At 55.4% G+C, this 126,904-nt stretch overlaps 6 protein-coding genes across 9 annotated transcripts in view; 5 read left to right on the forward strand and 1 right to left on the reverse strand.

Annotated features, from left to right (window-relative positions):
- The first annotated feature begins 7,769 nt into the window (after positions 1–7,769).
- Positions 7,770–51,219, forward strand: RAB10 (RAB10, member RAS oncogene family). The gene is made up of 6 exons (XM_048298179.1): positions 7,770–8,266; positions 34,271–34,331; positions 42,204–42,342; positions 44,943–45,032; positions 46,188–46,289; positions 48,502–51,219. Exons 1-6 carry the CDS (start codon positions 8,140–8,142, stop codon positions 48,583–48,585), a joined length of 603 nt encoding a protein of 200 aa, XP_048154136.1. The 5' UTR covers positions 7,770–8,139; the 3' UTR covers positions 48,586–51,219.
- A 2,219-nt stretch (positions 51,220–53,438) lies between these two features.
- GAREM2 (GRB2 associated regulator of MAPK1 subtype 2) lies at positions 53,439–60,152 on the forward strand. The gene is made up of 6 exons (XM_048298172.1): positions 53,439–53,614; positions 54,977–55,117; positions 56,551–56,681; positions 57,126–58,232; positions 58,777–58,940; positions 59,053–60,152. The coding sequence occupies exons 1-6, from the start codon at positions 53,503–53,505 to the stop codon at positions 59,903–59,905; spliced, it is 2,508 nt and encodes an 835-aa protein (XP_048154129.1). The 5' UTR covers positions 53,439–53,502; the 3' UTR covers positions 59,906–60,152.
- An 860-nt stretch (positions 60,153–61,012) lies between these two features.
- HADHA (hydroxyacyl-CoA dehydrogenase trifunctional multienzyme complex subunit alpha) lies at positions 61,013–86,089 on the reverse strand. 2 transcript variants are annotated; one of them, XM_048298173.1, is made up of 20 exons: positions 85,977–86,089; positions 81,000–81,041; positions 80,844–80,914; positions 79,621–79,754; positions 78,336–78,474; positions 77,244–77,363; positions 77,060–77,162; positions 73,037–73,159; positions 72,301–72,419; positions 71,476–71,532; positions 69,133–69,242; positions 68,732–68,866; positions 67,957–68,128; positions 67,167–67,253; positions 65,538–65,678; positions 64,416–64,484; positions 63,973–64,168; positions 63,516–63,630; positions 62,434–62,579; positions 61,013–61,543 (listed from the first exon to the last, which is right to left on the reverse strand). In XM_048298173.1, exons 1-20 carry the CDS (start codon positions 86,062–86,064, stop codon positions 61,398–61,400), a joined length of 2,313 nt encoding a protein of 770 aa, XP_048154130.1. In that variant the 5' UTR covers positions 86,065–86,089; the 3' UTR covers positions 61,013–61,397. The 2 variants fall into 2 exon arrangements, with proteins under 2 accessions (XP_048154130.1, XP_048154132.1); XM_048298175.1 differs by lacking the exon at positions 85,977–86,089 and adding an exon at positions 83,661–83,855.
- A 222-nt stretch (positions 86,090–86,311) lies between these two features.
- Positions 86,312–101,396, forward strand: HADHB (hydroxyacyl-CoA dehydrogenase trifunctional multienzyme complex subunit beta). 3 transcript variants are annotated; one of them, XM_048298176.1, is made up of 16 exons: positions 86,312–86,390; positions 87,947–88,215; positions 88,570–88,611; positions 89,431–89,527; positions 90,536–90,580; positions 91,463–91,562; positions 92,783–92,870; positions 93,711–93,898; positions 95,423–95,603; positions 96,858–96,979; positions 98,591–98,670; positions 98,750–98,797; positions 99,131–99,218; positions 99,300–99,374; positions 100,048–100,212; positions 100,846–101,396. In XM_048298176.1, exons 2-16 carry the CDS (start codon positions 88,149–88,151, stop codon positions 100,879–100,881), a joined length of 1,422 nt encoding a protein of 473 aa, XP_048154133.1. In that variant the 5' UTR covers positions 86,312–86,390; positions 87,947–88,148; the 3' UTR covers positions 100,882–101,396. The 3 variants fall into 3 exon arrangements, with proteins under 3 accessions (XP_048154133.1, XP_048154134.1, XP_048154135.1); XM_048298177.1 differs by having other exon boundaries at positions 86,364–86,484; XM_048298178.1 differs by lacking the exon at positions 86,312–86,390 and adding an exon at positions 86,450–86,473.
- Positions 101,397–102,686: 1,290 nt separating this feature from the next.
- Positions 102,687–110,134, forward strand: LOC125324054 (sterile alpha motif domain-containing protein 12-like). Its single transcript, XM_048299577.1, has 5 exons — positions 102,687–102,922; positions 103,287–103,385; positions 103,760–104,036; positions 104,126–106,700; positions 108,933–110,134. The coding sequence occupies exons 1-4, from the start codon at positions 102,743–102,745 to the stop codon at positions 104,134–104,136; spliced, it is 567 nt and encodes a 188-aa protein (XP_048155534.1). The 5' UTR covers positions 102,687–102,742; the 3' UTR covers positions 104,137–106,700; positions 108,933–110,134.
- Positions 110,135–112,154: 2,020 nt separating this feature from the next.
- Positions 112,155–126,904, forward strand: part of LOC125323146 (interferon-induced very large GTPase 1-like) — a 29,197-nt gene continuing 14,447 nt past the window's right edge. Inside the window, exons 1-2 of the mRNA XM_048297818.1 lie at positions 112,155–112,283; positions 118,453–118,644. The gene's annotated coding sequence lies outside the window, so the exon portion shown is untranslated. The remainder of the gene's footprint in view (positions 112,284–118,452; positions 118,645–126,904) is intronic.

Raw genomic sequence — 126,904 nt, forward strand, 5'->3', positions numbered from 1 at the left:
AGATGGCCCTTCACCTTCTCACTCTCTTGGCTTCTACAGGTGGGAAGGGATGCTGAGGGTCCAGCAGCATTTGGCTGCTTTCCTTCAAAACCAGCTTGCCAGCATTCCCGGAGATCCACTGGGTTGATTTCCCATTTCCCTCCTCTGTGGCAGTTCTGCGGTTCAGCTCAGCTGTTTGTGGCACTCCTCATCCTCCCCACGCTCCTGGCTTCCCTCCTGCTGTCCCCATCTCCATGTGCCAGATTGCTGGTGGGGGAGCTTGGGAAGCAGCAGGGCCTCAGGCTCCAGCCACCCTTTTGGGCTGAGATCAGAGGTTTTGTGGTTTTTTTGACTGTGAACTGAGCAGGGACTGCCCAGGTACAGCACAGGAGGGCTGGGAAAGGGGAGCTCCCACAGCCACATGGGAAGGCAGGAAGGGAATTGCTCCAGTGCAAGATTCACCCCATATCCAAAGTGGGGGAGCTGGAGGGGCCAGCACAGCTCGCACTAAGCCTGGATTTCGGATGGATCAGTTTGCCGGCAGCTGACTCCTCTATAATTAGATGGCAGCAGTGGAATAGGAGCCAGCTCGGGGCACAGAGGTCCAACATCTCCCCATCCACAGGCATGGCATTCCACATGACCCCCGGGTGCTTAAACAGCCGGAGGAGGGGTGAGCTGACCAACTGGGACACGAGGAATGAAAGCTGCTGCAAAGTGCTGCCTCTCCTGCAGGCCCTCAGGCTGCCCCTGAGGAGAAGATGTGGCCCCAGAGGATGAGTCCCCCTGGGATGCGGGCTGGATGCCTTAGCAGCATCTTGTCCCACTTCACCACTCACCAGCCACACTACGGGGGCTGGAAGGAGCTGCAGCCCTGCCTGGCTTCGGGAGCTGCAGGCTGGGAGCCCACACGTGCCCAGTGCCCCTGGTCTGCGGCTTCTGAGCCGTGTCCCGGCTCCTGTGTGACCTGGGGAACTCTGTGTCTGCTTGCTGAGGTCCCGCAGCTCCAGGCTGTGCCCCACCATCCCTCTTCCCACTTCTGCCATCATCTCACACGGGAGTTGAGAGGGGGGGAAAAGGGACGGCTGGCAGTTACGTGGGAGGCTCCAGGCTTTTACCTTGGATCGTGGTTTCCAACAGATGTGGAGTGAGCAATGTCTGTAAGGCAGCAGCTCAGCATCGCTGCTCCCAGATTAAAGGATTTAATAATCTGCTGGCAAGATGTAATTGAAAAAGGCAGAGCTCTGGCTGTGCAGCCCTCAGCTGATGCACCAGGGCATTCCCACGCTCCTGAGATCCCTCCAAACCTTCCGGCAAGCACAGTAATCCCCAGTGTGTGTGGGGCAGGCCCTGTTCTCCATGGATCCAGGGACTAACACTTCACCTTCCTTCGTAGGTAACGATTGATTTATCAGTAACGAGCTGCCAGGGAGCTTTTCACTCAGTACCTCGAGCTGCTCCAGAAAGAATAAGGAATTGAAAGTGGCACTGCCTCCGTGCCAGGTACGTGTGGGTGCGGCACATGGGCACAGGGGTTAGTGGTGGCCTTGGCAGTGCTGGGGCAGCTGTTGGATTTGATGTTCTCGGAGGACTTTTCCAACATCAATCATTCTGCAATCCCGTCATTCCAGGTACGTGGTGTGCTTCTGGGCACTGGGGGGAGCAGAGCTGCCCTTGCTGGAGGTCAAAGCCTCGTTCAGCAGCAGTGGGGATCCCTCAGTCACCGCTCCTCAGTCCCTTGTTCCATTCCTGCTCCACTCCCTGATTCCCAACTGCAGGAAACAGGGCTGTGACTGGCTCTGCAAAGCACTGACAACAATGCTGGGCTTCTTCCCCCACTGGCCAGCGCGGGACCAGGACCCAGCACAAGCAAGTGATGCCACGGCCGCAGGGCAGGGATTTTTGGCTGCAGATACAGGGGCTGAAGCTTCGGAGAGGGAAGGCTGTCCTGGAAGGGCACGGGAAGACCGAGGTCCTCAGGCATTACAGCTGGGAAGGAGCCCCTGCAAGTGCACAGCCGAGGTGTGTCCTGGGCAGGGAGCTCCTGGATGCATCCAGACGCGCTGGCAGAGCCCGGCTGAGTGCCCTGCGCTGGCACCGCCGCGCCCGAGGCCAAGCTGAGGTGACTGTGCAGAAATCAGAGACGTGCCTGGCCCACAGAGCTGCTGCCAAAGGCACTGGGCTCCATGTGCCCTTTGTGTCCTCTCTGTCACCTGGAAGTGCTGAGTCCTCCTCCCAAGGGGCTGGCTGGAACAGAAACCAGGGGGAAGTCCCCATTTCAGGAACATGGAGCTGCCTTTCTTGTTCCCCTCACGCGCTCTTGGTCCATCTGCCTGGGAGACAGGTGGGGGAAGGAGGTGAGATCCAAGGTGGTGAGAGCCTGACCCCGCTGGCAGCAGGGCAGAAGCTGCTCCAAACACCATCCTGTCCTGCCACTGCCCAAACAGCGTTACCAGGAGCCGCTCGCTGTGGCTGTGTGGGCCAGCTGGAGGCCTGGTCAGACCCAACACCGTATTTGCAAAGAGAAAATCTGTGTGGGGGACCCTTCGTGCTGTGCTGTCATTTCCTCTGCTGAGGAACTCAGCTTTCTGCCAAAGCTTATTTCTTACATTGGGCTTTCCTGGGGCATCTCAAAAAACTCACCAGAGCTGGGAAAGGGGCTCAGGCTGGAGCAAAGGAGGCTCCGGGGGGACCTTGTGGCTCTGCACAAGTCCCTGACAGGAGGGGGCAGCCGGGGGGGTTGGGCTCTGCTCGAAGGGAACAGGGACAGGAGGAGAGGGAACGGCCTCAGGCTGGGCCAGGGCAGGCTCAGGGTGGGCATCAGCAGGAATTTCTGCATGGAAAGGGTGCTCAGGCCTTGGCAGGGGCTGCCCAGGGAGGTTTGAACTCCGCATCCCTGGAGGTGTCCAAGGAAGGCCTGGATGTGCTCTGGGCACTCAGCGCTCTGGGCTGGGGACAAGGTGGGCATCGGGCACAGCTTGGCCCTGATGATCCTGAAGGTCTTTTCCAACCTGAAGGATTCTGTGATTCTGTGTATTTATTTGAGTTCTCCTACCCTGATGATGACATCAGGAAAAAAAAAACCTCACCGGAGGGGTGGCTGGAGTTCAGAGCTCCTGCTCCGGTGTCTGGGGTGCATGGAGCAGGGAGCACGCCGTGGCCACCCCTGCTAAGAGGACAATGTTGTATGGCAGCAGGTGGAGCAAATTCAACACCTTTTCTGTTCCTCCTCAGACTACACCTGAGCATCTGGGGCTGTTCAACAGCTCCCTTGGGGCTCTTGTCCTTACACAAGTTTTGGGTTCCAGGCACTCCCGAAGTGGTGGGAGCTGGAGGTGTCCATGGGCTGGGAGGGTCTGTGCTCCATGGGAGCTCATCCTTCAAGGTGAGCAACCAGGAGTGCTGGTCCCAGAACTCCTCAGATGGCCTGGCCTGTGCCCATGCCCGGCAGCAGAGCCCCCAGCCCTGCCTTGGCTGGGGGAGGAGCTGCAGAACACAGAGCCACTTGTTCCCAGTGGCTCCGGGGTGACAAAGGCTCTTCCATCCCAGCGGCACCACGGGCTGGGCCCTGCTCTGAGGCTGAGAGTGAGTAAGCAGCAAGCCCTGTGTGTCACGCTCGGCTCAGCCAACCTCCCCAGGCCCAGCTCCTGTTGCACAATGGCTGGTGAATCACAGCGCTGTCCCACGGGAGAGCCGGAGGGCACCCGTCTCCAGCGTGGTGTTGCAATTCCCGCTGCTCAGCTGTCCCTGCAAAGCCCAGGAAGAGGCTGCCAGGTCCTGCTGGCTCTCCCTTTATACCTCATTCCTCCTAATTTGGTAATTTCTCCTCCTCACAGATCAGAGTCCTCTGGGGATCAGGACAGAAGATCCTGGGAAGGATGTGGTGGGGAGAGCTGTGAGAGCTGTTCCACCTCTGCCTGGACATCTCCAAATTTTCCAGTCCTGCAGCGATGGTCTCCTGACTGAGCCACCAAGACCAAAGGTGTCTGTCTCCTTGGTCAGGCATCTCCTGAGGGACTGCTTCCCTCATGGAATGACATTGGACAACTTAACACAGGGGCCAGCCTTACACAACAGACAGAGAACACTTTTCCAACCTCAGGGATTCTGTGATTCTGTGTGGTACCACTTCCTCTCTAGGATCCTAAAGATAACCTTTCTTGAAGTGTTGAAGTCCATGAGCAAGCTCTCTAGGACAAAAGGTTCTTGTCAACAGGGGTGCAAACATCCAGTGCTGGCAGACCTTCCAGGAGTGCCTGGGAGCCACTGGCCCGTGGGTCCCAGCCGGGATCCGGGGCAGTGCCTGTGCCACGGAGCTCTCCACGGACACTGGAGCTTTCCCCTTGTATCTGCTCAGTTGCAGAGGAAGTGTTTGTGCAGCGCCCTTACACTGCTCCAGCAAAGGGCTAAAAATAAACCTGCGCTGTGAGGCCGCAGACTCCTGCGTGTGCTGTGTCAGCTCGGGAGCAGAGGTGCTGCCGGGGCTCAGGGTGCTGGGGACAGAGGCTGGGACCCCACTGCCAGTGGGGACAGCTGGGAAACCAAAACACCCAATAGAGATGGCTCTGTGGTCAGAGCTGTGCCTTGGGAGGGACACGACTTACAGGAAACCTTTCCACAGAATCCTTGAGGCTGGAAAAATCCCTCCCAGCCCAACCTGTGCCTGATGCCCACCTTGTCCATAGCCCAGAGCACTGAGTGCCATGCCCAGGGTTCCTGGGACACCTCCAGGGATGGGCACTCCAAACCTCCCTGGGCAGCCCCTGCCAAGGCCTGAGCACCCTTTCCATGCAGAAATTCCTGCTGCTGTCCACCCTGAGCCTGCCCTGGCCCAGCCTGAGGCCGTTCCCTCTCCTCCTGGCCCTGTTCCCTGCGAGCAGAGCCCGACCCCCCCGGCTGCCCCCTCCTGTCAGGGACTTGTGCAGAGCCACAAGGTCCCCCCGGAGCCTCCTTTGCTCCAGCCTGAGCCCCTTTCCCAGCTCCCTCAGCCGCTCCTGCTGCTCCAGCCCCTTCCCAGCTCCGTTCCCTGCCCTGGACACGCTCCAGCCCCTCAGGGTCTCTCCTGTCAGGAGGGGCCCAGAGCTGCCCCCAGCACTGGAGGTGCCCCAGCAGTGCCAGCACAGGGGACGGGCACTGCCCTGGCCCTGCTGCCAGCCCAGAGCTGGCACAGCCCCGGGGCCAGTGGCCTCTTGTCCCCCTGGGCACCCCTGGGCTCGTGTCCAGCCACTGGCACCCCCAGGGCCTTTACCAGCTTTGCAGCTCCTCTGTCCCCAGATGAGTTGAGATAACTCATCCTGCAGTGGGAAATTACTGATGGCAGGATACTTAATTATGACAGCAAATTGCAGTTGGCAGTGTGGTGGGTCACACCAAAGGACAGCTCAGGATCCAATGTGAGAGGAGCATTGGGTCTGTGTGAAACCTGTGATGGGGCATCTCCAGCACTTCCAGTGGCTTTAGTGGTGATTCCACAGCTTGGCTCTTGCAAGAAAGTTTGCTCCGCTGTGTGGGAAGAGCAGGAGGTGTGAGGGAATTCCCCATGTCCAGGTTGCCACAAGCTCCATTGCAAACACACCAGGTGCAGGAGGCCCTTGGGCTCCTTGTGCTGCATCAGAGCCTGAGCCATCCCCTCCAGTTCATCCTGGGAATGCTGGTGGATGAGAGGCTGGGCAGGACCTGGATGTGTGTGCTGGCACCTAGAAATCACCCAGTCCTGGGCTGATCCCCCAGTGTGGGCAGCAGGAAAGGGGGAATTCTGCCCCTGTGCTCAGGTGAGACCCCACCTGCAGAGCTGCCCCAGCCCTGGGGCCAGCAGCACAAGGACGTGGAGCTGCTGCAGAGAGCCCACAGGAGGCCCCGGAGCTGCTCCAGGGCTGGAGCCCCTCTGCTCTGGAGCTAGGCTGGGAGAGCTGGGGGTGCTCACCTGGAGAAGAGAAGGATCCAGGGAGAGCTCCGAGCCCCTTGCAGGGCCTGAAGGGGCTCCAGGAGAGCTGCAGAGGGACTGGGGACAAGGGCTGGAGGGACAGGACACAGGGAATGCCAGAGGGATATTGGGAAGGAATTTTTGGCTGTGAGGGCTGATGCCATGAAGATTTTTTGCCTTTTCTTTTATACCCCTGTTATACCTTTTTACAACTTCTGTGTTCTTAGTGCTTTTTGCCTACATTCTTGGACTTGTTTGTCAAGCTGAGAGATTGAACATTTTAGAAGCTTCGTAGCCGGGGATCAGTGTGCCCCAGAGCCCAAGGTCCTCTCCAGAACACATTCTGTAAACCAAGATAGAACCATCCAGGGGACGGTTCCTTGGGGAGGGGGGCTCACTTGAGCATCTCATTGGGGAATCTTTGACAGATCTGCTAATTAGTAACACCTATAATGTTATACCCGATCTTTGAGGCATATTCAGCGGGGTGCATTTCAGTGCATATGACCTGGACGTGTGCACCTAAGGATCCTTAAAATAACTACCAAGGTAAAATCCCTTTCCCCCTTCTAACCGTGTTTGACTCTTGATTTTAAGACCAGGAAAAGGCATCAGGCGGTGAGGCCCCGGCACAGGTTGCCCACCCAGAGAAGTTGTGGCTGTCCCTGGATCCCTGGCCGTGTCCAAGGCCAGGTAGGACAGGGCTTGGAGCAACCTGGGATAGTGGAAGGTGTCCCTGCCTGTGGCAGGGGGTGGAATGAGAAGGGTTTTGAGGTTCCGTCCCACGCAAACCTTTCCACGATTCCGGCAGTCTCTGCTTTCCCGAGCCGCTCCGGCCGGGATCCCGCTCCGGCCTCTCTGCCCCCTCACGGCTCCGCCGCCAGGGGGCGCGCCCTGCCCCGCCCGCCCGCGGCCGCGCTGTGCCCTCTCCGCGATGACGTCATCCCCACCCCCGGGGGAGGAGGGAGGCGCAGCCAATGGGAGCGCGGCGAGCCCCGAGGGGGGCGGGGCTCGCGCCGGCGCAAGGGCGGGGCCGGCAGCCCCCGGTTCGCGCGGCCGCCGGTGACGTCATCAGGCGGGGGTTCTGCGGCGCGGCGGGGAGGGACCGAGCTGAGCGGGGCCGAGCGGAGGAGGGACCGAGGATTGCTTCCCAATGTCCCATCCAGCCCTGCCCTCTGGCACTGGGAAGCCATTCCCTGTGTCCTGTCCCCCCATGCCTTGTCCCCAGTCCCTCTCCAGCTCTCCTGGAGCCCCTTCAGGCCCTGCAAGGGGCTCTGAGCTCTCCCTGGATCCTTCTCTTCTCCAGGTGAGCACCCCCAGCTCTCCCAGCCTGGCTCCAGAGCAGAGGGGCTCCAGCCCTGGAGCAGCTCCGGGGCCTCCTCTGGGCTCTCTGCAGCAGCTCCACGTCCTTGTGCTGCTGGCCGCAGGGCTGGGGCAGCTCTGCAGGTGGGGTCTCACCTGAGCACAGGGGCAGAATCCCCCCTTTCCTGCTGCCCACGCTGGGGGATCAGCTCAGCATACGGGGGCTTTCAGGGCCAGGGCATGTCCAGCCTCTCACGCACTAACACCTCGAGTCCTCCCCAGAGCTGTTCTCCCTCTGCTCCTCCCCAGCTTGGGTCGATCCGGGAGGTTGTTCCGACCCGAGTGCAGCACCAGCCCTTGGTCCCGTTAAACCCCACGAGATTCCCACGGAGCCGCTCCTGGAGCTTGTCCATCTCCTGCCGGCCCCGGCGAGGGAATCAAAGCAAAAACCGCACAAAATAAACGAACTCCGGGGCCGCGCGGTGACGTCACCCGCACCGCCCCCGCCCCCCCGCCCGGTGACGTCACAGCGGTGTGCGCGCGCGCCCCCGCCGGGCCTGCGCGGTGCGCGAGGTGGGGGGGCCCAGGCCGCGCGCGCAGCCTCGGCAGCGCCTCTGAGGAGCCGCCGCGAGCCCGGGGAGAGAACCGGGAAGGGCCGGGAAGAACCGGGGCCCACCGAGCCGAGCAGAGCCGGGCGAACCGCGGGGTTATGAGGGCGGGCGCCGCCGCCTCCCCGTGAGGAGCCGCGGGCGCGGGGAGCGCGCGAGGCCGCCCCGCCACAGGAAGCCATTTTGTGGGCCCCCTCCTCCTCCTCGTTCTCGTCCTCTTCCTCCTCCTCCTCCTCGTCCTCCGCCGTCGCCGCCGCCCTCGGGAGCGGCCGGGCCCGGTGAAGGAGGCGGCGAGGAGGGGCGGCGGCGGCCGCCGCGCCCTCCCCCATGGCGAAGAAAACCTACGACCTGCTCTTCAAGCTGCTGCTCATCGGGGACTCGGGGGTCGGCAAGACCTGCGTCCTCTTCCGCTTCTCCGACGATGCCTTCAACACCACCTTCATCTCCACCATTGGTCAGTGCTTTTCCGCCCAGGGGGGCTGCAGACCCCGCTTCCCACCGCCGTACCCCCCAGCTCCGTTCCTGTATTACCCCCGGGGACCCCCGGTGTTCCCTCCAGCCCCGTTATTGTGTCGCCCTCCAGGGATACCTTGTATTATCTCCAGCCCCCCAGGGACCCCCTGTGTCACCCCCTGTGACCCCCCCCCCCCCCGCCAGGAACCCCCATCCTCGTTTCTGTGTGACCCTCTAGGGACCGCCTGTGTCACCCCCGAGCCCCACTCCTGCATCCCCCCAAAGACGCCCTGTGTCCCTCCAGGACCTTCCTGTGTCACGCTTCCCAGCCCGTTCCTGTGTCACCCCTCAGGACCCCGTTGTGTCCCCCTGGGGTCCCCGTCCTGTCCCCTTATCCCGGACGCGGAGCCCCGGCAGAGCCGCCCCGGTGCCGCCCGACGCCGCCTCGCCCCCGCCGCCCGGCAGGGTGGGTTTGGTTCCTCCCTCCGCGCTGGGTGACCCTGAGCGACCCTCGCTGTCCCCCCGCGGGGGCTGCGCTGGCAGCTCGTCCCCCACGCCCTGCGCCAGCCGCCAGAGCCCACCTGGCCCCTTCCATCAGCGTTAATCCCTGTCCCTGCGGGCAGCAGGGCGGTGGGATCCCCGTCCCCGTGTTTGCACCGCTATTGATGTGGCTCAGAAACGATCGTGCTCGTGGGTGGGGTCTGTTTTCTTGCCCAACAAAGCTGTCCTTCCCCCCTTGGCCGGGCTCCTGGCAAAGCTGACTCCAGCCCTTCCTCGCTGAGCAGCTCCTGACCAAGGTAGAGCTGCTCTGACATCATGAAAGAGGGATGTGCCTTTGCCTTTTCCGTGCAGTCTGTGCCATGGGACAGGCCTGGTACCCAATATCCTTCCATCCCAGGTATATCACAGGGTTTTGTTTGCCTTCTCCTGAACATCTTGTTTTGCAGATGAAGAGTTCAGTTCAGCAGCTTCTCACCTTCTTGGTGACTGGCTCTGGAAATTAAGGATAATTCCTGTCTCAGCTTTCTTGCAGCACCCACTGGTGTAATGCGTGCAGATACCCACATCTGGATAAAAAAGAAAATTATTTTGAGGAGTTTGAGCTGGAACTGACTTTTGTGCTTGCTATAAATCCCTTAAATCACTGGTCATGCAGCTGTTCACTGGGGGAACGTGGAGTGTCAGTGTAGATCTAGTGCTGGGTATAAATTCTGTGCACTTCCTCATCCGTGTTGAAACGTCACCCAAAAACTGCACCTTGGACTATAACACATAAAAAGACTCTCTTAAGCAAGGCTTGGGAAATTTAAAGTGAAAAAAAGTATCTTTGTGACAACTAAGCATTGAGAAAGTTGTTGCCTCTTACGGCCTTGACTCAATGTTCTGCTGAATTTTTGGGGGACTGTGTGACAGTTGTTAATGTTGTCCCTTCCCATGGCTCTGGGAGGCTGGATGGGTTTACTGCTGTGGCCAGGGTGTATTTTGGCACTGCTTGGCAGATCCTCGCTGGGATCACATGGCATTCCTTGCCTTTGGAGTTCGTTGGGAAGGTTTATTTCAATTCCCAAAGTTAAAAATAGTCAACGTCATAGTTAAGAAGTCAGCAGGCACGCAGTGGCTCCTGCTCCAGACAACTCGTGCTTTTAATAATTAGTAATTTAGTAATTAGTATTAGTTGTTGGTCCAACTCTGCAGTTTCGGGGCCTTCAAGAGGAGTATCACCAAGTTTAATAGGAAGTGTGCACATGGACATTTTGAAAGTGTTTCCCACCAGTCAAACCAGTGGCTGTTTGTTTCTGGAGTGCCTAAACTGGACAGCAGAGGTGTTTTATTCCCTGAATTCTGAACTGAACCAGTGATGGTAGCTGTGTCCACCCTTTGGTTAATATTTGGTGTGCCAGGTTTGTGTCTTCACAGTGGAATTTGGCAGGTTTTGGGGTACAAATAGGTTCTCTGTGTGGTGTTTAACTGCCCAAAGATGCCTTAAATGTGTTGTTTCCATAGTCCTTTTGTAAGTTGATGTGGAAACCTGGAGGGAAGTGTCCTGTGCAGGCAACGTCAGTTGAAAGGGAGAGTCTCCATTAGCACCTTGGGAAAAACAGCCCATCCATGAGGGAAGAATCCAAATACCTGAGTTATCCATGTCCACTCAGTTCTCTCTGCATTATTGCCAAGCGATGCAGCAGTCTGGCTGAAAATGGGATTTCAAATTCCCGCTGGTGACTGCAGCTCTCGCACTTCCCCAGGTTGGCCCTGCAGCAGCAGTGGCAATCCAGGAGCCTGAAAAGGGGCTTTCCATGGGGGGTCCTGCTGTGGGAAATCCCAGCTCAGCAGCTGTGCAGCTCTGGTTGGTTTTGCAGCTGGAAGAGCAGAGTTTCAGGGAAAACCTCCGATGGAGTCTTTGACCTGTCGCAACAAGGAAATGTGGTTTCCAAAGCCCTTGTGTACACAGTGGGTGACGGGAGGTGACTGGATCCTTGGCTGAGGCTCTCCTGTGTTTGAATAACCCAAGCAGCTCTGATTCCCAGCTCTGGGTTTGCTCAGGACTCCACCAGCAGCCTGGGATAGTTCGGCACGTGAAACGTACTGCAGTGTTTGGTGGTGGGACTGGTTCATAGAATGCTGGAATCGTTTGGGTGGGAGGGGACCTGAAAGCCCATCCTGTTCCACCCCCTGCCCTGGGCAGGGACACCTCCCACTGTCCCAGGCTGCTCCAAGCTCCAATGTCCAGCCTGGCCTTGGGCACTGCCAGGGATCCAGGGGCAGCCCCAGCTGCTCTGGGCACCCTGTGCCAGGGCCTGCCCACCCTCCCAGGGAACAATTCCTGCCCAATAGCCCATCTAATCCTGGCAGTGGGAAGCCATTCCCCCTTGTCCTGTCTCTCCCAGCCCTTGTCCAAAGGGCACTCTGAGCTCTTCTGTAGGCTCCCTTCAGGCACTGGAAGGTTCAGTCTTTAGTCTTTAAAGAAAAGAAGGATCTCAAGGAATATTGAAACTGGCCTCTGTCTAAGGTGGATGCGTGGGGAAAAGGTTTTAATTCTCTCAAACCAAAGGCCTGTTTGCATATGTAAGGCAAGACACACAGCATTTCTGCTTCACGTTAGTAACTTCTGTTCACATTTCATCATTGAACATTGATTAATCTCGATGCATGATGGCTGCTGGGATATAACTTGCTGTCCCTGTAATTCAACATACTCTCACTTTGACTTTGAGTCACTTCAATCTAATATTTCCTGCTAAAGCAGCAGTTAAGCTTCTGGATGTGCTGAGGTGCCAGCGTGAGTTGATTTCATTGCCCCATCTCAGGCACTATAAATATTCCAGATGGCATTTCTGCAAGAAATCCCAGAGTCATCATAACCTCCCTGGGGAGGGCAGGGCCTCGGCCTCCAGCGCTGCCCTGCTGTTTGCAGGTACAAAAGGAATAACTCTTGGAAGACTTAGTCCATCACAAACCATTTTAAATTTTAACTGTTCTCCAGCAATTCTCCAGTGCAAAAATCATTTTTATGGTACTTGGTTTTGAGAATTGTGGTGACTTCTCAGTTGTGCTCTAGGGATACTCCTCGCGGGGTCAGTGAGGGGGTGCAGCTGTGCCTCTGGGCAGTGGTGGTGCTCCTTGGTGCTCCTCCTCATTTTAGTGCTTTCCCTGCTGCCACTCCTGCTTCCAGCAGATTGTCTTCATTTTGAATGTTAAAAATATTAGGATAAGTAACTCCCAGTCAGTGTATCCTTGAGATCTTCATTTTTAATATCTTTTTATTGGCATTCGGTGTGTCAGGTTGTTGATGGTTTGAAGTGAGCTGTGGAAAAAGGATCTGTAGGAGCTGTGCACGCTTTGTGGAGCTCCTAGGGGTCCAGCCTTTGGCACCTGGGAAAAGGTAGCGAGGGTAGAGGGTTGTTTCTGGGTCTGCCGTTCTGGCCAGGATGGCTGCTGAAAAATTTAAATGCCAGAACTGAGCCTAAGCATGTAATCACTGTTGTCTGACTAAGTCCAATGCAAATTAAGATGAGTCACAAAAAATGTTTTCCCATGAAATCTCTACTAACAGCTCAGGAGAACAAAGGGTGTGTAAGCATTGGGAGATTCCCCCCCAGTGCTCCCAATGGACGTAAAACTTACCTGGATCTTAACCCCTCCTGGAGGTGCAGCTGTATTCTGTATTCCTGAGCTTTACTCACCTGGCTGCAAGTCTACAAATCCAGAGATAAAAACCAGTGATTTTTGAGGTTTGTTTTATTTTGAACACAACCAAAGCTGTGCCAGGAGCATGCAAAACTGGTATCTTAATGAAGTATAGGAAAACTACTTTGATGAAATTATTATTTTTTTAATTATTTCTTTTGCCTTTATTAGAAGTGGGTTTGAGTTGGAACCACTTGCTTTGAAATGACTTGATATTGGCACATTGAAGCAGTGAAGTTTTTAAAAATGAGTCCTCAAGAGTCCTCAAGTAATAAATACAAGTTTGTTTGTGCATCCTGGGAGGATTTGTTCACTCAGGATTGTGATATATTAATGTTAGAAGGAAGGATCCCCAGATAGAGAATGGGGAAAAACTTGGCCAATTTTGGGAAACAAAGGATGGTTTGAATGGTGAAGATGCTGTTGCTGTGCAGGGGTTGCAATGAAGTTTGAAAAACAAGTAGTTTCAGGATTCCAGAAAAAAAAAGGGGGGTTACTACAACAGTTGGAAGTACTGACTTGCGTGTTCCCAGAAGTTGTGGATGTCCCATCCCTGGAAGTGTTCCAGGCCTGGCTGGACAGGACTTGGAGCAACGTGGTCTAGTGGAAGATCTCTCTGCCCATGGCAGGTGGTGAAATGGGATAAGCTTTAAGGCCCCTTCAACCCAAACCATTCCATGATTATATCCTGTTTCTGTATCATACCTACAGCCTACCGGAGCAGCAGCAGCTGTGAGCTGTGTTCATGTTGTGCCCGGGCTGTGGGCTCCATCTGCTTCTGACTCCTGCCATGGAGCAGGTGAATTAGACAAGGAAAAACCCCAATAAACCCTGGCCCAACTCCTGCTCAGTCATTTCCGTGATGTGAACCCATCAGGCAGCAGGAGAGGCCGAAGTCATTTCCACTTGGAGGTGGCTGCGCTGCAGAACTGGCTGCCAGGGGAATTTTGGAGGGGAAAAGATCTGTGGGTTCAGAATGAAAGTAGGAAATGGAAGTGGGTGCGTCAGTGGCAGTGCTCTGGATGCAGGCTGGAGCTTGGGAATCCCCTCGGCTCTTGGCTGCTGGAGGCTGGACGAGTATTGTTTGGCCTGGAGAGGGGTTGTCCTCTCCTCTATCTGCTGGGACACCCGGGAGAAGGGCTACAGAGCGAGTTGGGCTTGTGTGATACTGTACGAGTAGGGTGGTTTGGTTTTGGTTTTATTTGGTAGGGGTTTTTGCGGTTTTTGTTTGTGTGCGTTTTGGTTTTTTTTCTCATCTAGGGCTGTGAATAATGAGCAGCAGTTTTGCACACGCCTCACAGAGCTGATGAGAAACTGGGGATGGCTGTGGTGAAGAGCTGAGGAACCGAGCTGGCTGGAAACTTCTTTGTGTAACGTGGCTGTTTTTTCAGCTGAGCTGGATCAGTTCCCTGATGGGGCTCCTTACGTTACCCTCCAAATCTGTGCTGGTGGAGTGATACGGCAGCAGGGGACACGGAAACAGCGGAGTAGGTGGTGTTTGTACTCAGAATTCCAGGATCATTGGGGCTGGAGAAGCCCTCGCAGCCCATCGAGTCCAACCTGTGCCCGGTCCCCACCTTGTCCCCAGCCCAGAGCTCTGAGTGCCACCTCCAGCCCTTCCTTGGACACCTCCAGGGATGGGCACTCCAAACCTCCCTGGGCAGCCCCTGCCAAGGCCTGAGCACCCTTTCCATGGGGAAATTCCTGCTGCTGTCCACCCTGAGCCTGCCCTGGCTCAGCCTGAGGCTGTTCCCTCTCCTCCTGTCCCTGTTCCCTGCGAGCAGAGCCCGACCCCCCCGGCTGCCCCCTCCTGTCAGGGACTTGTGCAGAGCCACAAGGTCCCCCCTGAGCCTCCTTTGCTCCAGCCTGAGCCCCTTTCCCAGCTCCCTCAGCCGCTCCTGCTGCTCCAGCCCCTTCCCAGCTCCTTTCCCTGCCCTGGACACGCTCCAGCCCCTCAGGGTCTCTCCTGTCAGGAGGGGCCCAGAGCTGCCCCCAGCACTGGAGGTGCCCCAGCAGTGCCAGCACAGGGGACGGGCACTGCCCTGGGCCTGAGAGGTTCCCCATGAAATTTCACTTTCTGGTTGCAGTTCCACATTAACAAAACTCTTGGCAGCATTTCCAGTGCCTGGCCGCCTCTGCTCCCTGCCCCCAGTATGAAACAAACCCTAAACTGGGCTTGCTCCTCTCCCGGTGCTGTTGCTGTTGGTGCCTCGGGCAGAGCCGGTCAGGGAAGGACGCGAACGCTGCGGAGCTGCTTCCTCGGGCACAGTCCTGTGCTGGCAGCCCTGCTGCTCCTCTGTCCTTGCGCTGACACGCTGCTGATGTGCAGCTGAAACTCATGGGCAGCTGCTCCCCGAGTGTGCTGAGTACGATCAGGAGCCGTGCAGGGGAAGGAGAGGGCCCGGGCTGGCTGCTCCAGTTAAGCCAGCTCTGTTTCCAGGAGGGGACTGAGCTGTCACTTCAGCAGTGACAGAGATGAAGAGTTAGGAAGCCACTGATATTTCCTAGGGTAATGTGTGTTCGGGTTTGGAGCACAAGCCTGTAGCTTCTTGTGACAGGCTGTATGATCTGTGGGCTGTGTGTGAATTTTCAGAGGCCAAGGGAAATGTCTGTTGGTGTTGGTAGAAACTTGTTCATGAACTGCTAAGCAGGAACACAGAACACAGCCTTTGTTTTAAGTAGCCAATGATTAGTTTTTAGTGCCTTGTTGAGTGATAAACACAACTGGGAGGTGCAGAGAAGTGATTTGCTCTTGACTCCTTGGTTTGTCTTTCAAAAGAAAATCTGTTATGCTCTTGTAGAAGATTTTCTTCTTGTGAGGGCGGGCAGGCCCTGGCACAGGGTGCCCAGGGAAGCTGTGGCTGCCCCTGTATCCCTGGAAGTGTTCAAGGCCAGGTTGGACAGGGCTTGGAGCAGCCTGGGATAGTGGAAGGTATCCCTGCCCATGGCAGGGGGTGAAATGAGATGAGCTTTAAGGTCCCTTCCCACCCAAACCATCCTGTGATTCAACGATTCTCTTTATCCTGAGAAAACACTTGATTTTTTCCATGCTTCAAGTCAATACTGATATTTAATTAGGGGATTGATTGAGAGCCTGTTGATGAAAACCTCATCAGGGGATAGGAAGAATCAACCCTCCCTTGAAGAGTTTCAGGCAGATGTGGCTGCCTGTAGTCCAGCAGTGCTGCCTGTGAGGGGTTTTGCCTCGGCAGGCCCCGCTCCGTGTCCCTGCTCCTGGCAGCCCTGGAGCAGGGCGTGGGCTCTCCCCGCCCTGGGTGCCCGTAGCTTGCTCCGTGCTTCTCCTCCCTGGAGCACAGAAAGCCAGCGTGTTCTTGCTTGTTAGTGAGCTGGAGAACCTCAGGAGGGATGGTGGCTGGGAGAGGGCTGCTCTGCCAGGAAAGTTCATCCCACCTGGGCTTGAGAAATGCCCAGACAGGACATGGGAGCAGAGCAGGTTGCACGGATTCTCCGGGCAGTGGCAGCCAGTGCCTGTTTTGCTCTATGACTTTTTGATGGCACAGAGTAGAGAAGGATTTTAGCCTTGGTTTGTGTAACTCTTGTGAGGGGGAAAGGTACTTCAGAAATGCTTTGTGAAAAACCAGCTTGTCAAATTCCTGGTGCTGAGGGAATTCCCTGTCTGGCCCTGGAGAACAGGGAAGAGACCAGAGCTGCTGCTGCAAGTTGTCTGGAACGTCTGGTGTTTCGGTGCAACTCAACTGTGTAGGTTTTCCTTTCTGTGTGGGTTTGACTACAAGTCTTGTGTGGGTTTAACTAAAGTCTCTGCATGTTTTGGTTCTGTTCTGTAGCTAAAACAACTCCAGGCTTTCTTTCCCGCTGGGATTGTGGCTGTTCTGTGCTGTGTAACCTGGAGAAATACTCATTTGTGTCTTGCGTTTCCAAAATCTCACTTAATGCTCCCAGAGAGAGGCCTCCTTGCTTGAGAGCCGATGGGTATGGAATTCCTACAGTGATATCCACACTGTACAGCTTTTTCCTCAAGGATGCTTTTCAAACTGGTGTGCTTTCATGTTTGGATCTACTGAAGCTGTCGTTGGACCAGGAGGGGTGTTGGAAATGGTGTCTTCCCAAAAGCACAGCTCTGGCATGGCATGCTGCTGCTGTGTGTACTGGGAGTTCCTTTGGTGCTGGGGGACTGGGATCAGTGTCATGCTTGGGGAGGCTGTCCTGGCCCAAGAGCTGAGCTTCAGAACCCTTAAAAGCCGTGGTTCCACGGGTGGGTGGTGCTCTGGTAAGTTCAGGTGTCATCTCAGGGTGTCCAGATGGGTGTCTGACCTGGGCTGGGTCAGGGTACGCTACCACCCACTGGATTTATGGAAGGTTCAGGAAAGCTGGGCTTTGTCATGGCTCATCTGCACGGATGAGCCATTCTGGGAGCAAGCTCTTGCCTCTGTTTCCTGACAACATTCCCTGAACGGGTTGTACCTGGTCCCAAATAAGTTATTCTGCCCCTGAGATGGTTGTGTCTTAAGTGGGTCTCACCAGCATCGTAATCTTCTACAGTAAAGGTGGTTTTACATTTCCCTTCAGGTGCTCAGTTACTGACTTTGGGCGCCTGGACATAGGAATTCACCTACTGGTGTCTGATGTATTCACGTGCCAGGTGTCATCTCCTGCCCTTCTAGCCATGGCCATGGTACCTGTTCTTCCTCACCACCAAATCTCCCTGCCAGGTGACTTCCCTGAGGGCATCACTTCGACTGCACTTTCATTACTGCAGATCTATAATAAATGTCTGAACTTAGGTCATTAAAATGCTGATAGCAGTACCCAGAAGTTTCCAGTTCCTCGGGTAGCAACATTGATTTCACACCTTCCAAGGCTTGCTGCAGACTGTGTCTCGTCCATCCTCTCCTCTTCCTTCTCCGAAGTGGGATTGCTGTGGCAGAACGAGCTCGTTAGAAGCTGAGCTGTCACCTCCATCTCTGCACGTGGCAGGACGTGCGTGTGCCTCTGTCACTTGAGAGGGAGCTCAGATGTGGAGCCTCAGCACAGCTGTCTAATTGCTGGTTAAGGGAGTCCCTCCGACGCTCCTGATTCCTTGAGCGTGCTGGGAAGTGCTTTCATCTCCATGGAACTTTTTGATCTTCCCAGTAAACAACGAAGTTAGTTATTTTAGCTACACAAATCTCTGATGAAAGCAAAGGTAACTCATGTCTTATTCTTTGGGAATTGTGCTTCCTGTTGGTCTGTCTGGGACAGCATGGACCAGGAATGTGAGTTCTCTGGGAAGTCTGCTGTGTCTCATTCCTGCTTCAGTGAGCAGAAATGCTGTGGGTTCCATCAAAGGGGCTCAGAAACTCCACCTGCAACAGCGTTAGACTGGCAGTGTCTGCTCAACTGAGGTGGCCATGTGCCACAGGGATGTGTCCCAGCGTCCTTGTCCCAGCCAGAGAGCAGGAGATGGAGCTGCCTGGGTTTGGGTCATGGAATGACAGAACGGATTGGGTTGGAAGGAGCATTTAAGCTCGTCTTATTCCACCCCCTGCCATGGGCAGAGACACCTTCCACCATCCCAGGTTGTTGCGAGCCCCATCCAGCCGTGGACTGTGTCAGAGAACAACGTCAGGATTTGCAGGAAAAGAGCTGAGGTTGCAGCAGAGCTCTGCCAACAGCTGCAGCAGCAGCCCCACGAGCCCCAGGGTGACAAACCACAGCGCTGACAGTCGCTGTGACCACACAGCGCGGCAGCTCCAGCAGCAGCTGGGGAACAACACCTGCACATGCTCAGAGCAGGACATCTCACACCACCTCTGCTGCCTGCTCTTTCTGCCTCTCGCCCACCTGCAGGGTTGGAAGCTCTTTCAAAGCTGGTGGCCACTATCAGATGCTCTGATGATCATAAGGAGACCTTGTCCGGCAGGAATCTCTCCTGACTGCAGGGCTTTTGATGGGAGCCAGAGCAGCTCTGACACCCTGGGAAATGGGATCCCCACCTCAGGTCCTGTCCTGGCACCCAGGACCAACAGCAAGGCTGAGGCAGCCTGTGGAGCACGGACTTTGTGCTTCTGTCCACTCACAGCAGGGCCGTGTTAATTTGGGCTGCCTGGGGTCTCTCATTGCCCCAAGGACAGCAGTGCCAGCACCTCTCTGCATTTCTGTTCCAGTCTCACACCACCTGCAGCATAACTTTTTCCCAATACCCACATCAAGTTTTCCCTGTTGTGATCAGTGTTGACCTCCTTTTGTCCTCAGCAGCAGGCTCAGGCAGCACCAGTTGGGACACCCAGCACCTAAAGGGGTTTGAGGAGAGCTGGAGAGGGACTTGGGGCAAGGGATGGAGGGACAGGACGAGGGGGAATGGCTTCCCACTGCCAGAGGGCAGAGGTGGATGGGATATTGGGAAGGAATTGGTCCCCAGGAGGGTGCTGAGGGGCACGGGTTGCCCAGAGCAGCTGTGGCTACCCCTGGATCCCTGGCAGTGTCCAAGGCCAGGTTGGACAGGGCTTGGAGCAAGCTGGGCTAGTGGAAGGTGTCTGTGCCCATGGCAGGGGTGGCACTGGATGAGATTTAGTGTCCCTTCCCACCCAAACCATTCTGTGGGGTTCTGTGAACCTTCTGGCAGAGTGCAGCAAACTAAAAAATCCAAACAAGTCTGGCAGTCTCCAGTGCTGCCTCGGGACATGCCGGTGTTTTGGGGTGGCAGGAAATTTTGATTCTTGGTGTGTCGTGTGACATTCTTTCAGTTTTTTCCACATTTTCAAAAGCTCATTATTCCTGTTTCTCAGGCTTTTTCTGGGAGTTCAGTTTGACTGTTGCAGTATCAATAATAGCTAAAAAAGATGATAAAACTGCCTGATAAATGTGATGCTTTGGGGCAATATCATAACAATGGGCCTTTATTTCAAGGTTTTTCCCTGCTGATGAACTTGAGAGCTCTGCCACTCATCTTCTCACTTGCTGGAGAACTAGAGCTTGGGTGGAAACATCTGGTGTTCCAATAGCTGACCTCCTCCAAGAACTGGGAGCTGGAGGAACTCCCATGGTCACGCTGTGCCCTTACCTTGATGTGTAGGAATTGCCTTACAGGCTCCTAGAACTTGGTGTAAACCAAAGATCAGAACCTGCTGCCGTGCTTTTTATTGGTGCTGAGGGGTTAATGAATGAAAGGTTTTCCTGATGTGTGAGTTGCTGTTCAGTAATTGGGAACATCCCCAGTGAGGTGGCAGCTGTTCTTTAACACCTGTTGAGTTTATTGAGTACTGGAGCCTCGGAGGGAACATCCTGCAGGAACACTGGGCGCAGCCGTGTTCCTGGAGCCTGTGTCCTTAATCAGCCATTCCCTGCTGGAAATGTCACCCAGCAAGGGCTGGCTCACAGCGTGTCCCCAGCCCTTTGTGAGCAGGAATGATGCTGAGGTCACATGTGGGGTGGCAGTGCTGGTGCCTCACTGATGGCAGCGTGTGCTTGGTGCCAGCAGTGACAGAACTCTCTGCCCTGGGCAGCCTGGCTTGGGATGCTCTCAGACATAATGGTATTATTCTGTGTTTGTGAGAACAGAAACGGATTTTCCAGCAGTAAATCGTCACATGCATCCCTTTGGAGCAGCTTGGTCCAGGGGAAGGTGTCCCTGCCCATGGAACAAGGTTGAGCTTTAAGATCCTTCCCGACCCAAACCATTCTGGGATTCGGTGATTCCATGACAGTGAATCGAGTGGCTGAATCTTTTAATGACCTCCCCAACACAGCACCTCCTCTTTGGTAAAGCTGATGCTTTTCTGAATGAATTCACTCCCCTTCATTTATGTGTTATCTGCCTTGTCCATCTGCTGAGTATAAATTAGCCAGGATAAGTGTTAACTTGAATTTTATTTTTATGTAATTTGAGGGCAAAATTACCATTGCAGCAAGTAGTGACAAATTCTGTGCTTCATAAATAGCAGTTTATGTGAAAGCAGATTCATGTACTGTATTTATTTCCTAGCTAACAAATATAGCTTAAGTAGGGTGAGACATGCATGAAAACTGATTTAATTGGCTGTAATTGAACTTGAACATATTTAATTCATGTCCTTGGTGGTTTAGAGTAGAATTCCAATTGCAGACTGGTCTGTCTGGAGTCCAGACTTCTCCCTGCTGTGATTTTGGGTGTGGGTTGTGATGGGCTCCTGACAGTGGGATTGATGAGGCGATGCAGCTGCTTCATGTGATGCCCTCCCTAAAAATAGGGGCTGGTAAAGGTGCCTGGACCAGAGTTAATTGAATATATTGGAAAATGAAAGATGTAATGGCAGGGAATTAAATCAGCCCTCAAACCTGGAATTAACTGATGCTGAGCAGAGGTTACTGCTGCATGGGAACAGCTCTGAAGAAAGTTCTGTTTCTTGCTAGAGCTTCATTTCCTTTTTTTTCCCCTTAGTACCTTATGAATAAAAACCTTATTGTCTCTCTTGTCTCTTGGTATGCATAAAACATCACTAAAATAGTTCCTTTGTTCATTTTCTTTTGTTTTGTTTGTGGGAGCCTTGTGTAAGGTTTAGCTACTGGAATAACAAAATGATCAAATTTCTTTTTTCTGGAAGAAATAACTGCTTGTATTGAAGCTGTGGTCTCGGGGACCTTAGTGACAGTGTAGGTGGTGTCAGCAGGAACCTGGAGCCTTCTTTCTGCACAGAGATTGTTTTTTACATGTAGATTTGAACTGTGCTTTCATGTGACTTCTGAAACTCCTTCCCTGGGAGGAGTGTGGGTAAGTCAGACCTCCCTGGACAAAAGTTGCACTGGTGTTTGTCAGTGAGCTGAGGGCAGCTGGGGAGGAGAGGATGAGGAGGTTCCATCCGTGGTTCTGGCCTCAGAAATGGCCTCTGTCCCTGCCTGTGACCGGGTGCTGCCCCACAGTGATTGTGCACGCAGATACTTCCAAGGGGGGTGCCAGAGGATGGTGCCAGACTCTGCTCAGTGGTGCCAGTGACAGGACGAGGAGCAGTGGCCATGAACTGGAACCCAGGGAGTTCCTTCTCCACATGGAAGGCACTTCTGTCCATGGAGGGTGACAGAGCCCTGGAACAGCTGCCCAGGGAGGACGTGGAGTCTCCTCTGGAGACGTTTCAAACCCACCTGCTTCAGGTGACCCTGGTTGGATTGGAGGATCTCCAGAGGTCCCTTCCAGCCCCAGCAGTTCTGGAATTCTCTCTGAACTTCCGCCATTGTCTGGGATCCCAGTGTTTGTCTGCATGGCTGGGATGCCAGGTACGCTCGCTGCTCCCAAAACCTGTGGCAGCTGTGCCTTGAACACATCTGCTGAGTGGGTGCTGAAGTTCAACATGTTGGATTCTGAGCTGTTGGAAGTGGCTGTCTCTTCATGTCCAGATCACAGCACTTGGGAAATGCTCCATTTTATGGGAAATGCTCCTTGCCCTGGTTATCTCCCGAACTTTGCCCAGGCGCTGATATGGAGAGTGCTGGCTCAGGAACCAAACCACCAGATCAGAACTGTGCCACGAAGCCTTGGCCCACTGGCTGAGGCTCTGGTCCCAGGGACTGCCGTGGCCATCAGGTGGCTGCCATGGGACCTGGCTGTGGGCACTGCTCAGCATTCCCTGCAGTGTCCCAGCACAGCTGCAGCAGCCGGAGCTTGCCCAGGTCCCCTGCCCTGTTCTTTCCCAGAGTGGGAGAACCACGTTGTCCCTTGGTGCTGCCTCAGCCTCCACCCCAGCTGAAATCACCAAGGATGTGTTTGTTAATCCCCCGGATTAGCACTGGAAGGGGCTGCCCAGGGAGGTTTGGAGTCCCCATCCCTGAAGGTACCCAAAGAAATCCTGGATGTGGCACTCAGTGCTCTGGGCTGGGGACAAGGTGGGCATTGGGCACAGTTGGACTCGATGATCCTGGAGGGCTTTTCCAACCCGAATGATCTGTGAGAACTGAGTTTCTCAGGTGTGGCTGTGTGTGCCGTTGTCCCTTACTGGGAACCTGGAGAAGGATGTGGTGTCCCTTAAGGAAGGGAAGGTAGAAACAGGTTGGTTTGAGCTGTTGGGGATTTAACTTCAGTCCCTTGAGTCCCCTTTCCTTCCAGCCTCCCAGGCAGGCACCTCTAACTAATGGTTTTAAGCTCACACACCTTAGTTTCTCCCTTGGAGGAGCTGTCACCTTCACTTTACAGAAAAGCTGAAATTTATTTACGAAGATTAGTACAAAATTTGTGACTGGCAGTTTGTGTCCAGGTCAGCAGATGGAGTGAGGGACCTGGAACTCGGGGTCAATGTGGAGCTCTTGGGAAGGCCCTGTGTGTCATTGTTGAATGAGGAAGAGACATTTGGAAATCCCTCCCAGGCACATCCATGGGATGGGACCTCAGCTCCATGTCTGCTGTGTGGTCCCAGGGCCTTTCCCACCTCCTGATAATTTGGATTTTAACGCCAGGTGTGGTGTTGAACAGCAGTTCCTGTTGTAATCCATCTATCCAACATGAGCAGTGCTGCTTGAGGAGCAGCAGCTTCAGGGAATTCCTGGTGTATCGATACTCTGCTTCCTTACAGCCCTGTGGCTTCCCAGACCTAAATGCGTGGATAGAATCTGTACTTTTTAGAAGAAAAACGTCATGTTCAGCTGATAAAAGGATTTACATCTGCAAGTATCCAGTGTGTGATAGCAAGGTAATGGACTTCTCCCTGTTGGAGGGAATAAGGTGTAACAAAGGAGATCTCAAGGATTGCTCCTGGAAGGGGTTAATATTTTGATGTAGGTGATGAGCAGTGGAGGGGTGGAAGGTCCCCACTGCCACGGAGGTGTGGCACCCTGCTGTGTGGGGAGCACACAGCCCCCTCCACCTCTGTCTCCTTGGTCATTTCATATTTTTGATGTTTTTTAATATTGCTGCCAGGTGCTCTTAAGGAATTCTTGGCAGCAGTATTGCCTTTTGTAGTGACTCACCTCAGGTGTTCGTTTGTGATTTTTAATACAAATCTCAAAAATGGTCATGGAGAAGGGTGAGACTTGCAGTGAGACAATTTTGGTGCCCTGCATTTGCTGTGCGTCCCTGAAAGGGCCAATGGCAGAGACCTCAGCTGCTCACAGCTCCTCTGCTGCTTTGAAGGGCAACAGGAGCACTTCAGAAAGGAATTTCTGGTTAGGAAGGTCTCCTTCACTCCTGGAGTTCTGAGTCCTGCAGTTGGGAGTGCTGTTCATCTCTGAATTGGTTGGTGGTGCAAGGGCAATATGAGATGGGTTTGGGAAGCTCTGGTGGCAGGAGGATCCCAAAATTCTTCCCCAGCAGTGGAGAGAGATGTGGATGAATTTCCAGCACGTGGCCTTTCCCAGACACCAGGTCAGGCTGGATAACAACAGCCTCCTATTGTCTGGGGGGGATTAAGCCTGGGATTTGGGGGGATAGAAGCCAGAGTACTGGATTTGTCACCAAAATGAATATTCAGCGAGTCCCCTGATGGGTTGGTCAGGGCTGGTTTGCATAAATCAGATCTCCCTGTACCCTGTTGGGGGTGTGTGACAGCGACTGAAGCACACAAATGCATCCAGGAGGGGAATGTAGGTCACCTCGAGGAGCTGCTGTCTCGCAGGACTGTCATCTGCTTCGTTAAGAATAGATTAATTGGGAGGAGACGATCTGGCACCAGTGCTGCTGGTGCTGCTGCTCCTGTCCCGTGTCCTGCCTTACGTCACCAGCTCTGGAATTTCTCTGGATTGGTGTGGGATTGGGGAAACTCAGCCTGGAAGGGCAGTTTTATAAAGTACTGGGAAATGGAGCATTCAGGACAGAGCCAGGGGGTCGCTAAGAGGGGCTGGTAGAGCTTGAGCAGCCTCTTGGCAAGGAGATACACTTGGGTTTAAGAATCTGTAATTTAGCAAATTTTGTGTTAAAAGCTAAAGTGCTTCGTTTGGATTTTGGGAATGTACTGCATTCCTAAAAATAGATGCTGGAATTAAATAAGTTTTTTTTTAAGATACACACACTCATGCTAGCAAATGTCACTGGATAAGAGTCTTTAACTTATCTTTACAGAGCGAGATCTGGTCATAATTCCTGTTCTTGATACCTGCTCTACAGAATAGCAGTTTTCAGGATACTGCAGGTCCCGTGGATCCCCAGCAGTTGGATACAGCTATTCCCATGGGAGTGTCTCTGCTCTTACTGTGAATGTCACCCAGAAAAGCAGTTCTGTGTAGCTGTTGCCGTCATGGTGTGCATGGATGGAGGCTGCTGACCTTGGGATAAAGCAGGGAATGTTTGCCCAGGTTCAGGGGGAAAAAGCAGAGGGTGCAAGGAGTGCTTTGGTGAGTGGGTGATGAGAGAGCTTTTGGGGAAGGAGAGGCCTTTGGGTGATGGACTGAGGATGGGAGGGTCGGCACCAGGGACTGGATGTTTGGGAAAAAGCTGTTAACACTGCTCGTGTCATCAGTTGTGGCTGGTGGAATTAAAGTCATTATAAATCACTTGACTCTGTTCCCATGGTCCTGCCAAGCCCAGCTTGATCCAAACCAGGCTCCCAGGCAGGACCTTCACCTTCAGGGGGAAGTTTCTGTTACCCAGTTGTGGAGCTTTCTTAGACCGCTGGGATGGTTGGCCTCTGTGATCTTCGGGGTCTTTTCCAGCGTGGACGATTCCAGGATTGTGTTCTGTAAATGAGCTAAGTGCACATTTCCCAAGGTTTCAGCTGAGGTGTGTGATACTTTACTTCATGTGAGGTGTGTGTTAACTCTACTCAGATGCAGCTGCAGGTGCTCTGTCAGTGCTGAGCTGTCACGACTTGAAACCTTGCAGAGCAGGATGAGTGAGTTCCTGCTGCAGCTCTGGTTTGCACACTGCACTGGGAAAAACTTCCTGCAGAGAAGGTGAAACACCTGAATCACCGAATTTCTGCTTTGCTAACCTATAAATCCATGGTTTACTCATAGCTTGCGTTCTTTGTTACACTCCTGGTCATGGGATGTCAGAAATGATGGAACTGAAGGTGTAGGAGAGGAGAGCAAAGACAGCCAGGAGGCCATTCCAGTGTCACTGTGCTGACTGATACTCTCTGGCTTGTTCCCAGGGCTGCTCCTGCTTCTCCCCATAGCTGTGGGAGCCCAGGGTCTCTGGAGCCCTGCCCTGCCTCTGTTCATTTCCTGGGGCCCCTTTGCTCCCTCTGCCGAGCTCTGCTCCCGCTCCGGGCACTGGGCTCTGTGTCTCAACAAGTCAGGCAGGTACTCCCTATCCTGCCCCTGGAGTCCTGAGTCACTGCAGCTTGGGAGGCTGAGGGAACTCCCATGGCAGTTTGTACCACAAACTGGAGCCCTTTGGGGAGCGTTTATGCTGGGTCTGAGCAGGGTGGGAGTAGCCTGTAGTTGAGAGGGCTGGGGATGTGCAGGGTGGCCCAGCAGACCCCCCGAGCGTGTGCTGGGGCTCTGCATTATTTATAACTTGGGTTGCAGCTCTTTGTGTGGGCTTGGCTCTGGCCAGCAGCAGCACTTGGGTTGTCTGGCCCAGGTGTTCAGGGGGGGAGATTCCTCTCTGGTCCTCGGCTCTCCATGGCTGGCTGGGTTATATGGGCAGAGGGTGCCAGGACAAAGGGGAATGGCTTCCCACAGGCAGAGGACAGGGATATTGGGAAGGAATCCCAATATTCCCCTTGGGAAGGCCCTAGCACAGGTTTCCCAGAGCAGCTGTGGCTGCCCCTGGATCCCTGGCAGTGTCCAAGGCCAGGCTGGATGGAGATTGGAGCACCCTGGGATAGTGGAAGGTGTCCCTGCCCACAGCATGGAGTGGGGTAAGATGAGCTTTAATGTCCCTTCCCACCCAAACCATTCTGGGATTTGATGAATGCTACTTTTTCTATTTCCTCAAAGAATTCCTTGCCACATGTAAGTGTAGGAAGGATCCATGCAGGAATGGCTGCTCTCCCGGGGATGTGTGTGGGAAGCAGGGGATGTGTGTGCTGGGATTCTGTGTGCACACACACACCAGCAGGTGAGCTGCGTGTGCAGGAGCTCTCCCCTGAAGGAGGAGGAGCAGCTGCTGGGTTTACTGAGTTACTCTGCTGTTTACTCAGGGGATTAAGTGTGTTTGAGCTCTGAGAACAGGGTGTGTGCAGGGCTGTGGAGTTTGGGCATCCTCCTGCAAAGACATGAACAGAATTAGTGCTGCCTGCTGGGTTTAAACCAGCAGCACCATGTGTTTGCATCTTGTCAGACCCCAGAGCATCCATAGGCTTGTTTTGATTCCATCCTTGGTTTTTTGTTGCTGATCAGGCTGCCTTTCCCTCTTCCCACCTTCCTTCCCATGTGCCTGACCATGCTACACGTGATCAGGGCTGAACACAAGGAAGGGTTCAAATGCAGTGCAGTCCCTCACTCCTGATGAATAAATGTTTTGTTAGGAGGAGTAGCCATGGCCTGAAGTGTCAGTTCCTTACCTGGATCTGGAAGTTCCTGGTACTGTTTAAAAGAAGCCAGGTGATCCCAAGCTTTCAGGTTTCCTCGTCGCCGTCTCTCTGATAATTTCATTGTCAGGGAGTGAGTTTTGAGACTTCGCCTAGTGACCCCTCGTGCTGTTTTGTTGAAGCTTTCTCCGGAGAAAGAAGAATTCCCAAAGCACTGATGGTCAGAGATCCTCCTGTTAGAGAAGCTGTTGGGATTGGGGGAGGACAGTGTGGGTTCCAGCTCCCTTTGGAGCCCCGTTCCAGTGGTTCCTCCCCTCTGCAGTTGGGCGCTGTGCTGGCTGCCAGAGGTGGCAAAGCCGGATTGCAGGAGGAATTGCCATGAGTGCCAAGGCTTGTCCCAGCCAGCCTAAAGCTTCCCACTCCCTCCCACGTCGGCTGAGTTTGGCTCCCTGATAAAAGCCAGGCTTTCACTCAAGCCTTTGCCAAAGGATGAGGCTGGGAATAGCTTCAGTTTCTCCTTCCTAAATACCCTTATCAGAGAGCTGTGATTCTTAAAAGTGGCCCTTAGTGATGGAGGCCTGTTCCTTTCGTATCTCCCATGGACAAGGCAGAGGAGCCCCCCCAAGGAGCTGAGAGGGGCTGCAGGAATTGGAGCCAGGCAGCGTAATCACAGAATGGATCATGGGTTGGTTTGGGTTGCAAGGGACCTGAAAGCTCAGCTCCATGCCATGGGCAGGGACACCTTCCACTATCCCAGGTGGCTCCAAGCCCCATCCAGCCTGGCCTGGAACACCTCCCTACATCAACCCAGCTCTAGCAAGTGCTTTAATAGCCACAGAAAGGCATAAACTTTGTCTTTACTGCCTCACTTTTTGGAAATTCCTATGTTGAGCAAAGAAGGTGCCTGGGCAGGCAGAAGGAAAGTGCTGCTGTCTTCACTAACAACTCTCCCATTCACAAAGTGTGAAGGAACGAGGCCTCGGGACGCACAGCAATACCAGGAGCACAGGATGTGCCATACCTGGAGTCAGTGTGGAGCTGGGATCCTCCAGGTGTGCTTAGAGCTTACCCAGGGCCAGGAAACAGCCCCAAAATGCCTTTATTTAAATAACAAAAATACAGTGAAAGAGAACTGACAACAGCAGGAAAATGCAGCAATAATTAAGTCTGGGAGCTGTTAAAATTGCCAAATTAACTTGGGGGTGGAAAGCTTTGTCTGGTCTTTCTAAGCACAGCTATTTCATCCTGAGGTCCCCCAAGTCTCGAGAGAGATGTATTAACCTTGGTGCAGAATCCCAGAATCCCTGGGTTTGGAAAAGACCCCCAAGGCCATTGACCCCAAGCTGTGACCAAACCCCACCTTGTCCCCAGCCCAGAGCACTGAGTGCCACCTCCAGCCCTTCCTTGGACACCTCCAGGGATGAGCACTCCAAACCTCCCTGGGCAGCCCCTGCCAAGGCCTGAGCACCCTTTCCATGCGGAAATTCCTCCTTAGTCCTCCAAGCCCTCGCAGTAACAAACTTCCCAAATATATCAGGTCCAGAACTCTAAACTCGTTCAAGACAATGCAGCTCTTGCAAAGAAGCTTTAATGCTGCGGTGTCACTCGCTTAGAGCAGGCAGCCGTTACCCTTGGTTAGCAGTTAAGATAGTTATTAATTATTTCGTAAGAAAGCTTCAGCAGTAAATCCACTTTCCCTTTCCAAGGAAAGCCCAGCACAAGCGCATCAGGCAAGAGCTGAGGGTTCTGCTTTTAATTAAGCTCTTAATGATCTCAGTTACTACTTAAGTCTTTCAAAACATTTCTTCTGCAAGGGATTCAGACCTGCACAGTGTGGATGAACAGCATCCCAAACCACACTCTACGTTTTAAGTGCCAACACTACTTTCCAGAGGTTTTCTAGGAACTGTTTTCTCCCTCCTTCACCCTTCAGCACAGAACAAGGTCTCAGTGTTGGTTTTTCCGGGTCTTGTCCCCAGCACTGGGCGCTGGGACTTTGCTGGGACAACGATTTCACTTGGTGTGAGAGTTTTTGGAAGCGCAAGCTTGGACAGGAGAGTTTATTTTTGGAGGGGCAATAGCAAACCCCAGGCCAGGGGCTGTTTGTGCCTGGGACACTGGCACTGCTGGATTCCAGCTCTGTGGATACCTGTGGAAGAACACATGGATTACACAAACACACACCTGTTAGGGAAAGCCTTGGCTCCTCATCTTACTAAAAAATAAAACCCAGACAAAACCTGAACTCTTTTGGTGGTGCAGTGACTTCATTTATAGCTGACAGATTTACAGACTAGATAATCCAACCATAATCTCCATCCCCATCCCTGGAAGTGTCCAAGGCCAGATTGGACAGGGCTTGGAGCAACCTGGGATGGTGGAGGGTGTGTCCCTGTCCCATCCAGTAGGACTGGATGGGCTTTAAAGTCCCAGCCCAAAACATTCCTTGACTTTGTAGTCAGGTGATACTCTTGGAGAAGGTGCTGTGGCTCAGGGTGACACAGCCCTGGGAGTGGCACAGCTGGGCACGGCCGTCCAGACACCTCCTGGTGCTCCTCAGGAGATGGGAATGTGCCCTGAGTTCTGCCACGGGAGCTCAGGTGTTGAGAGCTGTTCTTTGAGTACACACTTAAAAACCCTGCCTGTTGTCAGAGCCTGTGGCACGAAGCTGGGTGGCTTGAACACACGAGATTTGAATGACAGTCACTGAGGCTGGAAAAGCACCCTCAAACCATCAGGTCTGACCATCCCCCAGCACTGCCAGGGCCACCACTGCCCCGTGTCCCCAAGTGCCACATCCACGGGGCTTTAAATCCCTCCAGGGATGGGGACTCAACCCCTGCTCTGGGCAGCTGTGCCAGGGCTGGACAGCCCTATCCAGGAAGGGATTGTTCCCAATATCCACCCTGAGCCTGCCCTGGCCCAGCCTGAGGCCGTTCCCTCTCCTCCTGGCCCTGTTCCCTGCCAGCAGAGCCCGACCCCCCCGGCTGCCCCCTCCTGTCAGGGACTTGTGCAGAGCCACAAGGTCCCCCCGGAGCCTCCTTTGCTCCAGCCTGAGCCCCTTTCCCAGCTCCCTCAGCCGCTCCTGGGGCTCCAGCCCCTTCCCAGCTCCTTTGCCCTGATGGACCTGAGGATGAATTTGTGCACGTTTGCTTTTCTTCCCTGAGCTGAGCACACGTGGTGCTGCTGCAGTGTGTACCCAGCAATTATTAATGAATTACAGACAAAATGCAGTTTTTTCTCTGCTGCTCTTGGCCTGTGCTGGGTGGGACGTGCCGTGTTGCGTGGGTTATCCCTGCAGGGTGGGATGTGCCTGCGGGATGGGGTGGGATGTGCCTTCGGGATGCCTGTCAGGCTCCAGCTCCCAGCCGTGCCCTCCTCCTGCCCTACATTCCGCTTCCTCCCGCCCAGAGTCCTCCCAGAGTCCTCCCCGTGCTCAATGGGGGCTTTGTTTGAAAGGAATGCAAACAAAATTCAGGCTGTGTGAAAAGGGCCAGCTCATCATTTGTAGCTCTGCAATGGACTGGAAAATAACTTTCTCCCTCCCTCTCGTGCTGGTGGCTGTGGGTCTGTCACTTGTGAGGAACAGTCACTTTGTGATTTAGTGGCAGAGGAGGGATCTCGGCAAGCCCTTGGCAGGGGCTTGGGAAGGTGTAAAGTCATAGGGAAGTGATTATGGACTTGAAGCTGTTCTGCTGATGCAGGTCCTGGCTATTTGTTAACATCTTACATCTGAGACAGCTGGGAACACAAATCCCCTGAGCCAATAATTCTGTAATCCATCAGGACGTGCAGGGTTTGAACCTGCACAGGTACAAGTGGAGTTGTGGGCAGTATTCCCTGTGGATCTGGGGTGGAGGGGCCTGGCTTCAGTGTCCAGTGTGACCTGGCAGCCCCTGGAGCTGCTCCTGGGCCATGTTTGCCATGGCTGGGCAGAGGAGACTCAGCACTGGTTAAGGGCAGTGTTTGCACTGCCCATGGGATCGGCTGCTGGTGCTCCTTAAAGCCTTGGTACCCCAGGCCAGGAGCCCAGAAACTCCATAAAAGCTTCTGTCCTTTCTAGAGCTGAGTTCAGGTTTGTCACACCTGGGCCCATGGAATCATTGAATCCCAGACTGGTTTGGGTAAGAAGGGACCTTAAAGCCCATCCAGTGCCACCCCTGCCATGGGCAGGGACACCTTCCACTGTCCCAGGCTGCTCCCAGCCCCAATGTCCAGCCTGGCCTTGGGCACTGCCAGGGATCCAGGGGCAGCCCCAGCTGCTCTGGGCACCCTGTGCCAGGGCCTGCCCACCCTCCCAGGGAACAATTCCTTCCCAATATCCCACCCAGCCCTGCCCTCTGGCAGTGGAAGCCATTCCCTGTGTCCTGTCCCTCCAGCCCTTGTCCCCAGTCCCTCTCCAGCTCTCCTGGAGCCCCTTCAGGCCCTGCAAGGGGCTCTGAGCTCTCCCTGGATCCTTCTCCTCTCCAGGTGAGCACCCCCAGCTCTCCCAGCCTGGCTCCATGGCAGAGGGGCTCCAGCCCTGGAGCAGCTCCGGGGCCTCCTCTGGGCTCTCTGCAGCAGCTCCACGTCCTTGTGCTGCTGGCCCCAGGGCTGGGGCAGCTCTGCAGGTGGGGTCTCACCTGAGCACAGGGGCAGAGGGGCAGAATCCCCCCTTTCCTGCTGCCCACGCTGGGGGATCAGCCCAGGACTGGGAGGTTTTGGGCTCTCATGTCCAGCCTCTCACCCACCAACACCCCAGGTTGTTTGAAGGAACAGGTGGAAGGCTGGGAATTGGAAGGAAGTGCAGGAGTGAGCTGGGCCCCATGAGGATATGCCTGCTGTTAGTGTGAGCTGTGCTGAAGGGTAGTGAACATTTCCGTATCTTACTTGGAACATAAGGAATTTGTAAGATTTTTGTAAGCCTGGCAGTTTCTTCCAGGTTTTCCCGTGAATTCCAGCTTGCCCTGCTGAAGGTGATAAATATTGACACTTAATGAGGGAGTAATTTCATGCTCATCTTTAATTCATGAGCTCTGTCATTATCCCCCTGTGATGACGAGATGTCTGCTCCTCAGCCAGTCAGGTTTATACCCCGTTATCCTCTTCAGCTCTTTCCTGAACTGAATTTTCCTGGAAACCTCCTCATATCTGTACCCTGTTTTCTGGGAAGCCTTTGTGTTTCTGCTTTTTATTGTCAGCAGCCTTCGACTGAACGGGCACCACAGCCACTCAGGAGTCTCCTTTTCCCAGTCTCTTGAAACTCCTTTGGAAGTATTTTGAGGGAAATACATTGCTATGTATAACAGCCTCCCTTTTCTGAAGGCTGAACTGGAATTATATTGGAATGGGAGCTGAGTAGAACATGGCATTAGAGATTTATTTTATTCCCAAGTACTGGAGTTGGCTAAATCCCTCCCAGTACAGAGAAGAGTTAATTTCCTTGCCTGGGTTAATAATTTACTTTATCTTAACACATAAAAAGTGGCTCTCCAATATCCTGCTGCAGCTGGGCACAGCCCAGAAGTAACTGTCACCATATAAAAGATTTCATGTCTCATAGTTGGTGTTCATTTGTTTGGTTGCGTTGCTGGGGACACAACATGGCAGCAAACAACTCCTTGAAATGCTGAAAAAAATCCAGGGTTGGGTGGATTTGGGGCAGTTTTTTATCTTGGCAACCAATCATTCAGCAGGTTTGTGTTTCCAATCACATTTGCGTGATAGTTAAGACATTGATTCAGAAATGTAACTTAATGTGAGGGGTGCAGCAGTGCTGGGGCTGACTGGAAAACAAAGGAGCACTGCCCTGAGATGGGCAGGAGGTCCCAGGCTGCCATCCTGGGATTAATGCACAGCCGTGGCCTTAAGTCCCTGCAGGGCTTTGGATCCCAGAATCCCGGAATCCTTCGGGATCATCCAGGCCAAGCTGTGCCCAATGCCCATCTTGTCCCCAGCCCAGGGCACTGAGTGCCATGTCCAGGCCTTCCTTGGACACCTCCAGGGATGTCCCTGCAATGCCCAGCCCGGGACTGGGGCTTTCTGGGCTGGGTCGTGTCCAGCTCTCAGCCCATGAAGTTCTGTGCGCTGGGTGTTGGCTAAAAGGAGTTTGAAGCAGAGCTCCCATGCAAACTGGTTATGTAATAGTGCATTTCATAAATTCTGTTTAATCTTTCTTGGTATAAAATGACCTTGTAGATTTGGGAGGGAAGTTTGGGATTGCAGCTGCTGCCTTTTAAAAAGTCTAAATATAAACAGGTTTTTGGAAAGCATGAGGAATGATCAGTGGTGTTCTCTGATTGGAATTGAAAGTCAGAACGGTGCCATCTAATTAGTGTCAGAGCAGTTTGAGAGGATGGTTTGGAGCGTTCCTGCTGCTCTGGTGTAGCCTCTGCTGGTAATTCTTGTAGGCAGCTTTGGGAAGAGAAAGTTGAATCCTGGGGCAGCTCTGGGCCCCTCCTGACAGGAGAGACCCTGAGGGGCTGGAGCGTGTCCAGGGCAGGGAACGGAGCTGGGAAGGGGCTGGAGCCCCAGGAGCGGCTGAGGGAGCTGGAAAGGGGCTCAGGCTGGAGCAAAGGAGGCTCCGGGGGGACCTTGTGGCTCTGCACAAGTCCCTGACAGGAGGGGGCAGCCGGGGGGGTTGGGCTCTGCTTGCAGGGAACAGGGCCAGGAGGAGAGGGAACAGCCTCAGGCTGGGCCAGGGCAGGCTCAGGGTGGGCAGCAGCAGGAATTTCCCCATGGAAAGGGTGCTCAGGCCTTGGCAGGGGCTGCCCAGGGAGGTTTGGAGTGCCCATCCCTGGAGGGGTGTAACAGCCATGTGCATGTGGCACTTGGGGACTTTTTGTATTGGTTTTGAAAGTAAAAACCCTTTTCATGGTCTGTGGGGAGGATCTGTGCTTGGCTGAGTTCTGAGTCCTGGTGACACTTCTGCCGAGGCCTGGCTTTGACTGTCCCATATCTGAGGCTGAAGCAGGGATGGGTCTGGACAAGGAGACTGAGCTCTGATAATTCACATTTTCTTGCTGGGTAAAGCTTCCTGTGGCTTGAACTGTTCTGCATCCCCGTGGAAGCTCAGAGTGTCTGTAGACCCTGTTGGTGCTGGGGGGACGTGGGGCAGGGCAGCCCATGGCTCCCTGGAACAGCTCCCCAGGGAATGGGCACAGCCTGAGGCTGCCAGAGCTCCAGGAGCCTTTGGACAGCGCTCTCAGACAAGGGGGGGATTGTTGGGGCATCTGTGCAGGGCCAGGGGTTGGACTGGATGATCCTTGTGGGTCCCTCCTGCTCAGGGTATTCCAGGTGAAGGTGCCCAGTGCAGACCCCCGAGGCCCTGGCTGTGCTGGTCTCCCAGCTCCTCTCCCATTCCAGTGTCCCTGGTTTACCTGGCAGTTCAGTGTGAGGAGAAAAAAGCTGCTGTTCTGTCTCAGCCATTTGGAGTTGATGTGGAATTGATTTTTTTTTTCAATGAATAAACACTAATTACTTATTTGTATGTTTGTTTATTTTAGGGATAGACTTCAAGATTAAAACTGTTGAATTACAAGGAAAGAAGATCAAGCTACAGATCTGGTGAGTAACACACATCTTCCTTCAGCAGCAGGTGTTCCTGGGGAGAGTTTGCTCTTCCTGAATTCCGTTCAGGGATCCAGGTTTGCAGCTGTGTGCTGTGTTTCCACAGTGGTCACACTCCATGTGTGTGTCTGGAGCAGCAGCAGTGTTTGTAACCACTGGGCCTGGCTGCTCCCTCGGACAGGCTGCTGGCAAACCTCCTGTTGGGCAGGAGAGGATCCTCACAGGCTGTGATTTAGTGGGAAGTGGTTTAAAACTGGAATTTTTAAATTAGGAGTTGCCTCCAGTCTGTGACTATAAATTGACTCGTAGCCTTGCTCTGTGTCAGCAAGAAAATGCAATCCAGGGCTGCACTTGGGCTGGAATTTTCCATGCTCAGCTGCCTGGAACACGGCTGCTCTGTGGGAATGTCTGACAAGAGGCAAAGCCTCAACTCCTTCCTTTGAGCTTCTGTGCATTTAACCAGAGGCTTTTCACCAGGTCAGCTCAGGAGAGCCGGGGGCTTTTCCTGGCCTGTGGGTCTGCCTGGGCTCCCTGCTCACCGTCTGCATTCTGCAGCTTCACTGAGAGCTCAGAACTGGGATTTGTCCTTTTTGTCCCACTCATAACAATCCTTATGGCTTCATAAGGTTGGTGTCTGTAGATGCAGGTGGGGGGGTTCCAGTTTGGAGGGGCACTGGTCTTTCCAGTCATTCCAGGCAGTCATTCCATGACTTCCAATCATGAGCAATTATCCTTCCTAACCAGTGCATCTGGAGTCCTCTTGTCACCAGCACCCTGAGGAAGTGTTAGAGCTGACAGAGGGTGGGTTTGGATGGGATTTTGGGAAGGAATTGTTCCCTGGGAGGGTGGGCAGGCCCTGGCACAGGGTGCCCAGAGCAGCTGGGGCTGCCCCTGGATCCCTGGCAGTGCCCAAGGCCAGGCTGGACACTGGGGCTGGGAGCAGCCTGGGACAGTGGGAGGTGTCCCTGCCCATGGCAGGGGTGGCACTGGATGAGCTTTAAGGTCCTTTCCAACCCAAACCATTCCATGACTCCATGATTAAACTTAAAAAGAAAATCATCATGAAATGTAAAAACAGAAAATACGGAAAAATGAGGATGTTTAATGCAGATATAAAGAACAAGCTGTAATGAAGCTGTGCAGATTGTGGGGTTTAGTGCCTTAGGGAAGTGGAGTTGGGTGAGCTGAGATTTATACGACGGCAACTTCTAAATGTCACAAAATTGGGAAGTTGTGGCCTGAATCTGCTGCTTGTTCCTGCTAGGTTCAAACTGCACATTTGAAATGAAACTTGGAAAGCAGAAAATGAAGCTCATACAGAAAGAAATAAAAATAATCTCAGTATTGTGTTTCCAACTTTTCCTGTAGCAGGAGTGTTGCCCAGCAGTGGCTCAGTGTCTTGTGAAGGTGTTCTGTGCAGTGCATCTCTGTTTCCCCACTGCTTCCTCCCTTTGAACTCACCCCACACTTGCAGGAGCTGTGTAACCTTCCCAGAACAATCCAAGGAAGCAGCTGAGTGAGCAGGGGATGCATTTAGGGGAATGTTTCCCGTGTAAACCTGAGGCTGCTCTGGGAGCTTTCCTTGCTCCAGAGTATGGATCTGGTCTTATTAAACCTCCTGAGATTCCCATGGGCCACTTCTGGAGCTTCTCCAAGTCTCTCTGGACGACCCCGTCCTTCAGGTGTGACAACCACACCACCCCACACAGCAGGACAGCTCCTCACCTCTTCCTGGGTATGGAAAAAGTGCCCTCGTGACAGTCTCTCAGCCATGCCCTGACCTCTGAAATTTATATTTAGGAGTAAAGCAAGAACACAGAGGTCAGGCTGAATTAAACCCTGCCTGAGGTGAGAAGCAACTCGATACTCAGTAGCTTTAAAACTGGGGGTGCTGCTCTGCAAGGATCGGGCTGGGATTAGCGCGTTCTCTACTGTGCCTGCGAGGAGCAGGATGGCTCCCAGCCCTCAAGGAATGAGCTTGTCCGGGGCAGATCCATCAAGAGGACCACTGGGTGTCAGATTCTGGGTGGAGGCACGTCCAGGAACTGAGGATGTTCTTGGCTGGGTTATTGTCCAGCCCCTCTTTGGGAGAATTGCTGCTGGGACAGTCACCAGTGATGGCCTAGTGCAGGATCTGGGAGAAAGGAATTAATACACACGTGGGAGTGGAAACACTTACAAAGGGTGGGACCTGGAGGGGTTTACAGTGCTGAATGTCTGGAAGAATATTAATACTGTCATGGTGCAGAGAAAGAATGGAGGACCAGAGTGAGAGATCCAGGAAAAGATGGTGCTGGCTTTGGGAAAACGCTGAAGGACTTCAAAGGGAGAGGGTAATAAAGCTAAAAAATTAGTGTGATATCACACATTCAGGAGCTCAGGTAGAGTTGCTTTGAAATGGAAACCAAAAGGCTTTGGCATTCTCGAGTTCCCAGAGCTCATTAACATAATGCAGCCACTGAGAAATGAAATGGGATTTCCCTGATGGTGTGGGCAGGAAGTGCATGTGTCAATCCCACAGAACACAGGTTTGATCAGCACTGCCTGGGGAGAAAGGGACTGTCTTAGGAAGAACTACTGGAAAGATGAGGGTTCTTTAGGATATCAGAGCACATCTTTAAAATCCTGGATATCCTGAACAGGTAGGGAGGGTCTGACAGAACTCATTGCCGTTTCCAACGCCAGAACATCAGTTCTGGCCTGAGGCTGGAAAGTGGCACGTGGAAAGCACCAGGAAATGAAGTTTTGCTGGGAAACTCCTCATGGGATGTAGTGGTAGCTGCAGGTGTCCATGGAGGGGTTCACAAGGGATTTCACGAAGGAACAGTCTGGTTTGGACTCTTAAATCCACAGAGGGGACCCCTGGTTCCAGAATTCCTTAACCACTGGGAAATGGAAGCTGGAAAACCTCTGGCCTGCCCAGGTGCTGCTCTGAGGTGCTTGTCAGGAGGCACAAAAAGCAGAGCTGGCTTTGTCATCCAGGCAAACTACAGGCTCAGAGGAGTGTTACTGTCAGCTAAAAATGTAATTTTTTCTTTTTTTCCTACTTAGCTGCTCCTCCAACTCTCCTGTCTTTAATGACATTTGTGTGTCAGCCTGTTTTCCTACAGTCTTCCTGACTGATTCCAAATTTTAGGAACAGCTTTATGTTTTTAGTGTGCAGCTCCTAACCGTGTGGAGGACTATAAAATAACATTTTATGTTATAACAGAGTGCATCTCTGCTGGCAATGCATTTACATGGCCAGAGAGGTGTCCTCAGGGTCTTAGGTAATTCAGCAAGGAGCTGGTGTCAGAAATAATCCCCTGTCGTGGAATGACTGTGCGGGTGGCAGCAATGTGGTGTAGCCGTCCCGAGTCATTCCAGGTGTGGAAATTCCCTGTGGTGTGCAGGTTCTGGCATTCAGTGAGCGTGCTGGTGACCAGCCAGAGCTGCACACAGCTCCACTCCCCGGGTGCCATCAGCCTCATTAATTCTGCAATTACCCCAGGAATGTCTAGAAGTTAATTCTGTTTGCTGAGGGCTTCTGAGACTCAAGGTGGAAGATGTTCCTCTGGCATGTCAGTGCTGTAAAACAACTGGATAATTCTCTCGTTATGGATTTTTTTTTCCTGGCTGAGTATTGTTCAGAAAAGCTGAAGTTTGCCAGTCCTGAGGTACCTTACAGAGCACAGAATCCCAGGATCACTGAGGCTGGAAAAGCCCTCCCAGCCTATGAAGTCCAAGCTGTGCCTGATGCCCACCTTGTCCCAGCCCTGAGTGCCGCGCTCAGGCCTTCCTTGGATGCCTCCAGGGATGGGGACTCCAAACCTCCCTGGGCAGCCCCTGCCAAGGCCTGAGCACCCTTTCCATGGATCCAGCCTGTCCAGACCCCTGTGCAGAGCCCTCCAGCACATCCTCTCAGTCTGTGAGCTGACTGAGGATACCCTCAGTGCCCTTGGCCAGATCATCCGTGAAGGTGCTGAGCAGGACTGCCCCAGCCCTGAGCCCACTGGTGCCCATTCCCAGCTGGATGTGCTGCATCCCAGCTCTCCCTGGGCCCGGGTTTATCCCAGCCAGGAGTGCTGAGCCATGGGCTGGACAGGGGCACTTTTCCCTTTGGGAAGGGAAGTCCTCGGCCCGGTCGCTGCAGCTCCTGTGTTCCCCGGTCTCTCTGATGCAACACTGGCCTGCACAGTTCTGCAAATGTAACAGTTTTATTACAGTGGGACAGTAATAAAATTCTTGGGATTATTTTGTTAGGAATTACTTGGTTTAACATGTTGAGGACCTTCATTTTGAGCCACGTGGACTGGGAGGATGCTCACAAATCATCAGATCTGATCTCTTCTTGCTGCAGCCGTGTCAGTCTTTCATCAATAAATCATGTTCCATTTTAAGGTTTCTTTAGTCCCTGCCAGGTCAGCTGGAAAGCTGTCCCAGAAATTCCTTCCTCTCCAGGTTAAACCTCTAATATGATACAGCTTATGCATATTTTAATGTTGGCATGAGAATAATTCAAATAGATTTTTCACTTTCCTTGATCATCTCCTTTCCCCAGTCCCACAGGACAACCTCCTTTGTCTTCACAAAGCTGAACATCCGAGCTCTCCCTTTCCTCCCGTGCTTCATTTTCCTTGGCTGTTTCAATGATCCTTGCCCACACTAATGTGAGCTGGGAGAAGGAGCCAGCTTCCACACGTTTGTGCTACACCCAGGGCTTTGGAGCCTGTTCTCACCTCCCAGAGGTTTGAACAAAGGGATGTGGAGCCGGGGCAGCAACCAGGAGCCGCGTGCTCCGACTGTCTCCTGCCATTTGCCCAGGGTGGATCCAGCACTCGTGGGCACTCGGAGAACCATAACTCATTTCCTCTGTTTGCCTCAGCCAGCTCTAATCTCCCATCCATTAAGAGTTATCTCTGAATAATGAATGGGGAATCCATTAACAAGGGGAAAGGGCAGCTATAGTATTTATTTTTTAAAAAAAAAAGGGAAACACTCCAGGTTCTTTGCTTCTTCCCTCCCCGGCTTTCTTCTCTTCCATTAGCTGAGCTCCAGCTGCCAGAAAAAACAGTGGAGGAGTTAACCAGGCGAGTCAGTTGTAGGATGTGACAAGCAGTGAGTAGCAGCTCTGTATTGCCAATGCCAAGTTGTGTAAAACCACTCAGAATTGTTCCTGTGACAGCTGCTGGCCGTGGCAGGAGGGAGGAATCACAGATCCCGAATGTCTAGTGGGGTTGGTAAGGCTTTTCCAACACTGTCCTGCTTGGTAGGAGCAAAGAGTGGGAGGGAGTAACCTGGGGGAAGGTGAGGCAAGTGGGTACAGAACTCAGGGGGAGAGAAAATAATGAGGGTGTGAGTGGAGATCTCTGGAGATATTTTGCAGGAGTTTGTTCTGAGGGAAGGAGAGGGTCCCTCTCTCTCTCTGGGATATGCTGGGAAAAACATCAGTTAAAGTATTAAGTCCCCCAAATTACTTCATAGAATCCCAGAATGGTTTGGGTTGAAAGGGACCTTAAATCCCACCCCATTCCCACCCCTGCCATGGCAGGGACACCTCCCACTGTCCCAGGCTGCTCCCAGCCCCAATGTCCAGCCTGGCCTTGGGCACTGCCAGGGATCCAGGGGCAGCCCCAGCTGCTCTGGGCACCCTGTGCCAGGGCCTGCCCACCCTCCCAGGGAAGAGTTAACAGCTGGGATAAGGGGATAGGCTGTGGGTCTTGTGTGGAAGATGAGCTGGAAAAGGTGAAGCTGTAAAGTTTAAATCCTATTGAGGAGTGGGTTTTGATTCCAGCTGCTCTCAGCCAGCTGGAGAAATGTCACTGGGAAAAGTCCTGTGAAATTCAGTGCAGCCAAGTGCTGAAGTTCAGTGTGGGACATCAGTCCTCGAGTGTCAGAGCAGTCTGGTGAGGCCAGGGAGTGGGATCATTGAACAGGAATGCCTCAGTGTGGGGCTGCTGAGGCTCAGCTGGAGTGTCCCGGGTTTTTCTGAGACATGGACAAATGGGAGGAGTCCAGAGGCAGTGGGAGCTGAGGCTGTACCTGAGCCCTTTGGCCAGTGGGTGCAGGCTGTGGAGGGTTTCCGGCAGCACATCTGGCATTTTCAGGAACAGTGTGGAGATCCCTGGATGGTTTGTGGAGCTGGGATTGGAGTCAGTTACCTCCCGGGGCCACAGCCAGTGATCCAGGCCTGTCAGGGCATCCCTGGCAGAGGGTGCTTGGGTTTGGGACCTGCCCAGTTCCTTCTCCTCTGCTCCTTGCTCTTGTCCTGGTGTCAGCAGCTCCAGGGGCAGATGGAGATCAGCTGCTGAGGGTGCTGGAGCAGCCCTCGGGGGCTGAGCCAAACGGAGCCGGCAGCGCTCTGGAGAAGGAAATTCACAGAGCTTTTCCCCTGCTTCTCGGGAACTCTTCCTCCTTGGCATCTTTGGATCTTGAGGCTTTCATTTACTCCCCATTTCCAGCTGATCCTTGGCCAGAAATCAGAGGTGTAAAACAGCTGAGGTGGCAGCTGTGGCCAGTGTTGGTTCTGCTGCAGGTGGCAGTGCTGGGGACAGCCGGGATTTCACCGCACTCGGTGCCTGGGGGTGGCCAGGCCCTGCCAGGGCTTTGCTGGGACCTCTGCAGTGCCTGAGAGGGAAATGAGTTAAACTCCATCACCTTTCTCAGGGTACTGGATTGTGAGCCAGGAGCTCAGGGGGACACTGGGCCTTTCTGGAGGGGGTTGTGGGGTGTGTAACCTTGATTTAGACCTGTTTAAATTTGGAAACACCTTTGATTCTCCCTTGTCATAGAATCACTGAATCCCAGACTGGTTTGAGTTGGAAGGGACCTCAAAGCCCATCCAGTGCCACCCCTGCCATGGGCAGGGACACCTCCCACTGTCCCAGGCTGCTCCCAGCCCCAATGTCCAGCCTGGCCTTGGGCACTGCCAGGGATCCAGGGGCAGCCCCAGCTGCTCTGGGCACCCTGTGCCAGGGCCTGCCCACCCTCCCAGGGAACAATTCCTGCCCAATATCCCATCCATTCCTGCCCTCTGGCAGTGGGAAGCCATTCCCTGTGTCCTGTCCCTCCATGCCTTGTCCCCAGTCCCTCTCCAGCTCTCCTGGAGCCCCTTCAGGCCCTGCAAGGGGCTCTGAGCTCTCCCTGGATCCTTCTCTTCTCCAGGTGAACATTCCCAGCTCTCCCAGCCTGGCTGCAGAGCAGAGGGGCTCCTGCTCTCAGAGCATCTCTGTGGCCTCCAAGAGCTGTATGTTCCTCTTACATGAACAGTGTCAGTGAAAACTGTCTGTAAAGCTACAATCTCTTGGGTTTATGGCCTCTGAAAGACATTGCAGAATGTGCAGTTAATTTTTCATTTATGATTCTCAAATTAATTCTCAGTTAATTCTCAATATACAGCTAATTCCCACCTTACTGCCATGCAGGTTTGTTTAACCACATCTCAGCCATCCCACCAAAGATCCCAGAAGGAGATGGGAAAATCCAGGCTGTCATTGATGTTTTGTGATCAGTTTCCAGCATATTGCTTACATTCACCAACATTTAACAGCACAGCCCAGCTGAGCTGATATTCCATAGGCTTTGATCAAAAATGTCAAGAACATACATTTGTAAGATCAAGGTAAAGCTTCATAAAATTGAGAACAAAATGCCTCTGAGTGTTAAGTCTGAGTTCCAGAGAGCGTTGAGTGATTGTCTCTGTGGCTGCTGGCATGGAAAGGGAGCCTGTGGGCCATCGTGGGGGTGGTGGTGACGGGACAGTTCCAGGCTCCTGGAGAAGCTCGTGCATCCCTTGGGAGAGGTGCAGGGAGCACACACAGGTGCCTGGTGGATCCACCCCGCTGCTTCCCTCGGAGCCGGTCTGTGACGGGGCCGTGGTGTTTCCCACAGGGACACGGCGGGGCAGGAGCGGTTCCACACCATCACCACCTCCTACTACCGAGGGGCCATGGGCATCATGCTGGTGTACGACATCACCAACGCCAAGAGCTTCGAGAACATCAGCAAGTGGCTCAGGAACATCGACGAGGTGAGTGACACATCCCAAACCTGAGCGCTTGTGGCGACCCAAAGGATCCCCAGAGCTCAGCTCTGCCCCAGCCTGGGGACCTTGGGTGTCCTGTGTCCCCTCAGCTCTGGCATCAGCTGTGCCAGGAGGGTTGTGACATTAAACAGGAGCCTGTGGTGTCCTGAAGTACCCACTGTGTACATGAGCAAACTGTGCCTGTGCTGGAGGAGGGTGGGAAGTGGCGAGCACACTGGGAACTGGGAAGGGCAGGTTTGGGAGCAGCTCACACCACACAGTGAGGGCAGAGGGGCAGCACAGCCAGGAGCTGCAGAGCAGCTACACTGTGTGTTACTACTCATAGTAGCTGTTTCCTGAGTGTGAGTGGGGAAATGCTCAAAGGTAATTAAACATCACCGTCTCCAGTCCCTCACAGTCATGTCATAAAATATTTGGAGGTTTCTCATGGCTGGTGCAGGTAGCTTGGATCCTGCTGCTGGGAGTGTGTGTGGGTGGCTGATTGTTGCCCTTGGCAGAGGAGAACCAGGATAGGGAGGCTGGAAAATTTCAGGCAAGGTCAAGTGAAGCAGAAGAAAGTGATGTGGAAGCATTAAGTGCTTGCATCCCCAAGAGTTCATCCTCCAGGAGTTCTGAGATGGCAAGAGAGCAGCACAACTGGTTCTTGGCTGTGTTACGCTGTTCCCATGTGGAATAGATGTTTGGATTTTCCTAGAAAGCATGGAGATGACCCTGAGCTGAGCACAGGTGAGGGCTGTCAGGCACTGCTCAGTGGAACGCTGAGGCACAGCAAAAATGGGATGTTGGGATTTGAATTTCCCAGCATGAAAAGTGGGACCATGATCGTGTTTATGGAAAAGTGCCCAGTGTGGTGGGAACAGGAGAGGGGGATAAGGCAGCACAGGAAGAGACTCAGCAATGAGTTGAAACTAAACTTGAAACGGAGGCCTTTGGATTCTGCAGTTGCTTTGTTAAAAACCTCTGAGGTGTCCAGGTGAGTGATGGATGTCATTGGTCCCATCGGGGCTGAGAAGTGCTTTTGGCACCCTCATGTTCTCAATCTGTGCCACACAAACTGGGCAGCTGATTTCGGGTGCATTGTGGAGGCTGCTCAGGGACTGTGGCTGTAAAAGGGACCTTAGGAGGCTTTTTTATTGTGGGGGAAGCTCAGTAATGGAGAGTGTCTGCCGGAATCACGGAGTCATTGAGATTGGAAAATCCCTTGGAGATCATAGAGTCCAACCATCCCCCAGCGCTGCCAAGGCCACCACTGCCCCCCGTCCCCAAGTGCCACATGCACAGGGCTTTTAAATCCCTGCAGGGATGGGGAGTCCACCCCTGCCCTGGGCAGCCTGTGGGGAACTAATTTTTCCCAGGTCCTTTCCTGCCTGGCATCTTTCCAGCCCCTCTGCCCCAGCCTGGAGTGCTCCAGGGGGTTGGTGTGACCCCGGTGCAGGACCCAGCACTTGGCCTTGTTGAGCCTCACCCCACTGGCCCAGCCCATGATCCAGCCTGTCCTGATCCCTCTGCAGAGCTTCCTGCCTCCAGCAGATCCACATCCCACCCCAGTGGGGCTGTCCGTGAGCTGGCCGAGGGTGCTGCCCTCGATCCCCGTGCCCAGATCATCCGTGAAGGTGCTGAGCAGGACTGCCCCAGCCCTGAGCCCACTGGTGCCCATTCCCAGCTGGATGTGCTGCATCCCAGCTCTCCCTGGGCCTGGGTTTATCCCAGCCAGGAGTGTCCCTGTCCAAGCCAGGAGCTGCTGCTTTCTCCAGGAGAATGCCGTGGGAAACGGTGCCGAAGGCTTCATCAGAGCCCAGGCAGATGCATCCACAGCCTTTCCCTCATCCATTAAGGAGGTCACCCTGTCACAGAAGGAGGTCAGGCTGGTCAAGCAGGACCTGTCACAAAGCCAGGCTGGCTGGGCCTGATCTCCTGCTTGTCCTGCACGTGCCGTGTGATCACACTCCAGGTGATCTGCTCCAGGACTTTCCCCGGCTCTGAGGTCAGTCTGACAGGCCTGGAGTTCCTGGATCCTCCTTCAGTACTTGGAGCCTGGCATCACACTGGCCAGCCTCTGGTGAGATGGGACCTGATGATAAATGATCCATATTCCCCCTCCAGAGAGGCCTGTGCTGCAGGGAATGGGCTGAACGTGGGATTCCTCAGCCCTGCCCAGGCTGACACTGCCTCCTCCTGCCCCGACACCATGCAGGAAGCACCGAGCCCTCCCCTCCCTGTCCCTTTGGAGACCCTGCTCCGCTCTCTGCCTTCTGTTGCCCTTCTCTCCCTCATTTCTCTCTTTGGGTCCTGCCCTGTTTTCCTCCCCAGTCCCTCTTTCTCCCCTGGTTCACCCCTCACATTGTGCAGTGGCAAAGTGGGAAGGAGAAAACCATTAACCAGCTCTAGGAAGTCATTAGGAGGCTGGGGTTAATTAACAGCTTGTTCCTCTGCCACTGCAGTGCAGAAGCTCTGTTGTGGGCAGCTGTAGATGTCCCCAAATTCCAGCTGCACATGGTGGCCTGGCCACACCGAAGTGAAGCAGATATTTGGGGTGTGCTGGGGGACATGTGGAGCCCTGTAACCCTGTCCCTGTGTCCTTCCAGCACGCCAATGAGGATGTGGAGAGGATGCTGTTAGGAAACAAGTGTGACATGGAAGATAAAAGAGTTGTCCCTAAAGCAAAAGGTGAACAGGTGAGTGTCAAACAAAAACTTTTTATCCAAGTCAGCAAATCGCTGCCTAGACTTCTGCCTGCTCCAGGGGGTTGGGATGCCCCAGTGGGATGTGTCAGGGAATGACCACAGGAGCTGGATTTGCTGATGGGTTCTAAGTCCTGGGAGTGTTTTCTCAGAAACTGCCATGAATGGGATGAGTCCAGCTGCAGTTCCTGCTTCCTTTGGTAACTCAAAATTCCCAGACATCCCTGAAGTTCTTCACCGTGTGACACTGTGTGGTGTCCATCCTCTCACATCCAGACACAGACCTGGGATTATTTAGTACATTTTAATTGATCTGAATTGTGAAGTTCTGAATCTTCCTCTGAGCCGCCTCACCTGGCTGGGGCTGCTGGTGCCTGTTGGGGCTGAGTCACAAAACCCCAGAATGAGTTTGGGAAAGAGCTCCCAGAGCATCCAGTCCAACCTGTGCCTGATGCCCACCTTGTCCCCAGCCCAGAGCACTGAGTGCCACCTCCAGCCCTTCCTGGGACACCTCCAGGGATGGGCACTCCAAACCTCCCTGGGCAGCCCCTGACAAGGCCTGAGCACCCTTTCCATGCAGAAATTCCTGCTGCTGTCCACCCTGAGCCTGCCCTGGCCCAGCCTGAGGCCGTTCCCTCTCCTCCTGTCCCTGTTCCCTGCGAGCAGAGCCCGACCCCCCCGGCTGCCCCCTCCTGTCAGGGACTTGTGCAGAGCCACAAGGTCCCCCCTGAGCCTCCTTTGCTCCAGCCTGAGCCCCTTTCCAGCTCCCTCAGCCGCTCCTGCTGCTCCAGCCCCTTCCCAGCTCCGTTCCCTGCCCTGGGCACTCTCCAGCCCCTTCCCAGCTCCGTTCCCTGCCCTGGACACGCTCCAGCCCCTCAGGGTCTCTCCTGTCAGGAGGGGCCCAGAGCTGCCCCCAGCACTGGAGGTGCCCCAGCAGTGCCAGCACAGGGGACGGGCACTGCCCTGGCCCTGCTGCCAGCCCAGAGCTGGCACAGCCCCGGGGCCAGTGGCCTCTTGTCCCCCTGGGTACCCCTGGGCTTGTGTCCAGTCCAGTATTCCCTGCTGTATAAATGGTGCTGATCCCAAAGTGGTGGTGGGACTGCTGGCATATCCCCAGGGTCTCTAACCTCCCTCTCTCTGTTTGTGCAGATTGCCAGGGAGCACGGTATTAGGTTTTTCGAAACTAGTGCAAAAGCAAATATAAACATTGAGAAGGCATTCCTCACATTAGCAGAAGACATTCTTCGAAAGGTAGGTGCTCCCAGCATTCCTGTGGAACAAATATCCTGAAATTCCACCTCTCATTGTTTTGATGTTCACCTGACTTGTTGCAGTGTTTGACTTTGCTGTGCTGAGGCAAAGGAGCCCCTGAAGGAGCAGGGCTCAACTTCTAAAGCTTGTTTGATGTTTTGTTGTTGTGGGGGTGCTGCCTACAGGGAGGAAGCCGAGGAACTGAAGCTCCTGCTTGTTTGGCCCTTACACTCACGGTTGTGTGCATGTGCTGGAGTTAAACCATTTCCATTGGCAGGGAGAGAATTGTCCTTTCCTGCCACCGTCTCTGTCCATGCACTGGCAGCTCGTGGGGGCTGTTGGGAAGAGCTCAGGCGTGGTGGGTGGGACAGGAATGAGCTCTGCCCCTCCCAGCCGTGCTCCCAGGAATCAGTTCCCAGCCATGGCATTTCCTTGCACTGTTTCATCTGGTGTTGGCTTCCCTTCCTGAAGGGTGCAATGTGCCATGGAGCCATGGAATCAGTGAGGTTGGAAAAGCCCTGTGAGAGCAGCGAGTCCAACCATCCCCCAGCACTGCCAGGGCCACCACTGACCCCTGTCCCCAAGTGCCACATCCACAGGGCTTTTAATCTCTCCAGGGATGGGCAGCTGTGCCAGGGCTGGACAACCTTTCCAGGAAGAAATTGTTCCCTATATCCAGTCTAAACCCTCCTGGCACAGCTTGAGGCCATTTCCTCTCCTGTTCCCTGGGAGCAGAGCCCGACACCCTTGGCTGCCCCCTCAGAGCCACAAGGTCCCCTCGGAGCCTCCTTTGCTCCAGGCTGAGCCCCTTTCCCAGCTCCCTCAGCCGCTCCTGCTGCTCCAGCCCCTTCCCAGCTCCGTTCCCTGCCCTGGACACGCTCCAGCCCCTCAGGGTCTCTCCTGTCAGGAGGGGCCCAGAGCTGCCCCCAGCACTGGAGGTGCCCCAGCAGTGCCAGCACAGGGGACGGGCACTGCCCTGGCCCTGCTGCCACCTCCATGGCCTGTACCAGACCCCTCTGTGCCCAGAGCTGCTGGGTGCTGCTGTACCTGTGCCCCTGACATGTTTCCTGAGTAGAAGATGCATCAGCTTCCCATGGGTGCCACTGTGGTGTTCCAGGACTGGGCTGGGCTGGATCCGTGCGTGGCTCCGGGGCAGTTTCCGTGGGATGCATCCCATGGCCAAGGGCTCAGTGTGCACAGGAACCCCTGTGCTGGAACATTCCTGCCTGGGAGCAAGTCATGGAAACTCTGTGGAGCTCCAGACACAGGGATTGGCCAACCCTGGCATTTGTGTTGCTGCTCCTACACAAGTGAACCCCATCCTGAGCCTGTCTCATCCCTGTCTTCCTCCTCTCTCCCGTGTGAATGCTGTGGATAATGTCACCCAGTTGTCACTGATGTCCTCAGACATTTCTTAATCTGCTTTTGTCCAGCTTTGTGTGAGAGATGGGGTGAAACCCCCTGGCCTTTGGTGAACAGGAGGTCAGGCTACAAACCATACCAACCTTTGGGCCTTAAATCTTCATTTTTGGCCTCTCTAATTATCCTGGGGGTTCTTTTGCAAGGCTGTTTCAAAGAGAGTTAAAAAAGGAATGTGGAGACTGAAGTGTGGTGAGGGTTTAGGTTCGTTTCCAACCAGCTGGAAGTGGATGTTGGTGTTGGATCAAACCCACTCAGTGGGTTTGGCTTTGGTGTCACTGAGTTCCGTCCTGTGACAAGGAGGAGCCTGTGTGTCCTCTGCCTCGGGAGTGGCTGTCCCAGGAGCAGGGAGCAGAGGCTGGGAACAAGCCCAGTTCATCCATAAAAACTGTGGGGTTTGGAGGTCATGAGTTCACATAATCTGAGTTCAGCTGGTGGTGTTTGTAGGCTGGGATTTCCTTACTCCACCAAACCCAGCGTCGGCTCTGTGTGCAGGACCTGAAACAGCCCCAGTTGACTTTGGGGTGGTCGCAGTCCAAGCACTGGGTTTTCTCCCGGCTTTCCAGTTGTTGGTTTAAAACAAACCAAATAAAAGAAGCCCTTGAATTGGTTTTGCACATTTGTGCTGGAGTGGAGGGAGGATCCCCTGCGTCCCGTGGAGCTCTTTGTGCGCAGCTGGTTCCCAGTTCCGTCCGGTGGTGTCAGTCCTCGCGAGCCGCCGTCTCTCCGGCTCGGAGTGTTCTCCTGGCAATCTCCCGGAGCCATCTAACTGTGTTCACTTGTTTCCTTGCAGACCCCTGTAAAAGAGCCCAACAGTGAAAATGTAGATATCAGCAGTGGCGGTGGGGTGACGGGCTGGAAGAGCAAGTGCTGCTGAACCTTCTCCTCTCTCACCAATCGCCATCCACCGCCCCTTTTTTCTCGCTGCAAAACAAACCACTCTGCCCGTTTTTTAACCTGAAACCAATGTTTTTGTTCCTCATCTTAACGAGCTCCTGCCTCCCCTTGGTTTTCCGGCTAGGACAGCTTTGCCTACTCCAGTTTTCTCAACACATGTATAGGAAATTCATCTCCGTGACTTCATTTCCATGTCCCTGCTCAACTCACCACTACGTTTGGGTTGTATTATAGTCCCGTCCCTCCTGCCATTAAACCCCAGAGCAATCATACTCAAGTCTCTTCTGCAAATTGTATAAGAATAAAGGTTAGAATTAACAATTGATTTTGTACAACAGTGGAATTTTCTGTCATGGATCATGTGCTTGAGTCACCATATTCTCTAGATGCATCAGCAAGAGCCAGGAAAAACTCATTTTCGCCTTGAGTCCGTGAGTGGGGTTTCTTTGTCCTGTGCCTTATGTGGAAAAAGGAACTTTTATTTTCACTTTCTTTTCTCTTTTCTGGTGGAAGCATGTGCAGGAGACATCCCATCCCCCCGTGCCATTGAGTCCTGACCTCTGTAGTGGTTGCTTTCTGTAACGTTGGTGTCATGCATCGAGGACAAAGGGTGGTGCAAACAAAAGCAAACTCCATGTAACCTGCTGTGTCTCCTCTTGGCGACCCCGCCGTTCCCAACTCTTCCTGCTGCCATTTTTTTTCTCACTTTGCCGCTCTTTCCTTTTTTTTTAATTTTTTGCCTGCATGCTGCTTTGATTTGCATTTCTCCATGGTGTGATGTGTTAATGGAAAGGATGGCAACGCGGTGTGTTTGCCAAAAATTTAATACAAAGCACTGATTTAGCTTCCGAGGTAAAAATGTTGAGATTCCTACTAACCCCCCTAGCCCTGTCCGTCACTAGCGATTCCCTCCTCCCGCATAGCCCCGGCCTGTCCCTATGGAAGAGTTATTTGCATGCACTAGTTTCTATGGAGGGTGATGTGGTTGTCTACTTTCTGTGTATGAATATAACCTGGATTCCCAAACTGACAGCAGTTCATTAACGCGAGCTCCCAGCTTCTGTCCCCGCCGGCCGCTCCGAGGGCTGCGGGGCCGGGCGAAGGCCGAGCGGAACTGGATGGAAAGGGAAGGAAAGGAAACAAACCAGCCAGTGGGCAGTTTAATTTATTACCTCCCTGGAAGCTTTCCACTTTCCAGTGTCCGCAGCCGCGCCGGCCGTGCCGGGCCAGCCCCGCCCCGGATCCCGGATCCCGGATCCCGGGACGGAGCGGCCTTTCCAGCTCTCGTGCCCGCTCCTGCCGCTGTCCCCCGGCCGTGCTGGCCCTGTCCTGCTGCGGGACGGGCCCAGGGCCGCCGGGCCCGGTGCCGAGCGCTCGCCCCGGCGGTGAATCCCGCCCGGCCCCGCTCCCCGAGCCGCGCTCCGCTCCCGGGCCCGGCTGCGCGGGGTTGGCATCGGCACCGGCCCCGCTCCGCCCGAGCCGCGGCCGCTAACGCTGAGTGAATTTTAATGAAATGACGGTGTTGTAACATGGAACTCCTCGTCCGGAGCGGCTCCTTCCCGCGTGGGGGGACTCACCGAGGTGTCTCCCTGTCCCTCTGTATTTGGCATTTGTCCCTGTGTGTGTTAACCCTTCCCAGGCGAGTGGCTGGTGGGGTCGGGCTCAGCGTTGTACAGAGTCCGGCCACTTTTGGTTAAATCTGCACTTTCTAACGTGATCAAAAAGGGAAAAAAAAAAAAGGCAAAATCTACATCAAGGGTTTTTTTGTATAATCCTTGTTTTAAACGTGAGCTTTTTATTTGCTTGCAGGGGCTCGGCTCCCTGTGTGTAACCCCTTTGTAGACGCTGTGCTCGTCGCAGGCACAGGTAGAGCCCAGGCCACTCGCTGGTGCCACTCGCTGCCGCCGCCGCCCCCTCGTCCCTCCCCGGTCAATAAAACTGAGCTGTTTCTATCGGGTCTATTTCTGTTCCTGTCCAAGCTCGAGCTGCACCCGCGGGCTCAGGCGGGGCGGGGCCGGGAGGAGGGAGCAGCACGAGTCGGTGCCGATGCTGAAACAGATAAAAACCCCCTAAAAAAAATAATAATAACAATGATCATGTCGGAGGAGTTTGCAGTAACTTGATGTCTGCTGGTATCTAAACTCCCTGCTAGTTCCAAACTAACTGCTTGTGAAACCTCTTCTTGGAACCCCAGCCCAGCCCTGTGGAGTAGAGAAGGGCAGCGGGAGGTGTCAGCAGCCCCTCCGTGCCCCCGGCCCCGCCCGCGGAGGGAGCTCAGCGCTGCTCTTTTGTCACAAAAATAAAAGAAACGATGAAATTGGTCCTGCTAAACCAAACCTGAGCTTGGCTCTGTCCCACAGCCGTGTCACACGCCAGGGTCGCCGGGCGCTTTGTGCCCTCGGACTCGGACGGTGGAATAAAACAGCATCAAGATCTTGGATTAATTCCCATGCCGACAATTTTTTACTTAATCTTTTAATATTTTTGCTACTCCACTCTGGCTTTTTATTTAAAACACATTCTTTTGTACCACTTACTGTATCAAATTGTATAAAAGATCACTGTCCCATTCTTGGTCGTACCAAGAGCAAATAAAAGCTTTTATAAACTTGCAGTGGTGACTTCCTGGGCCCCTTGAATTCCCTCTGGCTCCGGTGGGAGTGAGGCCAGCCCTGGCTGCCCCTGGAGGAGGTGGGATGAGTCCCCCCAAACCTTCGGGCCTCCAGGACTGCTTTGGCTGGGGGTAGAGCTGTTCCTCCTGCCTTTTCCAAAGCTGCCGGGGGCGTTTTCCAAGGGCAGGATGCTGGGAAGTGCAGCGGCGGGTCCGAGGCTGCCCCGTCCCTACGCGGAGCCCTCGTGGGTGGGGAACACCCGGCTTGGGGCTGCGAGGTCTCCTTTGGGGTCTCTGCTTGGAGAGGGCCTTTGCCAGCGCTTTTGTGGGAGCTGTTCCAACCCGTGTTCTGCACGCCAGGCCCTGCCCTGGATGGGAAGCCGGGCTGGCCGTTCCAGTGCTCCAAGAGCCCGCACTGCTGTGCCAATGTCCTTCCGTACCCGCCCTCGCCAGTCCCCTGTGCCAGCGCTCCAGCCCCCGGGGCTCGGTGTTCCCGGCTCTCCTGCAGCCGCTGGGGGGTCGGGGATGTCCCCCCCAGCAAAGCCCAGCAAGGGACCATCCCGGTGACAGCAGAGGACCCATTTCTGCTGCTGCCCTCGCGCCGCCACGGTGTCCCTGTTGCCACAGCGTCCCCACTGCCGCGGTGTCCCTGCTGCCATGGTGTCCCCGTTCCCATGGCGCCGGTATCCCGGAGAGGCTGTTTTTGTGCCGCTGGTGGGAATAAAGCTGGGAGTGTGTCATGGCCGCGGTCCTCGGCAGTCCCTGGGAGGGGGGAGGAAGCCGCGGGGAGCAGCTCGGCGATCCCAAATCCTCCCGATCCCGGGGACTCACCCGCGTCCTGCACTGGGAAGGGGAATTCATCTGTCCCCTGTCCCCGGGGGCTCAGGGCGTGGGAGCCCTGCACAGCCATCCATGGATGGGGGATTCTGAGGGGGAACTCCCAGGGGATCCTCGGGGAGGGGGGGCCTGGCAGGGACCTTCCCCCATGGACGCCGTCCAGCAGCTCCCGGCTGCTCCTTGCCCGTGTCACCCCGGCAGTGAGGCTTGGGTCTTTCTCCATCCTCCTCCTCCTGCTGCTGCATCCTCCTTGCTGTCCCCATCCCGGCTCTATCCTAGCCCTGCTCTGTTCCATACGTGCTCCTTCCCTTTCTCTGCTCCTTCCCCATCCCTGGTTCATCCCATCCCCGCTCCTTCCCTGTTCCTGCTTCATCCCTTTCACTCTTCCATCCCTGCTCCATCCACTCCCTGCTCCGCCCTGTCCGGGAGCCTCCCCTTGTGCTTGGCTTGGGGGGGCAGGTGACAGCACACGGTGACATGTCCCCAGGGCTGGGCACTGGCCCTGCCAGCACTTGCTGCTTCCTCCACTCCTTCATCCTCCTCAGCCCAGTCTCCAGCTGCCCAGGGAGTGAGGATGCAGCCAGCAAAGGACCGGGGGTGGGGGGAGCCCGGACGAGACGCTACAGAGCAGGACCGGGGCTTCTCCGCCCCCCGGGCTGTGAGTGACCGAGGGGTGCGGGGACCCACCGGGTCCGGTGTCCCCAGCTCAGGGTGGCCGGGAGTCCCCAGGGTGCGGAGTCCCCGCTCGGGGTGACGGTGACGTCCCTGCCGGGGGTCCCCCCGACTGTGATGTCCGTGGCACCCTCTCCCGGTGCCATTCGGGCTCCGCGTCCGTGCGGCAGCGCCGGGCCGGAGGGTCCCGGCCGGGACATCGGGGTGTGGGGCGGCATGGGGGTCCCCCGCCTGTCCCCCACGGGTCCCTTGTGCCCCCCGCAGCCCCCGCTTGGGACCCCCCGGCAGCTCCCGGCGACTCCGCGCCTCCGGCAGCGGGACGGGATGGGGGAAGGATCCCTGGGGCGCCCCTCGCCCCGTTCCCTCGGCGGCCAGAGAGAGCCGAGCCCCCGGGACCCCGGAGCGAGCCGGGGCCGAGCCCCCGGGATCCCGAGGGCGCGGGCGGAGCCGCTCCCCCCCCGCCGGGCAGCGCGTCCCCCCCGGACACCCCCGGAGCGGCCCGGCGGGGGATGCCCGGCCCTGGGGGGGGATGCCCGGGCGGCGGGGGATGCCCGGTCCCGAGGGGGTGTCCCGCACGGGGGTCCCCGCCCGCCGCCGCCTCTCCCGCCCCCGCCGGGGGGGTTCCGCCTGCCGGGGCGGGCGGGCAGGAGGGGCTGGGGGCGGGCGGGGGGCGGCTCCTCCTGCCCCGCTCCCGCCGCCCCCCGCCCCCGGCCCCGGCCCCGGCCCGGCGGCGGCGGCGATGGAGCCCGGCCCGGGGCCGGCCTGAGCCGCGATGCGATGGAGAAGCTCGCGGCGGGGCTGGCCCGGCTCCGCTGGAGCCCCGCGGCGCTGCCCCTCGACGCCATCGTCAGCCAGTGCCGCCTGCCCACCCTCGTCTGCCTCGGGCAGGGTGAGCCCGGCGGGGGAGGACACGGGGGGGGGTGAAGTCTGGAGGGACGAGAAGGAGGAGGGAGGGAGGGAGGTTGGAGTGATGGGGAGGAGGAGGAGAGTGAGAGGAAGGCTGGAGGGACCAGGGGAGGGAGGGAGGATGGAGGGACAGAGAGAGTGAGGCTGGAGCGATGAGGAGGAGGGAGAAAGGATGGAGTGATGAGGAGGAGGGAGGGGTGGAAGGCGGAGGGATGGGGAGGGAGGGAGGAAGGTTGGAGAGTGAGGAGGAGGAGGGAGGGAGGTTGCAGTGATGGGGGAAAGGGAGAGACGAAGGACGGAGGGATCAGGAGGAGGGAGGGAGGGAGGAAGCCTGGGGGGAAGAAGAGGAGGGAAGGGGACTGGAGTGATGAGGAGGAAGGAGCGGTGGAGGGCAGAGGGATGGGGAAGTGAGGAAGGCTTGAGAGTGAAGAGAAGGGAGGAAGGCTTGGAGGGAGGGATGGAGAGTGGAGAGAGGAAGAGGAAGATAGGAAAGATGGAGAGGTGAGGAGAGGGAATGGTGACTGGAGAAGTGAGGAGGGAGAGAGGAGGGCTGGAGGGGTGAAGAGTAGTCTGGAAGAGGCTGAAGGGATGAGGAGGAGAAAGACTGGAGGGACCAGGAGAAGGAAGGAGTCTGGAGTGCTGAGGAGGAGGGAGGAGGGAGGAAGGCTGGGGGCCAGGTGAGACATGACCAAGCTGCTGTCCCAGCTCCAGGGCTGCTCTGGTCGGATCCTTCGGGGCAGAGGGGGGCTGGGGCAGGGGAGGCCGGGGGCCGTCCCTCAGGGGGGTCCCTGGCCTCCTGCCCCGTGGGTGGGTGGGGGGGAACTTGTGGGGCCCAGGCTGCCCCCACTCCTCCCAGCCACGGCCCAGCGCTTTTCCCCACTCTCACCCTTCCCGGTGACACTCCGGAGGCGCTGGCACCGGGCTGGCAGGGGCTGGGAGCCACCGTGTCCCCTCACCACCTTCCCTGGTGGGACACGGCCTGGCTGGGGGGGCCTGGCTGTGACCCCCCGCCCAGGCTGAGTGGGGAGCAGGGGGTGTGGGGGTGTGGGGAGCGGGGGGGTGCAGGGCCCATCCCGGGTGCGGGGTGGGTGCGGGGCCCTGGGGGTGTCGGGGTGCCGCGGTTCTGGAGGGCTCCCGGGGGGGGCCTGCGCCGGCCCCGACTCAATAAACTTCTTGTTTGCGGCGGCTGCAGCTTTTCAGGGGGGACAAAGAAATTGTTTCCCGGGCAACTGGCGGCTCTTGGCAGCGGCACCTGCTCATCCCTCGCTCTGTCCGTCCGTCCGTCCAGCGGCGCCGGGGGCGGGGGGGGGGGCCTGGCGGTGGTGACAGCCCTGTCCCCCCGCAGGTGAGCGCGTGGAGGGGGTGACAGCCCAGGACGTGCTGCTGGTCCACTCGTGCCGGCAGTGGACGACGGTGACAGCCCACAGCCTGGAGGAGGGACACTACGTCATCGGGCCCAAAATCGACATCCCGCTCCAGTACCCAGGTGGGGGGGCTGGGGACAACCGGGACAACGGGAATTGGTGTCCCTGGGCCAGCAGAGCCGGGACCTGCCCCCCTCCCTGCCCGCTGGGGCTGCTCCAGTAAGGTCCAGTCTGGGGTAGGGGATGCTCTGGTTTGGGGGCTGCGCCTGGCAGAGCTGCAGGGGTTGCAGAGGGGGCTGACAGGGATAGGGATGGGATTGGATGGGATGATGGAGACAGGGATGGGAGGGGAATACGATTGGGATGGGGACACCGGCAGGGATGGGTTGGGGATGTGGATAAGGATAGAATGGAATAGGGACACGAGTTAGGATGGGACGGGATGGGATGCAGACAAGGACAGGGATGAGGATGGGGTAGGATGGGATAGAGCTGGGAATGGGAAAGAGATGAGGAAAAGGGACAGGGATGAGCTGGGATGGGATGAGGAAGGGATGGGGACAGGGAGAGTGATGAGGAGGGGATGGGCTGGGATGGAGAGGAGCTGGGGCTGGGATGAGGATGGGGAAGGGTTGGGGCCGGCAGTGCAGACGAAGGTGCTGAGCTGCCTCTGCCGGCAGCCGCCAGAGCCTTAATGACCCCTCTAAGTGCTCCATGGCGGTAATGAGCCCTGCTAATAAATAAATAATGGGAAATGGAGCGGGGGAGGGGTTAATCACCCGTCCCCCGGGGGATGGAGGGGGGCTGGGCAGTGTGTTAACAGCCTTCGGGGGCTCGGCCGTGCCAGCGGTGCCCCGGGATGTGGGGCTGACCCGGCTCCAGCCTCGGGTGCCCCCAGAGCCAAGCGAGGGGCAGCCGTGGCGCAGCTCTGGTGTCCCAGCTCCGCCGGCCGGGCGCGGCGATGGATTAATATTCCCCTCAGGTCCGTCCCCGGCAGCCGATGCCGGTGGCGGCGGCTTCGCTGTGGCCGCAGCTCCCGCTACTGCCTTTCTCCGCTGCTGCCGCCGAGCCCCCGCTGCCCTGCCCTGCCCAGCGCCCCTTCCCGGTGTCTCTCCCACTCGAGGTGTGGGTGGAGCGGGGTCACTGATCTGGCAGGGCTGGGACGGGGTTTTGGGGGGTAATGGGCACCCCTTGCAATTTGGGCTGCTCTGGGCGTGTTCTTCCATTCACAGGGACGCTTTTGGGGGGTTCCCGCAGCTCTGGGGGTGCCGAGTGGCACTGCTGAGACACCCCGTGTACCCTGCGCCTTGTCCCACCCAGAAATCCCCCAGGTGCTGCTGTGGGGGGTGCAGCGCCGGGGGACGCTCTGGGGTCCCCTTGCAGCACTTTGGACACTGGCAAAGCCCACGGGAGTGTCCCCAGAGACGTGGTGGGGACCCCAGGCTGCCTCAGGGGTGGCTGCCCCCCGTGACCTGTGCTGGTCCCGGGGGGTGACAGCAGGTCCCTGTGAACAGTCGGGCTCCTCTCACCTTGGCGGGCTCGGGGGTCCCCGCAGGGAAGTTCAAGCTGCTGGACCAGGACCGGGACCTCCGCGAGCCCGTGCAGTACTTCAACAGCGTGGAGGAGGTGGCCAGCATCTTCCCAGACCGCATCTTTGTCATGGAGGCCATCACCTTCAGCGTGAAGGTCCTGGGGGACTGCAGGGGATGGGGCTGGGGCAGCAGGGGACACTGGTGGGACAGCAGGGAGGGGTGGTGGGATGTCAGGGGACACCGAGGACAGTGGTGGGACAGGAGGGGAATACTGGGGACTAGGGGTGAGGCAACAGGGACTTCGGGGGTTGGTGGAACATCAGGAGAGGATGGTGGGACAGCAAAGGTTGGGGGTGGGACACCAGGGGTGAGTGGTGGGATATTGGGAGTATTGGTAGGACACCACTGCAGGGTGGTGGGAATAAACGGGGGAGTGTGGGAAAGCGGGGGTCGGAGCTGGGACATCAGGAGAGAACAGTGGGACAGCAGGGAGTGGTGGTGGAGCATCAGGGATGGTGGTGGGATACCAGGGATGGTGGTGGGGTGTCAGGGGCCCGGGGCAGGGCAGCGGGTGCCACGTTGGGGCTGTCGCGGGCAGGTGGTGTCGGGGGAGTTCAGCGAGGACAGCGAGGTTTACAACTTCACGCTGAACGCGGGGGACGAGCTGACGCTGATGGGGCAAGCGGAGATCCTGTGCGCCAAGACGGTGAAGGAGAAGTCGCGCTTCAACACCCTCCTGCGCAAGCTGGGCAAGGCGGCGCCGGCGGCGGGGGCGCGGCAGGTGAAGGGCAAGATGCCGTGCCTGATCTGCATGAACCACCGCACCAACGAGAGCCTGAGCCTGCCCTTCCAGTGCAAGGGCCGCTTCAGCACGCGCAGCCCGCTGGAGCTGCGGCTGCAGGAGGGCGAGCACACCATCCGCAGCATCATCGAGAAGGTGCGGCTGCCCGTGAACGTGGCCGTGCCCAGCCGGCCCGCCCGCAACCCCTACGACCTGCACGCCATCCGCGAGGGCCACTGCTACAAGCTGGTCAGCATCATCTCCAAGACGGTGGTGCTGTGCTGCATCCTGCGCCGGGAGGAGCTGGTGCCCTTCCACTTCCTGCTGCTCACCGACATGCCCCGCTTCCAGCTGCCCGAGGGGCTGCTGGCCGGGGACCCGCAGCTGGAGAAGCTGCTGCGGGACAGCGCCGCGTATTGCCACGACCGCTTCAACCCCGACGAGTACTCGCGGGCCGTGCGCGAGGCCAAGCCGGACTTCCTGGAGGAATGCGCGAGCCCGCGGCGCCTGCGGCTCTGCCTGCCCGCCTGCGCCCGCGACGAGCTCAGCCAGCCCCTGCAGCGCCTCTCCCTCTGTGCCTGCGGCTCCGGGGGTCCCCGGGAGCCCCCCGCCCGCTGCCAGGGACCGCGGGGCGTCGGCGGGGGCGCCCCGCGCCCGCCGCTGCCCGACTTCCCCGACCCCGACCGGGAGTACATGACGCCCGACTGGGCCGAGCCCGAGTTCAGGACTCAGGAGCCGCTGGAGATTCCCTACGAGGAGCTCTGGAGCAATCCCAGCCCCGAGGGCTGCTGCGAGCTGGGCGGCACCGGCGGCCGGCCGGACCTCGTGTCCTTCGGGGCTGTCACCCCGCGGAGCTCCCCGCACCGCCCCGGGGACGAGCCCCGCGGGGACACCCCACCCCCTGTGCCACCCAAATCGGAGGCGGTAAGAGCCCGGTCCTGTCCCCAGGGATGGGGAATGACATCGCTGGGGTCCTGTCAGCCACTCCCTAGCAAGGCCAGCCCCATGGCAGGGCAGCCCGACCCCCGCCCCAGGCTCCCTGTCCCCTGGCCTTGGGGTCCCTCCCCAGCTCTGCTCGGTCACCCAGATCTTCAGACCTCACTCCCCCAGGGCTGCCCATCACTAGATCCTCAGGGCCGCCCTTGCACCGCGGTATCCGCGGTTCCCCAGGGCTCTCTGCACCATGGAGTACCTGAAGCTCTTGGGCTGCCCAGAACCGTGCAGTACCCAAATCCTCTGGGCTTCCCTACACAACGGAGTAGCCAAAATTTCAGGCTCCCCTTCACCACGGGGTACCCCAATATTTTGGTCTCCTCGCACCATGGGGTAGGGGGTCCCAAGTGTCCCCACTGGCACCCAGAGCTTCGTGGCTCGGCAGGACCGGCTGTCGCCGAGCCCCCCATCACCCCCTCCAGCCGCGGGGATCCCCAGCTCCCCCTGGGGCCCTGACGGCGCTGCCCCGTTGCAGGTGAAGGAGGAGTGCCGGCTGCTGAACGCGCCCCCGGTGCCGCCCCGGGGCAGCCGCCCCCCGGCCCCCTGCAGCCCCCCGGCCCCCCTGCGCTGCCCGAAGCTGGCGCCCGCGCCCTCGCCCAGCCCCAGCCTCTCGTACTACTCCTCGGGGCTCCACGACGGGTGAGTTGCTCCGGGGACACCGGGGTGGCTGGGGGGGGGGGGGGGTGTAGCTGGAGCCCGGGGATGGGGACGCGGGCGGGGGGTGATGGTGACACTGCCCTCGCTCCGGCAGGTCGGCCCCGCGGAGCGGCAGCGGCTCGCCCTCGCCCGACGCCTACTCGCTGTACTGCTACCCCTGCACCTGGGCCGACTGCAAGGCGGCGGAGCCCCCCGGGCGGCCGCTGCCCCCCGCCCAGCCCGCGCCCAGCTCCTGGTCCGACCCCTGGGCGTTCCCCGAGCCGGGCGCCGGGGCGGGCAGCGGCTGCTCCACGCCGCTGCTGGGGGCCGAGCCCCCCCTGAAGCCCTTCCGCAGCTGCCCCCGCCTCAAGCCCCCGCACCCCCAAAAGCGCTTTGCCCCCTTCGGGGCGCTCAACCCCTTCGCCGGCCCGGCCGAGTGGCCGGAGAGCCCCGAGTGGCCCAAAGCGCCTTCGGCCCCGGCCGCCCCCTCCTCCTCCTCCTCGCCGGAACCCTTCGCCCCCGCCGAGGAGCCGGCGGCCCCCCCTCGGCCCCCCAAGGGCTTGGACGGGGACGGCATCGTCATCCGGGGGGCGGCCCCGCTGTCCCCCGCCGTCCTGCGCGGGGCCGAGGGCGTCACCCGCCTGTACCTGGCCCAGGGTGTCATCGAGGTGCCGCCGGCGGCGCGGGCGGACGGGGGGGCCCCGCCGGCCGCCCCCCGGCCCAGCGGGGACAGCCCGGCCTGGCTGCCCCCCGCCGACCTCTCGGCGCTGTCGCTGGAGGAGGTGTCCAAGTGCCTGCGCTTCATCGGCCTCTCCGAGGACGTCGTGAGCTTCTTCGCCCGCGAGCGCATCGACGGCAGCATCTTCGTGCAGCTCAGCGAGGAGATCCTGGCCGACGACTTCCGCCTCACCAAGCTCCAGGTGAAGAAGATCATGCAGTTCATCAAGGGCTGGCGCCCCAAGATCTAGTGCCACGCCGGGGGCTTCCTGCACGGCGGGGCCCCCAAGGCACCTGGACCGCGGCTCTGAGTGGCCCCGCTCCCGTCCCTCGCTGATGCTGCAGGTTCTCCTCCCCCCTTGCCCAGCCCTCCCCCTTCCCGTTTTAACACTGGACAGTAATTTTGGCCCCAACGGGCTGGAAAACACTGGATTTTGCGTCGGCTGGTTTAACTTAATCCTTGTGGATTAGCATAATAAATGTACGGGAGAGTAATGAGCCCCTGGAGAAGGCCCTTGCTCGGGGAGGAGGGGGAGGGGCCACTGGGGGGATGGATGCTCTGAGGGGTCTCTCCCCTCCTTGCAGCCCCTTCCCATCTCTTGGGAAGGAATCCATGTCCCCCCCAAGGGCAGAGGCTGCTGTCTGAGCTGTTCCTGGGGGGATGCCAGGGCCTGCAAGGAAGCGCCCGTGGCCTGAGAGATCCCCAGGCACAACATCCCTGCACGCAGCAGCAGCCCAGGCCCTGCTCCCAGAGCAGGGGCAGGTGCCAGGAATGCTGAACGCCCCAGGAGGGCCGAAGGCTGGGTCCCAGCCTCGTGCCTCCCCCAGCACTCAGCAGAGGCAGAGGAGATGATGTCTTGGCCCAGTTTTCAGTCTGGGAGCTTTGAAAGACAGGGAGAGGTGACATGAAGAGCAGCACTGTTCAGCTCCTGGCCCAAGGCCTGCCAGGGCGCAGGAAAATGGCTGGAAGCTGGAAAGGAAGCCAGGGAGGGGGAGCTAGGCCAGTGACAGGTGCCCGGAGATTTAAAGCCTTTTAGTTTAACTTGAGCTCTCCCCACAGGGGGCCCTTCTGGCCTTTGGCTGCTCGATCCGCAATTACAGGCGCGCCCATCTGCCAGGATCTCCTGCCAGGATCACCCGCGGCAGAGGGAGCTGGAGGCTCCTCACAGCCCCTGCGTGATGGCAGAGGCTCCTCACAGCCCCTGCATGATGGCAGAGGTGACAGTGCTTTGTCCTGCTGCTGCTATCCTGCCCCTCCATGGGTCCCGGCCCACATGGACAGGACCCCAGGGCAGAGCCTGAACCAGTCAATCCTGACTTGAGCCGTTCCCTCAGGGAGATGGGAGGAGAAGCAGGAGTCCAAACCCAGGAGACAGGGCTTTATTTTGGTGGATGTTTATGGAAAGGCAAGGCCTCGGCTCCAGCCATGTTGCTGGATGCTACTGGCCAGACTGGGAGCTCTGGAGGCCACGGCACGGAGGCAGAGGCAGCAGGAATTCCCTCCCCCAGCACGGACCCCCAGGCCCAGGCTGGCACGGGACGGATGTGCCCAACACACAGTGGCTGATAAGGCACTTGAAATGACTACAAGCCATGAGGCAACCTGCTGCCCCCCTCCTTCCTTCCTTCCTTCTTCCCTTCCCTTCCTCCCCCGGGAGCTTTGGAGATTAACCTACGAAGAATGGGGTGTTGCGGGGAGCTGGGGCCCGGCTGGAGGAGCTGTCGGGGTGTCACCAGGCCACCTCACTGGTGGAATTTCTTGCTGGGGCTGTTGGCGTGGTCCAGCAGGAGCTGGCACGGTGTGAACTGGCTGCCGTACACGGCCTCGTACTTGCGCAGTTTGTCCACGAGCTGCCGCGCGCCGTAGGAGTCCGCGAACCTGAAGGGACCTGCAGGGACAGGGACACAGCGCTGACAGGGAAGGGAGAACCACCAAGGTGCCTGGAGGGGTCCCAACATCCAGAAACAACGGCTTTGTCCCATTCATCGTTCCCCACAAGAGACCCCCCCGTCTCTCATCAGGGCACCAGGACTCTGCTCCCCGCTCACCTGAGCTGGGCAGAGGCACTTGAGTGCTGGGGACAGGCTGGGACATGGATAATCATGGAATCATGGATGGTTTGGGTGGGAAGGGACCTCAAAGCCCATTCCAGTGCCATGGGCAGGGACACCTCCCACTGTCCCAGGCTGCTCTGGGCACCCTGTGCCAGGGCCTGCCTACCCTCCCAGGGAACAATTCCTTCCCAATATCCTAACCATGGGAAGCCATTCCCTGTGTCCTGTCCCTCCAGGCCCTTGTTAAGAAGTCCCTTGGGGCTGCTCCTTCAGTCTGAACTTGGCTCAAGGAGGGAAAGCACCAGGCATGTGGCAGAAGCAACTCCTTGGGTCCAAGAGCCCTTGGCGAACTCCAGCAGCAGTGGCAAGAGACAGCATCAGAATCATGGAATTTAGGGTGGAAATGCCCTTTGAGACCACCAAATCCAAACATTCCCCAGCACTACTGAGACTACCACTAACCCCTGTCCCCAAGTGCCACATTCACAGGGATTTAAATCCCTCCAAGCATGGGGAGTCCACCACTGCTCTGCACAGCTGTGCCAGGGTTGGACAGCCCTTTCCATAAAGGAACTGTTCCCAATATCTCACCTACACCTTCCCCGATGTAGCTTGAGGCCATTTCCTCAGGCTGCAGCTCAAACCTGGCCTTCACTCCTGCCTTGCCACATGGCTAGAGCCCACAGGGAGCTTTGGAGCCCAAAGCACAGCCCAGAGCACTCACCTCCCAGGCAGGGCGGGAAGCCCAGGCCGAACACAGCACCGATGTCCCCCTCCACGGGGTTGCTGAGGATCCCCTCCTGCAGGCACATGGCTGCCTCGTTCACAAACCGCGTCACCAGGCGCATCTGGACGTCCTCGTCGGAGCAGCTGCAGGAGAGAGGCTGTGAGGGAATGGCCATTCCCACCTGGGCAGGGAATGGCCCAGCCCTGGGACAGCACTTGAAGCCAGCACAGGTGGGACACAGAGCCAAGCCAGGGGTGGGAACGGCCTCCCTGGGAGTGTCCCAATCCACATGAGGATCAGGGCTAAGCTCTGTGACATTTCCTGAAGCAGGCACTAAGAATTATGGAATGGTTGAGTTTGGAGGGGACCACTGGGGCTCCTCTAGTCCAACCTCTATGCTCAAGCAGGGTTTCCTGGAGCATGGCACTCAGGATTGTGTCCAGATGGATTTGGAATAAAAGGGCTTGATCAGCATCTGCGTTCAGCAATGTCATGGAATCACAAACCCATCTGGGCTGGTAAGGGACCTTAGAGCCCATCCAGCTCCACCCCCTGCCAAGGGCAGGGACACCTTCCACTGTCCCGGGGTACTCCAAGCCCCGTCCAGCCTGGCCTTGGACACTGCCAGGATGGAGCAGCCACAGCTTCTCTGGGCACCCTGTGCCAGGCCCTCACTGCCCTCCCAGGGAACAATTTCTTCCCAGTATCCCATCCATCCCTCCCCTCTGGCACTGGGAAGCCATTCCCTATGTCCTTCTCCACAAGAGACCCCCCAGTCTCACCAGGGTAACCCAGGACTCTGCTCACCTGAGCTGGGCAAAGGCACTCGAGTGCTGCGGACATGGATAATCATGGAATCACGGATGGTTTGGGTGGGAAAGGACCTCAAAGCCCATCCCAAGTCCCAAGTCCCTCTCCAGCTCACCTGGAGCCCTTTTAGGCCCTGGCCTAAGGTTTCCCTGGAGCCTCTTTGTCTCCAGGTGAACACCCCCAGCTCTCCCAGCCTGGCTCCCTGGCAGAGGAGCTCTGGCTCTTGCAGCATCACACACAGGTACTCACAGTCACACACAGGTACTCACACGTCAGGATTCGCTGGGATCTTGAACTTTTCCAAGATCTCATCCATGCCAGAATTCACACTCCTGTTCTTCACTCCCTCCTGGTAGACATAGAATCCCTTCCCTGCCTTGCGACCTGCAAGGATCAAAGCAGACAAGTAATCTCCCGCCATGTGTCCTGTTTCCTCCCGACACCTTGGATCTTGTTTTGTGACTGCTGTTCCTGCTCCTGGAGCAGAGGGAAGGGACTCAGCTCCACCTGACCCCTTGGCAAGATGCTGCCACTGTGCCAGGCCCTAATGCCTTCTCCAGGTCCAAAGGACAAACACCACCACTGCTTCTGGGGAGGGATTCCTGCCCCATTCCCAGGGCTGCTCTCCCCCTGCTTTCACCTGGGGCAGGAGAGGCTGACGGATGCTGGTGCTCTCCCTGGAGCAGAGGGGACACCCTTTAGCTTGGGAACAGCTTAGCAGCTCACCTAAGAAGCCTTTCTGCACCATGAGCTTGAAGAGGTCGATGCTGCCCCCTCCGAAGCGCTCGCCAAAGGCCTTGCCCAGGTCCTCGGCCACGTGTGTGGCCACGTCCACGCCCACCTCGTCGATCAGCGTGGCCGCTCCCACGGGGAAGCCGAAGGCCGTGGAGATGGCATCCACTTTCTTCGGGTCAATGCCCTCCTGCAGGATAGGAGGGGAAGCGATGAGATCTCAGGATGAGGTCCTGGAAAGCCAGGGTGGCACAGAGAGCCCAGCCCCATTAACTGACTGCAAAGAGGAGCCAAGAGCAGGCTGGGGATGACCACAAGACCCAGGGCTGGTGACCCACATCCCCTCCTGCCCACACCCAGGCTGACCCCAGCTCTGGCCAAGCAAGAAGCAATTCCCATGACTATTGGGGGATGCTCAGTAGCTGACGGACACTCACCTGGAGAACTCGGACCACCTCGGACAGCATCGGCCCCAGGCACCTGGTGGTGTAGAATCCAGGCCCATCCTGGGGAAGAGAGTGCAGCAGGGAGTTCTTGGCAGCACCAGAACTGTGGTTCACAGCCCAGGCTGCAGTTCAGACACCCCAACCCCCATCTCCAACACTATGGTACTGACTGCTAGAATTGGTTTGGGGTTTTTTCCCCCGTAGAGCTCAGCGGTGTTTGCAGGCTTCCATGAACTTAGTCCCTGGAAGTTCCCATCCCAGTGTTTTTATCTGAACTAGTGTCTGCAGGTCTGGAGCAGGCTGCTGCTTCACCAAGCCCAACAGACTGGTGAGGGAAAGGGCATAAGCCAGTTGTTCTACCTCTGCTGCTCCCCACAAAGTCAGGAAGCAACAGATGAGCTGCAAACTGCCCTTCAGGGAGGCAGCTGAGCTGGGGACGAGGCTCAGGGGAGCAGCACCGTGTCCCCACTGGCCTTTGGAGCTGCTCAGAGCACTTTTTAACAACCAGTTTTTCCAGCACTACAGGAGATGTGCTCAGCATCGCTGGCAACCTCAGGAATCAGGGAAAAGACAGGGACACTTTCCACTGTCCCAGGTTGCTCCAAGCCCCATCCAGCCTGGCCTTGGACAATTTCAGGAATGGGGCAGCCATGGCTTCTCTGGGCAACCTGTGCCAGGGCCTCTCTACCCTCCCAGGGAAGAATTTCTCCCTAATATCCAATTTAAATCCACTTTTCTATGTATTCCTGCCCCTCTCCCCCAAGATTTAACCCAGACAGAGGAGGGTTCCTGCTCACTGACTCTGTCCTTGCAGCCTGCCAGGGAGCTGAGGTGGTGACAGTCCTGTCCAGACTGCTCTGTCTGGGATGCCCTGGAAGCCATGTGGGGCAGGAGTGCCAGCTCCTCGTACTGGCCCTGCACCTGTGCCTGGTGGCTTTCCATGGCTGCTCTGAGGGACATGTGAGGATCATCTGCACACTTGCCCCTTTCTGACCTCCCTTTTCACTTCTCAGAGGAGCAGCCAATGCCAGTGTGTGCACAGCCATGTTTCACCCCCGCTCAGTGTACAAGCTCTGTATGACCCAGCCCCTGCTCTGTGTAGTGTCCCCTCACCTTCACCACGATGACAACTTTGCCCTGTTTGAGGCCAACAGCAACAGCAGAAGCCGCTGTGTCCTGGGAGGTTTTGTCTGTGGTGATGATTTCCAGCAGCTGCATCTTGTCAACAGGGGAGAAGTAGTGCATCCCTATCACCTGGCAGAGGGAAGAGCTGAGTTCAGATGGATTCTGGCTCCCAGAGGGATCAGCTGGGCAAGCTGAGTGCAGAGGGAAGGCCAGCATGGGCTGCAGGGCCCTGACCACGCTCTGTATCCCTCTGTGACAGGAATGCTCTCCCATTGCCTTCTCTCCTTGGTTTTCCCAAGGACACAGCACAAGCCCAGGAGCTCCTGCCTTTGAGGATTAAGATACAATTTTTACAGGACCACTTCATAGTCTGGCAGCCAAATCTGCCTGGGAATCCCAGCTGAGCTCATCCTCAGGGAAATGATGGGCACAGTAGGACTTGGAGGGGCACCTGAGCTGGCAGGGCAGCCCCACCCAGCTGCTGCATCTGCTGGGCTCAGACTGGAGCAGCCCTCAGGGAGTCCCTGCATGCTGCCTGTGAATGTTTTTGGTGAGGAAATGAATTTAAGGATGAGAAGGCTTCTATCCAGAAGCTCATTACAGAGGGAAGTGCAGCCTTCCTCCGGGAACAGCGTTTAAGTGGAGATTATCCGGCTGTGTGCCTCACTTTCTGAATGTGACCATGCCATCAGCCTGTCACCTTCATGCCTCCTGGCAGCCACACTTGGCACCAAGCCCTGCGTAAGTCAGGGGCACCTTGCTGAGTTGCAGGCTGCAAAACTAATTAAAGAAAATGCTCTAATTAGTTAACTGACTTCCTATGAGTTTCCCCATAAGAGCCATTGCACAGGCAATTTAAACAGCAAGAGGATGTTATTTGCAAGGATGAACAAATGAGGCTCAGTTGGCAATTTGGATGCAACAGAGGTCTCACAGCAAATGAGGAAGAGGCTCAGCAGGGTGACAGGAACCTCCAGCAGGTCACCTCATGCTCACAGGCACCACAGGTACCCCTGGCAGGGCAGTCTGCTGCTGCCTCAGGGCTGTAGGGATCAGTGCTCCTGCTCAGATGCACTGAGGCTGGAAAAGCCCTGCAAGAGTCCAACCTGTGCCCAATCCCCACCTTGTCCCCAGCTCAGAGCACTGAGTGCCACCTCCAGCCCTTCCTGGGACACCTCCAGGGATGGGGACTCCAAACCTCCCTGGGCAGCCCCTGCCAAGGCCTGACCACCCTTTCCATGGAGAAATTCCTGCTGATGTCCAACCTGAACCTGCCCTGGCACAGCTTGAGGCCATTTCTTCTCATCCTGTCCCTGTTCCCTGGGAGCAGAGCCCGAGCTCCACCTGGCTCCAACCTTCCACAGCTTCTCTGCCCCCACGTGCACCAACACCTTCTGATGTGTGCTGACCTGCCACACCAACATCACCCTTGGGGTGAATCCACATCCACCTCCTTCCCACCTGCCCCAAGATCACGAGCTCTTTGCTCAAAGCTTGCACTGGGAGCAGAGGATGAGCTGTGCCATGTCCTGAGGAGGGAGCAGAAGGTCCCTAAAGCAAAGACACCTCACCATGGACAGCTCTGCACAGGGCACGTGGCCCTGAGGACTCACTCACCTTCTCAGGCCTCTTGCTGGCAGCAGCGATCTGGCTGATGGGGAGGGCAGAGGTGTTACTGGCGAAGATACAGTGAGCAGGGATCACCTGGGAGGGGGACAAGGGACAGGACACAGTGAGCAGGGATCACCTGGGAGGGGGACAAGGGACAGGACACAGTGAGCAGGGATCACCTGGGAGGGGTGGAAGGGGCTGTGTCAGCACACAGGCTCCAGAGTTGGATCTGGGCCCTGGGAGATCAACACCAGGGAACCCTGGCAAATGAGGCAAACTGGGTTTGCTCATTAGAAACTAACTGGAAAGCAGTAGTTCAAGTCAGCCAGCTCTGACTTGCCCTGAACTATCCCCAGGTCTGCAATATCAGCCCCAGAGCTTCCATGTTTCTGCCAGGCCTCTGCAGCCACAGGAGACACTGCAGGGAGCACCCCGTTCCCCCAGTGTGCCCTTGAACGGAACAGAGGGACAGCAGGTGAAGGACTGCGAGGTGTGGAGATAGCAGAGGACACCACTGTCACATCAACGTCCTCAGACAAACGGAAGCTTTTTTTGGAGCACCCCCAGGAATCGGAATGTCAGAACTGTTCCATTCAGCTACCAGTTCCTTACTGAGCAGGGAATGTCCCCAGCAAACAGAAAGGCTGTCCCTGATGCTCACCCATGTCCTGATGTAAGTGATTTGTACCAAGAACCCGACTGCAGCACAAAGGCGAGGGGACAAACCCAGCAGCACAGCCCAGGACCCTCTGCCACCCAGGGCCACACCCAGGGGCTGCTCTGGACTGGTACTCACGGCCTCCACCTCCTTCAGCACTTTGTGTTTGACGTTGATGTCCTCGAACACGGCCTCGATGACCATGTCTGCCTTCTCAAAGCCCTTGTAGTCCAGCTGGCCCATCAGGTTGCTGAGGATGGAGTCCCTCTCAAACGATGTCAGGCTCTTCTTCTTCACCTTGCCGTTCAGCCTAGGGAGGGACAGCTCTGTCACTGCTCCTGAGTGGACCAGTCAGGCTGCTGGAGGTGCACCACAGGAATCCCTCCTGTCCCTCTCCCACAGCTGGCACCCAAAACTCCATCTCCAACTCTGCAGGACTGTCACTCTGTGTTCTGACCCCTCCTTCCATGTGGAGACAGGGGAGTCCTGCTCCTGTGGCTCAGCTGAAGGTCAGTCACTGACATTCCTGATGATACACAGCTGAGCACTATTACTGCAGAGCCAGGAGAACATGGAAGAAACCCAGGAAGAAAACTCTGGAATGCCTCCCCTGACATGGGCCTTTAGGTAGCCAGAATTGCTCTTTCCTTAGCTCTAGAAGTTACTGCTGAATCTAATACCCAAACTGAGGTCTCTGCCTACCTAAGGAGCTAAGGCTGAGCCACTGGGCCTATCCTACAGCAACATGCCAGCACACTGCAGGGGACAACATTAAAATAAAACTTTTCTGTGACATCCAATGGCTCCTCCAGCAGAACAGCAGTGTCAGGAGTTCCTGGTGCTGACAGCAGAGGAGAACTGTGACTAAAGGCAGCCCAATGTCACCAGAGCAAATCCCCCATAACTCACATACCCCTTGTAGACCTGCTGCTGGCCTCTGTCCAGGCCCTTCTGTGCTGTGTCCTTCAGAATGGTCTTGATGCCCTTATCCACGGAAACCTGGGCGATCCCGGCTCCCATAAGCCCTGCTCCCAGCACAGCCAGAGTCCTGCAGGGAAGGACCAAGGGGACACATTCAAAGCTGGACATGGCAGAATTCCCATCGCTGCTGCCAGACCCACACAGCTCCTGCCATCCACCCAGGCACCACTTGAGAGTGAGGCCACACAGGACTGAGGCTTCCAAACTGCAGCGGGTCAGCCTCTGGAGGCTGGAAACATCTGCTCTGATACACAGCTCTCCAGCCCACTGAGTCCCAGGAGCCTTTCAGAGGTCCTCCAACTGCTCCTTCAGCCATCCCACACTGGCACTTACTTGACCTCTTTCTGAGGTGTCCCAAACTTGTTCTTCTTGCAGTGCACCTGCCCGTGGTAGAGCCCCATCAGCGCCTTGGATTCCTTGGTCACTGCAAGTTGGCCAAAGCTCTGGAGGAAAGGGAAGAGGGAAGCAGAGTTTGGCATTAAACAGCTGCCTCAGTGCCAGCACATCAAAAACATGGCAAGGGGAGAGACAGGCACTGTGTGATTGCACAGGTGAGCAACCTGGATGGAAAAGGGACAAGGGCCCAGGTCACCTCTGAGGAGAGGCACCTTCTGGGCTCAGCACAGCCCACCCTGCACCACCTCCTCCTCCCCAAAAGCAGCACAAGGACGTGGAGCTGCTGCAGAGAGCCCACAGGAGGCCCCGGAGCTGCTCCAGGGCTGGAGCCCCTCTGCTCTGCAGCCAGGCTGGGAGAGCTGGGGGTGCTCACCTGGAGAAGAGAAAGCTCCAGGAAGAGCTCAGAGCCCCTTGCAGGGCCTGAAGGGGCTCCAGGAGAGCTGCAGAGGGACTGGGGCCAAGGGCTGGAGGGCCAGGACACAGGGAATGGCTTCCCAGTGCCAGAGGGCAGGGATGGATGGGATATTGGGAAGGAATTGTTCCCTGGGAGGGTGGGCAGGCCCTGGCACAGGGTGCCCAGAGCAGCTGGGGCTGCCCCTGGATCCCTGGCAGTGCCCAAGGCCAGGCTGGACACTGGGGCTGGGAGCAGCCTGGGACAGTGGGAGGTGTCCCTGCCCATGGCAGGGGTGGCACTGGATGAGCTCTGAGGTCCCTTCCCACCCAAACCATTCTGGGATTTGATGATTCCAGTTCCTCAGTGACAGGACTGGATTTCCCTGACATGAGACGCTTCCTACCCCCATGCATCCCACACTAATTGGGGTCACTGTCCCCAGAGATCCAGGAGGAAGGACCCTGTCCTCAGGCTTTGACCTTTACAAACAGGTCCGTTCTCTCTGACAGCAGCAGCCTGATCCTATTTTCAGAGCATCACAGGTAACAAAATCGAAGGCCTGCATAACCTCCCAGCCCTCAGCACAAATGTTCTGAGGAACACAAAGACAGCACAAGCACACACAAAACAAAGGTTGACTGAGCCAACTCTGCCAAGGAAAAGTAGGGAATGTGGTTTGGAGCAGGCTGTACCTTCCTTCACCACTGCCCTGCAAGTTAAACTATCCAAAACAAAGCCTAGAAGAGAATCTGCAAACTCCTGTCCTGGGGGAGAGAGGGAGGCAGTAAAAAAGCCATGACACTGACACTTATTATTCTTCAGGGGTTCTGGGAAGATCTCCATGCTGCTGCTGCTGCTGCTCTCAGAAAAAATCCCATTCATTCTTTGCTGTAAGGAACAAAGTATCCCATGGCTTTTATCCAGCACCAGACCAAATGTGGGAGGAATGCACAACCAGCAGGGATGGGGCACAGCCAGGAGGGCACTGGTAAGGTGACAGCTACAGCTCAGAGCAGGCCTTGGCACCAGAAGGGAACAAAAGGAGTTACAAAGCACGTCAGGGAAGTGGGAGATGGATGGATTTCACCAGCATTTAAGGGGCAATGACCTTGGGGATGACCCAAACACAGAGATAATCGGATGGGAACGTGGGACTGCTGGAGACTCAATCTTGCAGAGCTGGCAGTGCCCAGGTAACCTCACCTGTGACTCTGTGCACAGACACAATTACCTCTGTGGCACCAGAAATAACAAATTTGAGCACAATTGTGGCAAAAACAGGACCAGTGAGGAAAAAATAAATAGGGATAGGTTGTTTATTATGGCAGAGAAATGGAGGGATGAGGATGGCTGAGGAAAACAAAGATTCTGTGTGTGTGTGGAATAAACGGGTCACACACAAGCTGCTGGGGAGGACACCTGCCTGCTCCAGCCCTGGACCTGCCCACCACAGTCTGTCCTACACCCTCAGTTAAACTCTACTCCAGTTTTCCCTGTGTCCCAGCAAAGCTCAAGCAGGACTAGATGGTGTTTAGGACATGAGGCTCATGTGACAGCATGGTCAGATGAGTGAGATGAAACACCTACAGCCAGCTCCTAGAGGGGGTGTGGAACTTCAGCTCTGCTCCCCCATCAAGGAGGAGCAGCATCAATCACCCACACTGGCCCTGCCTGTGAGTGGTTTGAGTTGAGGCTCCCCATCCCTGGCAGTGCCCAAGGCCAGGCTGGACAGGGCTTGGAGCAACCAGGGATAGGGGAAGGTGGCCTGCCCATGGCAGGGGCTGGAATGAGATGAGCAGCAGCCTGTGATGAACCCTCTGCGTGGTTAAACACAGATCCCCTCACCACACCATTACCTGATCCCTGCCAGGATCTCCTCTCCTTACCTGGGATTCAATGAGGTATCCAGCATCATTCCCCTGATCCAGACCAGTTTTTACGACCTAATCCAAAAGCAGTAAAGACACCACGGCTCAGTCATGCTGCAAACACACACTTTAACAGGATTCCCTGTTGTCTCCAGCGACCCCTCCCCAACTTTCAAGGCACATTTCAGACTCCCTGAGTCCTGTCCCTGCTGCTCTTAGCAGAGCTGTGTCACCCTGTCCTTCTAGCACAGGACAGGTGAGGAGTTTACCAGCAGGTTCATTTTTAGCCATCCCTTGTGGTTTTAGGAACTGTGCTCCTGTAATGTCACTGCTCTCTGAATCCTTCACAGGTTTTAAAGAAGTCTTGGCAACAACAATAGTGAAAAGTCATTTCAAAACGAAGATTCAATCACAGAGCATCTGTAACAGGATGTCTGTGTAACACAGGGGACTAATGAAGTATTATGTAGTTAGTGCTATGAAAATTAAAGCAATTTCTATTTTTATGGTGTCGAACAGGTCCCCCGAACTCTTCAAAGACTGTACAGAAAACCTGGGAAAAGAGCAGCTGAAAGTTTCATGGACAAAATATTCCAGCTAAGCCTTCCCTCAGTTGGGATTCCTGCTCTACCCCTCACTGGTACCAGTACCCATAAACTGGTGATCATATTTTGGGCAGTCATTCTGAATTCTACCCCACAGCCAGCACTCCTCAGGACTGATGTCTGTGAGGATCAGGATGCTGGCTTGACTCAGAGGAAGGATCACCTTTCCCTCTGCCTGTCCCACATGATCCCGCAGATCCACCTGCCTGCAGTTCCTCCCACCTCCCAGGGGGGTTACCTCGATGATCTTCAGAGGAGCAGGGTAGAGTCCTTTGGTTTGCTTTTGAACTTTGCTCTCCACTGTCTTGTAAACTTGCTGCCTCATGAAGGGAAGAGCCATGGCATAGTCTGTTAGCCCTGCAAGATGGGACAAAAGAGGGGTCAGCACAGTGCCAGGATGGGCTGCAAAGGTAAGGCACTACAAAAGTGAATATCTGCACTAGAAACGTGCACCTGAAACCCAGGCACAGGCAGCAGGGGCTGCTCAGAGGTTTCCCGTGGATTATTCCATGGACGAGTCTCACTGAGGGCTGAAGTGTCCTCCTAACACAACTGGTGACAGACTGAGCCCCGGGAAGCAGAATTCCCAGAGATGTCCCCATTTCTGGGCTGTGCTATCCAGGATCAGCACCGAGCAGCCCCTTGTGCCTCTTCCCACCTGAGTTCACGAGCTTGGTACAGAACTTGCCACAAAAACTTTGCAGATGGACAGTCCCTGGAGGCACCTGCTCCCTCTCACTCCTTGACGCCTGGCTCCCTTCCAGCAACCTCAGGAGCCACCATGTCCAGCTCTGCTAAAGCCCAGATCTGCAGAGCAATGTTTCCTCTACCACCCCACGCTGCTCAAGAGATGATTCCAACATGAAATAACGAGGTTTTGAAATGGAATTGAGTAGGAGCACGAAGACATCCTGGAGAAGCCAAGCTGGATTACACTCACTGCTGTCCCTTGGGATTTCTCCATGCTGACTTACTCTGCATGAGCCCTCTGGATCTCTTGGCAGACATAGTCTTGTTGGCCAGTCCCCTGGCAAAACCAATGGCCACCTCCTCCAGGTACTCAATTGTTCTTGCTTCTGGAGTCTTCACTCCTGGCCCTGGGGAGAGCAGAGAACACAGCACAAGTTATCCCCGGGGGTTGAGGACGCAGGGAAACCAGGACCAGACACAACATGATGGGCCTTTGAACTGCTCCTGCTCCTGTTTGGCTTCTCTTGGTTATGAGCAATGGTGGAAAGGCTCAGCAGGACCATATGAAGGCCCCACAGGATTTATGCAGAGGGCATTGTGCACAATTATGCTGGAATGCCAGCTCCCTGTGGGAGCAGGGCCAAGTTACATCCAGCTCTGCAATCACATCAGGTTGCTCAGGGACCTTCTGCCAGCCTCTGGACACTTCCAAGGACAGAGGTTCCATGACCACTCTGGAGGTGCCTTCAGCTCCTGACCATCTTTTTGCCACTTGTGCCCTTTATTCCTCAAACCTTCCACTTGCCATAATTGCAGGCACCCAGAATCCCGAGGGAACTGAGGTGTTCTGCCTCCCCTCCCTCTTGCTGCACCTCTCCTCTCCTCTGTGGAACAAGTGTGCCCCACCACACTGTGCCAGTGCTGAGCTGTTAAACACACAGACAGCATTTCGGGAGTGCTGAATCCCTGCAAATCACCTGTACTGGAGCCAATGTCCAACCAACCCCAACCTTTGAACCCAGTGCAGGAAACCTCTCACTTGCTTTAGCTACTGCGACACCTGTAACACCTGGCCCAACTTAAAGCTGTCCCACAATGAAGTAAGCCACCACAAAACCAGTTTTAGCAGCCTCTGAGGGTGGGTTGCACAATTTCCAAGCACAGGAATCCTCCTCATTTCCAGACAATTGTATCATCAGGACAGGAGGACACAGCACAGGAGGCAGCTGTGAGATGCTGCCAGAGACAAACTGAGTCATTAATGACAGAGCAGTGCCTGTGAAGCTGCACAGGGCCACCATGTAGACCCTGGAGCTAAATGCAACCTTGGGCTGAACAAACCCAGTGAGATGACAACCCTGTGTCCCTGCAGCTGGGCAGGGACATTCACCTTCATACCAACTGCTCCAAACACATCCAGATGCTGCAGAGTCCTCAGAGCTAAGGAAACACCCCACAGACACAGATAAAATCCAAAATCAGAAACTCCCTCCTGTTTCAGCTCCCACTACTCTCCTCCTCCTCCACAAAAGGCTGAAGTCCTCAGTTTTAAGGTTTTAATCACAGATTTTTTTGGTTGGGAAGGGAATGTTAAGGGTCATATAATCCTCCCCCTGCCATGGGCAGGGACACCTCCCACTGTCCCAGGCTGCTCCCAGCCCCAATGTCCAGCCTGGCCTTGGGCACTGCCAGGGATCCAGGGGCAGCCCCAGCTGCTCTGGGCAGCCTGTGCCAGGGCCTGCCCACCCTCCCAGGGAACAATTCCTTCCCAATATCCCATCCAGCCCTGCCCTCTGGCACTGGGAAGCCATTCCCTGTGTCCTGTCCCTCCAGCCCTTGGCCCCAGTCCCTCTGCAGCTCTCCTGGAGCCCCTTCAGGCCCTGCAAGGGGCTCGGAGCTCTCCCTGGATCCTTCTCCAGGTGAGCACCCCCAGCTCTCCCAGCCTGGCTCCAGAGCAGAGGGGCTCCAGCCCTTGGAGCATCTCTGTGGCCCCTTTGTTTCACCCCTCTCTGTGTAACACCTTGAGGGTTTTCACCCAGCAGACCCCAGAAGCTGCTCCCTGCTGGGGGAGTCTATCAGCAAGGAGGAGATAAAGCAGCACAAACACTGACAGCTCAGGGAAGCTCCCTGTGGAAGTTTCCCTCCTGCCCTGGCAGAATGTCAGAGCCAGTCCAAGGAAAAACAGGCCAAACAAAACAAGTTGATTTTACAGGCAGCAGACAAAACACAGCTCAGAGCTGCTGCATAATCTCCATTTCAGCAATGCCCAGTGGGTTTTAGAGAATTCACTGGAAATCTGAGAGCATTTGGGAGTTGAGAGCTCAGACTTCACCAGCTTCCAAATTCTCTTCTCACCATTCAAGGCTGAGACCTTCAGCTTTATGGCCTGATGTGCTCTAAGATGTCAATCCCTGGTTTCCTGTTTCCAGCAGCCTGGATGCATTAACAAGTGCTGGATTCTGATACTCCATCTGAAGAAAACTGCTGTTCATTTAAAGTCTGAGCTGTGAGAACCATTCCCACCAAGTGGCTGACCCCACATATGTGGGTTTACTTTACCTGCAGTTAATTCCCAGTGTTTTGTTGTGTCCTAACCCGGGAGCTCTGAGCTGTCCTCTCCCATTTGCTTTCTTTTACAAATGGCACATGCCACAGCTGGATCCAGGGAATGCTGCACAGCTCCTTGCTGAAGGAGAACTGATTGCATGCCCTGAAATTGCCTCCTGATTGATGGTGTCTGTCTCCTTCCAAGCTTTCTGTCATCAGTTAAAGCATCACCCCAGGTAGAGCTGCTTTCCCCAGACACAGAGTGAACAGGAGCCCTCCTGGCACTGGCTGCTGTTTGGGTAACAAGGAATACATCCAATGTTTGCATATCATTTGTATTTCTGTGTTCCTCCTATGTGCTTCTCTGGGCTGAGCCAGGATTCCCAGCAGCTCCTCACAAAGCTCACGCTTCCTTTCAGCAACTTGGGTTAATAAAAAGCCACATCTGCTGGCTCTTAAAAACCAATTCACTTCTAAGCAAGTATCAAGTGGGAAAGTTTATCCAGGCTGCCTCCAGCCCTGGGACCAGCAGCAGAAGGATGTGGAGCTGCTGGAGCCAGTCCAGAGGAGGCACCAAAGGGATCAGAGGAACAGTTCTACCATGAGGAAAGGCTGAGAGAATCGGGATTGCTCAGCCCAGAGAAGAGAAGGCTCTGGGGAGATCTAATTGCAGCCTTCCAGTGCCTGGAGGAGCTGACAGGAAAGATGGAGAGGGACTGGGGACAAGGCATGGAGGGACAGGACACAGGGAATGGCTTCCCAGTGCCAGAGGGCAGGGCTGGATGGGATATTGGGAAGGAATTGTTCCCTGGGAGGGTGGGCAGGCCCTGGCACAGGGTGCCCAGAGCAGCTGGGGCTGCCCCTGGATCCCTGGCAGTGCCCAAGGCCAGGCTGGACATTGGGGCTGGGAGCAGCCTGGGACAGTGGGAGGTGTGGGACTGGATGGGCTTCAAGGTCCCTTCCAACCCCGGCCATTCAGTGATCCAGCACTGGCCTGTGGGCCAGCACAGACACCAGGGCTTCCCTGGCACTGCTCAGGGTGGGCAGCAGCACCTTTTTGTTCATTTTATTTTCTTCAGCATCACCAGTGTGCTCTGGCCATGCTCTGCCTGGGGAAACCACGCTCAGCACCCTCCAACTCCGTGGCAGTGCCAGCCGGAGCCGTGGCTTCCCTTCCAACTCCTGGGTGGGGCTGACCACACCTCTCAGGAGGCTCTGGGGGATTTAGTCCTCAAACTCCTGTGTTTAGTCACCTTCCAAGAAAGCTGCCCTAGTGAAAGAACTTTGGGAGCAATACATTATCCAGCAGCCTCCTCAGCACTTGGAATCCTGAAGTTTGCAGGGAATTTCTCCACCCAGCTGACAGCCAGCTGGCAATTCCAAGTGCCTAAGCCACGGGGGCTGCCTGCTCCAGCTCCCGTCAGGGATTACCATCTGCAGGCTGCAGAAACACAGACATCAGTCATCTATTGTCCTTCCATTAGGGGCTGCAATCTGTCCTCTGACATGATAAATGAGGAACGTGGGCTCTTATCTGGATAATTAGCTTAAGGAGAGCCAGCAGGCCTGCCCTCCATGCTGACCTCTCCTGTTCACTCAGCTTCTGCAGCAGCCTCACATTTCAAGGTCCCTGTGCTTGTAAGGTGGGAACAGGGATTCCCCTGCAGAGCAGGACAAAACCTCTCCACACATTTTGGCGAGGGGAGAGGTTCCCTGACAGGCAGCAGCACATCAAGGAACTGAGAGACACCGTGTCTGACCTAGTGGTTCCACTAGCTGGTCAACCAGCCCCATCTTCTTGGCTCTGTCCGCACGGATGTTCCTCCCAGTCAGCATCATATCAAAGGCAGCAGGAAGTCCCACCTGGAAGGGCAGAAAGAGGATTCCAGAGTGGGAGCTTGCCAGGCAGAAGGGGCTATAGACTCAAGTAGTCCTCTTACTCACCATCTTTGGCAGCCTCTGAGTACCCCCTGCTCCGGGCAGGAGACCCAGCAACACTTCAGGTGTTCCCAGGACTGTTTTCTTGTCCTTTGTTGCTACTCTGTAGTGACAGGCAATGGCAACCTTAAAAAAAGGAAGAGACAAGGAAAAGATTCCCTATGAAAGACCACAGGAGAACTGGGCATCCATGACACAGCTCTCTCCCAAACACTGTCTCAGCTTTCCTCATGACCCTGCCCCAATTCCTCAACCCAACTGCCCAAATTCCCTCTGTGCTCACTGATGGCTTCTCCTGGTGGATGACAGCAAGCAGGTATGAGATGAACATCAAACTCCCAAGCTGATTTTAAATCTCACCTAGACCATCAAGGGCTTAATTAATTCATCACACCAAGAACACAGTCCCATCTATGGATCAGCCATGAGTCCTGGTTTATCCCTGGACTGCCAAGTCCAGATGAGTCAACACAGTGGGTGTAAAAAGCTGTGACTGCTTGAGAAATCAGTACAAACTGAAGAGACGCCATCCCAAGATCACACTGCTTTAGTAACAACTCTGCTCCAGGAATTAGCAGAGCCTTGCAGTTTACAAACTCCAAGATGGAGGTTACAAGGCAGAAGATCCAGCCAAGGTGCTGGAAAGGAGTTGCTGGCAGGGTGGAGCCTGGCCAGGTCCCCACACTCACCCCTCTCACAGCAGCCCTATAAAGAATGGAAGTTGCTGGGATACAAAACTCACTTCATCTGAAAAGCAGCAATTTCCAGGCTCAACTCTGCCAGCAGCATTGATGCAGCTCCAATGCCTGCTGGAAACAGCCAGTTTTCCCTGGGACACTCATCTAAATATTAGCCTGGCTCACACAGGTTCAGATTTGATTTGCTCTCTTTCCACAGCAGCAGCAGAACTCATGTGGCACAGCCCTGAAGCACAACCAAGCCATTAACTTGCCACAAACTCATTTACATGATGTAATGAGCCCTCGTCAGCTCCCAAACCCCTGTCGCAGTACCAGTCCTGCCGGCATCATTTGGATAATCAGAGAACCAGCAGCGTCAGCTCCCACTCCTGCTGTGAGCCCCAGGATTGCCCAGTACCTCCAGCCCTCCTCCCAGGCAGCTGCCACTGATGGCAGCCACGATGGGCTTTGGAGAGTGCTCAATCTTTTCCAGCATCTTCTGTCCATCCTGAGAGAGCTGAGTCACTTCCTGAGCAGTCTTGCAGGCTTCAAGCATGCTGAGGAGAAGAGAGGTGGATCAGGAGGGGAAAAGCACTGACAAAACAGCAGGAAAATGAGAGGTTTTGACGAGTTTGTCCCTTTTTTCCCCACAATCTCCAGTGCCTGACAGGCAGGCAAGAGCTGATCAGGCCCCAGTTTTGGATCAGACAACACAAGGAGACCAAACCCAGCAGGGTCAGGCCCTGCACGCCGACAGGGCTGTGCCTGAGGCACTGAATGGGATTCCCTTGTGCCAGGGCTGTGGAAGCCTTTGGGAGAGGAAGAGGGGTCACAGGAAGCCTCAAAGCACTTGCCAGGAAGGGTAGAGGAAAGAGCCCAGGATCAATCTTAAGAGGAGCAGATGGCCAGTGCTCTGATGCCACACTGCCAATTAGAGGCTCCCTGTGCCAATTATTCTCCTGGAGGCTCGCAGCCTGTGCCAGGCAGGAGCAATTTGGGAGGCTGGAGGTGCTGAGGCCAGGAGACACCTCTTAACCACAGCCTGGCCTTTGCTCTGCTCACCTCCTTCCCTCCTGCACAGGGAGCGAGTCTCTGTCCCTGGACAAGGCCAGCCAAAAAAGTAACATGGTTTTGGAGGGTCTATTTGTAATTTTCCTCCTTTCCTCAGAGCTTTCTGGCTTTTAATGTCTTTAAGCAACTATTCTGTTCTGTCAGTGTCAGCAGTAGGAGCCAATGGCATTCCAGGTGCCAGTGGGCACCCACAGGATCATTGCACACCCTGGAAATGTTACCCAGGGAACCTGGGAGGCTGCTCCACACAGGGCAGAGTGCCAAACCCTGCCCAAGCGAGGGGCCAGGCTGGAAGGCTGCCAGGCACTCCAACCCAGCTTAAACGAGTCCTGCATGTGAATTATCCACTCTCATTGTACCCCAGACAGAAGGACAATGCCCAGCCCAGAGCCAGGATGGGTTTCCTTGGCTGCACCCCAGCACACAGGAAGGAGTGACCAAGTGCCACAGCCAGGACGGGTTTGAGGACTCGCCACACCCCCTTTGCCGAGGTCTTCACTTCATTCCAGCAGCTTTGGCATCCTGAGCACGTGGATTTCCCTCCCAGCCCGTGCCTCACCCCGGGGAGATGTCAGGGACAAGCTGCTGGATTTCAGGGACAGCTCCACCAGCTCCTGAGGCCCTGTGCTTACTTGAGATCTGCTCCAGCAATGAAAGAGCCTGGCTTGGAGGAGATGAGCACGGCGCTCCTCACAGCCTCGTTGGCCCAGATCTCATTCATGACGTCGGTGAACTCTGCACTCAGCTGCTTGGACAGGGTGTTCACCTGGGAGCAAAGCAGCACCGTCAGCAGGAGCTCAGCTCTGCTGCAAGTTACTTCAGCCTCGTCCTAGCACAAAACCCACTCCAGGATAAAACCCTGCAGCAGGTCATCTTTAGTTGGGAAGTTCTTCCTTAACCTCCCCACCGGTGGGTTTGTGGCCCCAAACACTGACTTTATGAGCTTGTAAATGTTTTTTTTTCTACATAATCATAGAATCACAGAATGGTTTGGGATGGAAGGGACTTTTCAAGGTCATCTCATGCAACCCCCTGCAATGAGCAGAGACACCTTCCCCAGACCAGGCTGACAACATCCCTCCAGCTTTACTGAAAGGCTGCAACAAGCAGGACAAATCCAGCCTGGGTTCTTCAGGTACCACCAAAATCCTCACGGAAAATAGGGTATTTCAAACCTGAGACTGCTGCTGCTCCTCAAAAGGAAGGAGTATATAGAAAAACCCTTCTGGTCTGCTACAATTAGTACAAGATTTTTCATAGCACTACTAGTTCAATCTTTATATCTCATACAGTATCAGAGCAGCTCAGCTGCTTAGCTTTAAAAACCAGTGTTTTACTGCAAGCTCTACCATAGCTTTGTAGAGAGCATGTCCATCTGTGAGATGACATCTGAAATTCACCACTGGTTAAGAGACGCCAAAGTGCATTTTTAGATGCATTCCTGAGATGTCATTTACAGAGTTTCTGCCTCCTGATACCTGAGCAACTGCAGCTGTATTGACCTAAAAAATGAAAATGAGCTCTATTTATATTGTATTCATGATAACAGAATCGGAAGCATTTATGGATTCCTAAGCACTGAAGTATGGACACACTCTTTAACCACTTTTAATCCAAGAATTTAATAAGATTTAGAATCTTTTTAAGATTTCTTTAAGATTTGGAACTTAATAAGACCTTAATAAGTGCCTGGGAGAGAGAAAAATTAGTTTAGCACACCCAAAGTACTCCAAGAGGCATCTCCAGATGTCTCATTAAAATCCCAAGATCTCCTTTTCCTATTTCTCCTTTGCTCCCAACTTTGTAAGGCTGCAGGTTAGAAAAGTTCTGAGCCTTAAGTGGGAATTTTCAATACCTTGGAATTTGGTGTGTTGAAGCGCACGACAGCAACATCCCCTTTGATATCACAGCTGACGTGGGTTCTGTCTGCAAACAAACACCAGGGTGGGGTCAGCTCCTGCTCCAGGGATTTCAAGGAAAAAAGGGATTTATAGAAAGGCTTCACACTTACTCTGGAGGGCACTGGAGGTGGAGATGTTACGGCAGGCATAACCTAAGGAAAAGATGTTACAGGTGTTAAAGGAATTCTCAGCAGTCTCAGCCCAACTCTCTCCCAGCTCCCCTCGCCTGCCAAGGGCAGCTTTTGGAAAACCCTGGGCACGAGCCAGTCCCTCCCCTCACGGCCTGACCTGTGCCCCCACCAGAGTCCAGCGGTCACACCACTGCAGTGACCTTCCCAGCACAGACCACACCCCTGCAGTGCCCAACTGAGAGCAGCAAAAATGAGATCCTTCTTCCCAACCAGCTGACAAGGGATGGAGCAGGTGGCACAGGGAGGTTTGCCTTTATTATCCTCATTCCAACCTCTTCACATGCTAAACCAGGGACCTTCCTGCACTTTGGGGAGCTTCAAGGTGATTTCCCTGCAAAGCAAACACAGCTGTCCAGGATATTTCTGTAAAAACACGTGCTGGTGCCAGCAAATGGGGCCACACACTTCTCAGTGGGCACAACTGTAGGGCCACAAAGGGCTCACAAAATATTTATTCTTGCCTCTATCTATCAACAAAATACTCAGAAACACAGATTGGTTTGGGTGGGAAGGGACCTCAAAGCCCATCCAGTGCCACCCCTGCCATGGGCAGGGACACCTCCCACTGTCCCAGGCTGCTCCCAGCCCCAATGTCCAGCCTGGCCTTGGGCACTGCCAGGGATCCAGGGGCAGCCCCAGCTGCTCTGGGCAACCAGAGCCCAGGGTGTCCCCACCCTCACAGCCAAAAATTCCTTCCCAATATCCCATCTGGCAGTGGGAAGCCATTCCACCTTGTCCTGTCCCCCCAGGCCCTTGTCCAGGGTCCCTCTCCAGCTCTTGGATCCATCTCTGCTAATGACATACAAAGCACATGAACGTGTCTTGTTCCAGAGCCCTCAGCAAACTCAGACCACGGGATGAACAAGTTCTGCCCGCAAGTTTCTGACTTGTAAATCTCTTTCTGCTCAGAAATTGTGTTTGGCCCCATGATCTCTCAGCACATGAATGAATCCCAGCTCCATTCAAGCAACCTTGCCCTTGACCCTGAGGATCCCCTAACTCAGATCCAGGCTGAATCCCTGCCAAAGCTGCTTTCAGTCTGAATTCCAGTAAATACACGTGTTACTCCACATGTATCTACCAGCTGGCACACAGCCAATTAGCCACGGGAAGGTTCTGCTCAACACTGATAGAACTTTTAGGAATGAAACATTCCCATTCCCAGCAGCAAGAAGGGAGAACAGTCCAATACCAGGAGAGTAAACTGCAAACTGTGCCTCCCCAACAGGTGTCCCCCCCTGCCACAGCCCCGTGACACGAGCTCAGGGCTGGGGCCCTGCTGCACTTTGGCCTCATTTCCACCTTGTCCGGGGTGCTGGCAATAAGGACTGGCCTTTGCTCCCATTCCTGAGCCCGGGATATGCGGTGTGATGGGGATGGAAATTCAACGTCAGCCTGTCCCAGCAAACAGGTCTGGGGTGCATGAGTGTGTCCTGTGCCCACAGCAGCATTTTATAAACAAAGAGTGAACTGGTTCCCGCTCCAAAGCTCCTCAGCAATATTTAACACTCACATGTGATTGCTGCATCCAACAATAATTGCCCTAAACTTTTTGTGTGCTCAAGTCAGGTACTCCTGAAAATAAGCACCAACATTCAATTCCCACAAACCAAGTGTGGGCTGACAACAATTCCTCTGGTGAGAGGTGCTGCCCAGCAGAACACCATGCACGTTTAACAGCAGTATTTTAACCCAGTAAAAGCCACAAAGCCTCTTTAAAGAGAAGGCAAGGGCTGAACAACTTCCCTGAATTCATTCATTCAATCCTTGGAGCAAGCTGGGATAGTGGAAGGTGTCCCTGCCCATGGCAAGGGTGTGGAACAAGATGAGCTTTAAGATCCCTCCCAGCCAAACCAGTCTGGGATTCCATGTTTTTTGCTCTTTACATGCCTTTCCTTTTCCATATCAGTTCCCAAGCAGATTCCTTCCATTAAAATCTTCAGCCTTGAATTCCACTCTGCCTTTCCATTCTCACAAAACAGAAGAGATGAAGTAGGAAAAGAATAAATCAGGAGCATGACTGGGCAAATCTCACTCCATTTGAATGTAAGCTCTTTTGGGAGAGGTGCTGTTAGCAGTGTAACAGCTGGGTTAACACAGGAGTGAGGTTTCTGTAGCCTGACAGTGGTTTGTTTTAAATCCAGAATATTTGTGGAAAACACGTTTTGCCACGAAACAAAAGCAGCTCCTCGGTCCCGGTCCCTGCACATCTGCTTTAGGTGTTGATCCCTTCAGCACTGCAACGGGAACGTGCCAAGACCGGAGCCAGAAAAATCCTCCAAAATGCTGCAGGAAGCAGCAGCCCAGCTGCACGCTTCCACCACGTCCTACCATTCATTCCAGAGCTAAAGCCTTGAAAATCGATTCCAGTCTCACTCATCCATTCACTTTCAGCTCAGACTGTCCAACACCAGGACACCAACAGTTCAGGTGCTCTCAGGACTTTGCCAAGGACTTGGATGCATCAGAGAATGGACAACACCCCATCCCACAGCCCAGCCTGCTCCTTCCCACTTTCTCTTCTCCCTGTTACTGCCTCGGCTGCTTCCCTGCCCAGCCCCTTCCCATCCTTCCACTCACCCGGACACAGCATGCTACTTGAACTGGGAACGGCCTCCATGGTTGATGACTCAGGGAAAAGCCTTTTTCCAGTCCCAAGCCCCAGCAGGATGGATGGGATGAAGCTCAGGCCACCTGAGCTGTCCCTGTGAGCTGAGCACGGAGCTGTGACCCGTGAGATGGGAAACTCCTGGCAAACTGAGCTTCCCAATCCACTGCGGGAACCTGCCGGCACACGGACACGGCCCAGCAGGTACAGCCAGCCCCGGAGCTCACCTGGCTCCTGTCTGCTCCCTGCCTCTGGGCTGCCCTGGGGAGCTTTGCATCCACTTCCCAAACACTTTGCAAGGCAGAACAAGGGTATTAATTAGTTATGAACAGTGACAGCGTCCTCGGAGCAGCTCCGGGGCTGTTTGTTGTTGTGAAGAGTTTTACCAGTCAGAACAAGAATTCCAACAGCAAGAGCCTGAGAACTCCCTGGAGTTGCCACAAGTCTCCTCATTAGTGACTGCACCGCCCTGTCACGTACAAACCTGCTGCAAGGCTGCACGTAACACAGGTGTGATCCCAGGAGCATGGAACTGCTCATGTTGGAAAAGACCTCTAAGAGCATCAAGTCCAGCTCTGAACGCAGCACTGCCGAGCCCAGGTTTGGGTTTAAATGAAATGCAGCTGGATTTTGGGTCAACATCAATACCAGACTCTGAGGCCCTTCAAAGTGCTCAAGTACAAGGTTTCTAGTGCTTCCCAGAGCTCCTGGGGACTCCTTGCCTTGGTAGCCAGGAAGCACCAAGCGAGCACTGTAAACAGGCAGGAGAGAGCCCCAGCCCTGCCTGCACTGGCAGGGGAGATGCCTCACACAAAATCATGGAATCATTGAATCCCAGGATGGTGTAAGTGGGAAGGGACCTCAAAGCCCACCCAGTGCCACCCCTGCCATGGGCAGGGACACCTCCCACTGTCCCAGGCTGCTCCCAGCCCCAATGTCCAGCCTGGCCTTGGGCACTGCCAGGGATCCAGGGGCAGCCCCAGCTGCTCTGGGCACCCTGTGCCAGGGCCTGCCCACCCTGCCAGGGAACAATTCCTGCCCAATCTCCCATCCATCGCTGCCCTCTGGCACTGGGAAGCCATTCCCTGTGTCCTGTCCCTTCAGGCCCTTCTTCCCAGTCCCTCTCCAGCTCTTCTGGAGCCCCTTTAGGCACTGGAAGGGGCTCCAAGTTCTCCCCAGAGCCTCCTCTCCTCCAGGCTGAACAATCCCAATTCTCTCAGCCGAGAGATCATGGAGCACCTGGAGACACTGACAGGCCTGGGCACACCCTCCCCACCCAGGTGGGAACACTGGGATACCCCTTCCCATGGATACATCTGCGTCCCTGCAGGGCAGCCACAGACACCCAAGGACATGGGGACACCCTCTCCTTTCCAAGCAGGCACACATGGCACTGCAGACAGGCACATGTGTCAGGGCACAAGGACACTCTCTCCCTGTGGATCAGCTCATGTGCAGGGATCATCCTGACTGGAGAGTGTGTCCCCCCCTCAATGCCAGGTCACAGGGACCCCCCAGAGCTGCACAGAGATTCCCACAGCATGTCCTTGTGCAAGGACTGGCACGGCAGAATGTCCCCCATGGGGGCACACCCCCCCCTCCCCCAGAGGCTCCAGGACATGGGGGGCCAGACCCTGCACTGGGGGAACCCTGGGGGGGGATGTTGGGGACCGGCCAGGGATCCCCCTGGGTGACTCACAGGCCATGGGGACAAACCCCCCGCATGGGGCACAGACACACGCGGGGACACCTCCCACCCCACAGCTTCCCCGAGGATCCCCCGGTCCCAGTACCGGTCCCCACAGACCCTTCCCTGGGAACACCCCACTGCTCCCAGTCCCCACGGTCACAGCACCTGAGGAGCCCTCCGGGACACCCCCCACCCCCTGCCACAGCACCGAGAGCCCCTCCTTGCGAAACCTGCTCCTCATCCCCTCAATGCCACCCCAGTCCTCGCCCACTTACCGCCCTGCCGGTGTTTCCCCACCTCTCAGTGCCCCCTCCCCGACCCCTCAGTGCCCCGTCAGCTCCGCCCTGCCCCTCGCACCCTCACTGTCCTCCTCACCGTCCCCCCCGAACTTACTTCTCCGTGGACCTCGTCCCACCCCAGTCCTCGCTCCCTCAGTGCTCCCCTAACGCTCAGTGTTCCCCCGACCCTTCACTGCCCCGTCGGTGACACCCTTGCCTCAGTGTCCCCCTGCCCGTCAGGGCCCCCACCCCTCAGCGCTCCCCTCACGCGGGGACACCGCACGCCAGCCTCTCCCGCTCCCCGCCGTCCCCCCGCTTACCGCAGGGCGGGGTGTGCCGCGTCGGGCCGGCCCTGGCGGCGGCCGGAAGGCGGCTGAGGCTGCCGATGGCCCGCACCGCCGCCGCCATCTTCACCGAGGTCGAATGAGGGAGAGGCCGCCGGGGGCCTGACAGCTCCTGCCCCGCCCACGCCGCCCCGCCCGCGCCCGTCCGCCGCGCCGCCCGCGCGCTTCACCGCCGCCAGCACGCTGCTGCCTCCTTCTCCTCCGCTCTTCGCGGTGTCTCGGGTGTTTTCAATCCGTGCCGAGCGGGAGCGGATTGCGGGTGAGGCCGGGGAGGGGCTGCGGAGCGGGCGGTGCCGGTCAGGCGCGCGGCGGGCAGCCCGGAGGGTGGGGGGGCCGCGGGGCCCTCGCTGAGTGGCGGCGCGGCGGCGGCAGAGCGGGGCGAGGGCCGAGGTGAGCGGCGGGAGCGGCGCAGCGCGGACCGGAGGGGACAGCGCGGACAGCGAGCTTGAGGGCTCTGTCCTGGTTGGCCGGGGGTGCGGGAAGGGTGAGAGGAGTCGGGGAGTCGGTCCCGGGGAAAGGGGTGGGGGTTAGGGGTAGGCGGCTCCGTCCGGGATGGAGCAGAGGATCGGGGGTCGGTCTTCAGTGGGCGGGGGAAGGATGAAGGGAGTCCGGGGGTCGGTCTCAGGTGGACGGGGGAAAAGTGAGGGGAGTCGGGGGCTTCGTTCCAGACGGACGTGGGGGGCTGGGAAAGGGTGAGGAGGGAGCGGAAGGTCGGTCCCGGGTGGATGAAGGGGTCGAGAGATCGGTCCTGGGCGGACGGAGGGGTCGGGGGTCGGTCCTGGATGGACGAGGGGGTTTTGGGGGCGGCTGAGAGAAGCACGGGTGTGTTTGGGGCTGTAGCAGGTGGGCGCTGGGCGTCCCGCGGGTGGGGATGACGGTGCTGCGGTGTGTGAAAGCGTCAGGGGTGTGTGGAGAGAGGAGGGGAGTAGAGGCTGTTCATGGAATTGTGGATTATCCTGAGCTGGAAGGGATCCATGAGGATCGCGGAGTCCAGCTCGGCTGTGGAATCCAGGCGGATCCTGCCGCCTCTGGAAGGAGCTTTGCCCTGGTGACTTGTGCGGGCAGGGCTGAGCCCTTGGGGTGCCAGGGGAGCACTGGCTGCCGAAAATGAGGGGGTTGGGCACGTTTTGGGGGGCAGGAACAGGGGTGCATCGGGAGGAGATGGCTGTGCAGCGTGGGAGGGAGGAGGAGCTTATACCTGGGAGAAACTTCTGTCAGCTGGGCAGGGAAAATTTAGGGAAAAGCCTCAATCAGGTGTGGGGAGGGAGCTCGGCACAGGTGGAGGAAGAGCAGGATGCCTTGGAAAGGTCTGTTTTCAGGAGCTTTGTTGGCAGGAGGAGCCTGGGTCTGGTTTTTGGGCTGGGAAGGGAGGAATGCTGCACGTTCCAGGTGTGGAGCTGCGGCTGTGAGGCGTCAAAGGGGGTGACTGGCAGCTTGTGCTGACTTTTGTGGGGCTGCACAGGGCTGGGTTTGGGTCTGTGGGTGTTCCTGCGCCCCTCCATGGAAAAACTTTGTGTTTGGGGGAGAAAGTGCTGGGATTTGAACCCCCAAAGTGTGACAGAGGGAGATGAATGTTAGCATGGATCAGCCAAAGACCTGGAGCTGTGAGGACCATCCTGAGCCCTGGGCAATAAAATCTATAGATGAGGATTTGTTTATAGGGAAACCCGATTTTGGAATGAGCTTTGGGAAATCTGCAGAGGCATTTTGGGGGATGGAGGACATGTAGGTGCTCTGTTTGCCTTGGGGATGCACAGCAGGAGTTCCTCAGGCTGGCACCGGGGGTTAACAAGGGGCAGGGGTGGGAAGGGGTGCCAAGGACACTGCGTCAGGAGATGCTGCTGGCAGCAAGGCTGCCTGGGCACTGGGACAATTTTCCAGTGGGAAGTGGTGGAGCAGTTCCTGGGAGGGAGTTGAGAAGCTCACTGGGCAGTATTTATTCACAGGCACGTTTGCAGCCCCTGTCACAAGCCAGGCTCCTCCTGGTCAGATTCCGCTCACGGAGCCTGGTGGGAAGTGATTCCCTGCTGCCCTTGGAGTGTCTGCTCCTCACCTTTTGGCTCCGTGTGAGGCAGGCAGGTCACTTCCCTTGGGACTGTTCCGGATAGAGCAGCTTGGACTGACATCAGCCTTTCCCCAGATTCCAAAATGAGTTCCATGCTGAGCTCTGCCCTGCGGAACCTCCCCGTGTCCTCAGCCTGGGCTGCCGGGGGCCGTGAGTATCTTTCACTTTCGTGGGTGGGTCATAAACTTCTGGTTGAGGTGTTGGGTTTGGAACCAGTGCTGGGATCTGAATGTGCCCTGTTCTCACCATTAAAAGACTGATGATATTTTATTCTTAATCCCTAATTACATTGTTGCCTTTTTTGTCCCTTCCCACATCAGATGGGGAGGAGTCTTGAGTTAACAACAGAAACTGCGTGGAGTTTCTGAGCAGAGTAAACCCCCCAACACCCCACAGGTGTTCAGGTGTCTTACAGAGACATTATTTGCCTTTTTAACCCTTCTTACAGAGAGCAGAACTGTTTCTGACTTTTTTTCTGGCATTTTTCCCTTCCTTGTTTTCCAGTTGCTCGATCACTCAGCTGCTCCTCGCAGTTCCAAGCTGCAGGTAAGGGGGAAACACCAGGAATTTCAGTGGGTCTGTGCTAGACATGGCTGTTTTGGAAGCTGCCTCCCTTTGCCAGAGTCTTTTTCCACTTAAATCTTGGAAATGGTGCAGAGTGCCTTAGTTCAGGTGTTCCTGATCAGCTGCAAACTAGGAAAACTTCAGGCAAAGCAGTGTTTGCAGCAGAGTCCTCTCATCCTTTGACTGCCCTGGCTCCCAGCAGCCATTGCCAGTTTTTAGTCATAGTCCGCAGTGAGTGGTTGGGGTGATCCACGCTCTGGGGTTCACTGTGGGGGTTGCTCAGGTGACTCAGGCTTTGGGATTTTGGGAACAGGCCTGGACAGCAGCTCCTCATCATCCCCTGGGCTTTATGAGGAGCCTGAAGGAATCCCCAGACAGTGCTGGAGTTTCATCCTGGCACTGGTCTGTTGAGCAGTGCTGGATCGTGACATCTCTTGCCTTAAACCTCTCTCACTGGGGAGAAAATTTCTTCCCATTAGGGAGAAATTCTTGGCTGTGAGGGTGGTGAGGCACAGGCCCCATCCCTGGAAGTGTTCCAGGCCCGGTTGGATTGAGCTTGGAGCAACCTGGGATAGTGGGAGGTGTTCCTGCCCATGGCAGGGGGAGGGACTGGATGAGCTTTAAGGGGCCTTCCCACCCAAACTATTCCATGATTCCAATATTCCAGCTCAGGTGTCCTACCTTCCCTGCCTTTCACATATGCACCAAAAGAGGACAATTTTCCTTGTTTTCTAGAAGATTTTTGCAGGATCTATACTAAAATTGCTGATGTTCTTGTCACCATCACTTCTCCCTTCACAGTCCAGCCCAAGACTAAGAAGACCTTGGGCAAAACTGGGGTGAAGAATGTTGTGGTGGTGGAGGGTGTCCGTATTCCCTTTTTGCAGTCTGGCACCTCGTGAGTATCAAAGAGGAGTAAAATACAGAAAACACCTCCTGACTTGGTTGATACTCGGCTCTTTCTGTGAAAAATCTCACTTATTCATTTCAGGGGAGCTATTCCTGGGCCTAAAGGCTCTGGAGGGGCAGTGAGTTAGGCTGCTGCAGTTATTCCAGCTTATCTAGTGCAAAAATGTGGTTTGAAGAAGGTTGTCCATGAGTATGGATTCTGGGAAGAGTAAGGGATTGTGGAGGAAGCTGTTGGTGAATCTATAGCAGATGAAGCACCAAGTTTCACAAAACTGGCGGGACAGGGGCCAAGGATCTGCTGCAGGCTCTTCCTCCTGGATTGTTGGGCCACCAAATCCACAGTTGGACTAGGACCACACCTGCCCCTTAGGATGGAGAAGGGATTTCTTTATCTGATCACTGCTGCTTTTCTGTGGGTTTAGTGCAGTGATTGGAGCCCCTCTGTTCTGCAGCCAGGCTGGGAGAGCTGGGGGTGCTCACTTGGAGAAGAGAAAGCTCCAGGGAGAGCTCAGAGCCCCTTGCAGGGCCTGAAGGGGCTCCAGGAGAGCTGGAGAGGGACTGGGGACAAGGCATGGAGGGACAGGACACAGGGAATGGCTTCCCAGTGCCAGAGGGCAGGGCTGGATGGGATATTGGGAAGGAATTGTTCCCTGGGAGGGTGGGCAGGCCCTGGCACAGGGTGCCCAGAGCAGCTGGGGCTGCCCCTGGATCCCTGGCAGTGCCCAAGGCCAGGCTGGACATTGGGGCTGGGAGCAGCCTGGGACAGTGGGAGGTGTCCCTGCCCATGGCAGGGGTGGCACTGGATGAGATTTAGTGTCTCTTCCAACCCAAACCAACCTGTGATTCCTTGAAATGTTTCCTCAGAAGTGCAGTGGAGCATTTCTGGTCCATCCCCAGTTCTTGCTGCTGCTCTGTGCTCACAGCAGAGTTCTGTACTGAGTATTCTGTACTGGTTCCTCACACCTCTGAGTTTCTTCCTCTCCTGTTCACCTTCCAGGTATGCTGATCTGATGCCACATGACTTAGCCAGAGCAGCACTGCAGTAAGTAAATGGAACACTGAAAGGGCTTCGAATTCTTGTTAAACTGCTGAGGCTTCAGGGTTGCAAAGCCAAGGCTCTGAACAGCTCAGGTGCTTTATTTTTCCTGGCCTGCCTCCACAGCAGTGGGGTTTGTGTTGTTGTTGGGGTTTTCAACAGGTTTGTGTTGGTGTAAAGCGATGGTGGTGGTGACAAATTTTAGTGAATTTGATTCCCAGCTCTAGTTTTCCAAACACAGAGATCAGAGCTGCTGTTGAGGTGTGCTTACAGCTGGTGGGAAAAACAGCCTGGGCAGCACAGAGGAAACCATGTGACAACAAGGATATTGAGCAAATTCTGTCACCCTGCCTGTCCCTTCTGTTCTGAAGGCCATTAGCAGTGGGTTTGTTTTGTTGGGAGGCAGAGCAAAGTGCTGTGGAGAAGAGAGAAGGCTTGGAGAAGCCTGGAGATGGCTGCCCCTGTATCCCTGGCAGTGCCCAAGGCCAGGATGGACGGGGCTTGGAACACCCTGGGATAGTGGAAGTGTCCCTGCCCATGGCAGGGGTGGAACTGGATGGGCTTTGAGGTCCCTTCCCACCCAAACTGTTCTGGGATTTGATGATTCTGTGAACCGTTTTGTGGAAGGAGGGGTGTGGGGGTTATAAAGTAGTTGCTTTAATGAAGTTCTGTAATAATTTGTAGTGAAATTATCACCATGATTGTTTGCAGCCCATAATCAGCTGCACTTCCCACACGCCCACATGCACATGAGATTTCTTCTGAGCTGGGGGCAGAAGCTGTGGCTCTGTTGTTGCCTTGTTCTCCAGCCAAGCTGGTAGGAAGAGGATGTTGGAGAGGTTGTTGCTTACGTGAGGCAAATTGCCTTTGTTCTGATCCTCTCCTCAGGGGCCTGCTGACCCGGACCAGTGTCCCACGGGATGCTGTTGATTACATCGTTTATGGCACAGTGATCCAGGAGGTGAAAACCAGTAATGTTGCCAGAGAGGTGGGTGCTGTGCAGCATTTCCCTGGGAGTCTGATTTCTGCAACTCTGAAGATGACAAATACTTGCTGAAAATGAATTCCCAGTATTGTTGTTTGTTTAAATATGATTTGAGAGTATGAAGTAGTTGTGTAGTATTGTCTGTTAAATGAGTGCCTGGGACTATAAGGAAAATGGTTTTGGGATTCTCTGCCTCCTGTTGAAATCCGCCCTAGATTTTATTTTGCATCGTTTTTTATCAGATTTTCATATTTCAGTGCTGTGAAGCTTCTGCTTGACTCTTCCCTGCAAGGGAAGGTTTTGTTAAGGTTTGCTGATCCCTCAGCTCCTAAATACCAGTTGGACTTGAACGCTGCCTTGCCCAATGTCCTGGGGAGGAGCAGAGTGTGCTGTGAGGGTTTGCTTTGTTGTGGTATTTATTTGTTTATTTGAGTTGGCTGGTCAGACACAGCTTTCGCAGGATTTGCAGCGGAGCAGCTTTGCTGCCCTTTGTTCCAGCAGCCAGAAAACACAATTCCTGTATTATCCACAGAGCAGCTGATCCTCTGGAGTCACGTGGCAGGCAGCCTGATCTTTGCTAACCTGGAGCCTCTGCTGTGCTCTGCACCTGGATAAATCCATGATGTAACCTGGGCTCCCTGGCACTGGGGAGGTGCCTCAGCCTCGTGAAGGCAAGGCCTGGCTTTGGTCACCTGCCAGTCAGATGGGGCTGCAGGGTAATTTTAACTTGGGAACAGCTGCTGAACTTTCAACTAGTTGGCCCCATCCCATGTAGGGAAGGTCTCTGGGAGCTGCTCTGGGCTGCTCAGATGTGTCACTGCTCTGCAGTTTGCCTCTCTCTGTGAAGCCACAGAGCCTTGTGCCGAGCAGTCTGAATCACCCCATTCACGTGTTGCCTTTGCCAGTAAGGTGAAGCAAAGATGATGTCAAGTAGTTGGAGGCTCTTTTGATTTTTTTTTTTAAATGTGAGGGGTGTGATTAGTTTGTCTCTTTATTAAGAAATGTGGAGGGGCAGTGGCTGGTCTCAATGTGGCTGAGAGCCTCGGCAGCGGCCTCAGCTCCTGCCCCAGAGTCTGGGGAGGGGAAGAGCTGCTGCCATAATTAACTGGATGAGAACTCCCTGTTGGTGTCTTCAGCTCCACCTGGCAAGGTGTGCTGGGCAGGGGCAGCTCTGGCCTGGGAGCAGAAGCTGTGGGTTTAACAGCCCCTCTCTGTTGTTGCAGGCTGCCTTGGGAGCGGGGTTCTCCGACAAAACTCCGGCCCACACCGTCACCATGGCCTGTATTTCCTCCAACCAGGCCATGACCACAGGTATGTGGGCTGGAAGAACAAGCTGGGGGGTTGAGAAGGAGCTTGGAAATTCTTTTACAGCCTTTATTCAACTTGCACTGCTTGTGAATGCAAAAACCAACTGAAGAAATGCTGGAATGGAAGGAAAAATGGAATTGTTTAGCCTGGAGCAAAGGAGGCTCCGGGGGGACCTTGTGGCTCTGCACAAGTCCCTGACAGGAGGGGGCAGCCGGGGGGGTCGGGCTCTGCTGGCAGGGAACAGGGACAGGAGGAGAGGGAACGGCCTCAGGCTGGGCCAGGGCAGGCTCAGGGTGGACAGCAGCAGGAATTTCCCCATGGAAAGGGTGCTCAGGCCTTGGCAGGGGCTGCCCAGGGAGGTTTGGAGTGCCCATCCCTGGAGGTGTCCCAGGAAGGGCTGGAGGTGGCACTCAGTGCTCTGGGCTGGGGACAAGGTGGGCATGGAGCACAGCTTGGGCTCGATGGGCTGGGAGGGCTTTTCCAACCTCAGGGATTCTGTGGAAGTTTTTTAACCAACGAAATAGAACATGAACTGAGTGTCTGCTGTAGGCCTGCAGCAGCATCTCTGCCCAGTGTCCCTGTTTGTTTGGGAGGTAAAGACTGACCACGGTGACCAAAAAACTTTTATCTTTGCCTGAGCCTAAACAGGGCTAAAAAATGGAGACCCAGCCCAAACTGCTGGGGCTGTCCTTCCCTCCCTGCTCTGTGTGACAAGGACGAGCACGAGCCGAGCGACAGAGGATGGTGTTGTGCAACCCGGCTAAGGCCGGGGCTGGAGGAGGAACTGGAGTGCAGCAGTACCCAGGGCTCTGGCAGCGTTCCTGGGAATGCCTCTCGTTGCAGGTGTGGGGATGATCGCGGCCGGCCAGTGCGACGTGGTGGTGGCCGGCGGCGTGGAGCTCATGTCCGACGTCCCCATCCGCCACAGCAGGAAGATGAGGAAGACGATGCTGACTCTGAACCGAGCCAAGACCCTGGGCCAGAAGCTCTCCCTCATTTCCAAAATTCGCCCTGACTACTTTACTCCCGAGGTATTTTGGTTTGTCAGGCATTTAGATATTTAGGAACCTGGTGTAGAAGGTGTGAGCAGGTCGTCTTTTTGACCTCGATAGAGAGGATTGAAGATGGGTGGGGTGGCTTCTGGGGTTCGCCATGATCGATCTCTGTCCTCTGCTTTGGGTTAAAACATTGATTAATGCATCTCACAGCATTTGGGACTCTGCTTTTGCTTCCCACACGTTCATCTTCAGTAAACCCAACTTGGTGCAAAACCTCCTTCTGCAACTCCCGGACAAAGCGTGCTGCAGATGACAGAAATAGAAGCTTTTTTCCCATAAATATAAAGGTTATTCTGAAGGGTCAGAGGAATTCTAGGGTCAGAGGAATTTTACTAGATAGTAGGCTTTGCCCCCTTAGTATTAGACAGGAATATGAATATCATTCAATATATGAATATAATTGTTGTTTGATTAATGCATCTTAAATATGCCTTTTGATTCCTGTTCCTGGCCAAATCCTGCCAGGGGCTGGATGTGTTCAGCTCCCCTGAAGAGCATCCACAGGGCCATGTCAGGAGCAGAGTGAGCCACTGCTCTGTCCTGGGGGCCGTAGGGAGGTGAGTTGCAACGTGGTGAGGATGCAAAGGAGTAGCACTTCCCTCCTTCCCACCCCAAGCTCTTCACAAGGAAACTGCATCCATGTCATTCCCTGTAGTGCGAGTGCAGCGAGGCCTGGGTTCAGTATGGCAGAGCTGAGACCCCAAATCCACATAAGATATGAAAATCTCAGGATTAAATGCACCCAGGGATTTCCTGTGTGCTGCTGGAAGAACAAAAACGAAGCCAGAATCACCTCTGGGCTCTGCTTTTGGATAAGGGGGTGTCTGACAGGGAGTTTTGAGGTCCCAGGATGTGTTGTTTCAGCTGAACCCAAAAGGCCTGGTCACCTTTTATTACTGCAGGCCTGGTTCCTACGGTATATCACCGTGTCCCGCAGCCATAGGGAGGAGGAGGAGAAAAGATCCAGCAGGCAGGAATTGTGCAGCAAGATTGATTTATTTAATTATTTTACAAACCTTTTATAGACTTTTTTCTTCATAGTCTAATTGGACAAAGGACCAGCCACCCCTTGGGGTGATTGGCCAAAATCCTAAAACATCCATTGTCAAAATACTTTTCTTCTATACCATAAACAAGACTTTCCAAGGTTGCAGGTGGCTTGGTTGTTTACATTCCCTACTACCTCTTCTGTGAGAGAGAAAAGTCTCTCACGGACTTAGAAAAAATAACAAGAAAATCCTCACTAACAGCATTTCTGTACCTACAACCTTTTGTCATGGATTCCCAGCAGCCTGGACCTCATTTTCCCCAAAGTCTTGGAAAGAGATGGTTCCCCTGACACATTGGACTCAGTCTGTTCTGGTCTGGTTGCCGTGTGTTAATTGGGTAGCTCTGAATTAACGAAGGGAAGAGCCTCCCTCTGACCGTGGGGCTCATCTCTGTGTGCTCCCAGGAGGGCTTTTTTCACCTGTGCTGACTTTCCCTCCCTGGTGGCAGCTCCCAGCCGTGGCAGAGTTCTCCACCAGCGAGACCATGGGTCACTCTGCCGACCGCCTGGCCGCCGCCTTCGGCATCTCCCGCCTGGAGCAGGACGAGTACGCCCTGCGCTCCCACACGCTGGCCAAGAAAGCCCAGGAGGAGGGGCTGCTGCAGGACGTGGTGCCCTTCAAAGTGCCAGGTGACAGTGCCCGTGTGCCACGGCCAGCACTCCCTGCTGGGGGCAGCTCCAGGGAGTTCTGTGGGTCTGGGTGGGTTCTGTTTGTCCCTGGAGAACTGCCGGAGCAGGGATGTGTTTGTAAATGGGTTATCTGAGAGTGAAACACGGAATCGTGGAGTGGTTTGGGTGGGAAGGGATGTTAAAGATCACCCAGTTCCAGCCCTGACACCTTCCGCTGTCCCAGGGTGCTCCAAGCCCCGTCCAGCCTGGCCTGGGACACTTCCAGGGATTCAGGGGCAGCCACAGCTTCTCTGGGAATTCCATCCCAGCCCCTCCCCACCCTCACAACGAAGAGTTCCTTCCCAATATCCCATCTAACCCTGCCCTCTGTCAAATCTTTACATACCTAAATTTTTTCTTGCCCACCCCACATCTGTGCTAATGAGGTGACAGAGCAGGGAAAATCAGGACAGTTGGACCTGGAATCCCACTGCCCTTCCAGCCAGGCAAGAGCAACCACCTTTATACCCCAGAATATCAACAACAAACACAAGCCCAATAAAATCCCAGTCTGATAGTGCAGGTGCTGGGTGGGAGGAGCTGCAATGTGGCAGGTTCCAGTTCACAAGGCCTCACATTCCTCACTGGGAGGTGAAACAGTTTGGGGACAACCTTTAAGCTGCCCCTCCCATGGCCTGTCCTGGTGTCCCCCTCACTCCCAGGAGCCGGTGGAGACACTTTGCTGTTCATTTGGGAACTCTGATTGGGATCCTGGAGAAATTTGCCTTGTAGATGCACAGTTCCACGTGGTCTTTATTATACAATTGGTACTTTTTCTTAACGGGCTTATTTAGCAATTGGAATAATTGCAGATGGATGTATTTGGGTTTTCCCAGTGCTCTTTATTCCTCAAACTCAGCACATAAATGTAAACTGATTTAAGCCCAGTTCTCCATTTAGGCTTTTTAACCTAAATTTAAATTCTTTTCTCAACCGGGTTTCCCATGTGGTAATTTTTCCTTACACTAAACAGATGGCAGCACTTTGTTTTTGCTGTCTTCTGAGGAAAAGTGAGGTGGCTTCCATTTTTAAGTGCTATTTTTAGCCATGTTAAATATCCTGATGCCACAAACAAATTTTCCTTTTTCCCCTCCTCACGCTTGTCCTGAACCCCACAATTTTCTGATTTTTTTTTTTCCCCCCTGGATTCCTGATGATGAAGTTCTTGTGTGTTGCTGATGTTTGTAGTTGGATTGTACTTTTTTCCTTCACCAGGCAAAGACACAGTCACCAAGGATAACGGGATCCGGCCGTCCTCCATGGAGCAGATGGGAAAGCTGAAGCCGGCGTTTGTCAAGCCCTACGGAACAGTCACAGCAGCCAACTCCTCCTTCCTGGTAATTCCTGTTCCCAGCACTGTCCACTTGACCCTCTGCCTCCCCTAGCTGGGATAATGTGGGAAGGAGCTTTTTAATGTCAACTGTTTCCAGATTTTCCAGGTGTAACTTGGAACTGAGTGAATCTGGTGAATTTGGATTGTTTCATTTTAAAATCCATAACAAAACCCCTGAAGTTTTGGGATGTCTTACCTGTTTGCTTCTCTGTAGCTGCTTCCTGAGGGTCAATCCTTCCAAGGCCCACGTAGGGACTCTGTCCCAGGATGGGATTGGTGACGTTGTACCACTGAAGTCAGTAGGTTTAGTCTGAACTTCACAGAATCATGGAATGGTTTGGGTTGGAAGTGACCTTAAATCTCATCCAGTGCCACCCCTGCCATGGGCAGAGACACCTCCCACTGTCCCAGGGTGCTCCAAGCCCCAGTGTCCAACCTGGCCTTGGGCACTGCCAGGGATCCAGGGGCAGCCACAGCTCTGGAGGGACAGGACCCAGGGAATGGCTTCCCAGTGCCAGAGGGCAGGGATGGATGGGATATTGGGAAGGAATTGTTCCCTGGGAGGGTGGGCAGGCCCTGGCACAGGGTGCCCAGAGCAGCTGGGGCTGCCCCTGGATCCCTGGCAGTGCCCAAGTCCAGGTTGGACATTGGGGCTTGTGATGCCTGGAAATAGAACACAAACTTTTCCAGACAACGTTAGAATGACAGTATAAAAGCAAACCTTTCCTTGAAAGCCTTCAGGTACAGAATATGGTGAAAACCCACAGCCTGAATTAGATTTGTACCATTTAATATGAGATGGGGCAATTAGAATATCCAGCCAATGTTGTCCAAATAGAGGAGTTGGTTAAATAATTCCCCCCTGGGTTCTGCCCCACGGGGGCTCCCCTCCCCATCTCCTACCCTACCTTTATCATGTCTATGATTACATGGTGCAAAATAAAAAGTCCCTGGAGAAGTAAGAGGCAAGACTAAACAATATTTTAGGAATGCATCAATAAATGTTTGTTCACTGTGGGAAAGAAAGCTGGAAAAGTACTGGAAGTTATACCAGGGCATTTAACAGTCTACAGAGCTCCAAATACATGAAGAATACATAAAAGCTAAAAACTGTAGGCTTGGAGCAACCTGGGGAAGTGGGAGATGTCCCTGCCCATGGCAGGAAGGTGGAACTGGGTGAAATTTAGGGTCACTTCCAACTCCAACCATTCCATGATTTGATGTGCCAAACCCACAGTGCTCATTCTTGTCACGTGGTGAACCTGTGGCTTGTGTCGTCCTGGAATTATTCTCAGTTTTGGGATGGAACTGGGAGGACAGCTGAGTGTTTGGGATGAGCAACTTGTCCCAGGCCTAGCAGTGCTTTCAGGCCCCTCAGTCCTGGGGGGCATTGTGCCTGTGGGCTGTAAGGAGGCGCTTCAGCAGCGTGTGCTGGCACCATTAGTGATCCCCCATCCATCCACTCACTCCAGCAGCCTTTGGCCCCCATCGCAGTGGGGTGTCCTGGAGGCTCTGGTGATGTTCAGGTCCTCTCTCTCTGAGGGCTGTGGGGCTCGTTGTGTGCGGGGGCTGCAGGTCCTTCACCCCTGACCCGGCTTCTCCCTGCCCATTCCAGACCGACGGAGCGTCGGCCATCCTGATCATGTCTGAGGAGAAGGCCCTGGCCATGGGATACAAACCAAAGGCCTACCTAAGGTAGGGAGGGCTGGTCCAGTGGCCTCTGCTCCCACTTCCTTCTCCTCTCCCTGGCACTGACAGCCCTTTTCCTGCACAGGGATTTCGTGTACGTGTCCCAGGATCCGAAGGACCAGCTGCTCCTGGGGTAGGTGGAGATGGAGAGCGTCCCCCCACAGCCCCTGCTCCCACAACAGCCCTCTCTTGCCACGGTGTGGTTTTGGGAAGTGTCTCAGGAGATGTTGCATCTCCTCAGGCCTTCACGAGTGTGAGCAGGAGGGGAGGTGGGAGAGCAGCGGTGGCAGGAACAGCCCGGGATCGCTGGGGCACCTCAGCAGGAGTTCTGGGGGCTGTGCTTCCCATGGAGAGGGATGGGCAGAGCTGGGCCACGAGCCCAGAGAGAAGGATGTGACTCTGGAAAAAGGGGGATGATGCTGACAGGAAACACTGATGCAAGACTTGTGTGTCCTCCCTCCTTCAGTCCCACCTACGCCACTCCCAAAGTGCTGGAGAAGGCCGGGCTCACCCTGAGTGACATCGACGTGTTCGAGTTCCACGAGGCTTTTGCTGTAAGTGCTCTAAATCTGGGATGCCTCCCTGTAGCCACCTGCTTTGGGTTCTTATCAATGTCACCCTCCCCTCCCTTGCAGGGGCAGATCCTGGCTAACCTGAAAGCCATGGATTCGGATTGGTTTGCACAGAACTACATGGGCAGGAAGTCAAAGGTAAGGCACAGTTAGGACATTTTCCTCCTTGTCCTGTCCCTCCAGGCCCTTGTCACCAGTCCCTCTCCAGCTCTCCTGGAGCCCCTTCAGGCCCTGCAAGGGGCTCTGAGCTCTCCCTGGATCCTTCTCTTCTCCAGGTGAGCACCCCCAGCTCTCCCAGCCTGGCTCCAGAGCAGAGAGGCTCCAGCCCTGGAGCAGCTCTGGGGCCTCCTCTGGACCCACTTTTCTCTGCAGTTCAGTTTAACCTTGGGGTTACTGGGCTCCCTCCTGGCAGCTGCCTGTACTGATGCTGCACAGCCAGGCTCTGGCTCTGTCCTGTGAGGAGCAGTGATGCTCCTTGAGCTTGGGTTAGCAAATCCCAATTTAGGCAGTTTATTTGGGAAACGAAATTTGTTTGGGATGCTATTCCCGTTGTTGGTAGGAGGTGGAGATCCAGAGCCACAATCCTTGGAGAGGAGGGAATTAAGAACAGTGTGAGGGGCTCGATCCTTGCTCATTGCAGGGCTTCCCTGAGGGCCTGCAGGTGAAGCAGGAACACCTTTGGGGTGCTTTTATCCCCTGATCAGCCTCATGTGCCATCCTGAACTGCTGTAGGCTTGGTGTTGGGATGAGCTAATGATGGCCAGGTGATGATGGGGTGTGTCTCTCGGGGTGTCCCTCTGTGTCCCTGCAGGTTGGAGCCCCTCCCCTGGACAAGTTCAACACCTGGGGGGGTTCCCTGTCCCTGGGACACCCCTTTGGGGCCACCGGCTGCCGCCTGGTCATCACTGCTGCCCACAGGCTGAAGAAGGAGGGGGGACAGTATGGCCTGGTCGCTGCCTGTGCTGCAGGAGGGCAGGTAATGGTGCTGTGCTCCAGCGTGTTCCCTTGGGAGAGGGCAGGAATGGCAGGTCTGATCCTGCTGGGACGCTGGAGTCCTGTCTGGTTACACCAGCTCTGGGTGCTGGGTGTTCAGAGCTCCCTCAGGCAACCTCAGGCTGCCCCCCATCGCCACTCAGTCCTGTCCTGTTCCCTGCGAGCAGAGCCTGACCCCTGCCCTGGCTGCCCCCTCCTGTCAGGGACTTGTGCAGAGCCACAAGGTCCCCCCTGAGCCTCCTTTGCTCCAGCCTGAGCCCCTTTCCCAGCTCCCTCAGCCGCTCCTGCTGCTCCAGCCCCTTCCCAGCTCCGTTCCCTGCCCTGGACACGCTCCAGCCCCTCAGGGTCTCTCCTGTCAGGAGGGGCCCAGAGCTGCCCCCAGCACTGGAGGTGCCCCAGCAGTGCCAGCACAGGGGACGGGCACTGCCCTGGCCCTGCTGCCACCCCAGAGCTGGCACAGCCCCGGGGCCAGTGGCCTCTTGTCCCCCTGGGCACCCCTGGGCTTGTGTCCAGCTGCTGTGGCTCACGTTTTTCATGCCCTGATCCGTGGCTGTAATAATGATTCTTGTCTCTGTTCATAAACCATTTCTGTGATGTTTTCTCTCTCTGTCCCCAGGGACACGCGATGATCGTGGAGCTTTACCCCCAGTAACGGCACTGGGAGCCTTGTCCCTCCATCCTGTGCCTGGCAATGCCATTTCAATGCACTAATAAATCCTGCACCCAATCCTTCTTGGAGAGGGGATCCGTGGCCTTTATCAATCCCTTGTAGCTACTCAGCCAGTAATTTTTATCTAATGAGCACGCTCTATTCCACGTCCAGGAGAGGAACAGTTAACGTGGCTCTGAGTCTCTGCAGGCTCCTTGTACCCTGTCTGATCCCTCTGGTAACTCTCCAGGATTTCTCCCTCTGGGGAACAAAAACTATTTCAAAGCCCTGTATGGACAATGAAGTTTGGAGATCAGGAGAATGTGAAGCAGTGGAGGTGGGTGGGCTGAGAGGGGAGGTAATGCTGTGGGGAGGAGCAGCAGGTTCAGTCCCAGGGGCTGAGCTGGGCTCTGAGGGGGCAGTTTGCTCCATGCTGTCCAAATGCTGTTGGAATGAGCAAATTGCATCTGGCAAATGAATGTCGCTGATGGAAGCGCAATAAATCAGGACAAAACCCACTCATGGCTGTTTTCTTTCCCTCCCTTCAGCTGAAATGCTTTCGGGACTGTTCCTGTGGTGTCTGTGGTGGGGGGCTGTGAGCTGACTCCAGGTGTTGGCTCTCTGAAATCATGGAATCACAACTGGTGTGGGTGGGCAGGGGCTTTTTAAAGGTCACTTAATCCACCCCTGCCATGGCAGGGACACCTTCCACTGTCCCAGGCTGCTCCCAGCCCCAATGTCCAGCCTGGCCTTGGGCACTGCCAGGGATCCAGGGGCAGCCCCAGCTGCTCTGGGCACCCTGTGCCAGGGCCTGCCCACCCTCCCAGGGAACAATTCCTTCCCAATATCCCATCCAGCCCTGCCCTCTGGCACTGGGAAGCCATTCCCTGTGTCCTGTCCCTCCATGCCTTGTCCCCAGTCCCTCTGCAGCTCTCCTGGAGCCCCTTTAGGCCCTGCAAGGGGCTCTGAGGTGGTGATAAGCTGCAAGTGTTCAGGGCTGTCTTTCTCCCAAGCATTGGGGAAGATGAGATACTTGGTTTTTTGTTTAATATCCTTGTTATTTTCTTCACCCGTTCCTCATGGCTTCGTGATGCTGAGGGTGGCTGCTGTTACCTGCCAGGGAACAGAGTTTCTCCTGAAGCACCTTGCAAACACCTTCGAGTCTTTTTTATGACAGAAGCAGTTTCTGCCACCCGCCAGCTGCTGCCCAGCCCCGCGCTGGAGGCTGGGCTGAGATAAGGGATGGGTGCAGCACCCGGGCTGTCCTGTTTATTCTTTATTGGAAATCTTGTGCAAGAGCACTGCTCCAGGGGGAGAGGGGAGCTGCCAGGGCCAGAGGAGAAGGGCCGGCTTGGGTCTAGAATCGCGGAATTGTTTAGAGTGGAAAAGAAAACTGAGATCATCATCGAGTCCAGCCGCTCCCCCAGCGCTGCCGAGGGCACCACTGACCCGCGTCCCCAAGTGCCACATCCACACGGCTGTTCAATCCCTCCCGGGATGGGCACTCCAGCCCTGCCCTGGGCAGGTTAATTTGGGGGGTTTAACCCCCTCCAGGCTGCGGGGGCACAGCAGCGCCCTGGGGCGCTGCAGGCGGGGGCTGGTCCGCACCCGCTCGGCCGGGCAGGGCTGCAGCCCGTCGGATGTGACTCATCCTGGAAGCTCATCCCGCTCCTCCCCGGCCCCGCCGGTGCCTCTCCTGCGTCCCCACCGCCTGTGGGACCCTCGCCGCCAGCGGCACGATCGTGGCTGAAGCCTCTCCGGTGCGTCCCGTGCCCGTGTGGCGTGGAAGGTGCTCAGGGTAGCGGGGTGGGCTGGTGGCAGCGATCCGGGACGGGCTGGGCAGAGCTCCTGCACGGCTCCCGGTATGGAGGGAGCCCAGTCCAACCCCGCCTGGCCCTGTGCCTCGGCTCCCCGGGATGCCCAGGGGTCCCTCGTGCCCGGCAGGGCCGTTTGTGGGGCAGCGCACGGGGCTGTGCCCGTGGAGCCAGCGCCGGGGCAAAGGTTCCTTTCGCTCTCCTGGCGTTGGGCACGGACCCGGAGAGAGGTAGGAGGCGGGGGGATAAGAAGGAAGGGGTCGGGTCCCGGCCGGGCGGGGGAGCCGGGCGGTGCCGGTGTCCTCTACGGGCTCAGGGCACGGGCGAGCCGGGGCTGGTGCCACCGGGGTGCGCCGGGCTCTGCGGTGGGTCACCGCTCTCACGGGCGGTGGGTCCCGGGGGTCGCGGCCCCTTGTGCTGGGGAGGCAGGGGTGGGTGGCATGGACGAGCGCGACAACCCGCGACTGTGTCCCCCCAGGAGGGACCCTGGGATAGTGGTTTGCCAGGGTGGGGGCTGGGGGGGTTGTGTGGCTGGCAGGACATGGGGGGGGGGCTGGTCCGGGGGAGCCCCCGCTGACGGAGCCCCGTTTGCAGGGAGCCAGAAGTGCCCCCGTGCCCTGCACCCGGCCCCACATGGAAGCCCCGGCGCAGGATGGGGCTGAGGCACCCCTGGAGAGGTGCCCCGAGGCTGAGGTGAGAGAGGGCACGGGCTGGGGACCCCCCCAGATAACTGCACCCCGGGAGTGGAGGACAGGGGGACATCCATGGGAGGGGGATGTGAGACCCCCACAGGTGGAGGTTTGGGGACCCCCATGGGTGGCGGTTTAAGGGACCCCCTTGGGCATGGGATGGCGGCTCCCCACGGGTGAAGGATGGGGGGCTCCTACGGGTTATCTGCGGATCCCTGGGGGTGGAGGATGGGGAACCCCCATGGGCCGAGGACGGGGACGCGGGTGCAGCCCCCAGCATCAGTGCAGGGATGCGACCGAGGGCTGCGTTCAGGCTGGGGCGGGGGCACTGTGCCACAGAGGTGGCAGCGTGACCCTGTGGCTTCCATGGGGCTGCAGGGCCCGAGGGGACAGCCCGGCTCCCCCTCTCCTCCCCCGGCGGGGCGGTGGTCGGGGGCCGAGGTGGGCTCCTGGCTGGCGGCGCACGGCGGCTCCGGGGGGCTGGCGGAGCTGGCCCGGGAACACGCCCTGACGGGCCGAGCGCTGCTGCGCCTGACCGAGGGGTCCCTGCGGCGCATGGGGGTCACCCCGCGGAGCCGGCGCCGGGAGCTGCTGCGGGAGCTGCTGCGGCTGCGGCTGCAGCAGGAGATCCAGGAGCTGCGGAGCATCGCTGGCGGTGAGCATCCCCCGCGCCGGGGGCACGGGCGGGGGTGGGCAGGGGCTGCACCCCTCGCGGGATGGTGTCACCTTTCCCCCTCTCCCCAGAGGGAAGATGATGTCCCTGCCGATGTCCCGGAGCCTGTGGGAGCAGAGGAGATGGCGTGCGAGGCCAAAGCAGCGGGGACTGAGCAACACACGCAGGAATAGTGCTGGAGGAGCCCCGAGATCACTGCGACCCCCTGAAAAACCCAGAGCCTGCCCGGTGCAGGAGTAAATAAGGACAGCAGAACCCTAGAAGCAATATTTGATCCACGAGTCTGGGCAGTTACCCCAGCCAGGCAGAAAGTAGTCCCAGAACTGATCTTGTAGTGAAATAGGGGATCACAAACACAAAGGCACTCATTGGAGTCCTGAAAAAACTTTTGAAATGTTTGCAAAATGACTCTAACGTCTAAAATGACTCAGATTGTACAATCCAGAATCAAACAAAGTACAGTTTGTTAAAGAAACAGCCCTAACAAGGCCAATAAAGTAATGCCAGGAGCCGTAAAACCTGGAAATGTTCCGTGTGAACACTGGCAGATTGGTTTTACTGAACTGCCCAGAGAAGGGGGGTATAAATCCCTCCTAGTTCTGGTGGATACCTTTTCTGGGTGGCCAGAAGCCTTCCCTTGTCACACCAACCAGGTTAGGGAAGTGACTAAAGCACTGCTGAATCAGATAACACCTGGATTGGCGGTACCTTTGGGAATGTCAGCAGACAGAGGTTCCCACATTACTGCAGAAGTGATACAACAGCTTAGGAAAGCCTTGGGAATAGCTTGGGATCCTCACACTCCTTACAGGCCCCAAGCCAGTGGCAAAGTGGAGTGAATGAATTCTACAAGCAAATTGCAGCTGGGTAAAATATGTCAGGAACCCTCCTTGACCTGGGTCCAAGCCTTCCCCATTGCTTTGCTTCGAGTTAGAATTCAGCGGTGGGCCACCAGCAAAAGCAGCCCCTGTGAGCTGCTCTGTGGTCGGCCCTACCAAGGGCCACATTCCAGGAAACACACATGTAAAAGGAGGGCTTGGTTTGAATAATTCCCTCATTTCTCTCAGTAAAACCTTACAGGATTTGCAGCGGGCAGTGGAGATCTCCGGACCGACGGGATTGGACACATCAGGGCACGAGCTCCCACCAGGAGATTGGGTCTGCTTGGAAGGCTGGGGAAGTGCCCCGCTCCAGCCCAAGGGGAAGGGACCTTTCCAAGTGCCATGGACAACTTTTACTGTGTTGAAACTGGACACAGTAAAACTGTGGATACATTGCTCCAGAATCAAAAGGGCCAAAGCCCCTTGGGAAGAAGTCAAGAGCTTGTCACAAGCTGTTTTACAAAAGCGAATGGCACTAGGCCTTGTTTCAGCACCACAAGGAGGAATATGCACTGTCATTAACCCCAGTGGCTGTGTACACATTGGTTGAAGTGATAGAGTATCTACAGATGTCCAGGAAATCTGGAAACAAACCCGAATTTTACAAGGCACAGCTCAAGACGCCACCTCCTGGGGATTTGAAGAAATCCGGACCAAAGTTCCTTCAGGGGTACCCAGCTGGACTCGGTAAAACATCTGTTTATAATCGTCACCACAATAATTGCTGTACGGTTTTAGCTGGCATCAAGACTCAGTGTTGCAGCTGTTGTAATGCCTTACACTCTAAAACGAAATATAAATATTAAGAGACTGGTTCCCATAAGGAACGTAGTCTCAAGCAAAGGGGGGACTTGATAAGGACAGGAGAGCAGCATAGCTGTGGGAAAATAGATAAAGGGTGTAACTCAGGCAAAGAGAAGTCATGGAAAATGCCAGCTCAGCTCTGCAAGGCTGACAAAGCAGAAGTTATGTAAAACAACAATATTGCCCTTACTCAAATGCGGGGCTCGAGGAACAGCCACGTAAACAGGACGCCAGACTTCGAAGACAGATCCTGAAGATCCATTTAAGGACTTCTGATAAGGGGCGTGACTATGCCAAATAAAGTCAAGTACGTGGGGGTAGCTAATGAATATGCAATCAGCGTGTATGAGAAAACCTGTGCTCATCCAACACTCGTCAGGATTGGAGGAAGGATCCCCCAAATGACCAGTGCTGCAATGAAGAGCAGCTGCTTTCTAATACTCAAAACTGTGTTAGAAAGTTTCTATCCAGCCGATTTCAGTGTCAGTCTGGCGCGTTCCACAGCGCAGAATTGCAGCCTCAGCTGGTTTTTGTGCTGCTTCTAGTTAAGTGTGATATTTGTGTCCCATGTCTGGTCGATGTACCTTGTGCTGATAACAAACCACTGTCTCTCCAGGGCATGCACTACACCAAAAGAATCCATCCAGATGTTGACTTTCTTTCACCCAGCTCCAATGCCCGTGTTAAAGCAACCAGTTCATCCTTCGGCACAGAAACACCCAACACTGGAGCCTTGGATTCAGTGACCTCGCTCAGGGTCATCACCGAGTATCCGACGTGTTTTCCATTGCAAACAAAGCTACTTCCATCCATGTACAGCTCCCAGTCTGGGTTCTCTATCGGGCTGTCCTTTAAATCCGGTCGGCTGGAATAAACTCCTGTGATTGTTTGTAGGCAATCATGTCCTGGAGTACTTTCTACTTTGGTGAACAACAGAAACACAGCAGGATTAACACCAGAGGTGGGTTTGAAGGTCCAAAGTACCCCTTGGTAGACAGGCAGTGGCCCCCCTTTTGTTCCAAGCCTGTCTGTGCCATTGATGCCATGAAGATTTTTTGCCTTTTCTTTTATACCCCTGTTATACCTTTTTACAACTTCTGTATTCTCAGTGCTTTTTCTCTACATTCTTGGACTTGTTTGCCAAGCTAAGAGACTAAACATTTTAGAAGCTTCGTAGCTAGGGATCAGTGTGCCCCAGAGCCCAAGGTCCTCTCCAGAACACATTCTGTAAACCAAGATAGAACCATCCAGGGGAAGGTTCCTTGGGGAGGGGGGCTCACTTGAGCCTCTCATTGGGGAATCTGTGATAGATATGCTAATTAGTAAAACCTATAATGTTATATCCAATGTTGGGGGGGGACACGGAGACACGGAGACACAGAGACACAGGGAAAGACTCGGTGGGGTGCATCTCGATGCATATGACCTGGACGTGTGCACCTAAGGATCCTTAAAAATAAATACCAAGGTAAAATCCCTTTTCCCCTTCTAACCGTGTTTGACTCTTGATTTTAAGACCTGGAAAAGGCATCACCACCCGTGGCACAGAGACCATCCTGCTTTGTCCCAGAGTCAATTTAGGAGCTTCCTGAATCAACAGCACCATAGCCATGACTGCTCACAAGCAGCTGGGCCATCCTTCATGGGATCTGTTAATCCACTGCTTTTCCTATTTCTCCTGCTCCCCCTGTTCCCTGCCTTAGCCTTGGCCGCTCCCTCGGTTTCTCCCTATTTGTTCTGTACCCCAGCCCCGCCCAGGGACCGCCCTTGGGCCCCTGACAAAACCACCCCGCACCCAGACCAGGTTGTCTCTCTACCTCTGAACATCGTGGGGATGAGATGTGATTAAAGCCATCTCAAACCCTCATGAGAGACCCTTCTCTGCCTCCTTTACCACCACTGCATTGTAACGCTGCTGGCTGCCGGAGCCAGATCGAGAGGCTGTCCGAAATGGACTCCGGGATGTGACTCTCACACGGCCCTGGGTAACCCCTGCTGAGCTCTCAGGGAGCTGCAGCCTGCTAGGCAGAGTCCAGCGGTTACAGCAACCCTTGGCATAAGGAAATAATTCAGAAGATCTCATGGGATCTGGCAAGCCCGAAGATGGAGCCCTCATTAGTGTTTTCTTAAATTGTTTGAAAGCAGCCCAAGTGTCATCAGTCCATATAATAAAATCTTTACGGGCAGCTTTAAAGGCCCATACAAAATCTGGACCAATAATCTGAAATTACTGATCCACTCCCTGACCATCCTGAGAAAGGCAAGCAATTCCCTCACCGGTTATGGCACATGCTTACTTTCCTTTGACCTCAGAGAATTTCAAAACCCAGGAAGGTCACAGTCTTTTCATCACTTGGGTCTTCTCCCTCAATACCCTGTAACCATCTAATCTTAACAAGTTTCACAATTCAACAGTCAGGTCTCGGTCCTGTTCTTTGGTTTCAGTGCCTAGCAGGACACCATCAGCATATTGCAACAGAGCCCCTCGTGGATTACAGGACTTCTGTTCTTCTAATTTGTTTGCCAGTTGATTCCCAAAACCTGAGAGGCTATTTTTTAAATCCTTGTGGCAGTGCAGTCCTGCCTGTGGATTTTCGCACTCAAACACAAGTGTTGAATGCATGCATTGAAAATCCCCTGCCAAACCCCAACGCTCTGTTACTGCCAGGTGTGGGATGTCTCCTGCCAAGAAAGCTGCAGCCAGGCACTGCTATTTCTGAGTGGAAACTTGCAGTGGGATGCCAGAGGTCAGGTTCTTAACAAGTGTCTGCAGATAGCCTTGTGGCCAGCTTCTGGGCAACCTCCTTCTGTAAATGTATGGGAGAGGGGGAAACGGGGCCCTGGGGAGTGTTCACAGAGGTGTCTGTTCCTGCTTTGCTTTGGACAAGGGCCTGGAGGGACAGGACACGGGGAATGGCTTCCACTGCCAGAGGGCAGGGCTGGATGGGATATTGGGAAGGAATTGCTCCCTGGGAGGGTGGGGCAGGGGCTGGCACAGGGTGCCCAGAGCAGCTGGGGCTGCCCCTGGATCCCTGGCAGTGCCCAAGGCCAGGCTGGACTTTGGGGCTGGGAGCAGCCTGGGACAGTGGGAGGTGTCCCTGCCATGGCAGGGGTGGCACTGGATGGGCTTTGAGGTCCATGAATCCCTCTTCCCTGGCGATGGATTAACGATGGGTGTTTGTTTCCCCTGCAGCCGCCCGGACACGTCGTTCATCTGGTTCCTGAACCCGCTCAAGTCCATCAAATACCTCATCTGCACCCGCTACAAGTGGCTCATCATCAAGATTGTGCTGGCCCTGCTGCTCCTCATCATGGTGGCCCTGTTCCTCTACAGCATGCCGGGATACATGGTCAAGAAGCTGCTGGGAGCGTGAAGGGTGGGAGCCTCTCCCGTGTCCCCAGCCCCCGGCACAACCTTTCCAGCTCCGTGTCCTTCTCCTCCCTGTGACCTCTGGGCAGCCCTGGGGGCATCTCCTCCCTGCTGCTGCTGCTGCTGCTGCTGCTGGGCCTCCTCTTTGCATTCCCTCTCTGTGGGTCCCACTCAGGCTTTAGTCCCAGGGAAGTGGGGCTGGAGCACGGCACAGATCCCCAGACTCTGCATCCCTCACCGGCGCTGGGAGAGGTGCCCAGCTGGCTCCTGTGGGAGTCTCCGCGGCCTCTGCCCACTGGGGTCGTGGCTGGTGCCTTCCTGGGAATCAGGGGAAGGAGACGGGAGCTGGGGCTGCATCCCTGGAGCTGCGGGAGGGCTCCAGAAAGGCTCCTTGGAGGGACGTTCAGAATCCAGGATGGAGCAGGGAGCTGGGCTGGAGCAGCTGGGGATGTGCCGGCCCCACCAGCGTGAGGGCACAGAGCATCCCCCGTGCCTGTCCCCGCTGCCAGCACCGTCCCCGCTCCACTCGGAGCTCTGGAGGTCACATTCCCCGGCACAGGGATCCGTCCCACCTCAGGAATGCTGGACACGGTGCCCCAGCAGGCCCCGCAGAGAGCCCTGGGGTGGGCCGGGGGCAGAGCCTGCCCTTCCCTCCCACGGCTCCGGCAGAGACTGGGACGTGTCCCACAGCTCAGACGTCTTCCCAAGATCACCCAGCCCGAGGTGGCGCTGGCTGGACATCCCCGGGGCTCACGGCTCCTCTGGCACAGTCTGAGCTCCCGGTCTCCTGCCGGATTCTCCGCGTATTTTGTTTGGCTTGGTAATTCTTGCGGCTGGAGTCCTTCTGGCCGTGTGTCCCGGGGAAGGGCTCTTTCCTCGGCTCTCGGCGGTGTCCAGCTGCTGCAGAGCCGCCTTTCTCAGCTCCCAGTGTGCAAGATCCCCACTGAAGAACTGAGGCCATCTCAGCGATGTTTGAATGAGGATATTACTGTCCCAGTCAGTCAATAAAAACCAGCTTTCACGTCCGGGTTCTCGTGGTAGTGGGGAACCCCCTTGGCTGCTTTTCCACACCACTTGTCCTTCTCTGCTCTGCCCCGCTGCTTCCTGGGCACATCCTCTCAGAATTCCTGCTGCCTCTCCCCAGTTCCTGTGCCCTGGGCCAGGGGGGCAGCTGGGCAGGGACACCCCACTCAGGGCCCTCCAGGGTCTGTCGCAGAGAGGGAGGAGGTGAGGAGGGTTCCCAGGGCTCCGTTGCTCCGAGAGCTCTCCCAGGGTGTGGAGGAGCGTGTCCACCTCACAGCACAGCTGGAACAGCAGCAGCTGCCCCCCGTCCACAGCACCTCGGGATGCCCTGCTCCCTGCTCCCCACAGCCATCCCAGCGTGGCCCCCATGCTCCTCCACACCAGTGCCTTCACCCTGGACTGCATCATGGAATCCCAGAGATTGGGAAAGCCCTCGGAGCCCATTGAGTCCAACCATCCCCCAGCACTGCCAAGGCCACCATTGCCCCATGTCCACAAGTGCCACATGCGCATGGCTTTTAAACCCATCCAGGGATGGGGATACCCCTCTGGGCAGCTGTGCCAATGCCTGAAAAGCTTCCAGCAGGTTGAGGCAGCTTGAGGCTATGTCCAGGTGTTCCAACAGAGCAGCTCTGAGCTGGTGTCAGGCCTCAGATTTCCCCTTGAGCCACGTCTCCTGGCTCCTGCAGGATCTCCCTTCCAGAGAACATTCCCTACCACAGCTGCTTCTCCAGCCCTCAACTCCACAGGGCTTCCCCGCCTTGTTGGAGGAAATCCCAGCTGGGCTGCAGGGGCTGCAGGGGGCCAGGACAGACCCCACACCTTCTCCCTGCCTTCTCCTGACTGACTCGGAGCTCCCCCGGCTCCCTGGAGCCAACCCGGGCATGTTCTGGGGCAGGTGGGGCCTTGGGCATGGGGGGCGAGCCAGAGGAGCAGGACAAGCACAGCCAGGGAACAGGTTTTGCAAGGAAGAGCTCTCAGCCAGCAGAACCCAGCTGTGAAGCAGCAGCTGGGGGGTCACAGAGCCCCTCTGCAGCCCCTGCCCCCTTTATTACACACTGCCAAAAATACCCCCAAATTCCCTTCTGGAAAGTGTCCCCAGGATTAATGAAGTGACCCAGAGAATCCCGGACTGGTTTGGGTGGGAAAGGGCCTTAAAGCCCATCCCATCCCACCCCTGCCATGGGCAGGGACACCTCCCTCTATCCCAGGTGGCTCCAAGCCCCAACCAACCTGGCCTTGGGCACTGCCAGGGATCCAGGGGCAGCCCCAGCTGCTCTGGGAATTCCAGCCCAGCCCCTCCCCACCCTCCCAGGGAACAATTCCTTCCCAATATCCCATCCATCCCTGCCCTCTGGCACTGGGAAGCCATTTCCCCTTGTCCTGTCCCTTCAGGCCCTTGCCCAAAGTCCTTTCCAGCTTCTCCTACCTGGATATGCATCCAGCTAGCACACTTGATATTATTATCAGCAATTAGTTGTATCCCAGTACTCCTGTGATACTAACTAATTGCAGTAGCAGTCAATTATTGTAGCAGTCAATTCTAAAGAATTATATTAATAGTAACATTCAATAGTAATAATAATCACATCATTATTATATAAATTGTAGCAGCAGTGAATAGGAATAAAAACTAATAACAACAATCAATAACAGCAGCAATCAAATCCACATTACATTATGGATCACTACAAATTTATCACTGCTGAAGAAAACTTACACACGCTGTAACACTAAAGAAACTTATGAAAGATGACTTTATGCGTCAATCTGTCGATAACAGAGATGCTGTGCTGCCCCTGCTCCTTTTCCTGATGGAGCACCAGCCCCAGGAAGGGCTGAGGGCCTCACCTGCCCTCCAGGTACCAGCACAGCAGTTCAGGGTCAGAGCTCTGTGCAAAGAGCTGAGAGTGGAGCGTCAGCCAACTCAAACCACGGCTGGAGCAGAAATTGGGCTCTAATCCAAATCATCTGACTCCAAAAGAGTGGTTCCACTTTCACACTCTGCTGCAGGAAAACGCCTGATTTCTTGGAATTGCTCTGCTGCTGCTATAAAAAGGGAGGCAGCACCGAGTTAAGAGCCAGGGCTGGGTAAAGAGGGGCTGAGATGGGCTTCTCTCAGCCCGGGAGCTGCGGGTCCGGAGGGGGACGGTAGGACCTGGGATGGGCTGTGGGGCTGGGAGGCGGGAGCAGCCCGGAGCGGGATCTTGTTGGGCTCCTGCCTCCTGTTGCCTGTGTTTGGCCGTGTCTGGGGAGATGGCCGGGCAGGAGAGGAGGGGTCCGAGGGCAGCGGGCGGGTGGTGTCTGCTCCGAGCGGGGGCTGGAGGAAGCCGCCTTTGCTGGCAGCCGGTTTGGGGGAGCTCGGGGGAGCCGTGAGCGCTGCGGGGGCTGAGCTGGGAGGGGGCCGGGGTCAGAGGGGTGGGAGCGTTGAGTCGCCCCAAACCAGGCCAAGAGACACTTCCGAGACAAAGCCCAAGAAGCCGGTATTTGCTTCATTCAGCGCGCTGGGTGTGCTGGGATCACTCCTCCTAACACATACCCCCCAGGCACAGAGCAAATTACAAGATATGGTTACAGTTTATGCATATTCATTTTTTTCCCTAGAAAGGTGGGGTTATGCAAACTGTTTCTTGGAACTCATTGTTTTCATTAGCACACAGGAGCGCAGGCGCAGGGCTCCCTGGTGGTTGTGCTGGTGGTCGTTTGATGAAGGCTGCATCTTCTTCCTCACTTTGCACTTTTCACCTTTCTTTCCTAGGCGTGCGCAGTCTCTTGTCAACTGTTTCAGCAGTTTCTCTCCTGGTTTTAGCAAGCTCTGTCCTTCATTTCGGCAAGCTTTGTTCCCTATCTCTTGCCAAGTTACTCAGCTAGCTTCTACATTGATTACAATGTATCTTATTCTAGCCCCAGTAGACCAAAGCATGCCCAAGTACAATGATTTTAACCCTTTCATTGTGAGTGGCGGGGGAAGGAGGAGGGATGCGGGGGGATGGAGGGGCAGACTGAAGTCTGCAGAGGCTCCAAGCCTGGCCTGAGAGCTGCCAGTGGGGCTGGCCGGGAGGGTGAGAGCCACTGTGCCCCAAGGACAGATGGGGCTGATGGCCATGGAAAGGGAGGGGGTCCGGGAGGAGACTGCGGTGCCGGTGTGTCAGGTGGGAGGGAATGCAGTGCTGCCGTCTGGCCGTGGTGGCACCGGCAGTGGCCTTGTGGGTGACAGCCGTGCCCCCAGAGAGCCTGGAGCCCCAGCTCTGCCCAGGCCCAGGAGATTCAAGGAACATTCAGAGCCCAACCAAAGCCCGAAGAACTGGAGTGGGAGTTTCACTCAGGCACATTCCTTGGCTCCGAGCTCAATTCCATGGAAATCAATCACTTCTCCTGACCCCTTTCCTGCCCCTGGGCATGGCCATGGAAGCAGTGGGACATGGGACATTGTGGCAAGCTGACAGCCTCAGGTTGCCAGGAGCAGCCAAGAGACACGGTCAGGGGCTGGAGGCCATGGCCTCTGCTCCAGGGAACGCTGGGAAAAGCTCCTGTGCTGTGGGTGTGCTCATGTGTGTGAGCACATGGGGTGCACCTCTGTGTCTGTGTGTGCTTTCACATGTGCACGTGTGTGTGTGTGTGCAGGGGGGAGGGTGTGCCCTGCCCCACTGCTGGCTCTGTGCTGGGTCCTGAAAGGAATGAGAAGGAAGTGTCTTTACAAACAAACTGTGGGCCCGATGGTAGATAAAGCCAGATACTGAGAGGTGAAAGAAGCAATGGGAGGAACCATAGCTTCCATAGGAATTCCATTAATTGACACAGACTGTTACTCACTCAAGACTGTGCTAATCCCTGGATTTAGAGAAAAAGAACAGAGACACGAGGAAAAGAATGGGGGGGGGGGGGGGGCAGGGGGGTACACAGTCGAAAGGGGGTTTATATTAAGTGATTTGGGAAAATCTGTACCTCTCAAGTACCTCAACCAGTGGGGAAAGAAAGAGGGAAATGCGGCCGGAAAATTAGAATAAAAAGGAGGCTGTGTCCTCTTAACAATTTGAGACACCCCATGGAAATGCCCACGACCTCTCCCTTTATTCGAATAAAGTTACAGGACTCCTCTGTCTCCTTTTTGGACATAAACCTCTGGTGTTTGTGGATTAATTTTCCTGACAGTCCTCAGACTGCTCCAACACCTGGGAACATGTATTGGTTTCGCACAGCCTGGTTTTTGGTAGCAGGGGGGCCACAAAGATGGCTCCTGTGAGAAGCTGCTGGAAGCTTCCACCATGTCCAGCAGAGCCAATGGCTGATGGCTCTGAAGATGGACATGCTGCTGGCCAAGGCTCGGCCAATGAGAGAGGTTGATAACACCTCTGTGATGACATATTTAAGAAGAAAATCAAAACAAAGGTGCACAGTTTTTTCTTCCAGCCAGAGGCGAGGAGGAGGTAAGAACACCTCAGGGAAAACAGCATGGTGACACCAATGTCAGTGAAGAAGGAGGGAGAGGAGGTGCTCCAGGTGCTGGAGCCGAGATTCCTCTGCAGGCCATGGTGAAGACCCTGGTGAAGCAGCTGTGCCCCTGCAGCCCCTGGGGATCCACAGGGGGTGCAGAGATCCACCTGCAGCCCCTAGGGGAGGTGCCCGGGCCGGAATGGGTGGATGCCTGGAGGAGGCTGTGATCCAGTGCAAGAACCGGTGGAGAGCGAGGCCTCTGCTTCCAGGCTAGAGCATCCTTGTCTTGGAGGACTGCACACCGTGGAAAGAGGGAGTCACGTTGAAGCAGTTTTGAAGCACACAGGCTGTGTGCCTGTGGGAGGGGCTCACGCTGCAGCAGGTGTGGTGTGGCTGCTGATCGTGAGAGTGGACCCACGCTGGAGAAGTTCAGGAGAACTGTCTCCCGTGGGAGGGACCCCACGGCCTCACAGGGGAAGGAATCCTCTCCCAGAGCAGCAGAAGGAAGTCTCGGTGGTGAACTGACCAAACCCCCGTGCCCTGTCTCCCTGCGCTGTTGGGGGGAAGGAGGGAGGGACTGGGGGGAGAAGGTGTTTTAAGGGCTTATTTTACTTCTCATTGTCCTTCTCTGATTCTGTTAGTAATAAATTCACTTTGCAACCTTAAGTTGAGCCTGTTTTGCCCTTGAAGTGTTTCTCCCTGTCCTTATCTCACTCATTAAGTGTTTGTTAATTATTTTCCCTCTCCGCTGCCCAGCTGTGGCAGGGGAGGGTGAATGAGCGACTCTTGTGGGTGCCTGGTGTTGGGCCCATGTCAAACCATGACAGAACATCCCACTGCTGGTGTTCCTCCTCTCATGTCTCCCTCCCCAAACCCAGGGTGTTTTGCTCCAGCCCCGTGGCTTCCTGCTCCAGGGGGTCCCACAGCCTTGTGTCGGTGCTGCAGGAGGAGGAGGAACCCCCTGCCAGAGCATCAGCCTCTTCTACCACAAAAGCAGAAGGAGATTTTGTGAGTGGCCTGGCATCCCAGATCCTTGGTGCTGGCACGCTTTGTGCTCACTTGCTGCACTGGAAAACATGGTGGGAGCTGCAGCCCTCAAGCACAGGGAATCAACCCTATTGTCCCTGGGGTGTTATTAATGGATCCTCTGTGGGTTTGCTGGGATGGCTCTGGCTGCAGGAGCTGTGCTGTGGGTCCCCGTTTCCCATCTTCCTTCTTTTGGCCTTGCTCCAGCCCAGGGAACTTCCCCAGCCTGTGTGGGCTCAGGTGGTGTAGGCTGATGTGTCTGAAGGTTGTCTCCGTGTCCCTGGGTTGTTCAGGGCATGGAGCTGATGTGATTGCACCAACAAGCAGCTCCCCCCATCCCTCCCCTCCTCAGCTCCATCCTGTTCCGAGGTCTGGCTGCCGTCAGCCCTTCCTATGGAGGCAGGAGGAGCACTGAGTCCACCTCTGCAGCTCCTGGCATGAGAGGGACATGGAGCTGCTGGAGTGAGTCCAGAGGAGGCCAGGGAGATGCTCCAAGGGCTGGAGCCCCTCTGCTCTGGAGCCAGGCTGGGAGAGTTGGGAATGTGAAGCCTTGAGAAGGCTCCAGGGAGACTTTGGACCCCCTTCCAGTGCCTAAAGGGGTTCTAGGAGAGCTGGAGAGGAACTTGGGACAGGGGCCTGCTGTGCCAGGACAAAGGGGAATGGCTTCCCAGTGCCAGAGGGCAGGGCTGGATGGGATATTGGGAAGGAATTGTTCCCTGGGAGGGTGGGCAGGCCCTGGCACAGGGTGCCCAGGGAAGCTGTGGCTGCCTCTGGATCCCTGGCAGTGCCCAAGGGCAGGCTGGACAGGGCTTTGAGTACTCTGGGCTTGTGGAAGGTGTCCCTCCCCATGGCAGGGGGTGGAATGAGACAGATTTAGTCTCTTCCCACCTAAACCAGTCTGGGATTTGATGATCCAGAGTAAGAGGAGTAGGTTAGGAGATTTCCAGCCATGAGCCCCAGTTACTGCTCACCTCCTGCTGACCTTCACCCCAAACCAGGCAGCAGCGCCCCAGTTTCACTTCCACACTCTGCTGCAGTAAAAAACATGATTTCCAGGAAACCGGCACCGCACCTCACCACCTCTAACAGGAGGAACAACACCCACCGGGGAGGCGGGAGCCGGATAAGAAGAGGGGCAGGGTCGGGCCATCCCCAGTCCGGGAGCTGCGGGTCCGGAGGGGGACGGTAGGACCTGGGGATGGGCTGTGGGGCTGGGAGGCGGGAGCAGCCCGGAGCGGGATCTTGTTGGGCTCCTGCCTCCTGTTGCCTGTGTTTGGCCGTGTCTGGGGAGATGGCCGGGCAGGAGAGGAGGGGTCCGAGGGCAGCGGGCGGGTGGTGTCTGCTCCGAGCGGGGGCTGGAGGAAGCCGCCTTTGCTGGCAGCCGGTTTGGGGGAGCTCGGGGGAGCCGTGAGCGCTGCGGGGGCTGAGCTGGGAGGGGGCCGGGGTCAGAGGGGTGGGAGCGGAGCGGCGGGGGAAGGAGGAGGGATGCGGGGGGATGCAGGGGCAGAGTGAGGTCTGCGGAGGCGCAAAGCCTGGCCCGGGAGCTGCCAGCGGGGCTGGCCGGGCACAGATCCATTGCGGAGCCCCTTCCCTGCCGTCTGCCCGTGCCCGGCCGGGAAACGCTCCCCGCGGGCGGGGCCGACCCTGCCCGGCCCGGGCACCGCCAGCGCCGCGGTGGGGCCGGGTGGCTGCGCTGCCCTGAAGGCCGGAGCGATGGGGGCCGGGCGCCGTCCTGGGGCTGATGCTGGGGGGGTTCCTGGCCCCCTTCGGGAGCAGGGCAGCTTCGCGGTGCTGAGGGGCAGGCACGGGACATCCTGCTCTGTCCGGGCACCCGGGGCTACAGCTCTACCTTTTCCTCCCCATGCAGGGAGGGTGGCATTCTCCTCTCTTCCAGTCTAAGCGTCACCGCCCAGAGCGCTCTGCTCCCTGCGGCAGCCCCTCAAAGGCGCTCCCAGAGCCCCTTTCCCTGGGGCAGGGCTGGGGAAAACACTCTCGGGGGGCTGTTCCCGTGAAACGGGCTGCAGGCATTCCCATGGCAGGCGATGCTGCCAGCCTTGCTGCTTCCCTCGTTTGCTTCCAAGGAGGAAGCCGATCCCGAGTGGACAAGCTACAGCAGTAGCCCTGAGCCAGCAGTTCCCTTCCCAAGCAGCCGTCCCGAACTAAGGCTCTGCTGCCCGCGGAGCAGCTGGACATGTGCCCAAAGAAAACAATTGGTGTCCGAAGTCCCTCGTGTGCTCTGCCAGCACACCCACCTTTCCTCTGCTGCTGAACTGCCCTTATCTCGAGCCAGCATTTTTTCCTGCTTTTGCTTTCCCCCTCCTGTCCCCATCGTGCTGGTGGGAGCACACGAGCTGCTGGTGGGGGCTCAGTGCCTGCTGGGATCCAAGCCCAGCGCTGCCTCTCCCTCTCTCCGGGGGCCTGAGCTTCCCCCCAGCAGCAGCTGTGGGATGTGGGCAGTGGTGGGACGGGGCTGCCCCACTGTCAGTGCTGTTCCCTGGCCTCTGCCCCCTGCACACCTTGTCTCCTGCCCCGAGAGCACAGATGTTCCCTGGACAGCCTCTCACCCATCAGCACCCCCAAGTCCTTCTCCTCAGGGCTGCTCTCAATCCATTCTCTTCCCCTCTTGTGTCTGTGCCTGGCATTGCCTCTCCAGCATGTCCAGCTTCCTTCTGGTGGGGGAACAGGGATGCAGGTCCCAGGTGAAACCCTGCTCGTGTCAGCTCCCCAAAAGGGCCCTGAGGAGTCTTTGCTGCCTGGGCAATCCCCAGTGGAGGAGAAGGGTTGGCCTCCAGGGCTCCCTGGAATTAAACCTCCACATTGATGGGTTGCCTTCTCCTGTCTCTCTGCTCTTCTCCTTTAGGATTTCGAGCCTTTCCTTGCCGGTGCTCTTCCTCCTGAGTTCTCAAGGTGGTTCCCATCTTCTTCTCCTCACCCCGCTGTGTGTCCCAGGCCTGCCACTGCTGCTGTGCTGTGTCCCCTGAGCTGGGGCCCTCGGCTGCCGGTGTCCCCTTGGGAAACGAAGGCTTGGAGCAACGGGAGCATCTGCTGTGAGGTGGGTGAGGGGAATCAGAGCCCACAGCCCTTGCCCAGATTGCTCAAATCTCCATGGACCCTGAGGGAAAGCTGTCCCTGAAGGCTCTGGAAGGGTGCAGGAGCCCAGTCCCAAGCCTCTTGGATCGATACCTGTGCTGGTAATGATGCCTGAAGAGGCCTCCTAGAAACAGAGACTAGACAGGAGTAAGGCAATAAAAGTAGGTATTTATGTGAAAGACCTTCAAAGGTACCCCTGGGGAGCCAGAGCCTTTTGCCAAGATGGACCCCAAGATGGACGACAGCTCACGAGTTCTTCACACTTTTATAGGTTTGGTTCATTTGCATATCAGGGTTAATTCTCCGATTAAAGCTTCAGTTTAATGATGTAATTCCCCTCAGCTTACCCCCCTGTAGTGGTTTGGTCCAAAATACTCATTACTGTTTATCTGCTGTGAGATAAGAATTAGGAGAAATGCAAAGCAGGCACCAAACTTGAAAGAATATAAAGAAGTTTATTAACAGACCTAAAAGAGGGAAAAAAAAATTATACCACCTTCAGAACTCTCCTCCTCCTCCCCACCTTCCTCCCTTCTCCCACTGACAATGTAAAAAGACAACCCTTAAGATTTTCAGTCTGTTTACCACTGCCATAATAACCTTGTTTAGTCCATTTAGAAAGAGAAGTCTCTTCTTGCTCATGCTATGAAAACATTATCACAGCGAGACAGCCGCCCACTTCCAAATATCGTTCAGTCCATTCAGGAAGAGGAGTCTCTCTGCCTGCGTGTGAGTCCCTTCCCCCGACTTGCAGCTTTTCCCACAACTGCTTTTGAGGGTCCACTCTTGAAGTTTTTTGGGGTACAATTTTAAGGTTGAGCCGTTCAGAAACAAAAACAGAGGCCCTTCTCCTTCCCTGGGAGCAAAGGGTCTTCATCATCTTCATCTTTAGGACTATCTCTGGGAGCATCTCTAGGAACTGAGGTTTTCTCCTTTCCCGTTTGGAGCAAAAGTCCTCATCTGGTTCATCTCTCCCTGTCCAAACTTCTCATGAAATTACAGCTGCGTCAGCATCTGCCTATCTCAGCGCAGGTGCTTTTGCTTACGGGTTGAACACTCCACCCCCCATATCTTCATGAAATGACAACGGGATACTCTGATATATCATAGCTTCACAACAGACTTTCAGCTTTAAGCATCTCCTCTCTCTCTTCCCTCAGGTTTTCAGCTCTTCACAGCAGTAAAAGGGTTAATCTCACCTCGGCCTTGCAGCTTTGCAGCTGGAATGTTGAATTTTTCTTATCGCAGTGGAGAGGGGGGAGAGCCGAGCTGCTCCGGCTGCCCACGGCAAGGCAGTGGGAGGGGTTCCATGACTGGAACAGGTCCATTGACTCCAGGATGGCCGTGGCCCGGCCCGGCCTGGCCCAAGCAGGGCCTGGCCGGGCCTGCTGGCCCCCACACGGGGCCCGCAGCCACCTGTCCCAGCGCCGGAAACGAGAGAGAGCTTGGAGGGGGAGTTTTCCTATTCTTAAATGTGGATCACAGAGGTGGTCACAACTTTAAGTGGCTTAGAGAATTGTCCATATTCAAACTGGCCAGCTGATAGGTTCTATCAGTTCCCAGAGGAAACTGTAAGCACCCCTTAGCAAGGACATCCCTTCCGGGACTATGTTTGCTAACCTATGACACCCCCCTTAGAGGCTCTTTAGTTTATACTTTTTGGGCCTAGGATGGTCTGGGTGTCCTTAGGGAGCAGGCCTGGAGACACTTTGTTATGTCTATCTGGCATGAGAGAGCAGGCTACAAGAAACTTCAGAGTTGCACACTAAGCAATATAGTGATTTGAAAAATATAAAAGTTAAAACCTAAGGCATCAGTAAGAGTGCTGTGGCCTTGGTGGGCCGGAAGCTGAATGCACAGGAAGGTTTTGTGCATGGAGTGAATTTCTCCAGTATCCAACTGATCTGAGACTGGTACAGTGCTCAGGCTTTGTGACAGTGTCAAAAACTCCAAAGATTTAATGGCAGGTGTCCAGGGAGGGTACCAGCTTCGTTAGGGTGAGTATTGTGGTATCATGGAATGGCCTGAGTTCAAAGGTGTTTTGCCAGTGGGCAGGGTCAGCACAAAAGACACAAACACCAACCTAAGGAATGAGTGTAGTTTACTGTAATGCAAAATGGCAAAGAATCAAAAAAAGATGAGCTCAGCAAATCACCTGTCCCGGTTTAAAAGGACAAGTGTCTGCCAGTTAAGGCAGGAACCTTCCTGGAATGGAAAAGATGACGTCCTCCCTCCAAATCATTACAACTTCAAAATTACGGGGCTTTCAGGCAAAGATATGGGAAAAGGAGAAACAATTCCTTACTAGCATATATATAACAAGACAAACCAACAACAACAGCAGCAAAAACAAACAAACCAGAAACCCAGTAACAGCCTTTTCCAGCCGGTCAAGCTCTTTCCCCTTTGGTGTAGTTATGACCACAACTGGCGGGGGCGCTGGTGGTGCCAGGCCATGGCTGCAGTTCCGCTCACGGCCGGCAGGGGCGATGGCGGTGCCAGGCCATGGCTGCAGTTCCGCTCACGGCCGGCAGGGGCGATGGCGGTGCCAGGCCATGGCTGCAGTTCCGCTCACGGCCGGCAGGGGCGATGGCGGTGCCAGGCCATGGCTGCAGTTCCGCTCACGGCCGGCAGGGGCGATGGTGGCTCCCGGCTGGGCAGGGCAGGGGCGATGGTTCCTCCACGCCTGCAGGGGGCGCTGTGGCGCGAGCTCAGCTGCCTCGCCACACGGCAATGGCGGCTCAGGGGAGAGGGGAAAGAGGGGAAATGGCTCCTCTTGCAAAACTCACAGGGAGCAGCCGGTCTCAGTGCCACTCCAGGTGGCAAGCTGGACTGTAGCAGTAACCTTGCAGCAGAGGCAAGCAGACCCATGGCGACGAAAGTGTAGCAATAACCCCAGAGCAGCGGCAGACAACAGCTGGGGGCCAGGTGGACCCAGGAAGAGAGAGAAAGTGGAGGGGGAAGTGTTTTGGGTTTTCCCCTGGCTCTCATGTGTCCTGTGTGATATTCTGGCAACGGCAGCAGCAGCCAGGCTGCCGTGCACAGCCGGGAGATGCTTCCTCTGGAGAGAGGAAGGAAGTGGAGGGCCTGGGTTTCCCCTGAGGCACCCAAGCAGATTGTGAGGGTCCCTCCCAAGCAAGGTTGGGTGTTGGAAGGTCCCAGCTGAATGGCTGCTCTTGCGAGCAGAGGCTCCTCCACGGTAAGGAGAAGCAGTGAAGGAAGACTCTGCAGTAGCAGCGAATGGAGTGGGCAGCAGCAGTCCAGCATGTTGCCTCTTGGAGGCGTAGCGACCTGGTTCAGGAACTGCACGACGACCACCTCAGGTCGTTCGGACCATCAGCTCACAGACACCAATGTGGTGGACAGCAAATGGCCTTTATTCATGGGTTACATAGGGTTAAATAACCTGGGTTTGCCGCGTCACTTCCTTCTGCTCATGTATTACCTGTAGAGGGGAGGGGTTCTACCTGTCCCGCACAACGCGATATCTTCCGAACGCCTGTCCCTAATCACCTACACCAGCACCAAAATCACACCCGTCTGCCCTCCGAGCTGGGCAAGGTGTCCCTCCCCCAGCTGAGAGACTGCTGCAACTGCACCTCTTTCCCCCTCCCTCCCAAAACCATTTCCGTGTAATTCCAAGAGACATCTTTTGTCTCTTAAGTACTGTCCATTTGTCATCTCGGGGGCAACAAATGGGAAGAAAATTCCCCGAGAGGAAAAAAAACGCCAAAAAGCCGAATCCCCAATACCACCCAATCGTTACTACCAAAGACTGCTTGTAGTGGTTAAGAAAGATACATCAGCAGTTAACCTAAGACTTTACCATCATCCAGATCCACACATCGGCCCCTGTGAGAGCAAGGGAGTGGAAAGCCACTCCCAGTGTGAGAAACGAAGCCCACTCCTCTTTTTGGGGTTTTATAAATTTAATGGGGGACAATAGGGGAAAAAGGTCACTTAAAGTGAAAACAACAGCACACAAAAACAACATGGCTCATAGCCAGAGGCACGCAAACTTACACAAACTTCCTGTTTATATGCTTTATTTAACATTATACATATTAATAAACCACCATGCATATACATAATTTTTCTAAGAACTGATTTGCATTTTCTTATAAGGGATTAACATAGTTCATTCCCTGATCCACAATTTTGGAGTATGTGTAATGTAATCATGAGGATCTTTGGGGGTCTTCTTTGATGAAGGCTCAAAGTCTTCCTCGCATCTGAACTTTTCAACTTTGTCTTTGGAGCATGTGCAGTTATGGTGTTCTAGGTCTCTCCGGATCTAACTGGTTTAAATTCTCCATTTTGTGGCTAATTGACTTTACATTTGCCAGCTTCTCATCAGTGCATCCTGCTGCTTCCCAGTATAGCTATACTTGTCTATTTTTGAGATTATTCACCTGGTGAGTTTCCGTTTATTTAAGCATTAAGTGATTAGTTAACCATATACTAGCTATTACATCGTATAGAAAGTTATGATTCAGATTATAAAGGTATAGAAAGTTATGATTCAGGTTATATTGATATCTTATAACTCAAGCTATATAAGCATCTTGTAACTTTGACCCCGGTTATAATGTTAGTTAATACCTGCATAGCAAAGTTATTCTTAACATACTTGCACATAGTATTTCCTAACATATTCTGATAGATAATATTTCTTACATTTTACTACCTGTGAAAGCCAATGCTATAATAGCTGTTTATCACACCAGTAACTGGGAATTACTGCGGTGCTTCCACCCAGAGACAATAAGGCTTTGGACTAAGCTGTGAGACCACCCAGTGTTTATAGTGTTGAATAAACAAGCTGACATCACATCTAGTGCAGGAACATCTGGTTTTATTCTCCTTCTGGGTTCCTCCCAAAGCCTGGTCAGGGCTCAAGGGGGAACCAAGGGAGTTGACTTTGATCCTACAGCCCCAAACAAGGCCAGATGTCTGATTTCATGGCCTTGTCCTATTTCTAAATACAGAAAGGTAAATACATGTTTTGCTAATGAATGGTTACATAGATTGTATTGCTAATGATACTTTGTTAATGACTGGATACTGTTGCCTTTTTCCCAACCTGGAAATGAAACTTGAGATAATTTTAGTGAAGAGGTAATATAAGAGTGGATCTTTATTTGAAGGCCTTCGGGGCAGTTATGGAAAGATGTCCACAAAAGCCCATCCCCACAGCTCATCCCTGTTTCAGGATTCTTCCATGTAATAGCAAAGAGTCCTTGGTCTTTCTTATTCACAGGGATGCAGGAGAAGGTCTTTTTAAAATTTAATTAAGTAAACCATCCTAAACTATCTGTTATTCTTCTCCTTTTGCAAAATTCCAATGGATCCTTCTTAGGAGAGTTTGGCAAATAGAGAAACTGATAAATCAACCAGTGTTTTTCCAATTCATATTTTAAAGGTTAGAAGAAAGGTCTCATTTTTCCTGCCCCTCTGGCACTAATAGCTCTTATAGTATCTTGGCTCAGTTTCCATTCTAAGGTATTTGTTAACACAGGACTCTGCTTAACTATAGCCTGTTTTAAGGGAGCCTGAAAAACGGTTTCTTGTTCTTTGGACCTGGTGTTTTCCCTTCTGAGTGCCTAGCAGCGTAGACAAAGAGCGCTCATTGCCCGCCACACGGACCGGGGATGGATGCGTGGTGTGGGCACACCCACCCGGGAACACCTTCGGCACGTGGGGTGCCCTGCGCCCCATCTTGCCCATGCTGCTCACAGTGGCTTCTGGGTATCTCCAAACAAAACTCGTTACTGTGAAAACTGCGATAGCCATTCCGGCTTACAAAAGTGACATCAGCTTTCCTGACCGACTCAACTCTTGTTTTTCCCCTGCCTTCCGCAGCAGCAGAATCGGTGTCGCCCCGGGGGATGACACTTCCACCCACAGATTTCACGCTCCCGGCCCCCTTCAGGCCGGCATGGGTGAGGCCCAGGGGTGGCGGGCGAGTCAGGCCATGTCTGCGTGGCGGTGGCCCCCCCCATGCTGGAGCAGGGACGAAGCGGTGCAGCGAAGTTCTGGGCCGCTTCCCGAGACCGCTCCCCCACTCCATCTCCCGGCCGTTACCAGGGCAATGGCAGGAGCTACCTTGGCCCCTCTCAGAGCGCCTGGTCCCCCCACCTGTCACAGGGGGGCGTGGTCTCCCCGCTGGTGGAGTCATCTCCTGGGAGTCTGGGAGCTGCCCCCGCCCTAAAATCCGGGAAAAAACTTTCCACAGATGGAACATAGGAAGTGGGGGCGCCTTCCTCCTCCCTTGCAATGGCGTGAGCCCAGCCTTTCTTGGCCACTCCATTAAACCTGTAGGAATTGGGGGCCCTTCCCCTGTGTGAGAAATGAAGGTCACAATCTTGATAGTCTAAAGAATTTTATTAAACACCAAACCAAATAACTAAAGTACAGACGACTGGAAACCACTGCAGCAGTCTGCCTGGCACAAAGCAAAGTGCAGTGCTGGGTGCATACCTGTGAACAGATGCGGCCAGAGGCACACCTGCAGTCTGAGGGTGATACATTTTATACCCCAAACCCCGCCCTTAGACCACCCATTCCTGCGCCCACTAAAGTCTTTGGGATTGGCTCGTTGATGTCTTGGGTATCTTGACTGGCTCATTCTTGTTGGATCACTGTCTAGGGTCTTCCTGTTGTTCATCATTCATCGAATGCTGTTCTTGGTTTTATCCCTTTATGTTAATTTGGCATTGAACGCCCATCTCTTATATTACTTCATCGGTTTCTAGAAAGCTCTACATTCATTCCTGTGAGGTGATAATAGCAACTAATTTTTGACAATTGAAAAATTAAACACTGACCCTTTCAACTTAGTATCAAAGAGCAAGCAATTAAAATTAACTATAACAACCAAGTCAACTAATAACTTTAAACAGACTATCACAATTATAATCAATTCTTACGCTCCAATTCTTACCTGCCAATCAATTCTTTATTGAATGTGAAAGCCAGATCCCTAAAATTCATTTATAACACCCTGCCTCCTGCCATGGAGCGGGCCAGGCTCCTCCCGGCTGCTCCATGCCCAGGCGTCCCAGGCCAACTCTCAATTCAAAACCCGTGTGTGTTAAACACAAAATAAACTTTTGCATTGTAATTTGCTTTTCTCCACCAATGAACAATCTCAGCTGATGGCAAACACACACACACACACGCACGCCCTGCCTCCCCCCAGCTGATCTGGGGCAGGTTGGAAAAGTGGTGATACAAAGAAACTTTGAGAAACAGCTCCAAAAAACAAATTCTCCACTGCCACGCTGGGTTTTTCCTGGGATTTCTTGTAATTAATGACCTTACACGGATACAAAATACATACACAATACACAAAAGTACAAACTACATACTACCCAATGAAAACAGCTAACTTTATATTACCTCCTGAGGGATCTTGAAACCAGGGGGTCTCAACCCTAGGTCATGGCAGAGAATTCTTAAGATTGCTGGCAGGAAAGAATTCCTTGCACGATGTTTCCGATTCAGAGGAAGGGTACCAGGTTCCCTTGTCCCATCTGGGGTGCCAGAATTGCTGTTGCCTTTTTCCCAACCTGGAAATGAAACTTGAGATAATTTTAGTGAGGAGGTAATATAAGAGTGGATCTTTATTTGAAGGCCTTCAGGGGCAGTTATGGAATGATGTCCACAAAAGCCCACCCCCACAGGGATGAGTACATTTTTATAGGTTTTAGGAAATTAATATAATTGATAAAAAGCACCAATTAGGAGGACAAGTAGTGATGCAATATTCCCCCAGGTCAAGCCCCTTCTCTGGAGTCCCTCCCTCAGCACTAGCTGTGCTCTGTCCATGAAATGTATCTCGAAGAGTTGTTCTCAATCTTGGTAGCCAGGAAGAACCAAGATAGCACCGGGGCCCTGTACCTCCTGAGGCTTGGAGCCCTGGAATTTGTTTTGTCTTTCTGCCTAGGGAAAGGCCATGGAAACTTACTGGGAAAACTAGCCACTAATACAATAGGCTACAGAGCTACAAATACATGTGCAAAGAATACAGAGAACATAGGAAAAAAAGGCAAAACCCAAACAGCATCAATAAATACAACATTTGGTTTGGAGGTTCATCTAGAGGTCAACTTTGGCTCAGGACCTGCTGTTCAGGCCTTAGTACTCCAGAAGGGACATACAGGGATCCTGGGAGAGGCAGGATTGCAAGATTTATTGCAATACCAAAAGCTCAGATCAGC

This window comes from Corvus hawaiiensis, chromosome 3, assembly GCF_020740725.1.
Source record: "Corvus hawaiiensis isolate bCorHaw1 chromosome 3, bCorHaw1.pri.cur, whole genome shotgun sequence".
NCBI classification, from domain to species: Eukaryota; Metazoa; Chordata; class Aves; order Passeriformes; family Corvidae; genus Corvus; species Corvus hawaiiensis.

Bases quoted from the DNA above. Each gene is read 5' to 3' on its own strand.
- RAB10 (XM_048298179.1), top strand. From the start codon at position 8,140: ATGGCGAAGAAAACCTACGACCTGCTCTTCAAGCTGCTGCTCATCGGG. The intron at 34,332-42,203 runs GTGAGTAACACA...TGTTTCCCACAG, and splicing joins AAGATCAAGCTACAGATCTG to GGACACGGCGGGGCAGGAGC. The intron at 45,033-46,187 runs GTGAGTGTCAAA...CTGTTTGTGCAG, and splicing joins CTAAAGCAAAAGGTGAACAG to ATTGCCAGGGAGCACGGTAT.
- GAREM2 (XM_048298172.1), top strand. From the start codon at position 53,503: ATGGAGAAGCTCGCGGCGGGGCTGGCCCGGCTCCGCTGGAGCCCCGCG. The intron at 58,233-58,776 runs GTAAGAGCCCGG...GCCCCGTTGCAG, and splicing joins TGCCACCCAAATCGGAGGCG to GTGAAGGAGGAGTGCCGGCT. The intron at 58,941-59,052 runs GTGAGTTGCTCC...TCGCTCCGGCAG, and splicing joins TCCTCGGGGCTCCACGACGG to GTCGGCCCCGCGGAGCGGCA.
- HADHA (XM_048298173.1), bottom strand. From the start codon at position 86,064: ATGGCGGCGGCGGTGCGGGCCATCGGCAGCCTCAGCCGCCTTCCGGCC. The intron at 80,915-80,999 runs GTAAGTGTGAAG...GTTTGTTTGCAG, and splicing joins CACCTCCAGTGCCCTCCAGA to ACAGAACCCACGTCAGCTGT. The intron at 62,580-63,515 runs GTGAGTACCTGT...TCTCTCCTGCAG, and splicing joins ATCCCAGCGAATCCTGACGT to CTGCTCCGACGAGGACGTCC.
- HADHB (XM_048298176.1), top strand. From the start codon at position 88,149: ATGAGTTCCATGCTGAGCTCTGCCCTGCGGAACCTCCCCGTGTCCTCA. The intron at 88,216-88,569 runs GTGAGTATCTTT...CTTGTTTTCCAG, and splicing joins AGCCTGGGCTGCCGGGGGCC to TTGCTCGATCACTCAGCTGC. The intron at 99,375-100,047 runs GTAAGGCACAGT...GTGTCCCTGCAG, and splicing joins ACATGGGCAGGAAGTCAAAG to GTTGGAGCCCCTCCCCTGGA.
- LOC125324054 (XM_048299577.1), top strand. From the start codon at position 102,743: ATGGAGGGAGCCCAGTCCAACCCCGCCTGGCCCTGTGCCTCGGCTCCC. The intron at 102,923-103,286 runs GTAGGAGGCGGG...CCCCGTTTGCAG, and splicing joins GGGCACGGACCCGGAGAGAG to GGAGCCAGAAGTGCCCCCGT. The intron at 103,386-103,759 runs GTGAGAGAGGGC...ATGGGGCTGCAG, and splicing joins AGAGGTGCCCCGAGGCTGAG to GGCCCGAGGGGACAGCCCGG.